Source organism: Vulpes lagopus, chromosome 4 (assembly GCF_018345385.1).
Source record: "Vulpes lagopus strain Blue_001 chromosome 4, ASM1834538v1, whole genome shotgun sequence".
NCBI classification, from domain to species: Eukaryota; Metazoa; Chordata; class Mammalia; order Carnivora; family Canidae; genus Vulpes; species Vulpes lagopus.
The window spans coordinates 69,504,813-69,648,991 of NC_054827.1; the positions used below are offsets into that span (position 1 = coordinate 69,504,813).

At 37.0% G+C, this 144,179-nt stretch overlaps 1 protein-coding gene across 1 annotated transcript; it reads left to right on the forward strand.

Annotated features, from left to right (window-relative positions):
- The first annotated feature begins 18,822 nt into the window (after positions 1-18,822).
- On the forward strand, positions 18,823-114,275 carry ST8SIA4 (ST8 alpha-N-acetyl-neuraminide alpha-2,8-sialyltransferase 4). Its single transcript, XM_041752801.1, is given in 6 exon segments — positions 18,823-19,123; positions 19,125-19,444; positions 25,481-25,612; positions 36,156-36,413; positions 63,316-63,609; positions 109,847-114,275. Coding segments are annotated over 6 exon segments (1,404 nt in total). The 5' UTR covers positions 18,823-19,006; the 3' UTR covers positions 110,130-114,275.
- Positions 114,276-144,179: the final 29,904 nt, after the last annotated feature.

A 144,179-nucleotide genomic window follows, 5' to 3' on the forward strand; every position in this document is an offset into this window, starting at 1 on the left:
AAAAGAAAACAAAGAGGAAAAAGAGAAAAAAAGTAAAAAAAAAGGAAAGAAAGTTCGGGACTGTGAGATGGTGGTGGTGAGGAAGTTATAGTGGAGGGAAAAAGTAGTCTACCTTTGGGGTCCTAGAGGGTGATCCTCTTGGTTCTGAGTGTATTCAGTTCTGTATGTTAGAAGACAGTTCCAAATTTATATACCAGCAATACTTGTAGAGAGCCCCACCACTGACCATCAGAACATACAAGAGATAAAAGAGGGGGGAAGGATTGGAAGGAAGAGAGAATATAACCTCACAGAATGAACCAGCCCGGTGTTCCCCCTGGTTCTGGGTGCTGCTGGTCATGTTTTAGAAGGTATTAACTCCCCCATCATAGAACAAAGTGAGGCAGAGAAAACAAACACAAAACAAAATCCCATATCTCCTAATCTCCCAAAATGAAATTGACTGTGTTGAAGGGAATCTAGAAGTGGAAAATATATCTAGATCTGTAATTGTCGAAATATGAAAGTCAAAAAGGAGGAAACTTAAGAATGAAGAGGCAGTAAAATATTGTAGTTAAGGTGTGAAAAGAAAAATAATATTGGAAATTTTTAGTCTGATATAAAAAGGAGTTGTAATGGAAAAAGGAAAGAAAAAAGGACCCTCTAGTTCTATACACTAGTTTCCCTGGTTTTCCCTGGGTCCTGGAGCTTCTCAGCGCTGCTGGGTCGGGAACTTGCTCTTCCCCAGACCTCCCAGCGGGTCTCTGGGGGAGGGGCTGCCGCAGATTCTCAGGTGTGTGCACCTGGGGAGATGCCCCGCCCCTGGGGTGCCGCTCAGGTGAGCCGTGGACGCGGGAGGCCCTGTGCCCTGGGGCCCCTTCCCCCCCCCACCCCCCTTGAACACAGAGGAAAGACCACACCGGCCGGGTCTCCAGCTCCGGGGTCAGCTCCCCGCCAGCAACGCCCTGCACAGCGTGGGGGCGCCCCGTGGGAGGAGGGTCCTCCCCGGCCTGTGCCCTCCCGGCCTTTCCCCCCAGGGTCCTCCCTATCCCTCACCCTCCCCCCTCCGCCCTCCCAGGGGAGCGCAGGATCCTCGCTGTGTGCCCCCAAGCGACCTGGGATCCGGGCCCTGTGCTGCTGGACCCGCTCGGGGCCGCCTCTGTCGCCTCTCCCTCCGCCTGGAGACCCCCCCCAGGGATCCGGGCTCAGCCCCCTCCACCCCGAGCCCCCCCCCAGGGACCGGGGCTCAGCCCCCTCTGCCCGGAGCCCCCCCAGGGATCGGGGCTCAGCCCCCTCCACCCGGAGCCCCCCCAGGGATCGGGGCTCAGCCCCCTCTGCCGGGAGCCCCCCCAGGGATCAGGGCTCAGCCCCTCCACCCGGAGCGCCCCCAAGGATCGGGGCTCAGCCCCCTCTGCCGGGAGCCCCCCACTTCTCCCCCGAGCCCCCCACTTCTCCCGGAGGCCCTGGGGCCACGCTGCAGCCCTTCACCGAGACCCCGCGGGGTGGGTGCGCTCCCCCCGCGCCCTCCTCCCCTGGTGACCCCGGGGCTGGAGGCGTCGCCCCCTCCTGGGTGCCCCCATTTCCCCGCTGAGCACTTTTCCGTCGGGGAAGAGCCGGGAGGATTGTTAAAGCCCCCGCCCCCGCCCGGCCTCCTGCCCGAGGCCCCCCCGCCGGCTCCTCGGGCCCCTCCCCGCTTGGTTCTCATTTATTCATTTTTCCCGCCCTCCTACCTTTTTAGCGGCGAACCCCTGTCCGTGTGGCGTCGGGGTGTCCTCCCTGCTCCCCAGGTGCGCTGGTGGGCGTCCGGGAGGGCGGCAGGTCCCCGGGGAGTGGGGGGTGGGCCGGGGTGAGGAGCCGCGGGTGAGGCCCCTGCTCTCCTGCCCTCTTGCCCGCCCTGTGAAGTTAACCTTAATAAGCATCAGAAAAACCTGGGCTGTTTTGCCAAAAGTCCTGAGTTTCTTGAAAGAAATATATTCTCATGCTTATAGAAATGTTGAATAACAAAACTCCAATACGTGTAACTTTATATAGCATCACCTGTGTGAATATTAATGACAGTACAGAAAAAAAAACACAAAACAAACAAAAACCTCATGAAACCTGGACCAGTCTACTTAATACTCCTGGAAATTATAGTAAGAACAGGAACGGGGAGGGGGGGAGGCCCTAAAATCATTATAAATGCAAAATCAAAAAGGAATGACTAACCAACACAATGTTATTCTCCATCACTTTCTGTAGCATATAAGATAATGGGCTACTTAGACCTTTAAGGATTGAGACACCATTCTCCCACATTTTGAGAATGCCAGTAGCTGAGTGGCTCTCTCTAGAAATTCCCTTTAGCTGAAGAGAGCATCTACACTCAAGTCATACCCCATCCCAAAGTAGAAACCTACCTATGGTCAACACTGGAGTGTAAAGTCATAGCTCCTTTGTCTCAAGGCAAGGCCAGTCTGAAGGGCCATCCCAACTCCACTGCTTCCCATAAAATTATATGAATTCATCCTTGTAACTGCTTTGAAGTTCCGTTTCTCCCTTTGTCCAATTCTAGGGCCTTTACTCCTACAAAATGTTGATATTGAAGATACACATCAAAATACTTCTCACAGGCCAATCTCCATCTCAGTATGTTTTCCATAAATCTTGACTTAGGACAATCAGTATCAGTAGTCTGAGCCTATAGGTTATACTGTAGGATCCTGAAGCTGAATGCTCTCCCAGCAAGCTGGCAAGGACCTCACGACTGGCAGTAGGTGGAGCTCTTCAATTACAGCAGGGCCTTCATTAAAGCTCACCTATGGTGAACTAATTTCATATGCTGGTGCAAGTGAATGCCTTCACAAGTACACTATCCCAGGGTTTTGTGTAGCTCAGGGAAAGATCAGAAAGAAATTGCATCAGATGTCTCTTACTGAGTGAACTTGATGCATCAGAGAAGACCAACAGGCTTAGGTGATTAATCACCAATTGAAGGCAAAGTGTAAAATTCAGAGGGTCTCCTTGGCAGCTTATAAAGAGGCTCTTATCTCCTGCAGCTGGAGACAGGGGGGAAAAAAAAAACGGAGAATTTGGCCCAGAAATTATTTATAATAGCAGCAGAGAGCCTTCTAGAGAAGGTTAAATTGTCAGTCTTTCCAACAAAGGATGTGTCAGTGATAGATTCTTGGCTGAAAAGAGAGAGACCCTGAGGCTTGAGTTGAAGACATCTGGGTTGATGAACTGATAAACATGAACTCCAGACCCCTTGAATCCTCTGGGCTCCAAGAGACTTATTCCTTCTGAGTAAAGGCTAGCATGCCTCCATTGCTCGAAAGTGATGCAATGATCACTGCCTCATAGGACATCATGAACACCCACCCCTCAGCACTTGGCTATATCTCCCCATTTAGCCTCTAAGCTGGGAAAGTATGAGGAATGGTAAGGAAAATAAGGGACTATTCCCTCAAGAGAACCGAGAGCTCCTCCCAATAAATCACTAGTGGGTTTTGCAGGACCTAGTCAATTTACACTTGAAGAAGCTAGGAGAATATGATTGGGACTGCATCCTGAGGGTCCTATATCAAAAAAAGTAGAACATGAGATTGGATAAGGATTCATTTAATTGATAAGAAGGAATTATCCTATTAAAAAGGACCTTGACAAAGGCCTCAGAAAACAGTGCTAATACACAGTCAAGATGATTCTGGGATGCTTAGAGAAAATGATAGCCAATAATAAGTAGAAAAGCCAAAACTGTCATGGCAGACATGAAAAAGAGGAATTTAAAAAATTCACAAAAGTGGCCAAACTACTAGATTTACTATGTAAATAGTTAATAAAACTACCAGTTCGCTGCACTAATAGCTTGGAATATACCTCAATTACAAAAGCAATAGTAATGCGCTACTAAGAAAACACCATCATCCTTGAGACACTGAATGGCACCTGGCTTCTGTTGGTAAGGCTCATGGTGATAAATGTTACAGAACTGTGTTCTCAGAAGGTAAGGAGGACGATAGAATCTAGAAAACATAGAGGCCAAAGGAAGCATCTAACCATCAGAAGCAAAGTGAGTACAATTGCCATAATGAGTGGCAAAATTGGAGTGGCTGTTATGGGTACTCCCAGAGAGTTACAGAAATGGTCACCTTTTGGATAATGTGAAATAATACAAATGGTACCAGGATTATTCCAAAAAACAGGTGTTAACATCAAGATCTGGAACTGGTTTAACAGGATGCAACCTTGAAAGAAAGGCGGGACCCTAGTGCAAGATGTGGCCCTACTCCTAATAATTTCACCGGTGGAGACCTGGAAAAATGTCCCAGTGTTCGTGAAAACACCTTTGCAGGTATGATGATACACATGTTGGAGACAGGAGGAATAAGTGTGGAATTCATGTGACCTGCTTGGATTTTTCCTGTTTCTCATTTCCTCTAATGTAATTGTGAAGAGATACATGCATCGACCTTGCCCTAGAAAGATAATGATTACCAGGGAGTCAGAACACTCATGAATAAAGGTCTGGGTCAAACCACCACGTAAGGCATCAAGACCTACAAAGGTGATAGCTGAGAGTCAGAGGGGGAGCGAGATCATACATATGGGATATAGCCCTGTGACCATCTGCAGGGATGGGGGTATATTTAACTAACTATTGCCTTCTAAGATTCCTCTTAGAATGAGAAGCCCATGAGAATAATAGAAGAACTGCTTCTTAAACATGGGTAGAAAAGTGAATGTGGGGCAGGGAGTAGGGGGGTATGGGTAGTGGCAAGCAGCCGTGAAAATGTACCACTGACATGCCCTGTGGCAGAAAGCATAAGTGATAGAAGACCCCAGGTGCTAAATATGAACTTGCCACCCCCTTCCTGCCAAGACCACACTTCCTCTGGGCTTCTTCTGACTAATGAATAATTAGGGCAGAAATACTCACGCCCTCTAATGGGTAACTGTTTCCAGGATTCTCCACATGCTCGACCAAAACTCTCACAGAATTGTACCAAAAGCTGAGATTTCATTTCCTACAGCCCTCCTCCTCTTCCTTCCTTGGGACTTGCATAAATTTGACTTTCCCTGCCTCCTCTGGCTGCCCCCCCCACCCCAGTATTCCTCATAAGCCTTTCCTCCAGTGTATCTTTTGCATGTCTAATCCTGCCTTGGCTTCTGCTTCTTAGATGAAATGAACTAACACTTTTGTGATCTCTAAGAGAAGGAAAATGCTTGAGGCAAGTCTCATGTTCACATTAATTTTGAATGTATTCCATGTTCTGGATTGAAATGCAGGAAGTTAGCCAAACAGAATACAGTTTGTTGAACTGTAGAGAAAATACTTGTGTTCTAGACCCATGGATCAGTTGGAATTTTCAAGATAAGTAACAAAAGAGGTGGAAATACGTAGAGCATGAGTCCCAGAGTTCCACATGGGGTCTCCCACATACTACTGCTTGAGGGCAGGCCTGCACATGTACACAGAGGGTCTCTGTGTGTCTGTTTTTTTACAGAGAGACACAGTGGGAGTGGGGAGGGGCAGAGCAAGAGAGAATCCCAAGCAGGCTCCACCTTCAACAACAATCTATGACCACGGGATCATGACCTGAGCCAAAATCAAGAGTCTGACACTTAACTGGCTGAGTCACCCAGGTGCCCCCACAGGGAGTCTTAGTAAGACCTAAAAGAGAGTAACTGCTGCAGGATGAGAGCTAACGAATGGGAAATTTTGGAGTTATAACATATCCAAGACTTCCTATAATGTATTATCTATCCCCAATAGCCACACTATGCTAATAAAAAAATGCGACATGCAAAACATGTGACCCATAATCCAGCAAAAAGAGGGCTCAGAAATGTAACCCAATACAAGCCAGGTGTAGAAATTATCAAAAAGCCTTTGAAACAGCTCTAATACATATGGCAAAGGTGTTACAGGGAAAACTGGACATCATGAATGAGCAGGTGGGGACAAAAGTCATTTCATTAGTGGTTTCTTCTTGAGAGGGAAATTTTAAAATTAAAACAAAAAACAAAACAAAAAAACAGACACAATGTTATATGAAGGAGACCAGATAGCTACGTAGCTGTGAATACCTAAATGTAATCTGACTATGGATTAGGACTGATAAAGAATAAACGTGCCAATCAGAAAGATTTAAGATTAAACCAGAAATAGTAGGAAAAGAAATCTGAGATATCAGTTTGGCAGCTTCTACGCAACCACGGTCTTATGGAAAGAGAGCTTTGGCTATCAGCCTTCAAATACATTTAGTCCACTGGCAAAAGCATCCCTAGGCTGAGATGAATACAACAAGCTACTAGCTATAAATAATGTGAGCCTGCCCTTTGACATGTGGAACAACATCATTTATTTGAGTCAGTAAATTTGGTGGCCAGACACTGGATCATGAAAATTTTACCACAGAATTGCTACTCTGTGAGGGTTTTAGGAGTATGGACTAGCTAACCGTTCTTTCTAACAGTACTATGCCCTTTGCTTCACCTGTTTTTATTTTCTATGATTTTTATAGAAAAATTCTTGACATTTATTCTGTCTTTAAGTCCCCTTAGGCCCTGCAGACTGTCAGCATTTGGAGTTCTACCCATGGCAGGTGCATGTCTATCTGCCTAGTGTGGATTTATCTCCTGAGGATTAGTTTCCTAATGATCTATATAATGTATTATAACTTTTTATCTTGGATAAGGTATCAGTGCTACCTTCCACTGGGAGATCTTATTTTTGCTGCTAAATTTTTGCCTCTTTTCTTCCCAGTAAGGGCTTTACCCTGCCTAATGCATAGACATGTGGCATGTAGAGACCTCCTGAAGGACACGCTACAGTATTGTCTCATTGATACAGGGCTCGTCTACAGTACAAGGTTTAGCCAAAGGAATGTGAGGGAACATAAAACACAGAAACATTAGGAGGCATCAAGAGCTCCTCTCTTTTGGATGTCCCCAGGAAGGCCTACTTTTTGAGGATGGAATCTGGAATGAGAAGACATTTGGCAAAACTACAGAAGTTGACTCATAGCCACTGACATCTATCATGAAAAAGAAATGTGTTATTGTAAACCACTGTGATGTGGGGAGGGTCATTTGTTATTAACAAAGCTAACTAATAAAATTCATATACTGGGTTAGGAAATAAAATGAAATACATCAATAGCAAACTTGAATTGCTAATTGAATCCATTTTTAGATGTTAAGAGTGAAAAATACACTGTTCAAACAAAAGCAGAAATAAGATTAACATTATTTGAAACTCATATTAATAAAATAATAAGAAAAAAATCTTAAATAAGAAGGCATCTGCAATCCAGAGTTACTAAAAAAGTGCTTTCTTTGCCTTTTGGTTATAACCGTTTAAAATGAAATAACTAGTTAGTCTTCTCATCCCTTAATGATCACATCTGAACATTTGAGAAGAGATCACTCCTTCTCTAGCAAACACTTAAAAGAAAAGGCTATTTTTCTTTGACATGCCAGTAAAGGAAAGATGTCCCTTTTTTTCTTTAAATCAAGACTTTATGTTTTATTTATTTATTTTTTTAAGATTTTATTTATTTATTCATGAGAGAGAGAGAGAGAGAGAGAGAGAGAGACAGGGACACAGGCAGAGGGAGAAGCAGGCTCCACGCAGGGAGCCTGACATGGGACTCGATCCTGGAACTCCAGGACCATGCCCCAGGCCAAAGGCAGGCGCTAAACCGCTGAGCCACCCAGGGATCCCCAAGATGTCCCTTTTGGTTCCTCATTATATACACAAACAACTTCTTCATGTATGTCATCAATTTTACCTTCATCTGCTTCCTGGGGTCACTCCCAGGAACTAACGGCCTACTCAACTAATGTAATTCACACTTACTCCCATCATTCTTAGTGACTTCAAATAATCATATGGACAATTAATCCAACACCTAGTCTTCCTCCACTTGTCATTTTTCTCCTCTCTAGTTAAAGTTTGGTTTTACTTCAATTTGGTCTCCCATTAATCCCCCAATCCCATAAATATTTTGCATCATGAACCACCATTAACTTATTTTCCCCTGAATCCAGTGTGTAAGTATCTCTCTCTAAGCATCATCTATCACCTCTCCAGCTTACTTTCTCTGGCGGCCTCTTAAATCTACTTCACTGCGTTGCAATTTCATCCCATTGGGTTGTAGACTTTATCTTAATGCATCTGTCCCCTTATGTTTTTACTTCTTGTTCCTCCATCTTAGGGTATCATCCTAGTTCATCACTACCTTCATTAATTTTTAAATACTTATAACTCTTATTTTCTCTTCCTCTGCCACATTTGTCTGGCAGAACCTCAACACTCATTGAACTCAAGTATATAGATTCTGTTGTCTAAAGCCTGGATAACTCAACTCAGCCAGAAATAGTCATATAACCACACTGACAAATAACTGATTAAATTCATGAGCTCAAGCCTTAAATAGAGAAATAGCTCTACCTAAATGTAATACTACATGTCCTAAATAATTTTGCTTTCCTAGGCTTTGGTTTAAATAATTCAGAAATTAACTTTCAACAAATACCTTCTTATACAGTATTTTCTATTTTGCTTAATTTATTATGCACAATATAATGGCTTCTATTGTATTCTTTATTTTCTAACATTTCTGCCTACCCATTCTCTACTTCTTGGCCTTTTATTTGTTATTCTTTCAGCCTATAATGCTCATAGTCAGTTCATAGCTCCTTCTTATTCTGCAAATCTCACTTCAAATGTCATTTCCTCAGAAAGCCCTTCCCTGACCATCTTATTTGAAGATCAGGTCCTTTATTACCCTGTTACATTGGCTTGTTACTCCTTCACAGCACTAATCACAGTATGTAATTACCTCCATTTTTTCCTTTTCTTTCCTTTTATCATATCTTTCTACATGTTGAAATTAAACTCCCCAAGAAGACATTTGTGTGCTCTGTACTCTGCTGTATCTTCAGTGCCAAGTATAATGTCTGGCAAACAGTATGTACTCAAGGAATGTTTTTTGTCTAATGAATAAATGAATATGAAAGAGAGCAAAATATGTCACCCCAAAATATACTACTGTGGAATATTAATTATATTAAAGTAACTTAAGAAACAGTGGGTACAAGAAGGATACTCTTTTGTTCCCCTGAAAGCAAGAGGTGAATCTCCCATGTGAAAGGCACTCTGCCTGTTTCGGGAGTTCGAAAGCATCCTTATCATCAGAGTTAGTGATACCAAGGCCTACTAGGCTGTATAAACAAATCTTGTTATTTCCTCACTAATTTACTTTCCTAAGCTCAAAATTCTTTGTCTTGTCAATTCGTCATAAATTTATTTTTTTTCTTTGTCTAGAAGGTATAAAAGTTGCCTGCTTTTGGTCATTTCTTTGAATCTCATATTTTTATGAGCTCTTGTATATATAAAATTAAATTTGTTTTTCTCTTGTTAATCTGTCCAATGTCTTTAATTAGACTAGGCAAAGGGTCTAGAAAGAAAGAAGAGAAAGTTTCTCCTCCATTTCAAATCAATACTATATGCAAATTACTTGCTAACATGTTAACTAGTTTTTTTTTAATCTGTAAAGTAAGAGGTTAATAGTAATACATGGTATTTTCCAAAGTCTCCCTCCCTAACCCCTTGACTACAGGTTGTGAATAGCTGTACCAAGATATTAGGTGGAGAGTTGAATCACCTCCATGTTTCAAGTATGTTTTTGTGCTTGTTCTACCATTTGTCAACAGAGGCTATTTTTGATGCTTCCTATGGGTAGCTTCATCTTTAGAGGGATCTCAGCAACCATGGTTAAGAATCATCAACTGCCCAAACACCTCTGCTCACCTCATATGACATATGACAGATATCTACAATACCAAGGACACACATTCAAAATCTTCATGCGTTCTAGGTTAGTGTCCAAAGGAATTTTACACATCAGAAATGAAGAAAAGAAGAAGAAAAAAGAAATGTTATAACAACCTATTCATCCGTGAGAGTTCCCTATGAGTTCACTTCTCTGCCAAAAAACATATAGGTGAATAAACCCAATCTAGTTTCTTCTTCATATCTCCATCTAACACATGTGGTCAAAGGTCATACAAGAGGTGTAAAATTCCCAGACATTTTGGATATTCCCAGTATAATTTTAATGTATTTTTTTGTTTTTTAATGATACGGACACAATCACAACCAACATAAGCCATCACAATTTGCATAAGCTATTTATTTGTGAACATGCATTCAGCTACAATACCTATGTTATTCATAGGTATTTACATAAAATTTTCTAGTGGAATGCTGGAAATAGGATTGTGGTAATGCAGAAGACATATTAATTATTTATATAATGAGGTAAAGGTCAGATGTGAATTAGACTCATTATTATTCTTTTATTCCCACTGGCTCCCTCCAATAAGTATCTATTGATTCATTCTCTTAGAGCAACTTTCTCCTGCTGACAGAGTAGGCAGGCATCACTAGACTCAGCAATCAAGATTTTAGCTCATAAGGCCTTTATTTAGTTATTTGCTCAACTATTTACTTTACAAAAGCTCAGATTATCAAAACTTCAATCCATTAAACAGGTGAAGTGTATATCCTTTAACAGAATTATTTACTTGAAGAATTACAAGCTCAAGTACATGTAGGAACCGAGTCGATAAAATAAGTGAAAGAAAAATTCTGGAATAAATCAAAATTACAGGGAGCAATGAAACAGCTGGTATTTAATCCCACCTAATTGTTACCACCAGAGTAGGTGAGTATGGTATTAACAAGGTTTGTGGTATTTTTGGAAATAATTTTAAAATATTGGCAACCCATTGTGTGTGTGATTGTATTTAATATTAATCCATTTTGCAAGAAAACCAAAGGCTTCTATGGGCTTTACCAGTAAATAATGTTTACTAGTTTATCATTTAATAATGACTTCAGTAGTATTTTTCTTTAGAATCTTAAAATAATAACATTAATGAATCATTTAAAATGTGTGCATCACAAAATTGATTTACATAGGCCTGTTCCATATTATAATAATGCACACTAAAATAATATTTTCCAGAGATACTCTCTGCATACTATTATACATTATAAAAGCAATTACAGAAATATATGTATATATATGTACATATATATCTCTAGAAAAAGTTAGACCTATACAAATAATTTTTTAACCCTGAACAATGTATACTACTCTTCTCTTTTGATTTTATTATGATGAATTGAAAATAATATAAAAGGAAGGTGGGTTACATTAAAGAGGAAACGAAGTGCGTGGTTGCTTTGGGGAATATGAGAAAAGAAAGATAGCAAGAGAGGAGGAAGAAATTGAATCCAATTTAGATACAAGGGAGAAAGCTTAGAAAGCTTACAAAGATTAAAGAAATTACAAGCTAAATAACAAACTCTCTAGATAGCAACACAGAAAGTTATCAAATAAGTGACCACTATCAAACAGGAAAACTGTTTGGGGTGGTTATTTAGCCTGATAGTTCCTCCCTTCCTACCATTCAGCTCTTCCTATCACCACTGAGCATGGAAACACAGCAAAAGGAGAACACAGAAAAAGTATTTCTGGGTAATAATGTAGGTCGGCAAAGATTTCCCAAAACATGTATAGGATAGCATATCTGTTTATTTTAACATTTCAGGAGTCTGTGCAACATGAAATAAAACAGCAAGAGCCAGGGTTAGAGAAATAAAGGAATTATGAATCTATAAACAATTAAAATGTAGACGGCGAGCACAGGAAGTGCCCATTCCAAATTGGGGTATATTTGACTAGCAATAGTTAAAAGATGTCTCACAGAACATTTCCAGTGAATATTACAAATTAAAGAATATTTGACTAACAGTACTTAAGAATTGTCTCTTCTAAGGACACTCATGTTTAAAGAGAGATCAGGGACTAAATGCAAAGGATAATAGAAGTACCATGAGTTAGATAAAGGGGAAGAATTGAGAATGGTAATGATGGATTTATCTAGTTCTAGAAATCATACTAGATTCATGAATTTATCTTGCATTAAAGTCAAGGTCACCCTTCTGTTGTAAGCTTCTTATATTTGGTTATTAAAGATGAAAACAAAACAAAAGTAACAGAAGAACAATGAATATACATTAAGAAAAAAAATGTGACGCTTTTGTAGATATTTATATGGGCAAAATAATTTAGACTATTTTTTTTGTCCAGATACATTGTCCAGAAAAAATAAAAGAGATTGAGTTGTCTAGTGGTGAAAGGCCGAATTTTCTCATTAATATGCTTTTTGCTTTTCTTGATTATTGATTCATAGGTAAAAGGCTTTGCATAGACAATTCTCACTATATTTTAAAATCATTAACAAGAACCTCAATCAGCTCATCTGTGATGATTTTATGTACCACTTGATGAGGCCATGGTACCAAGATATTTGGTCAAATACTAGTCTAGATTTTGCACGTTACCATGAAGGTATTTGTTATTGCTGCTGTTGTAGTTTTAGCAATATTAAATCAGTATGAGTAAAACAGATTATCTTCCATAATATGGGTGCTCTTGATTCAATAAACTGGAGTCCTGAATAAAAAACAGACTGACTTGCCCAAAGCAGGAGGGATTTCTGCCTTCAGATATCCTCAGACTTAAGCTGCAACATCAACTCTTCCCTCTTCTCAGGTCTCAAGCTTACCAGCTTACTCTATGGTTTTGGGAATTGTCAACCTCCATAATCATATGATCAATTCCTTAAAATAATATTTTTCTCTCTAAATAGACACACGTTATTGGTTCTATTTCTCTGGACATTATTGACCAATGCGCCAACATTACCATTATTAAAATGTCATGGGTACTACTAGCAAGGAACAATTGAAGTTTGAAATTAAAAAAAAAAATTATATAAACATTCAGAAAGATGAAATAGAGATAAATCTAATTAGATATGTGCAGAAATGTGCTAAATTCTGAATCAAAGAATGAAAAAAGAAATGAACCAATGAAGAACTAAATAGATGAAGAGATAATCCATGTTCACGAATAGGAAGACTCAATAATGTCAAGATGTCAATTCTTCCAAACTTGCTCTCCAGATTCAATGCAATTCCAATCAAAACCTCAACAAGTTATTTTGGGGATATTGACAAAGTGATTCTAAAGTTTATATTGGAGACAAAGACTCACAATAGCCAACACTATATTGTAGGACAGCAAAAGAGAGGATTGATATTATGAGACTTCAAGACTCAGTACAAAGCTACAATAATCAAGACCATGTGATATTGATGAAAGAATAGATAAGTGGATCAATAAAACAGATAAAGTACTCAGAAATAGACACATATAAGTACATTCAACCGATCTTTGACGAAGGAGCAAAGGAAACACAATGCAGGAAAGTTAATCTTTTAGCAAATAGTGCTAAAACAACTAGACATTCACATGCAAAAAAAGAAAATTAGACATATACCCTACAGTCTTCACAAAAATTAACTCAAAAGATAAGAGATCTAAATACAAAGTGGGAAACTATAAAACTCCCAGAATATAAAGCATGAAAAAATCTAGGTGACATTTAGAAAGTTTGACGATGACTTTTTAGATACAACATTAACAGCATGATCAATGTAGGAAATAATTGATAAACCGGACTTAATCAAAATTTAAAATCTCTGCTCTATGAAAGTCACTATTGAGATAATGAGAAGATAAGCCATGAAGTAGAAGAAAATATTTGCAAAAAGAAATATGTCATAAAGGACAGTTATCCAAAATATTCAAAGACCTCTTAAATTCAGCAGTAAGAGCAACCCAATTTTAAAAAGGACAAAAGATCTTCTTCAAGATGAAAAGCTCTGCACAGCAAAGGAAACAGTCTACAAAACTAAAAGGCAACCTAGGAATGGGAGAAGATATTTGCAAATGACATATCAGATAAAGGGCTAGTATCCAAGATCTATAAATGACTTTTCAAACTCAACACCCAAAAAAACAAATAATCCAGTCAAGAAACAGGCAGAAGACCTGAACAGACATTTCTGCAAGGGAGACCTACACATGGCCAACAGACACATGAAAAAAATGCTCAACCTCACTTGTCATCAGGGAAATACAAATCAAAACCACAATGAGATACGACCTCACACCAGTGAGAGTGGCTAAAATGAACAAGACAGGAAACAACAATGTTGTCAAGGATGTGGAGAAAGGGGAACCCTCATGCAGCCACTCTGGAAAACAGTGTGGAGGTTCCTCAAAAAGTTAAAAATAGACCTGCCCTACCACCCAGCAATTGCACTGCTGGGGATTTGCCTTAAAGATACTGATGCAGTGAAATGCTGCAACACCCGCACCCCAATGTTCATAGCAGCAATGTCCACAGTGGCCAAACTGTGGAAGGAGCCTTGGTGTCCTCCAACAGATAAATGGATAAAGAAGATGTGGTCAATAGATACACTGGAATATTCCTCAGCCATCAGAAAGCATGAATACCTACCATTTGCATCATTTACATCCATGTGGATGGAACTGGAGGGTATTATGCTAAGTTAAATAAGTCAGTCGGAGAAAGACAATTATCATGTGGTTTCACTCATATGTAGAATCTAAGAAATAGTGCAGAGGACCTTAAGGGAAGGGGGGAAACTGAATAGGATAAAATCAGAGAGGGAGACAAACCATGAGAGACTCTTCACTCTGGGAAACAAACTGAGGGTTGCTGAAGGGGAGGTGGGTAAGGAAATGGGGTAACTGGGTGAGGGGCATTAAGGAGGACACGTGATGTGATGAGCATTGGATGCTATACACAACCGATGGATTACTGAAAACTACATTTGAAACTAATAATATGCTATATGTTGGCTAATTGAATTTAAATTTAAAAAAAGAAAGAAAAAAATAAGAAAAGAAGATCCGAACAAACATCACACCAAAGAAGGTAGATGGCAAATAAGCATATGAGTGGCTGTTTCACATCATATGTCATCAGGAAAATGCAAATTCAAACAACAATGAGATACCACTACACACCTATTAGGAAGCCCCAAATCCAAAATACTGAAAACATCAAATGCTGATCAAGATATAGAGCAATACGAATTCTCATTCTTTGCTGATGGGATGGAAAACAGCACAGCCACTTGGAAGACAGTTTAGCAGTAAAAACAAGTTGCTTATAAAGCTAACCACTGTCTTACCATCTCTCTTACAGAGCAACTGTGCTCCTTGGTATTTACTGAAACTGCACATGGATGTTTCTGGCAGCTTTACTCATAATTGCCCAAACTTGGAAGCAACCAAGATGTCCTTCAGCAGGCACTCAGATAAATAAACTGTGATATATCCAGACAATGGAATTGTACTCCATGTTGAAAAAAAAAAAAAAAAACCTCAACTGCTCTAAAAAATAAAGGATTAAAAAAATGTCGAGGGCCATTATACTGTGATACTGCAAGTGTCTACCCATTTCTTTCCAGCTAAAGTAGAGGGCACATCCAGCAAATAAAACATGATTTACCTGAAGTGAAAGGATAAAGTAGCATTTTAAAACCAGCTGCCATTACTTGTATTATTTATTTATCGGGTACTGCGTAATTGCAGAATTGTGCTGAATAAAGACAAATGTGTGCTCTTTATTGAAGAACTTACTGTCCAAAGATAGAATGGAAATTTAGAAACAACTTTAATTTCTTAGGATCATCAAAAGGGGTATTCTAATGGAAGGAGTTGAGTCCAAAAGACTCATATGTGGATAAGGCTTCTTCCTCAATATTTATGTTTATGGCTTTGTCCCCAACTGCATATTGAGAAATATGAGACCATCCTCCATTTGGCCCAAGTGTTGGCCTATATGTTTTTTTTTTCTTATCTTAACCTGGCAAATTGTTATGGATGCATATTTCATGAATCTGCTCATATTAAACAAATGACACTGAATTACACTCTAAACTCAAAATTGTTCAACTTTGGGAAAGGGGAATCTCTTGAGTCTCACTAAACCATTATCAGGCATTCAGAAGTGTTCACCTCAATATAGAAGGTCTTATGCTTAATGAATACAGAAATAGCAATATTTTACAGCTGGAGAGTTTTCTCCTCTTCTCGATATCTACATGTCTTGTGTAGCCCCATAACTTGTTCTTGGTGTGCTTCTGTCTTACTGTTGGTAGGTTTGTTTTGTTTTGGGCCAGATGAACAATTTCCCCTAATTTAACTTGAAGCTTAATACATGAATTAGACCCACTTTCCTCTTGAAGATTTTCATATTGCAACTTCCCCATTAGAGGAGACAGTTGGACATTGTGAAGCTAGAGAGTATTATGATCACTCTAGAAACTTATGCCCCCCTGTTCTCCTTTCCACTTTTGTGTTCTCACCCTACAGAGCTACTTCAAAGTTCCCCCAAAGCACCAGCATTTTATTTCTCCCTCAAGTACACATAATCTTTCCTCTGACTGTAGTGTTGTACTCTTGCTTTGCCTGGCTTGCCCCTTAGGTTTGCAAATCCCGGTTGACGCGTGCCCTTCCCCAGGAAGATCACTTTTCTTGCTCCCAACAACTTAAACACTCCATCCACTTCTACACTGTGGCATTCTCAGGTAGGAGACATCCTTAAAATGCTGGGGTTAGCTCATGGTGCCACACTGTAACTTAATTCTTACACAATCTGTCAGCACCCCCACCCCCACCACCCCTACCTCCACCCCTACCTCCACCCCACCTCTCACCCCCACTGCCCCTCTCCCCTGCAGTGAGTGAATTTCCTCCCTGGTTAGACACTGTATTTTCTTTTCTTTTCTTTTCTTTTCTTTTCGATGCTGTATTTTATTCATCTCTGTGTTCCCATGTCCTTACATATTGCCTGGACCATATTAATTGCTCAAACCATGCTGGATGAATTTAATTAAATGATGCACATTACTCCATCCCCATCAGCCAATGTTTTATTTAGAATCCAAAATATTGTGTTGACTGTTCAAAAATCAAATATTAGCCTAAAGAATTTAATCAATTAACCTAAAGAAGAATCCTAACCAGGCCTTGCCCACCTCCCGCCTCCCCCTCCCCCTCCCCAGTTCCCTTTTAACTTAAATAAGCAGCTGTTTTATTCGTGCAGTTTCTGCTGGTTGAGAAGTCAGTGTGACAGGGATGCTAGCGGGATTTGCCTAGACATCAATAAACTCCAAAGGCTCCCGGCGGGCCACTTGTAGTGTCAATAAAGGCTCATAATTACTTGCTCCTTTGAGCATTGTAGACCCAACCCCCTAGTTCACTCTGCCGCTAAGACGAGGCTTGAGAACCAACCGAGAGGCTCTTAACTTCTTAAACCTTAGGCGAGGAGTGGCAAACATTGGCAGGGACCTCGGGAGTCTTTTTAGGCAGAGGTGCCAGCTGTTACAGTTGTTATCTTAAGCAGTCAGGGGACTAGTCACTCAGAACCCCCCTTCTTGCTCAGCTCTGCCCAAGGACTGGGGTGGGCCTCAGGGTTTCTGGGCTGGAGGAGGGATGAACCCCAGGGTCCAAGAGTGGATGGCAGCTGGAGCCACTGCACAACCTGCACAACCTGAAGGAACAAGTAACTCAATCGAGAGAGAGAGAGAGAGAGAGAGAGAGAGAGAGAGAGAGAGTTGACTAGTTGGACTATGGGAAGGGGAGGGAGGAGGAGAAAAAGTGGAGCAACTGGAAAGTTCGCTTACAGATGGGGGAGATCCTTGGTTCCCAGACAAGATTTCGCAGTGGGGGGCCTCGGCACCCCTTCCCACCAGCCCAGGCATGGGTGCCCCGCGGAGCTGGAGCAGCAAGCTCTGTCCAGGTGACGGCGAGGGCGAGGGCGGCGCAGGTTCACCAGGACTGGAGCGGCCCCTGCCACACGACACAACCGGAGTAGGGGAAACAGTGGCAGGTGAGAGACGGTGAAAATCGGAAGCTAAAGACGCGTCCCGGGGACTTCGGAGCAAGAGCTTGCCCTTCCTTCTCTGCTTTCATCTTACCTTCCTACCCCCCCCCCCCCGCCCTTTCTCCTGTGTCTGGGTGTACTCGCGTTTATAAAGGATGTCCTTGGTGGCTGCTTTTTCTCAGAATTCCGTTTCTCCGCAGTGAAGTTTAAGGAGGACTGGAGTTTCCTTGACTCCTGCGTGAGGAGTTTCCAAATGGCAGTGAAAAAGAGTCACAGAAATACCCATGAAGCGCCTGACACCCCTGTCATGCCTTGTTTTCCTGCAAGATCCTAAATCGGGGTGGTCAACCGCCGCCACCCACCCTGAGTGGGCGCTCGGCTAATTGGCTCATGCGTGTGCATTTGTACTTTCCAGATTGAGCTGGGCACTGAATACAAAACCTCCTCCTCCTCCTCCCCCCTCCCTGCCCCGATTCCCTCCACTTGGGAGGGCGTGTGTGCGCGCGTTCGCGAGTGTGTCCGAGCGCGTCTGTTTAGCAAAAGGCCCCCGGAGGGAGCTACCCCCTCCGGCAACCTGCGCGCCCCCCTCCCGCCTCCCCTTCCCTCCCAGCACCTCCGCTCTGCACGAAAACGAAGCATCTCTCGAGCAAGACCGCGTCTCCAATCTGTCCCCAGAGGCGGCGTCCTCCTCTCTGCTGAGGACAGACCGTCTCCGCGCTCGTGCAGAGGGAGCTGCCGCTTCGGCTTCCCGGGAGGGCGACCCGACTTCCTCCTGGCGCGCCGCGATCGCCCCCGGGGGTGCGAGGGCTGGTGCGTGCGCGCGCGAGCGAGCGAGCGAGGGCGGGTGTGTGTGTGTGTGTGTGTGTGTGCGCGAGTGTGTGTGTGCGCGAGTGTGTGTGTGTGCGCGCGTGTGTGTGTGTGCGCGCGAGTGTGTGTGCGCGCGTGTGTGTGCGCGAGTGTGTGTGTGTGCGCGCGTGTGTGTGCGCGTGTGTGTGTGCGCACACGCCTGCGAGCTCGCGAGCTTCCTCTCCAGGCGCTGTGCAGGCGTCTCCGAGCAGCCGACAGCAACGCGAGGCGACCGCAGCCTCCGCCCCCTCCAGCTGGCGATTGGCTGGTTTTGCTCATCATTTCCCTGCTAGGAAGAGGGAAGGGCCAGTGACGCCCCCGAAGCCAGCTGCAGAAGCGGCCGCCACCTCCGATGCACAAGGTGTCTCCTCGGAGAAGAGCCCGGAGCCCCGGGGAGGCGGCGCGGAGCGAGCCGGGCAGGGCTGGCGCCACCCGGGCGGGCGAGCGCTGCGCTGCGCTCGGGGACCGGCCGGGGCTCGGCGGCGGAGGACCCCTGCGACCCGCTCCTGACACCCCGGCTCCACGCTCCCCTCCGATTGCACGGACCTCCCCCCACCCCACCACCACCACCACCGCCACCACCGCCACCACCGCGACCGTGTCTCCCCCCAACGGAGCCTTTCTATCGAGAGAAGGTGAGGGAGCTGGGGCCACCAGGACTTTCCCGGGCACCCAAGATGCGCTCCATTAGGAAGAGGTGGACCATCTGCACCATAAGTCTGCTCCTGATCTTTTATAAGACAAAAGAAATAGCGAGAACTGAGGAGCACCAGGAGACGCAACTCATCGGGTAAATGCAAAAAGCTTCATTTCAGGATATGGCAAAACCGGAGCCAGAACAAAAAGTGCAGCCTGTAAATGCAATGGGCGCGTAGACGGTGGAGCGAGGGCTGGGAGAGCCGGCGCGGGCGGCCGAGCTTTGGTGCGTTTAGCCGCAGGGATCCAATCACAAAGGCTGCGGCCGAGGTGTGCGTGCCTCCCCACGCGCGGCCCCACTAGTTCAACTTGCCCTGCGTGGCGGTGGTGACAGCGGCGCTGGCGCCCGGCTCCACACGCCCGGGGACAAGTCGCCGCTCAAGTGCCAACCAAGACGTGCGCCCCCGTCCTTTGGAGCCCTGGGCAGGACTCCGGGCGCTGGCTCTGTGTGTCCCCCCCACCCCATCACCCCCAGGACAGAGTAGAGGGGGCTGGCTCCCCGGAAGGAAGGCTGAAGTTAAAGCCCGCGACGCAGGAAAATGGGTCTCTCCGTGGCTTTTTCTCTTCTTTGGGCTTCGGGTAGATCCGCGTGTCGTGTGACTTGGAAACTCCGGGGCCCCCCTGCGATGCTTCCCCATTTGCTCTTCCGTGGGTAAAACGCAGGGGCGTCATGGTTACGCTTTTAGAAACGGTGCTGTAGCTTCACACCGACGGTCTTTCTGCTGTTTCTTCAGTTTCTCTTAAATGAGTTCAGACGCTTCCCCCCCACCCCCTCCCACCTCCCCCCCACCCCCAGCAAGTTCTCTAAATGTCGCACTTCCTTCCTCCCTCCCTCCCTTCCCCGGGCCCCTGCCGCTTTTGAAGTTTACCCGGGAGGCGGCTGCGACTCTGGCGTCGCGTGCACAGCTTGGAAGCCTTTGTGAGGACGTGAACCTGGTTGTCAGCTCCGTCCGCAAAGTCCCGGGTCGGGCACCGTCCCTGACCCCGGGGGCGTCCGCTCCCGGGGCCCGCAGCCTGGCCCGAGCCCTGGGCGCCCCGACACCCCGGGGCACGGAGCTAGAGCCCTGGCCGCCGTGTGTGCGCGTGCAAGGACCGTGCACGCGTGCACACGGACACACAAACTTCACGCACTCCGTGTACCATTGTTGCTCCTCCCCAAGTAACGAGTGTTTTTAAGTGAGCAACGCGGGGGCTCGCACTTAACACAACTGGCTGCGTTCCCCCAAAAGGGCTGGCGCGGGGCGCCCCCGCGGGCCCGGGGGGGGGGACGCCGAGGAACAGCGCCCGGCTCGGACGGCCCGCCCGGCAGCGACGATGCACAAAATGGGTCTATTCTGGAAAAGGAGAAAAAAAAAAAAAAAAAAGGAGCCGAACTAGAGGAGGTCGTTGACACAGAGTGTGGGTGGGTGCAAACGCAGCCGAGCTCCAGCGGCGGGAAGGCAGGGCTGGGGGCGCGGGCGGGGGCGCGGGCGGACAAAGGGGTCTCGGGGACGGTGACACAGCGACGCGGGGGGAGACGCGGAGGCCGCGCGTGGGGGTCCGGGCTCTTTGTTCCCCTGCGGGCGGGGGGGTCCGAACGCCGGCGCGAGCCCAGACAAAGCCGCCCGCGTCGCCCAACTCTGGGGGCGCGGGGAGGGGGCGCGGGGGGCGAGGAGCGGGAGTGGGCGGCGTGGGGGGAGGGGGGCGCCCCGTCGGGGCCTCCGCGCGCCCCGTGGGCCCCCCAAGGGAACGACCGACCTGGGACGCCCCAGGGTTCCCGGGCCACGTTCCTGCTGTGGCCCTGCGCTGGACGCCCCGGGCGGGGGGCGCGGCGGGGTGGGGGCGCGGACGGGGGCGCGGGGGGGGCGTGCACCGAGGCGCAGGTGGGGCGCGGGGTCGGGGCGGGGGCGCAGGGGGAGCGCGGGGTCAGAGCGCGGACCCGGGCGCAGGTGGGGCGCGGGGGCGGGGCGGGGCGCGGCGGTTGAGCTGCCCCGCGGGTTTCGGTCGCCCCCTGTTGGGGCCGAGCTGCGGCCGCCTCCCGCTGCCCTGGGAAAGCCGAGGCGGGCGCGGGAGTTGCTGACACGGGGCGCGAGGGACGCGCGGCTGCAGAACGCGCGCGGACCCGGCGGGCGGGAGCCTTTACTTCAGGGACCAGGCCCCCTCCTGCACCCCCTCCTGCCCGCGCCCCATCACTCCTGCAGCCCCGCGGGTTCGGAGCCCGGGACGCGGCGCGTGCAGGCGCCAAGCCCCTGGTCCGAGGGGGTGACTTCCTTGCAACCGCCACGGTCAGACGCCCCCTTGGGGTCTGGGGTCCGGGCCTGGTGTCGGCCGCGGGCCCCAGAGCCGGATCCGAGATGGGAGATGCGGCGGTGGCCCCGGGGAGCAGCGAGGCGACAGGCCGGCCCCGACCCTAGAGGGGGCAGGACGGCCAGTGCGGGGCCTGCCACAGGCCTCGTACCTTCCAGAAGACCCTCGTCCCCGAACCCTCGCGCCTGGTTTCCCCGCTTCTTTGCGCCCCTCCCCACCCCCCACCCCCGACCCCGGACTGGAGGTGCCACCTAGGGTCAGGGCGGCGTCGCGCCTGCAGCGCCCAGCGCTCGCTGCGCACCCGGGACACCAGCACCCCTCCCTGCCTCCCGTCCCCCCTCCTGTCCCCAGAGGAAACCATACAAAAAGCACGGTTTTTACCAGGAGTTACTCGAGACTAGGTCAGGGTCATTGCAACTGCAACCTTCCATGCAAACCTCTTCATTGCCTGGTGTGATTCCCAGTAGATAGTTTCCCTCAAAAGTTTCCCTCAAAAGGCTACAAAGTTGGTTTATTCTTGACTGATACATATATTTTTTTTTTCGTAATGGGAAAAATGGCCCATGATTTCACTGACTTGCTGTGCTCTCTGGGTATAATTGTGTTAACCGCATAAAAATAAGTGCATGCGCTCATTTCAGAAGATAATGCATTTGAAAGTGTGGCATCAGCTTTAATATCACACGTATTTGTTTTGATTGCGACTTCTTAAAACTTGCCACACACTGCGCTCCAGTGTGACCGCAAGTGAGCCCAATTTTCTTATCATCTAGAGATTTCCTTTTTAATTTGACTGTGTACTTTAGGTTGTCTGTCTCAATAATTGTCCATTATGAATTCTGAAACTTCTGATAACACTGACAGTGGAGATAGACATTCAGAGTTAGAGTATTACCATTGTCAGCAAAGTGATTTCCAGCTGGTTCCAGGCTAATCAGGAAACCCAGGATCTGTGCTTTGTCTGCTTCATTTGGGGTTCTACCAGAACCCCTAAGCCATAGGCTAAAGTAGTACATCTCATCTTTATTTTTAGTTGTTTGGCACTTAGGGAAGGAAAACACACAACTGCCTGCTGTTTGCATTCAGGCTTGGTTCCATGCAAGTTCTTTTTTTTTTTTTTTTTTTTTGAGGGAGTTTTATAATTCCATATTAAGGAGGAAATTTACCCTAGTCCATGGAGAACACATTCATTCCAAAGCCAAGTTGTAAAGAGTTTTCAGTCGGGTTGAAGGCAGGGCTATGGAGACCGAATCTCAAGAAACAAAACTAATTATATTTGTTATGTGCTGCAAAATTAATAGAATAAGTTGTAGCGATGCCTGGCAACTCATATTTCAAAGAGAAAAATGTTTGTAAGAACTAGTAATAATGATTAGTTTCTGTCAGTACTGTCCCTGGAAGTAGATTTTTTTCTGAGCTCAACATAAGCAGGAATACTTTATACAATATATTGCTTTACGCTGCATTATTTCCCTGATGTGTTCTGTAGTTTTCTCTTTAGGAGGATATGTTGGATCCTCCTGTATGTAGCCCTATGCAAGAAATGTTTGCAGTGCAGCTGTTTAGTAGTTGTGTTTGATCTGGAAGGAAAAACTAGGAGGGGGTGGTAACATCCTTCATGCCTTGCATTGAAGGAAAAGCCTTTCTAAGACAGAGTCCCACCGAGGTCACTAACGGAAACATCCCTTGGGACCCATTTAACTTTATACAAAGAAACTTGCTCCAGAGACTGGATTGCCCGAAGCCCAGCCTTCTTACACAGGAATCCCACCTACTTCAAGAGGACCTAGGACTAGCTGTAGCTGTTTTCATTCAAGGTTCTTTCCAGGAATGAAACTGAATTTTGGTTTGTCACCAGTTCAATGGAAACAGTTCAAAGACCAGAGTCATGTGGTAGTATTTCACTAATATAAAACTAATTTAAACTTTGAAAGCACTTTTTTTTTTTTTTTAAGTCTTGGAGGTCCTGAAAAGCCTCCATAGAACTAAGTACAGCAATCGTCTTGCCATGCCAACTGTCCCTTTAGCAACATTGTCAGTGAAAGAGTCTTCCACAGATATTTAAAAATGCCAGCCCATGCATATTTTTACTTCTCCTATGAGAGTTTATTGGTGGTAAAAATAATTGTTTTAATTATGGCAATCTGTGGTTAGGAAAAACTGGTATTAACAAGCCAGTTAACCAGATGAATATAGGGGGAAAAAAGGCTCTATCCTTAGAAATGGGGAGAGTTTGTACCCATATTCTTGAAGGCGTATCTTCAGAAGTGTGAAGGTTAGTTTCCCTGTATATCCAGATCCTCATTCATACATACTTATTGTCGTTAAACGTGTAATAGAAAAGTTGACTTCTGGGCCACTGAGTAGTAAATTGCACCCTCTGTTTCCTAGCATCTTAAATGACCTCTATAAAATGATTATTATTGGCCATGCGTAGGCATGCAAATGTATCATTTTCATCAGTAGGATAGTTGAAAATATTGATTTTTATAGAGTTCTAAATTTCACAGGGAGTAGTTGCATATGATGCTTTGAGTTGCTTCAAATTGGAACTACATGTTTAAAAAAGAATGCAAACCAAAATACCAAACTATAAGCCTCTAATTACAGAATTCATCTAACAGCTGTTACACAGGCAGTGTTTCCATTGATAGTAGGAGAGGATTGCCTACATAATAAACACAGATTTAGACTTTGTGACTGAGCAAATAGTCATATTACTTTTTAACTATACTTTTGAGATTTTAAAACAGTAAGAGGTAACATGTAAAGAAGTAAATGCAGATATTGACAGGGCTCTCCCATAAACCGCATCTATTTCTCTGAGTCTGGGTCCACAACTATAAAGTACCAAGAAAATAGTCTGTTGACCAATAAATTGCTTCTGCTGTTAACTGTCCTACAGATAACAAATGCTGTCATAGGTATCTGTCACTGTCATCACTGTGACCAGCACTGCCATGCCATGTATATACTTGCCTGACAATGTTGATTGAGAGGGATAGCACAGTTGATTTTGTGTGTGTGTGATGTAATAGAAAATATGAGTAAAAATGGCTACTGAATGAGTTTTCTTTCTCCCCGTTGCAATCTCTGTCTCCCTGCCACCACCAAGTCTCAGGAAAGTGTCTCATTGTTGAGATGATTTGAGACTCAACGTAATTTTAGAAATTTGCACTTCGACAGTGCTTTATGGGTTACATTCACATACACACTCCCACTGAGTTCTCCCAACGTCATTGTGTATTAGATAAGGTTTTTGCAAAAAAAAAAAAAAAAAGATAAGGTTTTTGCAATTTTCAAGATAAAGCAAGGTCACTGTGCCCTAGAAAGAGAATATTGTCCAAGGACGTATAGGTTAGCAAGTGAAAGAACCACCAACATGCCCAGATCACCAGATATTCCAAAGTCTGCTTACTCCAAAACAAAATCTCTTTCCGTCATGTCTATGTGCCTTCTGGGAAAATAAAATTATGATCTTGGGAGTCACAATTATACAGATGCAAGAGAAGTGGCCAAACTTCCTGTCTCTATTGTCTAAACACAACAGGGAGGGAGGATAGAGTTTGAAGACTTTTTTTTTTTTTTTGCTTTAAACACTACAAAGGCCTTTTCTTTATATGAAAAATGCTTTTATTTCAAAAAGAATAAGTGTAAAGATTGTCCTGATAAAGTCGTACTCTCATTTCTTATAATACCTTTCATCAATCTCATACCTCTGCTAATGGGTAGAAAAAGTTGTATCGACAATTTGTCACCAGTAATTTAAATCAAATTATGTATTATGCTACTTAGATAAAATGCTTCTTACTTTCACAGAGCTGGCATTTTTGTTTTGTTTCAGAGATGGTGAACTATGTTTGAGTCGATCCCTTGTCAATAGTTCTGATAAAATCATTCGAAAGGCTGGCTCTTCGATCTTCCAGCACTCTGTAGAAGGTTGGAAAATCAATTCCTCTTTGGTCCTGGAAATAAGGTGAGTTTCTTTAATAAGCCATAATAAATTTCACATCATGTTCTCGAATATGTTGGGCTTGGCAAACTTATATTGAATGCTTGATTTATAGTTTAAATGTGAATACTTTAATAAAAGAGTGAACCAGCTCTACTTGATGTTGATCAATGAAGGATATGAAGCCATAAAACTGAAATGATTATGTAGTCAGAAATTTAAGGATGAACATGTGGGTTTTGAATATACTATCTTTATTCTAATGGAATAAAATATACAACAGAGTACTAACATTTGATAGATTTTTTTTTTATTCTGTTACTCAGGATGGACATCTATTTTGAGAATTATCTTTAACTTCTTTATTAAGTCTTTATACCTATCTTGTGTCTTTGTGCGCTGGATAAAAGTAGAGCCTATTCAACTCCTATTTTGCTGACTATTCTAAATAAATTTCATTTACTCTATGAATGGATATTTCTATGTGAAGTTCCTGTAATAAAAGTCTCGATAAGTATATCCTAACTTGGCAAAAGTCAGAAAATAAGTTTTCTAGAGTACTGGCTTGTTCTCTGTAAGATTTGGGATTTTTACCTGGAACAAGCTCTTGAAATCAAGCTCAGTGCCTACATATATCTATTATATCTTATTTTCTTCTAGTATAATCCTACAACTAGTAAGAAGGTTAGGACCAGACTTTCCTGAGCATGGAGGAAACAAACACATCGTGTTTCCCCACAACTACATTGCTATATTGGTATGCTTTAAATCAGCATTTTAGGAAATCATACGCTTTTTAAAAGTTTCTGAGAACTATCCTTTACATAATAAAATCATTGCAATTCCATATTGGGAAAATGATAATAATTCAATGATCAGACATTACGGCGCAAGTTTTGTAAGTGGTTCTGAGGGTAAGCCATTGATCTGTTTGTCTGGGTCTCTACCTTACTGACTCCTTGGGTCATACCTACATGTAATGTAGATCATGAGGAACTTAAAGGAAGAAATCTACTGACACTCATCTTTAGAGGATGTGGAGCAGTTCATAAAATGCATTGTGGCAAAGACACTCCCCACATGTTGAAATACACTTGAAAGATTGAAAGATTTTTTAAAAGATGGGTGCCAGGGAAATGCAGGAATCATTTGTTTGAAGCTTTGGAATTGGCTGGAATGGGAAACAGGAATCAAACCATGGCAATATCAAATGGTATATGCTTGGCTGCTTTTAGTTATGGAAATTTTGTGTCTTTGTAGACAGAGTATAAGATTGAGGAGATGAGGGATCCATGGGTGGCACAGCAGTTTGGCGCCTGCCTTTGGCCCAGGGCGCGATCCTGGAGACCCGGGATCGAATCCCACATCGGGCTCCCGGGGCATGGAGCCTGCTTCTCCCTCTGCCTGTGTCTCTGCCCCTCTCTCTCTCTCTCTCTGTCTCTCTCTATCATAAAAAAAAAAAAAAAAAAAGATTGAGGAGATGAGTCTGATGACAGAGTTTCTAAATTGGGATCTTCCAGGTAGAAGATGGTCAGCAAGTAAGATTTATTTCAACTGGATAAATGAGAACCCTTAAAACCAATATTAAACTTAGGAGATTCTATATAAAAGTACAGGTTTTCATATACTCTTGAGAAAATGAAAATTTTCATAACTCTAGACCCATATGTCCCCTGAGAACTAGTTGGCCGAGGCCAACTGGAGCCTTGATCTCTCCAGCTTAACATGTTTACAGCTGGGGTTCCCTTATTTCTTTTTCTTTCTTTCTTTCTTTCTTTCTTTCTTTCTTTCTTTCTTTCTTTCTTTCTTTTAAAGATTTTATTTATTCATGAGAGTCACAGAAAGAGAGGCAGAGACACAGGCAGAGGCAGAAGCAGGCTCTCTGCAGAAAACCCGATGTGGGACTCCATCCCTGGACCCCAGGATCACTCCCTGAGCCAAAAGCAGATGCTCAACCACCGATCTACCCAGCCGTCCCATCTCCCTTCTTTCTTGATACATAACGAATATCTTCCTTACTATCTCACTACCCTACATACACATTTGAATTTAGAAACCCTAAAAGAGATAATTATTAGGTAAAAGCTACAGAATGTAGAGAGTACACGAGGTCATAAGTACAGGTTTAGCTTAGTTTAGAACAGAATAAGGATTCATATATCTTGGAAAGAGAGAATTATGGGTGATATAAAAAGGAAATATTTGATAAAATCATTTGAAAGGATGATAAGGATGTCTCAAAAGGAACTTTCAAAATGAAAGATTTGGCAAGAAGGGAGCCAATTTAGGTAAGGCTATAAAGATCAGGTAAAGGAAAGTAATGGAAGACAGTAAAGTAAAATAAGAAATTGCAATAAATTAATTGATAGATCTAAATATGCCAAATAACGTATCAGATAAAGTCTAATAAGTAATTAACAATAATCTTTTTTTTTTTTTTTTTTTTTTTTAAAATGTAGGCACTATTTTTTTTTTTTTAATTTTTCTCCATTCATGATAGTCATACAGAGAGAGAGGGAGAGAGGCAGAGACACAGGCAGAGGGAGAAGCAGGCCCCATGCACCGGGAGCCCGACGCGGGACTCGATCCCGGGTCTCCAGGATCGCGCCCTGGGCCAAAGGCAGGCGCCAAACCGCTGCGCCACCCAGGGATCCCAACAATAATCTTATTAATATATATGGCCATGCCTTCCTAGTATCCATACAAAAATGACACTACAGCGTTACATTTTGCTACTTTTAAGATATGCAAGCTAAGGGTATTAAACATAAATTGAGCCAAGCAATTCATTATTGCAATTTGACAAATTGATGAAGATTGCATTCCTATCTGTGAAGGTGATCTGTTTTGAATTATAACAGATGAGAATATGTATGAAATGTTAATAGTCTTTTCATATGATTCTCCTTAACAGATAAAGAAGCAAACAATAAAACATTGAGCAAATATTGAATAATACATACAAAGTTGTCACTTCCTTACGAGGAAATGATAATTTGTAAAACCATTATTGTACAACATGCAAACAATTCATAAAAATTATAATTGCCTATAGCATTAGTGACTAGTAAGTATTAATCAATTTGACACCTGTAATAAAAAATTTAGAATATGAAAATGTCTGATTGTTAGCTTAGCTTTTGTTTTTCTAAAGTCATACCGGAAGCTAACCATAAACTAATTTAGATCATTATCTCTATTTCTTCCCCACATCTATAAAATTTATGAAGAACCACATTACTTGGTCTCTGTGAGGGGGTGTGGGCATATTTTACAAGTGTTTTAAAAATCCTACTTTGAAGTTTTGATTAAGATATTACAACTAATCATTTTTGATCTTCCATGATTAAACCATGGTTACAAATCTTTCTCATTTAAAAAATCTCATTAAACTTATAATGCTCTTGTGACATTCCTAATAAATTATTTATCTATTTGCATTAACATGTGAAGCAGTCACTGATGATAAGTTGTTTTTCCCTACATTTATAGAAATGATTTTTTTTCTTATTGCTAATTTTTTCAGCCTTATGTATACTCTGATGCTTTCGTAAGCACTTCAAGAATTGATTCATATATGCTCATCAAACAACCGTACCTCTGGGGAGTTTTCTGAGAGAGATCGTACCACCTACATTGTGCATTGAAAATTCATCAAGATTTAGAAGAGTTTATACATCCCACAGCTAACTTCACGATTATAATGATTACCTTGGTTAAGGACTAGATTTTATTGGTAGTAGTTTGTTATTGTAAGCTAAGAAATGACACATTTAAGATCCATCAGATGTTTGTGAGTAAATCTATAAACATGGTACTGAGAGAGTATTTGATCATGTCCAGTGCTTATGACTGGACCTATTTTTCCATCTTTAGGTTGTTTCTTTTCTTTTTTCCCCCCTTATTCTTCATATGTTGAATAGAAATCTAAAGAATTACAATACCAAATGTAGATGCATAGAGAAATATGAGCTCAGCTATTCCTCAAGACACATCCTAATTAGAAAGAATATTTTCAAGCTGGTATCCTCACGTTAAGGTTTTTAAACAGATCAAATCTGCAGGTTAACTAAACATAACTGCAAATTTATATATATTTACCTATAAAAAAGAATTTGCTGTTGCATGCATTGATTTACTTTAGAGAAAGTTCCATCTACAATTCTTCTCTTTACTTTGTTCACTAAGTAGCCAGGGGAGCACATCTTGGGTCACATAGCTTGTTAGTGGCAGAGTCACTAGCGCAAAACTAGGTCTATCTAGCTAATAAAAGCTCTTATTTTGAAACACATTTCTTGGGCTCTCTCTTTTTTTTATTTTTTTAAAGATTTATTTATTCATTCATTCATTCATTCATTCATTCATTCATTCATTCATGAGAGATACAGAGAGAGGGGCAGAGATACAGGGAGAGGGAGAAGCGGGCTCCTCACAGGGAGCCCGATGCAGGACTCCATCCCAGGACCCCGGATCACAACCTGAGCCAAAGGCAGACAACCACTGAGCCACCCAGGTGCCCCTCTTGTACTCTATTTTAATACTAAAAATACGGCCTTTCTGGAGTACACACAGTGGAGATTTTTTGTTTTTGTCTTTGTTTTGCTCCAACGTATATTATTCATCCAATATTACTAACTGCTGGACCAAATAATCAAATGGCCATCTGAAGTGTAAATTAAACTAAAAAATGCTTTTCTCCAAGCATTTTGAGACCATTTTGCCTTTTCATTTAGCTGCGTAGGATTTTTCTTTGATACTAGAACATCTTCCTATAACAGCTGGGACCCTAAGCTCAGAAGCCCTAACAAGCTACAGGTTATGTTCTCTCCGTGCTTTGAAGTACGTTGCCTTGCGAAAATAATCTTTGAGACAAAAAAATCTTGTGTTCTCTCTGCTTTTTGGTAGGCATAATGAAACACTCAGCACTTCTTAAACCTTTTTAAATTTCTTTTTAGTGAGCCACGTTCGTAACAATTGAATTGATTCGGTGGTTTTTATCTAAAGTCAAAAGTTTGCAAAAACTGATTCCTAATATATGTAACATAACCTAATTTGCCTCTCAACTTGGGACGCATTCCAGCTGTAAGATTTGTCCTTAACAATACTCGCTGATGGAGTCAACGGTGTCATTTAGATGAAATTTTAGTTGCCACAGCACGTATGCTTGCTGTTGACAAGAAACCTACAGAGAAGAAAGAGTGGCACCTGGTGATAGGTTAGCTATATTTAACATTTCACAAGTGAAAACAATGTTTAGTAAATTAATTCTCTGGAACTCTGCAGCTGCTATTTCAAGTGATGTGTGATGTTGAAAGGGAAGTTCTAGTTGAAAATTCAGTTGAAAAGTTTCTGTATAGAATCTATTCCTGTCAGTGTAACAGTCTCAGCCTTTCAGTTTAAACCAGCATTGCTTAACAAAAAATAATCTTTATGACTAAGATTTTTAGCCTCACTGATAGTGAAACATTTTCAGGTTCTTTCAGTCCTCTTTATCTTTAAAACAGTTGGCTGAATTTAGGTTTTTGCTTATTAATAGGGTTTCAAAAGTTACTTGATGCCCACAGAATGACAGTTAAAGACCTGGAAGGGATCTTTTTTGTTGTTGTTCTGTTCAGTCCCACACAGAAAACACAACCTCTTGCTTTACATATCTGCTAATGACTTAGCCACATTTCTGGAAAAACTAGTATTGAGACAGCCTACATATTAAACTTTAGCTTTTGTTGAATCATGTTCCTTTAGAGGCCAGAAGTTAAACTGAATTTCCCCTCTAACTCTCCCATTCTCAAATAATTTTGCTTAACCTGCTCTTTTCATTTATGTCAGTTATCTGAGCAAAAGCATGTAGTTCTCCTTGGTGATACTGAAAATGTGGGTCAGTTCAGTGTAAGAGTTTTTCATGCTTCCAGTGACATTTCGTTAATCATATTTAAGCACTGGTTTCCTTTTTTTTTTCATATATTTACAGTCTGAATAACAACGAAGCAAATTCACAGAACTCTTATAGTCCATTATATCTATAATCTAAAAAATGCCTGGAGGCGCCTGGGTGGCTCAGTTGGTTAAGCGTCTGCCTTCGGTTCAGGTCATGATCCTGGAGCCCCTTGGATCGAGCCCCCCAATTGGCTCTGTGCCCAGCAAAGAAGTCTGCTTATCCCTCTCCTTCTATGCCCCCTCCACACTTATGTGCATTCTCTCTCTCTCTCTCTCTCTCTCTCTCTCAAATAACTAAGAATCTTAAAAAAAAAAAAAATAGGAAATGCCTATAGCTTGCTAGGGAGAAAAAAACCCCTAACCTTTCCCTACTGTTTCCAAAAAATAAAATATTATGCATTAAAGCCACAATATTGTTCACTAATAGTAATTATTTTCAGTGTTTCTTGAATTCTACACCAGGAATCTTAGATTATTTCTCATGTAAGCCCTAAGATGGAAACTAAAAGTTTAATTCAATGTAAGAAAAAGAACATACCAGAGACACTTAAGGTTTCCTTTCCTCCTTCTTTCAGTTAAAAAAAAAAAAAGTAAATATTGCGGGCACGCCTGGGTGGCTCAGCAGTTGGGTGTCTGCCTTCGGCCCAGGGCGTGATCCTGGTGGGGTGATCGAGTCCCACATGGGGCTCCCTGCATGGAGCCTGCTTCTCCCTCTGCCTGTGTCTCTGCCTCTTTCTGTGTGTGTCTCATGAATAAATGAATAAAATCTTTTTTTAAAAAAGCAACTACTACTCTAACAGATTAAAATTCCTTTTTATCTAACAGGATAAAAAATTGTTGAGCCTATAACACAGTATTGAAAGAACACATATTGTAGAATTACCTGTGTTCAATAATCATGTCTTTTATCTCAAGAGCTAGACAACATGGTGCCTTTTGAAATTTTACTGAACTCTTTTTCTCAATATTTTATTTATTTGAGAGAGAAGAGCACAGTAGAGCAGGGGCAGGGGAAGAGGGAGAGGGAGAAGCAGGGAGCCCAACGCAGGGCTCCATTCCAGGACCCTGTGGTCATGACCTGAGCTGAAGCAGGTGCTTAATGGACTGAACCACAGAGGTGCCCCTGAAATTTCGCTAGCCTCTGTCCACTTTCTTTAATATCAATGTTTCCTAAGAGTCAACAAATTAAGGACGTTCTGTTATACTCAGGAATGTAAAAGATCTATGTCTGAAATATTTTGCTGTTAAGTTTCTATAACACAGCAGAGGTGCCGTTAGTGGAAAGTCCCTTGTGCTGTCACTTGACCAGCACGTTAAGAGTTAACATTTTTCGTGAATAAAGGGATTTTCACTTTTAGATTTCCAAGTTAAAGAGTCTTCTTTCAAATCTGGATCTCTGGTTTATTCATTTCATCCTGGCAAACATTTCACTACTTGTGAGGTACATCTTCAGAGATCTACAACAACGCCTTTAACTGTGTTCAAAGGAAAATGACAATACCAGCTAGTTTGGCATTTTGACCACATCCGTGCAGTTTTTATTTTAAAATCAGTCTTGTCATTTTCACAGGAAATGAGAATTTTTTTTTTTGAAATACAGATGTCAGGCATCACTAAATTTTTCCCCAAACAAATGGTAGTTAATAAGTATATACAAAAGGTTCTATGGATTGCTGTTCTTGGTACTAATTAACTTTTGTGAAGAATTATGTGTGCTCGACATAAGGAAAGACTTCTCAATTTTCTGCAATTCATACCTGATAATTGCTGATGTCACTGGCAATTGTCTTCATATATTATCTGTACTTTGTTAAGATGAACTGTTATGGTGCCTGATAGCATTTCTGTTAATTTTTAGATTTCATTTATAGGGCATTTATATAGGTTTTCCTATGTAAATTTCACTTATGACCCTGATATTCTGATTGAAGGAAAAAATTCAAAAAATATTTTCTTTTCCAGAGAGTTAATGGACAAAATCTTTGTGTATCAAACCTGGCCAAACTTTTCAGTCAACCGATTTTCCTTCTTTTTTTTTTTTTTTAAGATTTTATTTATTTATTCATGAGAGACACATAGAGAGAGAGGCAGAGACATAGGCAGAGGCAGAAGCAGGCTCCCTGCGGGGAGCCCGATGCGGGACTCGATCCCAAGACCCCGGGATCATGCCCTGAGCCAAAGGCAGACGCTCAATTGCTGAACCACCCAGACGTCCCAGGCTCATAGTTTCTTTAACTATATAAATCCCTCAAAAAACTGACAGGCTCCTGGGCCGTTTCCTTGTAGTTAATTCTGATATAAAATAACTGCACCCAAAGATTTCTTCTGAGCAGTTCTTCAGCCTATGACTCTCCTCTATTCTAGCCTAACCCCCCTTTTCCTTAATTTCCCTTCTAAGTAATTTGAATCTATAAACTTACATGGGAAGGCAATGACTCTTCCTTTTGGGAGGGCTCTGACTTAGAATTGTATTTCTTGCTAATTCAGATATTAGAAACATTTTGGAGGTCCCAGCTGCCAGACTTTCATACAGTTTCCATATAGGCCATTGCCAGAGGTATTCCTGTCCTTCTCAGCTTGCAATTCGACTATTTCATGCCTGGCGTTGCCTCTTTTAGTGCTTTGCAACTGACATAAAACAACATACAAACACTTTAAAAAAGATTTTATTTATTTATTCATGAGACACACAGAGAGAGAGGCAGAGACACAGGCAGAGGGAGAAGCAGGTTCAATGCAGGGAGCCTGACATGGGACTCGATCCCTGGTCTCTAGGATCACGCTCTGGGCCGAAGGCGGTGCTAAACCGCTGAGCCACCCGTGCTGCCCCCTACAAATACTTTTTAACTGCTCCAAGAGCAACAGGCTTATTAGATATAGGCTATGAGTCCCAAATTATTGCAGTTTCATCAAGTGCTTGGCTGTATCATGCCAAAGTCGCTAACTTTCCAGCCAGCTGGATCTTTATTTTCACTTTTCATCATCTAACTTAGCATATACATACTTGTTTATATAGCATCCCACATCTGTTATCAGTTTCTTTATTATGTATGAGATAGGCTAAACTTCTATATTAAAAAAATGAAAAAAAATGATTAATACCTTAAAATACAGTGGATCAAAGTAGTTGGAAGTTTATTTCTCTCTTGTATAGCCATGCACATGATCCACTCATATCACATGATCAAGCACAGCTGCACTTAGGTTTGTAAACTTGGAGATTTTCTAGCTGAGGATTCATGTGCCTGAGTAAAACTTAGAAGATTCAAATACTAAAAGGAAGATGGGAAGAAAGAACACTAAGGAATAATTAACTATCTCTGCTATACAGTGTGTCCTATCTATTTTTTCCTCTAACATACCCATTTTTCTTCCTGGATTCTTGAGCTTCAAAGGAAACTTTCCTATAGTGTACTTTTAACTCTTCCTCAAAGAATTATAATATACCCAGAATTTGGATGAATGCATACAAATTCCTTGGGAACTTCTATATTATCTTTTTAATATAATTAAGTAAGGTATGATTCCAATCCATTTTAAGTTATTTCTGTTTACCTTAACTAGATGAAATTAAACCAAACAAAATGACTATAGAGAATTAATTAGAGCTAAAGAATATCTAGTTATGCAAAGTCAAGCCATGGCATTTTCATGTTATTTAATAAACTAATTTTTCTTATTTTTTCCTTCAAGTTTTTATTCAAATTCTAGTTAGTTAACAGATAGTGTAATATTGGTTTCAGGAGTAGAATTTAGGATTCATCACTTATATATAAGACCCAGTGCTCATCCCAACAAGTGCTCTCCTTAATACCCATCACCCACTTAGCTCATTCCCCCCCTGCACACCTCCCCTCCAGGAACTCTCAAATTGTTCTCTTCAGTTGAGTCTCTTTTGGGTTTGCTTCCCTCTTTTTTTCCCCCTTCCCCTACATTCATTTGTTTAGTTTATTAAATTCCACATATGAGTGAAATCCTATGGTATTTGTTCTTCACTGACTTTGCTTAGCATAATATACTCTAGTTCCATCCACATTGTTGCAAAAGACAAGGTTCCATTCTTTTTGATGACTAATATTCCATTATATATATGTGTGTATGTGTGTGTGTGTGTGTGTACATATGTGTGTATCACATTTTTTTTTATCCATTCATCAGTTGATGGACTTTTGGGTTCTTCCCATGCTTTGACTACTGCTGACAGTGCTACTATAAACTTTTGGGGTGTATGTACCCCTTCGAATCAGTATTTTTGTATCCTTTGGGTAAATATCTAGTAGTATAATTGCTGGGTTGTAGAGTAGTTCTATTTTTAACTTTTTAAGGAATCCTAATACTCTTTTCCACAGTGGCTGCATCAGGATAACCTAAATTGTCTGTATCTTCTTTCACTCTATAAATAGATGTGCATACTATACTTATTTACCAAATCATTGAGAAGCTATATGCAAGTGATTTTTTTTAAGAACAAATTCAATGTCAATAGAATCTACTTAGTTGGTTGGTTTGATTACCACCTGACAATTTAAAATTAGTAATGTACCAATTTATATTTTGTCATATATCCCTTTGTATGTGATATCTCCAGTTCTTAGATATATTCATTAATGGAAAACTTTGTATTTCAATACAGGAAGAACATTCTTCGTTTCCTAGATGCGGAAAGAGATGTCTCAGTGGTCAAGAGCAGTTTTAAGCCTGGTGATGTCATACACTATGTGCTAGACAGGCGCCGGACACTAAATATTTCTCAGGATCTTCACAGCCTCCTACCTGAAGTTTCACCAATGAAAAATCGCAGATTTAAGACCTGTGCAGTTGTTGGAAATTCTGGCATTCTACTCGATAGTGAATGTGGAAAGGAGATTGACAGTCACAATTTTGTAATAAGGTGAGCTTTCTTCTGTTCCTAAAGATTATAATTTCTTCAAAGATGTTTTACTGAGGTGTATAAAGCTGTTAGAAATATGTTAAGTCTAATATTAATGTTAGGGATTATTGAAAGCTCAAAAATATTTATGATCTGTTTTTCTGTGTAGTATCCAAATTTATGTTTATCCTGGGATATAAAATTAAAAATATTTTATCATTGAAAGATAAGATAATCTTAAAAACCTGAACTCTTATTGAATTGATTGGACTTGGGGGTGGGGAACAACTCTTTCAACATGTAGTTATACAAACAAAATTGTGTCCAGAGGAGGTAAAAATATTTAATAAGGGAATGACAATGAAAGTGGAGGTAATGAGTTCCAATCATTGAAGTCGGTGTGAAGTATGATTGTGAAGATCAACCAAGGCCTCTAGAATTCCTGAAGAGACTAAAAATCAGAGGTCAAGAAAAATAAAGAAGAAAAGATTTCACAGCGGAAGTGGAAATTGTTGCAATGTAAAAAAGGCAAGTTTCACCTTTGATTAATACAGGATCTACATGTGACTGACTTCTCGTTCTTACGTCGCTCTATAAGGGATGCAATAAGCCTTTTTATTTTTTTTCAAATGACAATTTTATTAGATTTAATATATGGGAAAATGACTTTTATTAATAGTTTTTATTTATATCATTAATTTAATATCAACTCATTCACTAATATAATTAATAGTTAATGTTTATATTAGTGAATGGATTAATTCATTTAATCCACTTAATTGATTATATTTATAATCCTTTTATATACAATAAATTATATTAATTTGTTCATGAAGATTATGAACATTTCTATGTAATGATGTAATAGATATAAGTAATTTTACCATTTTAATGATAATTATTTAGCAGATTCTAAAAATATAACAAGTTTATAAAACAAGTTTTTAAAAAGTATATAAACAAGTTCACATTTGATATCTTGTACCAAATTGCCTTCGTTACTCTTCATATGTGGTATTTGTGTATGTTAGTATCATTTAGTTTTTGAGTTTTCTCACATAATTAAACATACCTGTTTTTCATTGATGGTCAGCAGATGTTTGCTGATTCACGTGTTTGATTGACTTTAGATTAACTAGAAGAAACAGCAATAGAAATAGGATTGTGATGACATCATAGATACTAGTTTTTAATTTCCAATTCATGCATCTGAACATATTTTTGGACTTTTTTTAGTCTTCAGAAAAATTTGCTGAATGAGTGAAGTATGAATGTATGTGTAAAGATAGATTGGAAAGTATACCAGTTTGCCATGTTGATAACCTGAAGTCTTGAGGTTATGCTGGAATTCAGCCTGTGCAAGTGAAGATCTGGAAAGAACTTTTTTGAAATATAGTCTTAAAAATAAATATAATCAAATATATAAATGGTAATCATACATAGGCAACAATTTTTTTCATAAAATAATTATAGCCATGAAAAATTATAGTAGAACACTATCAGGTGAATACATTTCATAATAATGAATATAGCCACTAACATTTTACTTTATTATCTTACCTTTTCTCAGTTGGATGCAAGGTCCGAGATTTATTGTACATCAGCTGAGCCTTTAAAAACCAGAACTCTTAAATTGATTGGACTTGGGGGTGGGGAACAACTCTTTCAACATGTAGTTATACAAACAAAATTGTGTCCAGAGGAGGTAAAAATATTTAATAAGGGATTGACAATGAAAGTGGAGGTAATGAGCTCCAATCATTGAAATCCGTGTGAAGTATGGTTGTGAAGATCAACCAAGGCTTCTAGAATTCCTGAAGAGACTCAAAATCAGAGGTCAGGAAAAATGAAGAAGGAAAGATTTCACAGCGGAAGTGGAAATTGTTGCAATGTAAAGAAGGCAAGTTTCACGTTTGATTGATACAGGATCTCCATGTGACTGTCACTCCTCGTTCTTACGTCCCTCTAAGCTTCAGCCCTGGGATCTAGATAACAGGTTTAGCTCCACTCCTGACTCTGAAATTAAGACTGTAGTCTTTAACATTTCTGTCAGTTCACATAATTATCACTCCTTTCTTTTAGTGAGAACAATTAACATCTAGTATTTTAGCAACTTTGAAGTCTATATTAAGTATTGCTCACCATAATCTAATGTTGTACATTATATCTCCAGAACTTTATTATCTACCTGTTGCAAGTAGCTCTCTGGTGTTTGAGCATTTGCAAATGGCAGGGTGTTTTGAGGAATAGAACTTCAAGAGGTTATTTATACTTTTCTAAGCTATGACTGTTTTAAAAACTTATTTAACAAGAACAAAATAATGACCAGCTCTTTAAGTTTGTAACTGTATTATGGAGTTACCAACGAGTACAAAAACTGAGGCTAATTATCTTAATGAAGGCATAAAAATCATCATCATAATTATTTTTGCTTTCTTTTCCTCCTATTTTTTACTAGCTTCCAAAAATAGAAGTTGGAATATTATAAACTAAATTATATACTAGAGAAATGTTTCTGATCTTAGGTTAGGATAAAGTTTCTAATTTTATGAAGAAAATTTTAGCATGAGTCCAGGATTGGGTTTCTGATTTTACTAAGAACCTTTAGCAAGAGTCCACTTATGATCAGAAGCAAATCATCTCTCCAGGAAAATAATCTTCGTTGTATTATGGCGATGTGGGGAGTTCGTTCCTTTGAGTCTCATGGATACAGTCATTTTCAATGACATGTCATTATACCAAACTTCAGTCCTTCCTAAAACTCTTGTCTTTCTCATAGAGTTTTGCCTTATCATCTGTGTGCCAAATACCTTTCCCTTCCTCAAGAATGTTTGGCCTTTCATTATTGTACACGGATCTCTTAACACTAGAACGCAGTAAAGGCCTTTTTCTTTAAAATTTATGCAGAACGTCTTTCCTTGAAATAGTTTCCCATCCATATCAAACTGTTTGAAGTTGTTACAAATTTTAGTGACAGTCCTTAGAATCTTTCGGATTTCTCACCTTCCTAGAGATGTACTGCATGTGTATCTACATATCTAAAGATAGTTTAGGTTATTTGTTTGCTTGTATGGCCTGTGTTCCCAGCTTGTTTGTTTGTTTCCCACTTCTCCTGTTAGTAAGTTTGTTAAGAGAGAAATAAATTATGCCTCGTCTGTTTGCAGAAGGTACTGATTAGTTCATGACCCCTCAAGGGTCAGGTTCCTCCAGATATTATATTCAACTTGACCTCTAACTTAATAAACCAAGCATTATTTTTAGATAAAATCTTCATTTGACATTAATTACATTTTAAGCTTCATCTTTAGTTTTTTCAAAAGGACTTTATTGAAATAAAATACTATCAGTTTTGTTTAATGACGTACATTATTATCGTACTGTTTAATGACAGTACATTATTATATGCCAAGAAATATCTCTTGTTCCAAGCAGTTGTCCTATTGGATAAAGAGGGCATGGAGTGTATATGTGGCATTATTGTCCTGTGAAGTATAATTTTGGAGAATGCTAATACTCTACAGAAATATTTAAAAATTAGCCTATGAAAAGTGCCCATCTCTTTGTTTGCACATATAATGGTAGCTATTCATAAATACACACACACACACACACACACATTGTCATGCATTTCCTCTCCTAAAAGAGATACTCTTTTAGTGACAATTTGTATCATCAATTAATCAATTAAATTAAATGCTAGTTTCAGTGGGAATTACACAAAATAAAATCCCCGGTCAATATGATGTTTAAAGTAAAAAAAAAGAAAAATAAGTTAAAGCCTAGTTTAATTCTCTAATGACTGACTAAATAGTGAATTGATCTGTACAATCTTTGTGTGTGCTTGTGTGTGTATTCTTAAATAACAAGGAAATGTACTTAAATAACAGATTCCGCATATAAGTGGTATCATATGGTATTTGCGTTTCTCTGTCTGACTTATTTCATTTAGCATAATACCCTCAAGCTCAATCCACACTGTCACAAATGGCAGGAATATTATATTAATATTATTCATTAGAGCTACTTCTTCAGATATAGGCATTTGAATTCTCTGAATCTGCTACCTTGAAACCAGAGGAAACTATGACTTCCTTTTATGTGCTTCTGTATCCATAGAGTTGGCACAGGCCAGGATCTATATACAAAAGAATGTTCTATGGGATGCATAATTTTATTTCCAATATTCTCTTTTCCTGCCTGAAATAAGCTTTTCTCTTCAAATAAAATCCATATCTGTGGCATTTTTAAGTAAAGAGAAATACAGTTTTAGGCCTAATTAATCAAAAGACATCCCAAATACTCAGTTGGCCACTGTTATACTTCTAACATCATTTTTAATGATGTATGTAGACCAAAAAGGAAAAATATATGTGATTTTAAAATTGTGAAACATTCTTCTCTACCAGTATTTATAGAAGCAGGAAATTCAGAGGCCTCCACAAATAACTCTCTAAAATTCTTCTCCCATCCAGGTGCTGCATTAACTACAATTCTACCCATTGAACACATTTGTTTGGTAATATTCTTATTGTCATTTAAAATGAAAATTCGTTAAAAGGGAAACTTTAAATTATTTTCTCAAAAGTACTAGTAACTTACTACATTAGTTTATTCATACAACAAACCTTTATGAGTGCCAACCATGGGCCAGTCATAGTGCAGCATAATTACAGAATGATTATCTTTACATTCCTTCTTGCAGGAGGCCTGTCTGTGTGGGGTCGGGAATAATCACTGAAACGAGAAGTCTCTAAAGACACATGGTAAATTTAAAATACTCGTCCGCGGCCAACTTTAATACTTCAAATTATGCAGAATGATACAAAATATATCAGAGAGTATAAGGTATGCTTCCTGTACTGAAAGAGACTGTTCAAACTCAGAATTGTACATGAAATCTTTGAAATATTCCAGAAGTTCTCTAGATAAGTAACTAATTTTTAGATATCATAAAAAATACATTATAAGAAGATATCAAAGAGCATTACAAGGTATTAGTATAGAGCCATGAACTGACAGCCTGACATACTCTAACCAGAAAATACCAAACAGCTACATACCTTATAGAATTAGCTAAGCCATCAATAGACTCAGTTCCTTGACAAAGTGAGGAACACAAGTTACTCTAAAGAGTATGGTGACTTCTACGCAGTTGTATTGTAGGAAAGTTGGACCCGCTTTTAGACTTTGCTTACTTACAATCTGTGGGATAGTCTGAATAGAACTTTCTGAGCCAAACTTAATTTCAATAGCTCTTTTTAATATCACAAGAGGGAGAATAATGATATCACTAGAATCTTCATCATTAAGTTAAAAAATGATAAGCATTAGATAAATCATCCTATTGATATTAATTCCTATATTTCATATTTGGGAAGCCTGACATATGCTAACTAAATATTGGAGAGAGAGAACCAATGCTATGTAGGAAAAGCATCACCCAGTAGAGCGTTCAAGTATCCAAGCAGAGTGCATTGTAGATGATATTGGATGAAGTGGTATGCCTTTCTGTGCTTTAGTTTTCTGATTTTTAGATAGATCATTCTATAGACTATTTCCTTTACCTAAACCATTAAAATTTACCTTACTCAACAGAGCCCACAGAGTGATGGAATTGCCTCTACAAAATCTCTGACCTGTTTGTTTAGTCATGTCCTCCTCACATACATATCTAAAAGTATGCTGTAAAATTTCAAGAATTTAGAGTTTAGAAGACAGTATGTATCATTTATATATCATCATCATAGACAAAGGAAAATAGGTTTAGAAAGCTACTTTTAGGCAATCTGTTTAAAAGTATCTTTTAAATCTTTTTTTCAAACTTTGTGTAGTTGTAAAATTCTTATAACAGTGTATATCTTACATTATAGTATACAACTATTTAGCAGTGAAAATTGTTTTGGATTTTGGAAAACAATGTTTAAAGTGCTTTTAAATTTTCTTGAAGTTATTTTTCAAGTTTTTTAGGTAATTTACTCCCATATAAATTTACAACACAGTATGTTCTAACATTTGTGCTGTCTATGCTGAAAAATTTTATGAGCTTAGCAAGAGTGGTTTTCTAATGCCAGAAAAATTCAGGTATTTCTTAATATTGATACTGAGAGTTGGTGGAGAACCAACCCTCATTCCATCCTCCCTAGTCTCCTCATCACGCCTTGGTGTCCAGAAGTGATTATGCGTTCTTTCCTTGTTCTGGGTTATCTGGGGATTGAGGAAAATGTTAGGCAACCCATCCCTGCTGGTTTTTCATAAAAGAGAGACTATGTCCAGTCTGATGAAAATAAATATGGTCCTGCTCTGCACTACCTTTGACATTAGGTGTAAACCTCTGAGGGAGGAGTTAAGTTTCCACAGTTATTTTTTTGACCATCACATACTGCTCCTCACTGTGCTTAAACAAAGATCATCACGGGTATGACTTATGTGATTCCAGACTAGTTGGAACCTCAAATTTAATTTTGTTCTTTTATTCTTTTCTTTGTATCTTGTTTTATACTGTCCCCATCTTCCCTCCAGCCTAGATCAGTTTCTTCTATTTGCTTGGTTTCTCCTTTCTTAATCATCATTTTTAGTTCCTGCCATGCTTGACCAACTCTCCTAATTTCCTCTTGGTTCATTTTTTTTTTTTTATAAAACTAGCATTGAGGGATCAATTAAAATTATCTGTCTATCTACATACCTATATTTATATATGTATTTGTGTAAGTACATCCTTGCTACTCAAATTGTAGTTCTGAACTGCCAATACTGCATCACTTGGAAGCTTGTTAGAAATGCAGAATCTCGGGGCACCGGGTGGCTCAGTTGGTTAAGTATCTGCCTTGGCTCAGGTCCTACGATGGAGCCCTACATTAGTGTGTGGGGGGGTTCCTGCTCAGCGGGGAGCCTGCTTTTCCCTCTCCCTGCCCCCCCCACTTGTGCTCTCTCTCACTCTCTCTCTCAAATAAATAAAATCTAAGAAAGAAAGAAAGAAAGAATCCCAGAACTGGTACCAGATCTGCTGAGTCAGAATGTGCATTTGATCACAGTGCTCAGGTGATTTTTATGTGCATTAAGGTTGGAGATATTTTGGACATCTCAGTATACGTGGACACTAAGCTCTAGGCAAGCTGAAACTCCCAATATATTTAATTTATTTAGTCTGTATCTTCAGGATCTAGCACCAGATTTACATGTTAAGATATATATTGTTTATTTATGGAATAAAATAATTAATGTAGGGTTTAAGAAAAATATGGTTTGTGTTCATGTATTATTGTCTTAGAGTTTATACAACACTGAATTGCAAAGTTAAAATGTAAGAGGAATCATATGTAAGTAAAGGTTGTTTAAACCCTTACAATTAAAAATAAAATACAGAAATATTAAAGAGTAGGATAGTGAAATGCCCTAAATACTGGGAGTCAAAAAGCTGGATTCCTGAGAAGCTTAATATTGGACAAATATCTAAACATCATTATTTCCACTGTCCAGTGATGATAATAATATAGACCTATTATTTTAAAATGTTTTTCTAAGTATCAGATGGGAAATATAGTAATGAAATGCATAAACTGTAAAGCTTAATGATGAATGATACTGAAGCACATTTTATTTAATTTAAACATTGTAGGTGAGAATTAAGTTTGTCACTGCATTTCCGAATTGCCATTGACTTGAAGTATAAATTCTCATTGTCTGATATAAACAAGATATACTTTCTCCAAAGTTATCAAATATGTATACAGTTGACACCAAATAAGGAATATATGGAATGCAAAGACAGGAACACTTCTCAGATAGGAGTATGTGTAAAACCTGAGTATATAATATTAGAAGTAATTATAGTGAAGATATGTATTTCTTCAGGAAACTGAAGCAATGAGATAAAAATGTTTTACTTTATAATGATCTAGCTTCTTAAAATAAGGGATAGTATGTTTCAAAAAAGAAAAAGATGGAGGAATTGACTTCCCTTGACTGATAGAAAACATTTTTATAACTCAATTCTTGATTCTCCCCTAGTTGATAATTTATGGCAGACTTTAAATCATCCTCTTGACCTTCAATGAATGCTAACTCTTATAGCAAAATAGACTCTGGGAAAGAAAAAAAAAATATTTCTGCTTCTCTGAGTGTTGATGAAAATAGCCTTAATTCTTTCCATTTCACTCTCACAGAGAATATGTTTGTCATTAACACAATTGTGTTAACGACAGTTAAGTTTCTGGTAGTGAGCCAGGTCCAAAGCATTAGAAAGATATTTAAAAATTAATTTTTATTAAAATAGCCACTTTATATTTTAGGGACAGTTCCATTGTGTATGCAATATTTGCTCCACTTAATCTCTACTATATTTTCACTTGATATTTTATTCATATTTTGGATTTAGGAATTTTATAGCTAATATAAAACTTATTATCTTTGTGATGTCTATGGATTTTAATCATAAAATTTATGTTCTAGGCAGAAATAAAAATCCCAATTTTATCATAATTATTTATGATTTTTTTTTTTAATTTAGCTTAAAACCAAATATGGACTTCATCATGGATTGTGATCTGAAGTGAAGCTATAACCTTTTTCTCAACCATATAATTCCTTGGATAAAAAGATTTTATCTAAAAGAGATGATTTTTTTAATGGAAATGACAGTGATTAACAATTTCAAATTTTAGAACATTATCTTAAAATGCTTTTCCCATTTTCTAAAAATGCGTTATTTTAAACAGATATAATTTCGCATTAATCAATCTAGCAAAGGTTTTTAAAACTCTTAATATTAAGTGCAAAGTTGTGTTGACATTGGCACTCCTGTGAAATGCTTTCAAAAATGTAGATTGATACTATTCCAAAAATCTGGTAGATAATGTTTACCAAACCTTACAAATAGCATATTCCTTTACTCACTATTTTGGTTCTAGAAATCTAGTCAAACATGAACAATTGCTTGTGTATCAAGGCATTTTATAATGCATGACAAAAAAAAAAAAAAACAACATAAGTAAATCATGGCACATCTGCATGGTTTGTCATTCAACCAGCGGAAAAGAGGAATCTAAAGCAAAGAAACCAGTAAGCATAAAGACAAATACTTTCCACATAGAGTTTAGGACCACTCTACTATTAGGTTCATAATAAAAAACAATGTGGAAGGATAAATGTCAAGGTATATTGGAATTACATGATGAAGGATCATTACACCCTGCTAAGGACTTACATAGTATCCTGTAGTCCAAGTAAGTCCCTTAGAGTTTGTTGGTTTCTTTGTTCTCGTTGAGGTTTTATTTATTGTTCTTGCAACCAGAAGGGGAATATACTTAGAGATAGAGAAGCATAAGCACATTAAGAGATAAAAGGACTGTGATAATAAATTATTTTAAAAAGAGGAAGAACACTCAATGAGGGAGATACTAGAGGAGACAAAATGTGATGAAATCCGATTCATTGGACAGAGTCAGATGATAAACCATGCTTAGATGATATGGTTCATATTAACATAAAATGTTGTGGAGATTTTCATTTCCTGAGGTCACTTGAGCATTAGCAAATGGATAGTTGATCAGTTCTTCTGCAGATTTTCAAAATATGGCTTTAATTTGGGGTTTAAAGTATTTGTTCCTTTTCAAAAACCTCATCTGTAAATAGGCCCAAAATGTCTATTCCAAAATTAAATACAAACTTTTCAGTACCTATCGCTTCAAGGGATAAATAGCATAGCTTTGATATTTCTTATCATTTATTCATTAACACCTTCATTCTTTTATTCATATGCTTATCAGGAATTGGAGATACAGAAATGAAGAGCAAGTCTCTAAATTTGAGATGATCATGGTCTAGTGAAGGAGATAAAGTAATGAATAATAATGTGCAAATTGCTTTATTAGAGTTATACAGAGAAGCAAGCACTGGTAATGAGGCAGAGGGAAGACATAAGCTGAATGGTCAAGGATGATTTCCTGAGAGAAGCAGCACTTGAGCTGACTGAGAAGGTAAATATAGAAAGGAGGGAAAAGAGAATGAGACCAAGTCCAAACTAGATCCACAATGCACAAAGGACTTGAGCATGGAAGAAAGGCTTTTCTCAGCCTGCAGGTGGTTTCAGCATGCTGGAACAGAAAATTGTATGGGTCAACGGGAGCAGGTGTGGCTGGAGGAGGAAGCTGAGGGACAGGTAACACAGGGTCCGTGTTAAGGAGATTGGATTTTATTTTGCAGGACTCTAAAGCCACTCAGTAAAGGAAGGAGATGATCAAATTTAAATTTCAGGAAGATTTCTAGGTGATGGATAAATTAGAGAGAGATAACAGTGGTACGACTGAAAGCCTTCTAAAGGTGGAGATAGTGAGGGGCAAAGCGAGATAGTGACACTGGGGATAGAGTGGAAGGCAAACAAGAAAAATAATGATTTGCATTGTATAATAGATGGAAAAGGCAAGTGATGATAAATACGAATGTGCTACATTTTAAAATGTGACTGTTTTTGATGACAGAAAAGGAATCTTGAATAAACCAAACTGGTTCCCCTTGGTTCATCTGAGTTAGTTAGACAAACTGTAATGTTTTTTTCATAGAACAAAGAGTATGCGTGACTTTCCTGAGTACACAGTAAGTTAGGGAAGGAAGCAACTGTAGACCTTTGTCCTTTCCTTTTCAAAGTTTAATATTTTATTTATTTTTAAAGGTTTTATTTATTTATTCATGAGAGACACAGAGAAAGGCAAGAGACACAGGCAGAGGGAGAGGCAGGCTCCCTGCAGGGAGCCCCATGTGGGACTCCATCCTGGAGCTCCAGGATCACACCCTGAGCTGAACGCAGACGCTCAACCTCTGAGCCACCCAGGCGCCCCTAATGTTTTATTTTTAAATAATGATTGAACACACTTAATTTTTCAATTAGAAATAACAGTTTTTGCTGAACTAGATTGAGAAGTTTCTAATTCTATGTTTCTCTGAAACGTAAGAGTAATAAAAGATTGTCTTTATGAGAGTACATTGCAAATTTTGATGACCTAGCATGTAAAACAATAAGAATGCCATTATAATGTCTTCTATTTCCATAAGGCGCCAGCCTTCAAAGCAGGCTAAAAACAACAACAACAACAACCATGACAACAACCAACAACAAATAAAACCACACACACACAATAGTAACTATCTGAGATGACCAGTATATTAATTATGGGAATTATTTCACTATATATATATATATGTATATATATATATACCAAATCATCACCTACACAATATTATATGTGAACTATATCCTAATAAAATGGGAAAAATAGTTAAAAATCAAGTAATACAAAATAAAATAAACACTGACTATAGTGTTGAACAGTTTCTCCAGTTGTGATCTATGGACCGTCTTGTGGGAAATTCCTTTCTTTTATTATCTACTTATTGAGGCACCCAAGTGGCTTAGTCATTTAAGCATCCCACTCGATTTCGGCTCAGGGCATGATCTCAGGGTCCTGGGACCCAGCCCTGCACTGCTCAGGAGGAGTCTGTTTGATAGTCTCTCTCCCTTCTGCCCCTCTCCCCACTCTTTCCTACTCTCTCTGTCTCTCAAATAAATAACATTTTTTTAAAAGAAATCTACTTATTGTGTGCCAAAAGTATGCCAAAGCATTTTAGAGCCAGATAAGTGAGAGACTGAAGACCTTTTCTCTCAAGGGAATTAATACCTTAATCAAGTAAGATAAATCTTTAAATCAGGTAGGTCTGATTTCAAGTTCCAGCTTTTCTATTTAATGTATATATTCAATCTTAAGTGGTTTATTTACTTCTCTAAGGCATGGTTTCTTCACATTTAATATGAAGAAAATAATCCATATCTTCTATTTTTTGTGGGAATAGAAATAAAATGAGATATGTGAAATTGACTACTATGAGCCCAAGTAAAAATTATTTATTCAATAAATGTAAATCTTTCTTCCTTCCGGTGGTTTAGGATTAATGTATTTGTAGTATATTCATGGTGTGAAAATTATATTGGTGACCTAGATACACAGAAAATGTAAATATTTGCAGTTAAATGGTCATTGTTGCTAAGCAGTACATTTTCTCCCATGAAGTATAATTGAAATAATACTCATCTGAGAGTTCAGAAACCTGGATCCTCCTGCTGACATTGGCACTAAATATAGCTGTGTGACTTTGAACAAGTAGCGTAAATCACTTTGGGTTTCAGGTTCCAATATGCCAAATGAGGCAGTTGAACTAGATGGTCTCATAAATTTCTTCCTGGCTTTAAAACTCTATGACTCTATTTTCTTATGATTCAATAGACACCTTTGGAATAAGTCCTGTCAACTTGCACTGTTGTTTCAATTTTTTCCCTTCTGGTTGCCATGTTTTGTGAATAAATTTTCTTCTCATCAGTCAAATGGTAGAAATAACATTTTCCACTTAATATTACACCCTGTAATCTGGCTTTTGTTTCCTTTGGTCCAGGAGAGTTGCCTTTTCTCCTGATGTATGCAAGCAAATGTTAAACCTCAAAATCAGGAGAAGAGTATCACTCCTGACCAAAGGAAAAACAAGACTAATTTTTAATGATTCATATGGATTTTTGTAAATGTGATGAGGCCAGGGCCTTGGGAAGTCATGGTACATAGAATATAAAGAAGAACCAGTAAATACAAGTGTTATCAAAAGGGAGAGAAGTTGTTTTACATCAACATCATTTAGTATAGTTTTGGGGAAAGGACCCTGACATTTTTCTAAGAGATGAGACCTTCCACTTCCCATATCTACTTTACTGGCATCCACCAAAATTCTTAGAACCGCAGAATGCAATCTTTTCGGTATATTGACTTATGCCATTACTGGAAATATATTTTTTTAATATTAGCAGTCATTATGGTACCGAATGTTGACAGTGATGATTTTTTAGAAGGAGACTTAAAAATATTTTACATTTGAATTAACTTAACTTCTGTTTTTGGTAGTATAGTGTGTGTGTGTGTGTATGCAACTCCCCAAGCAATAAACACAAATAATTTTTTAAATTGGGAACAAATGCAATTTTACTTTAAGAAAATAAAAAAAAAATATGTTAAACATCTGGAGTATAGATGGGAAAGGTGATATATTGGGAGTTTGAAGAGTTGGGTTCATGTTCCAGCTATAATGCTATCTGAATTATTTTGAGCATGAAACATCTATATATATGTATTTGTTTTTTAAAAATAACACATAAAACCTCAACTTGTAGAGTGTTGTAGTCTGTAGTTTTGAGTATTTTCTCACTAGTGACAAGCATAGTATGTGTGTGTGTGTGTGTGTGTGTGTGTGTGTGTGTGTTTGAAAGAGAGAGAATATATGTTTTGTTATAATCACAACCATTTGAAACTTCGGTATTGTGAAATAAATTTTGGACTCATGTTTTGTATTATTTACTTCAGCTTCATTTTGGACCTATTATTTATTTATTTATTTATTTATTTATTTATTTTATTTATTTATTTATTATTTATTTACTTGAAGTATACTTGACACATAATGTTACATTAAAATTTCAGGTGTGCAACATAGTAATTCAACAAGTTTATATGTTAGGCTATGCTCACCATAAGTGTAGCTACCTTCTGCTGAATTTGTAGTGTTTTAGATTCAAAGTTGGGTTCAAATCCCACCTTGAAGATGTATAAACTGAAGTTTCTCCCCCCTCATTTGTAAAACCTGATTACAGATAACTCAATTTATATGAATGTTCTTTACAATTTGAATAACTTAGATATGTATAGGATGTGACAAAAGGTAGTAACTGATACAGCGCTTATTATATTTAAGACTGAACAATATGGTCTTGAGTCAAGAGCATGGTGATCTTATAAAGAGTTGAGTGATTTTTTTTTACCATAACTCATAGCTTGTTCAGGAAAAGAAATTCAAAGTTAGAGTCCCATAATTATTTTTTTTAGTACTGGCATTATCTTTGGCATAAATGTATGGCTCTTAAATATTGTTACTTAAAAAAATAAAGACAGCAATTTGAAGTTAAAGACTAAAAACAGTAGTTCCATTAATTTGTTGTTATATTATTTACACAAGTACTGCTTCATTCAACAATTATCAAGCAGCCCCTGGATGTCAAATCCAAAGGGATTACAGTAGATATTAGGGAAATAAAGACACCTTATACGGTCTATTCTGTTTGGAGTTTGTAGTCTGATGGAGGAGATAGACATAAAAAGGAATAAGAAAATAGTACAGTAACAGTCATCATAGAGCTAGGGACAAAGCATTCCTGCCAGTGAGACAGAAGGAATTAATTATAAAAATGAATGAAATGAAGTTTTAAGGGATGTCTGGGTGGCTCCGAGGTTGAGGGTCTGCCTTTGGGTAAGGGGGTGATCTCCAGGTCAGGGAGGAATCCCATTTCGGGCTCCTTGTGTGGAGCCTGCTTCTCCCTCTGCCTGTGTCTCTGCCTCTCTGTGTGTGTCTCTCTTGAATAATATATGAAAGAAACTAAGTTTTAAGACAGTGTTATTTGAAATAGGAACAATAATTCCCTTTCCAAGAATGTTGTATGTCCATGGATATTCTTGTCCTCATTCTTTATGCACATCATCTTATCCAAGTATTGCGTGGATGTGTTTTTGTGCCTTTTAGTTTCAACAATCAAGATCATTGATAACAATCCTTACTTTTAAACTTGTATATGTGTGTGCCTTGCCCTTCATCTCCATTTTTTCAAATTCCCCCAGCACGATCTTCTATATGTGACTTAAGAAAACTATTAATATTTGGAATATTTGTTTTAGTGCCTTTTATGTTTACTGCATTTCTGATCTATTCTTGAGTCGCCTGGTGAGAATATTTCTAAGTCTTGGGCAATTTTGATGCACAATAGACTTTTAAGCTTGTCTCAATATTTTATGTGTTGCTCGATAAAAAGCAGAACACTGTTTGGTTGAGGGAGAACTGGGAGTTTCCTTTTTACAAACCACAAACTGAAACTTGTTATACGTTAATAAAATACAGGGGAAGGAATCCTAAGAGTTAGAAGAATTCTGAACACTGTAGTTTCTTGTTTTGATTTATCAACCCTCTGTACTAACCCTGCTTAGGGGTAAATTCTGACTTACAGGTGTTTTAAAAAATCAGAGTGAAAAAATGTGTATTGGAACCTCCCCAGTCTTCCTGACTTGTGAATGACAATGGCTCTGATTACAGGAAACACCAGTCACCTAAAATAGGTACATCAGTGGAACAGATCACATTTCTTGTTTTAGGTTAAATAATTCCAACTTAAAAGGATGATTTTTTTTTTTTCAGTATTGGTCTATTTTAGTTAGCACAGCTTCTGACAGTTCAGGATTTTAAATGTTTTTTTTTTTAAGATTTTATTTTTTTATTCATGAGAGATGGAGAGACAGACAGAGACAGAGAGAGAGGGGCGGGGGGCAGAGGGAGAAGCAGGCTCCATGCAGGGAGCCCCAGGAGGGACTCAATCCAGGGTCTCCAGGGTCAAACCCTGAGCCCAAGGCAGGCGCTAAACCACAGAGCCACCCAGGGATCCCCAGTTCAGCATTTTAACAGTTACAGTTAAAACACAGTTTTCAGCTTAACACATATTTATTAGTACTGCACCTTTTGTTTCCTTAGCTCAACTTTCAAAACACACGCTATACCAACTTTCTACCAAGACATCTTTAACATGTTTAACACAACTAACACTCAAAAATGAAAATTGAAGTAATTGTACAGGTATCAGAAGATTTGGTGCAGAGCTCACAAACTGACAGCCCGAGGGCCCTGTCTAATGGTAGCTTTGTCTCCTTTGGCGTGGGTCATTACAAGCCCACAAGAGCCTGTCCCACTTAAATGGGGAAATATTCCAGGAAAATTGCCCATTTTTCCAGAGTTGCATTAACCTCTGATCCAACAGTGTGTGTGTTCAGGAGCTGGTTTAGGACATCAGCATTGTTCCTAAAAGAGTGAGAGACCAAATACCTGCACACAGGTTCTCAGTTCGCATACACAAAATACACAGGGTAACTCCCCTTCTTACTGTGGCTAGCTCTACTAATTTCATTAAAGATATCAACCCTATTCAAGCAACTCAATATGATAGCTTTTCACATGTGGTAGACTAAAGGTATTAGTAAATATTTTTAGAACAATGCAGTGGAAGCAATTAATTCTGCCAAATAAATCATGTGAAACACTGCAAAACCTTTGAGTTTTAAGAACAAATATGACTTCTGGGTCATAGGCTAGAGTGTCTTGGAGAGGGAGGTTATTTCAGGTAGAAACATCGTCATAAATAAAGGGACATGGATAGTGAAAGGGAATAAAGGGGAAAGGAGAAAAATGAGTGGGAAATATCAGAAAAGGAGACAGAACATGAAAGACTCCTAACTCTGGGAAACGAACTGGGGGGGGGGGGGTGGAAGGGGAGGGGGGCAGGGGGTGGGAGTGACTGGGGGATGGGCACTGAGGGGGGCACTTGATGGGGTGAGCACTGGGTGTTATTCTATATGTTGGCAAATTGAACACCAATAAAAATAAATTTATAAAAAGAAAAAAAAACAAAACTGAGTAAATAAATAAATAAATAAATGGGACATAGACAGAAAAGACATAGACGACATGGAGTGGTCTGAAGCCACTCAGATCTGAGATAGCCAGTCAGTGGGTTTGTAGAAAGAAAATTCTGAAAAGCAAGGGTAGACAGAAGTTATGAAAACCCTGGACTGACATCATTAAAGACTTTTTGGTTAGGATAGTAATGTGATCAAATATGTGTTCTAACAATATAACATCCTTGAAACAATAATAAAGTCGGTCTTTGTGTTAAAGAACTAGTTAGAGCAATGTTTTTCAATTCTGTTTTAATAAAGGTGCAGCGTAAGAAAGACAACTTACATCAGGATATATTCCTACTACTGCTTCCATTGCTACTGTTACATAAACCACACACACACACACACACACACACACACACACAACTTCAATGAATTTTCATAAAATTATATGCCAGAAACACTGTTGTTTTTCCATTATAATCCATTCTGTTCTTTCATATTCTTTAAAAATTGCTAATCAGTGATTCCAAATTTAATTCACTATCCATCCACCAATGGGTCTAGCTAATAGTTTGAAAAATAATCAATTAACAAATTATTCCAGCAGTAGTTCCAAGAAACATGGTCGTACCTAAGCCAGCTGAGAAAATACCAGTAGGAATAGAAAAGAGAGAATATATTCGGGAGAGATTTTCTAAGAGGAACTTTCCAAATTAGATATGGAGAATAAGAGAATTACAGAAATCAAGGCCTTTCAGCCAAGTCGAAATGTGACTTTCTACTAAAATAGAGTATAAGAAAGTTCCACTTCGAATAAATATGATCTGATGAATAGGAAGTTGCCTTGGCTTACTCTGTTATATCAGAAAATAAAATAATTCATTTTTATTCACTCATAATAGGACAATATTTCTGAATACTCTATTGGTACTAGAATGCCTAAATCCTTGGACATTATACCAACTGTCTTTCCAGGACCACGTGTCAAATAAATCAAATATACTAAGTTAGAAATTATTTTTCAACCTTCAGTTACACTTTGAAAGAAATGGAAAGAAAAAATATAATTTATAATGACAAATCAAAATATTTTTATTTTCTTAAACAAGAAAATTAAATGTCAAACCTATGTTGCTGTGACAAGTTTGACAGTGTAATCACTAAAAGTTTGAAAACTCAGGTGTGTTTCCCAAGCCACTGTGATGACCGCAATGTATATTTTTTAACACAGTGAATTGCAAAGAGAAAAGTTTGTTATTATTCTGCCTTGGTTTTCTGGCATGGGTAATTAAAATATCACCCATAATATTTCATGAATCCTGTTTCCTTCTTTTTAATGGACAACATAATTTTTAAGGACATAAATTTCATGCTGAATCAGTTCTTTCCTCTATAAAACAGTAGTGACTGCTCAGCAACCACTGATCAATGGAGTGGTCTAGTTCCCTGATTATGACCAGGGTATCTGAGAATATTCTCTAGGAATTCTTGCTTGGTTTCTCACCCCCTTGTCTTAAATATCCCAATCATGATTTTTGTTTGTTTGTTTTTTTATTTTTCCCCAAGACAATGAATGGGGAATTTCTCAACAACTGCCATCATTTTCTCTTTACATCCTCTTCAGAAAAATAAAAAAATGGATTTTTTTTTAATTACGAAGGAAACATTTACAGGGGATGCTTAGTATTCATTCTATATGCAATTTCAAGAAACCACATTTAGGGTGCCTCGGTGGCTCAGTCGGTTAAGTGTCTGCCTTCAGCTCAAGTCATGATCCTGGGGTCCTGGGGCCAAGTCTCAGAGGCTGCTTATGCCTCTCCCTCTGCCTGCCACTCCCCCTGTTTGTGTTCTCTTTCTCTCTCTCTGTCAAATAAATAAATAAATAAATAAATAAATAAATAAATAAATAAATAAATAAAACATTTAAAAAATTTACAATAGTTCAAATAAATATTAGTATTGCTACTCTATACATATTCTGTATTTACTTTTGTGAAAAAGAAAACAATCACATGCAAATTCTTAATCGTGATAAAGTCTGACATTAATAAATCATATTTAAATTCCTTTAAAATCCATGTAAAATCCACAAGTTTGTAACAGTGCTCAAGGAGTTTATGAACTTTTATAAATATAGTTGTCAAGCCCCAGATGGAGAATAGCCATCAAAACTCTCTTCTTCTGTATTTAGTGCACACAACCATGCATTGACTGGGACTGTGAGAATATTCATTTTTTTAAGATTTATTTATTTATTTATGAGAGAGAGAGAGAGAGAGAGAGAGGCAGAGACACAGGAGGAGGGAGAAGCAAGCTCCATGCCAGGAACCTGACGTGGGGCTCGATCCCGGGATTCCAGGATCAGCCCTGGGCTGAAGGCAGGAGCTAAACTGCTGAGCCACCCAGGGATCCCCCTAGAATCTTCTTTTTTTTTTAATTGAGAAAAATATTTTTTAAATCATTGCCCTTTCAATGTCTTACTTTTCCCTTTACTTCTATTGTTTCTTTTATCCCTCCTATTTTTTATCCTTTCTTGAAAAACGGGTGACAAATTGTAAGTATTCATACCACTTGAAGTTAAGTAGGCTCCACAAAGAATGATAAAATTATGTTTGAGATGGATTAAAAATGTCAGAGTGAAAATCTGTGACTGTCACCACCTTTCTTAATTTCCCAGACACTTGTCTACTCATATGCTAGCATTAATTGTGAGAGTCTAGGTAGAGGTCTTATTGAATCAAAATGTTGTCCAGAACTAAAGTCTTAGAAGAAGTCTGCACTTTTAAGTCTTGTTTTTTAGTCCAGTGCTTTATATAAGAGGAGATATTTGTATTTTTAAATATTTTTTATTTTATTGTTTTTAAAAGATTTTATTTATTTATTCATAAGAAACTCAGAGAGGCAGAGACATAGGCAGAGGGATAAGCAGACTCCTCAAGGCAGCATGATGTGGGACTCGATCCCGGAACCCCAGGATCATGCCCTGAGCCAAAGGCAGACACAACCACTGAGCCACCCACGTGCCTCATAGTTGTATTCCTTTTTAAATAGTTTATTTATTTGAGAGAGAGAGAGAGAGAGAGAACATGAGTGGAGGGTGGAGGGGCAGAGGGAGAAGCAGGGAGCCCTGCTCAGCAGGGAGCACAACTAGAGACTCTATCCCAGGACCCTGAGATTATGACCTGAGCCAAAGGCAGCCTTTTAACCAACTGAGCCACCCAGGTGCCCCGAGATATTTGTATTTTATATTTCATTTAGATTTGTTGAAGTTATTTCAGTACTCTATTACTTTGAGATCGTTTCAGTATCCTTTCATTATTTTAAGAAAGATCCAGATTTGTCCTTTCAGCAGTATCGCTTGTTCATGTGTAGTTTTTCAGAATGAGAACACTTTTTATGAGAAATAAAGCTCCAGAAGAGAAAGAAAACAAACACCTAAAGAGTTCAGTGTATTTATTTCAAAATTAAACTCAACGTGTAGACTTTACTTCTCATTCTCACCTGGGACAATTTCCTTAATTTAGAGAAAGCAATGTAGTCCACCAATTTTACTATAGGTTCTCAATTGGAACATTAGTCCTGTGCTTTTTTGTGCTTTTTTTTCTGTGATTTCCCTACCCTCTGCCTCCTGCCTTCTTTCCTTCCTTCCTTCATTTCTTTCCTCCTCCCTCCTTTCCTTCCTTGGTCTCTGTACATTTACTTCGAATTGCCTAATCTTTCTTCCATACTCTGCTGGTAAGAAATCTCAGAATTAACCTTTTTTCTCCCCTTCATATTCTTTTCCACTTTTACTCACTTTGGTGGTTTTTCAGAGAAGCACAGCTATTTATATATCCTGGCTGCCAAGGAGTAACCTCTGCTCTCTGGGGCTGCCACTTTCTCCCATCCAAGCCCCCGCCTTTGGTGAAGAGTGATTACAGGGGGGTAATGAAGGATGTAACTTCCTCACTTCCTTTACCCAACCAGACATGTGAATCACTGAAGTCACTGAGATGATGGACACAGCTGTATCACATTTAAATGCAACTGAACTTGTGACCAAGGTATCTACCTAAATTTGTCTAGTTCTTCCTTTTCCTTCACAGGAACTAATTGATGCATAATGTTTGAGAGCTTAAAACCTGCCTTTACTCCTTACCAGCTTTGTAAATGTATACAGCTTACCATAACTCACTCGCTTCACCAATGGAGAAACATAATGATAGTGCCTGTCTCGTGGGATTGTCATGACAATTGCCTATGATATTACATGCAAAACAAATAGAACAATCTCTGGCACATAATGAGTACTCAATAAAACCTAGCTATTATTGTTCCTATTGTCATAATAAAAGATCTTCACTACCTTATATTCAAATTGTGTCAAAGTCCTAATTTTAGAATTTTATTCCAGTTTTTCCTGTATTCATGTGTCATGTTCTCTTTCTTAAGTACACTTGGCTATGTCTATGAACTTCTATATTTTTCATATTGCCTATGAAGTTAGACTTGTTTTGTCTAATATTCAAGATCAAATAATGAATCAACCATTAAATACCAATTAGTTTTTGTTTTTTGGCGGGAGGATGGCTAAGATTCCAGACAAAATGGTTTGTTAAATATACTGTAAATAAATCCTTTCTGCCCCCACACTGTTGCTCAATAAGTTTTTTCTACTCGACATGCTCTTTAATTTGTCTGCACGCATCCCTTTTGTCTCTCACAAGAGTTTGCAAAAGGTAAGGGCATATAAAAAAATGATTACCATTTATTATTTATTTATTTATTTATTTATTTATTTATTTATTTGTTATTATTTATTACAAACTCTAAATAAGCAATTCTGAGAGGAAATTCAGATATTGTGTTTCGTTTAATTTTCTCAATAGCATTTCAATCAGTGTTAATAGCCTCATTTATAGAAAAAGTTGGATCTCAGAGAATTTAAGTAACTTGCCTGAAGTCTACAGGTTAGGATGTGAACACCAATGCCCATGTAGCTACCCATTTAAAAGATGGCAGAAGGCAGAAACCTAGCTGAATACCTTTTATTCTTAAACTTTAAACTAAAACTGGGTGTATATTGATGCATATGATTATAATATAATCATATTTATTTGATTTAGGCACAACATATCCACTCCTTAGTATACTTTCCCCATTCCTCTCCTCAAAACACTGTTATTGAATAATATCTGTGCAGTTGTAGCAACTTCGCCCAATGACTCCATTTTGGTTTTGGCAGAAGTGTGGGAATGACATAGCCTAATATAATTCTCAGTATTCATCTTTGTCTTTTAGAATGAGTTTGAATTTTTTTTTTCTGTGATTTCCCTAGAAATAATATGGCACTGTTCTTCCCACCCTTGCCAGGAATGTAAACAAATCTGGGTTTGTGAAAACATTTCCTCTTCTGTTTTGTCACTTAGTTATTTTCATGACCTAAGTGTCATTTCTTTTTATTTCTGTTAAGTTGAGGATTTTATTAATTGTCATCTGATCTGCAGCAAAAACTGTGATATGTGTATGCATGTTTGGGTATTTCTGTGTCCATCTACCACACCGCAGTGCAGATCTTTAACTTAATAAATATTTCATCTGTATTTCCTACACTTTGTTTGCTACATAATGGATGCCACATATAAATTAACTGTTAATCCTATGCTGCATATTTCAAAAAGTCATATGAATTTGATATTTAATCCTTGTATCAGCATTTTGAACATCCTCTCATTCAAGAGATATGAGGTGTAAGTAGTATTTTTATGCCTTAGACACTTAAAACTGTTTGTTTAATAACTACTCAGGATTTGGCGAACATGATGGCAGAGTGGACTTGTATGGTATGCTTAAGTCCTGGGAATCTACACTCCCAGGAAGGGAAGTGTAGGGGTGAAGGAACTAAGGAAATATTGATATTTCCTCTGGTTCTGAAAGAAGTCCCATGTGTAAATAGTGTCAATTAAAAGTTCTGTCCTAAAGTCATTCTAGAACAGCTGTGCTTTTCTTCTATATGAACTATGGCCTTGGAAATGTTTCTTAATCACTTTGACCTTGGTTTCTCATCTTCAAAGTGGAGATAACGACTCCTTACCTCAAAGTATTGCAAAAATTATCGGTTTCAGGTCTATTTAGGGCCTACTACCCTCACTTGAGAAAGTCAGAAAGACTTATAGGGCAAATGTTTTAGCTTCCTCTAGCCATTTGGAGAGGTTAACCACAAAACCTGAAAAAAAAAAAAAAAAAAAAAGAAAGAAAGAAAAAGAAAAAAACAGGTACCAGAGATTCTTTCTTCTCTTGGCTCTTCAAGCTCAAAAACAGGAAGGGAGCAAATAGGAACCATAAGCTTCCCTGGAGGAAGAAAAGAAAAGAAAAGAGGCTAGCTCCCATTTCTTGGTCCATTGACAAATGTGGTTCTCTTGGTAATGATGGTTTGAGTTGAGAGATTTCAGTGTTGATACAGATACGGTGTTGATACAAACAATGGGGTTGGCCAAAAGAGAAAAGGATGTTAATCGTGTGTTTGGAACTTGTTTGAACATTAAATGGTGAAAAGGAATAAAGTTTAGACTGTAATACACTCATTATTGTTTTCTTCTCATTTAATCTATGTTATATGTGTAAGAAAGTAATTGACAACCTCCTACATCACAGTGCACACCATCTTACCTTAGTATCTAGGATGACTAGTTCTATAGCTAGCATGTCTATAACACACATCATGGGATGAATAAATGCATGGCTAAATGAATGAGCATGATCTTATTGATACTAGTAATAATGATGGTTAAGATTATTTTTTGGCCAGATTATATCATTGTAAAATGGCACAAATAGTAAAATAGCTGGAAAAATATCTGAGCATGTTTATAGTATTTGCACAATGATTTCTCAAGACATATCTGCTGAGCTATTATTGAAAGGGGGACATCCTAGTTGCTTAGACTATTGAGCTAATACTTAAGGGAAATGCAGAGAATATTAGCACACCAAAGAGCAACATGTTCCTAGGGAATTTCTGTGATCCTCAGGTGTTAACACATGAAATAAACAGTTCTTTCTTTAAAAATTAAATGAATTAAAATTAATTTAAAACATTTTCTATAGCCTTAAAAGAAATGAAAGTACCTTTGATTCTATGTAAAGGGAATGTTGAGAGGTGAGCCCATCTGGTTTGAGATCACAGAAGAAACTTCAGAGGTCTAGAGAGTACATTTCTGAAGGTTTTTAATGATGGAAAATAAACGCAAATAAATCTAAAATTGGTAAGCTTAGAGTAACAAGGAGTTTGGACTCATTCTGAATATATTTTTTCATGTTTTTGATATGTCAAAAACAGTTGGACAGTACAAAAATTTAATTTGGCTAAAGAAATAAAGGTTGAGTATATTAGATATTCTATATACTCAGTAGTTTTGACTCACAAAAATCCATCATTTAAAAATTGGCCACTCATCAATTTTATGAGATTAAGAATAACATGTGAAATAATATGTTAATTCATAAATGCTTGCTACACATTCTGTATACTTTTGAGTATAATAATCCCTAAGAAGATTTTTAAAAAGAAAGATGAAGAATGTTTGATTGCAAATCTATTCATAATCTTGCTCAGTCAGCAGTATTGCTACTGGTAATGCTATGAAGTTCACAACAAGTCTACTGAATTGCTGGAGTGTGACACAGCTGGTTGGTTATTTTGGGTTTCTTAATGCTTGCCCTGATTATGTGGCATTCAGATAATTATATGACTAAATATCTGACTCAACTACAGAGTAGTTAATTTACTGACCACATGTGGACACGATGTTAATCTTTCCTTCCAGTGAAAATTTAGACATAATCATTCCAAGGAAAAATGAATATACTGGACTCCTAGGGCTAGCATGCATTATATTTTACGATGTGTCCTTCTGTCATGCTATTTTCAATACCTGTATTTCCATACCTCACAGAGCTTGGTTGGGCTCTGTGGAAGTCATAAAAACTCTACAATAAAGCTCATATGAATCAATTACTCTTTGATCTGTGGTACTCTTTTAGTTAGCACTACAATCATTTAGCGTTCTTTGCATCATATACATTGGTTTGTCTCCTAGATCAATATTATTCTCCAGAAATATTCTTCTCTTAATTTTGCCTCCTAGTGGAAAGTACCTGTCTTTCAACACCCAGTTTCACCAATGAATTTCTTATAAGCTCTTAAAAGACCCGTGGCTAGACAATTATGTTTAAGAAATATGCTGAGTCAATTCTAAAAGTCAATCCTAAAATCCTAAAAAGTGTTAGTCAATGTGGGAGTAGAGGTGTTTTTAAATAAATGATAAGAAAAAATAATGAAAAGCATAATGTAACTAAGTGACTTTTTTTTTCCCTGAAAAGATAATGCACTAGAATGTTATTTTTGTTCTCTTTAACTGGGGTGGCTCTGATTATTTTTATAATTATAGAGAAAATGAAGTATAGCTGTTATTTTTCTACCATAGATATCCTCTGGAAAGAATTGCTGGGGAATTATTTTACTGGAAAGATATATCATGTTAACTGTAATTTTAACAAGTGTTGTCTATTTTTACCTAAGGAAGGAGAAGTGTCGGTAATGGTGATGTTTGGAATGTATTTTCCCCACAGTTTCCAAATTCATTTTATAATTAACTTGGTTAGACTTTTAGATTATTTTTAAGGTTGGCATGGAGCACAGTTTTGGACTTGAAAAATCATCATGTCCTCAATCTTCCATGAGTTCCACAGTAAGATGTTCATTTTGGCTTCTGTTCACATGTAGCTATCTTCCAAGGCAGTCTCATTCATAATATTCTTACTGTGATGGAAATGAATAATATCTAATCTTGTATAGGGCATAGATCATGGCTGGAGACAAATAAATATCATATAATATAGTGGGCTTAAGTAAATATGCATAACTTGAAAACATTATTTATTCCCAAATAATATGATGTGCTATTTTTTATTTGTTTTCTCTGAGGAGCTCAGCCTAAATAACACAGACTTCGCTTAATTGTGTTAGATGTTTGTTGTGGTGGCTAAATGTTGTCAGGGATCTAGAAAGTAATAGATATATTAATTAAGAGAGATAAGGAAAGATATACAGGCCAATATTTTTAATATCAGAGCACACACTTTACTCTTTAATTAAATTTAACTTCTTTGAGAATTTAATTAGAGTGGCAAAGAGGACAAGGAAGAATATTGTGAGGAACTTTCCTCATGCTGTCAAACCTGCAAAAGTACAGAAAGAGGAAATCAGTTTATTTCCCCCTTTCTTTAAAGGCTGACATAAGGAAAGAAAAATAAAAAGAAATCGTGTGTACGTATGTGTATATGTTTTCATGAAGGGTTGGATTAAGTAGATTCAAATGATTTTTTTTCTAAATTAGCAAACTCCTGTTTGTTACAAATCCAACTTCTCACTTATTAACTAATTAAAACTTACCCCCCTTTATTTTTTAGCAAATTAAAAATCTTTTTAAACTGTCCTTTAAGTCGAGCATCCAAAGATCTGTGTGATAGAATCAAAGGAGCATCACCAACTGGTGAAGACAAAATTCAAGGTGCTTTTCCAAGCTCTCTTTCAGTATAAGAATGAAATCAGCTTACAAGAGTAAAATCAGGTGCCAGCACTTTGTGAGGCCCTGGAGCTTCAGTTGGAAAGAAAAGGACATCAGATTCTCTCCCTCTTTGGCAAAGCGCATGTGGCGTGTTAGCAGGGAAGATAGGCAAATCCAGGATGTGCTAAAAAATATCAAAAAGCTATTTGGTAGTAAGGGCTTTTCTGAATTATTTAGTATCTCAAAAAGGCACATTAAATGTGATCATTCCACTTTTCTAACCTTTTTTCCCATTTAGGGCTGTAGAGGGCCATCACAAATATGTTCATGGAGAATACGATAGGGAATTATACTTTCGCTTAACCTCAGGATACCGAAAAGCCACCTTCACTTAATTATGTTTATAAAGTTGTTAAGATGACTTAAGCTTGACAAGTAGTGCAGATTGGAACATCAAGTCTAATATGTTTTACTCACTTGTGGAACAGCATGTGGTTTAGATTGCCTACTGCATGGCAACTGAGCTCTTGTGAATTTACCATCATAAATTCACCTAATAGGAATTCATGTCATGGGGGTTTATGAAGATAACAGCAAAGAATATTTTTAGACAACAGGTTGAACTAATATAAATGACACTTTGAGCCCTATACTAGGACAGCACATGCTTATTGAAGACAATATTCCTGAATATGTGGTAATTTACTGAAAATAATTTTACCAGGAATTTTATCTTTTTTTCCTCAACCTGATGAAAAAAAAAATGCTTGTTCCCTGTTCTTTTTATGTGCACTACTGTAGGAGTGGATGTTTCATATTTATTTTTCATTTGTCCGTTAATTTTTTCCTCTTCAGGTGTAATCTAGCCCCTGTGGTGGAGTTTGCTGCTGATGTGGGAACTAAATCAGATTTTATTACCATGAATCCATCAGTTGTACAAAGAGCATTTGGAGGCTTTCGGAATGAAAGTGACAGAGAAAAATTTGTGCATAGACTTTCTATGCTGAATGACAGTGTCCTTTGGATCCCTGCTTTCATGGTCAAAGGAGGAGAGAAGCACGTGGAGTGGGTTAATGCATTAATCCTTAAGAATAAACTCAAAGTGCGAACTGCCTATCCATCATTGAGACTTATTCATGCTGTCAGAGGGTAAGTGTCTGGAAAGGACCAGTCTGTCCTTGGCACAATGGAACACATAACTAAATATTTTCCGGAGACAGGAGGGAGCCTCAGTAGAATCTCCCAATGGATATATGTTTCCATATATATATATATATATATAATATATATATATATATTACTCTCTCCACTCCCTTGAATTTTGTTTATGTACCGTATTATTTTAGCTCATTCTCTTTCTTGAAAAAGCAAATATTTGCTTTTCACTCATTTATGTCTGCTCATGAACAAACTACTGATTTTATGTTTTGCTGTGTTAAAGAATAGTAAGGATTCATAGTAAAATTGATGAATCTTGGGTAAGAAAACTACCAACAGAAGTGCTAAATGGGTACTGGGCAATATTGTGGAAGCATAAATGTTAGATATATTTAAGGAGCAATTAAGCCCCATCTGTAGTTAAGAGGCCTACCCGAGATAGAGAAGGCTCGCTGACGTGACATGCCTTAATGCTCCCTGCCTCCACCCCCGCAAGTCACAGATGCCATGTTTATGAATTAAGTCAACTTTTCCCTTTTATTAATACAAGCCCAGATGCAAAACCTAAGAAATGGATTTTTATTTAAAAGCAGCAAGTGACCAAAGGCCAAATTCTCTCATGCATATGTATAAATGTGTAAAATACATAATACAAAGAGAAGCAATGATATATACTTACTGAATATCTACTGAGTGTCAAATATTGGAGACAGAAAAATAAAGAAGGCTGATCACTGCTTTAAAGGAATAAAATAAAAATAAAGGAAAGCATAGAAAAAATAAAGGAATGCATAGGTTTTGCAGTAGAAACAGACACATATACAACTAGCTAGGACACAAACACATGGTAATAGTGTAGAATTTTTTCCTCATATTAGCAAAGAAAAAAGTCTAACATTTGAACTAGACTTGAAAAACAAAATAGCCATTCATCAGGGATAAGAGAAGGAGTCAGAGACAGGGACAGAGAGACAGAGATGGTGACAGAGAAAGCCAAACACAAGGAAATACTGTTGCATTATTAGAGTGAACCGAGACAAGGAAATGATTAAGTATATGCTTAACTTGCGGAATAATGGAGTCCACTGTGCAGCACTGGAATACAAAGCTCGAAAAATAACTTGTGATATGGTTAGGAAGAGAATGAATTTTGTTTTTTTTTTATTTGCATAAAGTACAGTTATATGTATGAATTTAGGAGAGTAAATCCTGGAAAAGATGACTCTGCCCTGGCAAGAAGGGGCACTAGAGGTATGAAGACCAACTAGACCTCTTGATTAAGTTACTCATAAGATGATGAAGACGTAGGGCATAATCAGGGGCCGTGTAAGGAAGGGCAAGTTCAAGGGACCAATTAAGTAGAACGGTTGTAAGTTCTAAGAGTAAAGAGGTCTTGAAACCCAGAGTTAAAATTAGTCTGCTTCGTGTACTATAATTGGGACTGAGCTAAGGTGGTTTTGTTTAGTTTTGTTATTATGATACTTTCCTTCCGGGATTTACCATTTCCTTGTTTAAGACTCAAGACAGTGTCTTGGACTGGGTTATTCTGTACACAATTAAATTGCATTCTTATAATTAGATCATGGTTATTCAGCATTCATTCTTTTCATGTTTGACATGAAGCTTCAACAAAGTAAGATAAAATATATTCATTTGGAGGATAAGTAGTTTTTTTTTCTTTTAGTTACAAAGATTCCTAGTAATCACAATTTGACTCTGAAGGAAAGAAAATGTATTTTTAACAGGGTAACTTTATAAATCACTGTCCTAAGAACACAACTTATTTTCTGGATGTGTTAATGCTGAATATCATATGAGTGTGAGAAGATTCTAGAGATGACGCTCTATCTTATTGTCTGGTCCTATACCCACACACTCTGACACACACCTATGCACATATACATACACACTCCAGTGAGAGCTTATTAAGATTCCAAAGCAAATATTTTGACGTAAGTACTCATTGATTATAGGAAAAACTGATAAAATTTAAGATTGCTCTGATTTAGTACGATTTTTAATAGACGGTTTTTTAGAGCAGTTTTAGGATCACAGCAAAATTGAGAGGGAGGCACAGAGGCTTCCCACACATTCCCTGCCCCCAGGTGTGCAGATTCCCATCATCAAGATCTTGCACCAGAGCTGGACGTTGGCTAAAGCTGATGAGCTGACACTGACCGGCTTTATCACCCAAAATCCATAGTTTACAGTTCATGCTGGGTTTGCACATTCTGTGGGTTTTGGTAGATGCATGATAACAGGGAGTCACCATTACAGTAACATGCAGCGTAGTTTTGCTTTCCTAAACGTCCTCTGTGCTCGGCCTGTCATCAGTACTTCCCCACTAACTCATGGCAAGAACTGTTTGTTTACCGCCTCTATTGTTTGCCTTTTCTCGAATGTCACATGGTAGGAATCGTACAGCACTTAGTCTTTTCAGATTGGCCTCTTGCACTCAGCACTAAGCACTTAGACTTCCTCCGTGTCTTTCCGTTGCTTGACAGCTCATTCTTTTTAGTGCTGAAGAATATTCCATTGTCGGCCTGTGCCAGTTTATTTGTTCATTCACCTGTTGCTTCCAATTTTTGGCAATGATGAGTAAAGCTGTGATGTACAGCTTTGTGCGGGTTTTTGGGGTGGCCTTAGTTTTCAACTCATCTGGGTAAATACCAAGGAGCACGATTGCTGGATCTTATGTTAGGAGTATGTTGAGTTTTACAAGAAGTTGCCAAACTGTCTTCCAAAGTGGTTGTACCATTTTATGTTCTTGGCAGTGATGAAGAAGAGTTTTTGTTGCTCCACATTCTCTCCATTTGGTGCTTTCAGTCCTGGATTTCAGCCATTCTGATAGTTAAGTAGTGATAATTTCATTGCTTTTTTAGTTTGCACTTCTCTGATGACATATGATGGAAGGTATCTTTTAATATGAGTATCTGCCATCTTTATCTCTTCTCCAATGACAAGCGCATTGAGGTATTTGACCCACTTTTTAGTCAGGCTGTTGGTTTTCTTACTGATGAGCTTTAAGAGGTTTTTGTATTTTTTGGATAGAACTCCTTTATCAGGTATGTCTTTTGCAAATATTTGCTTCCAGTCTGTGGCTTGTCCTCTCATTTTCTTGACAGACTCTTTTGTAGAGCATGAGTTATTTTTTTTTTTAATGAAGTCCAGCTTATCAATGATTTCTTTCATGGGTCATGCTTTTGGTGGTACATCTAGAAAGTCATTGCTAAACCCAAAGTTATCTAGATTTTCCTCTATGTTATCTTCTTAAGATTTTTATAGATTTACATTTCACATTTAGATCTATCATCCATCTTAATTTTTGTGACAGGTTTAAGATCTACGTCTAGTTTCTTTTCTTAATATGTGGTTGTCTAATTGTTCTAGCACCATCTGTTGAAAACAATATCTCTGGGACACCTGTGGGGCACACAGCAGAGGTTTCAGCACATGCAGCCTGGGTTCTCCCAGCAACCTCCAGTGCAAGATAGCACGAGGAGAATCTTCAAAAAAAAAAAAAAAGACTACCTTTACTCCATTATATTACCTCTGCTTCTTTCTCAAACATTAGTTGGACTATATTTGTGTGGATATATTTCTGGGCTCTTGACCTGTTCTCTTGATCTATTTGTCTATTCATCACCAACATCATGCTGTCCTGATGATGCTAGCTTTACAGTAAGTCTTGAATCAGGAAATATCAGTCTTCTAAATTTTGTCTTCCTCATCAATATTTTGTTGACTATTCTGGTCTTTTGCCTCTCCATATAGGTGTTGGAGCTAGTACTTTTGTACCCTAAATTCTGTTTTCTATATTTCTCCATTCATTATCAATGTCAAAACACAAAATAAGAGGAATTGTTGAAATGGAGCATGTTCAATAAATTAGAATACAGATAGAGTTGTACATGATTAACAACTGTGAATTCAGGTCTTTTACAGATTTTTCTAAATAAGGAAAAAGCAGAGTTTTTTAATAATTAGTTCATCAATACTCTCCTTTTATGTTTTGTCTTAGCCACTTTCCTTCCATAACCATTATAAATTACTTCACTTAATTCCTAAGCATTTTATTCCAAAGAGTAACAAGGCAAAACAAGCTTCTGACCACTGGTGAAGTTAATGGTATATATGTTTTGATGAACTGTGCTATAGGTGTTTTTACCAAGACTTATTTTGAATTCTCCAGGAGGAACTTACCTTGCTACTTTACTCCTCATATATCTACATTCTCCCCCTCAAGGGACAAGTACATTGAATTCTAAAAACTGTGACCCAAGTTATAAAAGTAGTTTCAGAGTTGCCTTTCACCTTTCAAATACGTTGGAAATTTGTACACGTGGTATATGTGAAAAGTAATTTCACTCAAGGAATTAATGAAACGAACATACTAATGCATGCAACGTAGCATTTCAACATAATGTTTGTGCTCTACAAAGCTACTGAAACTCTGAAGGAAAATAAGGAAGTGTGAATGCTGATGATACAGAGATTCACATGATATGAAAGCAAGAGCAAACTCCCCGAAGATCTGTTTTTTAAGTAACTGTTTTACATCTTTCTGAAACACTGTGGTTAATACAAATTCAGGAAAATAGTGTAGAGAATTTTATAGCCTCTGTTGATTACTGGAGTTTTTTGTCTCTAATAGTTTAGAGCACCTAGTCCACGGAGTTTACTGCACATAATCACTGTGTTAAAACGTGAAGGGCCTTACAAGTACTACAATTACAAGTAGAAAGTTTAAGTGATTTGTAAAGCAAAAGGTTCTTGAACACAAAGAGAGTCATTTAGATAGTTTTCATATTGTCAGGCTTCATTATTTAAACTTTTTCCCCCTCTGAAAATGATGATGGCTTACTAACTTTAAACATCTATTTAATTGTAGGGCTTTTTTTTTTTTAAGCTCTAAAAACATAACCATCAGTCACAAAACTCAAAGAGACTCTTAGATTATGTTTTAATGAATGGTCATTCTTCCCAAGCCTTATTAAATAAAATGTGAGGAAAAAAATATAGCCTGACTCTAATTTTAATACAATCTTACAAAATAACGAAAGGGTAGTCTAATGGGGACAAATAAAAGATATATTTACAAATTTAGGAGACTACGTGAATGTATTCAGCTGGTATGGGGTTGCAGGTTTTTCTTTGGCATTTCTTCAAAAGCTACACATTATTATATATTTTAATTATTACTTTGTAATTTTCCTTGTGAATAATTGAACAATTTTCATAAGACTTTAAGAATGAAAGGGGGCAGTTTGAAACTTTAAAAATGTGACTACAAGATATAAAAAAAGTCAAGAATCTTTTACATTTATAATAAAATTATCAAGGACAGCCTACACTATCCTGAAACAAACATTTAACCCAATGGTATAGTTTAAGATACTATTTACACTATTTTAAATGACTATATAAGACATATAAAATGTTTTTTAGAAGATTTTATTTATTTATTTATTTAAGAGAGAGAGTACATTCATAAACATGGGTGGAGGAAGGGAGGGAGGAGCAGAGGAAGAAGGATTCTACTATAACAAAAATAATGTGTCCTATTTTGTCATTGCACCCTGATTATTTGTCTCAATATCAATATTCATACAACAGGAACTCTACTATCATTAAACTGATAAACAGATACTTTGTATTAATCAATATTGTATTAATCAATCAATCAATAATCAATGTTGATCAATATATTAATCAATGATAGGAACTCTCCTATCATTAAACTGATAAACAGATACTTTGTATTAATCAATATGAATCAATAGATTAAGGATTTGCTGCTCATTATTGAGATTAACAAAAGTATGTAATGTTCTATGTGTTGATAATTCTAAAGTTATACAACAATTTTGTAAACATCCTACCCAAAATGATTGTTAAGAGAAGGATATGTTCAATTCATGTAGATTTTCAAAATTTTTTATGAGTTCTACTTATGACTTTTGTTCTTTATCTTTTAGTGGAGAATATATATGCTACCCTTATATTTGACAAATCTTCCAAATATTTCTTATTTAAAGGATAATTTAACAACCACAAAAGAAATGTACAAGTTTGAGGAACACTGACTACATGACTGCTTTAAATTTGCTTGGAAATTTTAATTTGAAATGGTTGGTATACCCCATGACCTGCAGCAGTGTTTCTCAAATTAGGGTTCACAGATATATTTTGCAGGTTCTGAGAAAATGTTCTTGTTCTCTTTAAAACTTATTTCTACATTGATCTGAACTGAGAACACTGGCTTAAGAATTTTCAAGAATTATTTAGGGAGTTGAATATACAAGGAAGGTCAAAGAAAAACTTTAATCCCGTCCATGGATAAGACTGTTAACATCCTTCTGGCTTCAATTTGTATCTTTTAAAATGTGGGTATTGACATAAATAATCATTTAGATTCTTTTAGGTGCTGCGAGTCACTAGTTTTGTGTTTCAATTGTTCTTACTCCAGTAAATATTCAAAGCACCGTGATACACGTTAGTGCTTAATTTTTACAAACATCTTCAGAAATGTCTTCTCTTAACCTAAATAAAAAGCTTCATTTATTTTTGATCATAACTTACAAAATATATAATATAAAATATAATACACTATTAAAAATTAGTATATAGCATATGATATACAAATTGTGTTCCATGGAAGTTGCTTTGCTAGACATTTTTCATGTCAAACACAGTGCCGATAATACACTGGCTTTGCTTATAATGATAATACATGTTGATTCATGTTCAACTTGTCATTACTTGAGATTTTCAAAAATTGGTTTGGTTTTGCCATGCTTGATATATAGCAAAAGATTCCCACTTTATATTTATTTCGTTGGTATTTATTGTGCTATCTTGAATTTATTCTTATTAATTTCGTCTAGTTTGGGAAGATAGCTTTCTTTTGCACTATTCCTGTCAGTGACTAAAAAACTTTTGAATTATTTCCTCTTATTCAGAATATAAGATGGTATTTTTAATTAATCTGCATATTTCATGAGCAGTATACTTCTTCCTTTTTGTCATTAAGTAAAAATGATGTATAACAATCGGGTATCACTTAATATACCCTCTTAAGTTTCTCAGGGTTTTGATGAATCATTGATGTTTTTCTTGGGCAGGTAACCCTAAATTAGCAGACTGTGGGTACTTCATTCACAATTTAATGATCAAGGTCATAATTCCTAGCTCAAGGTTTAAATGTAGAAATAATACAGAAATTGATTTGCAGAAATCAAATCAAATGACATCTCTAGCTCACCTCTTATCTGTGTGATTGTCATTCTGTTCTAAATTTTTCATTAGTCAACTATATCTTATTTATTTTTATTGATTTTAGAGAAAGAGAGAAGTATGGGGAGGTAGAGGGGGAGAGACAGAAGGGGATGGAGAGGACAAGCAGGCCCTGCACTCACAGTGTGGAGCCAGAGTGAAGGCTGGATATCATGACCCTGAGATCTTGTCCTAAGCCAAAATCAAGAGTCAGATGCTTAACCAACTGGGCCACCTAGGCACCCCAAAGTATACATTTTTATTGAAAGAAAAGAGGTACACAGTAGTTGCCTTGTTATAATGTATGATTTTTTTTGCCTTAATGTTTTTATTTGAATATAGTCAATAGTGTTATGTTAGTTTCCATGTACAGCATAGTGATTCTATTTCTCTCTACATTATGTGATGCTCCCCACAAGTTTAGCTCCCACCTGTCACCATCCAGTACTATTACCAGTATCATTGACTATATTCCCTATGCTGTGCCATTTGTTCCCATGACTTAGTAATTCCATAACGGGATCTGTATTTTCCACTCCCAGTAGAGTCTCCAACAAAAGTAGAGACTGAAATAGACCATTCTCAGGAAATATGAGTTCATCACTGTTATTTAAATGGACGAATTTGGAATATTGGACAAATTTAAAGTTCCACAAGGAAAAGTAATTAAAAAGAAACAACTGTGAAGATCATGACATTCACTCCAAATTTTTTCTGAAAATGGCTTACTTGTTTTAAATTTGGGTGCATGCCAAAAACATTTCCAAATGGTTTCTATTTTGATCAATGAGCAACACAGCCGTAATATTGCTTTTAAAAAAACATACATCTTTGTTTAATGTTTTTGGGTAGCTAAACTACTTCAGAATAGTTGTTTTAAACCTCATGATATTTCCATGATGGAATATTTCTTCCCTTGCTGGAGATGCTGATACTTACCCTCTGGTGCTGCAGTGTTTTCTGAAATCATAATCCAGTTACCCTTGTGTCACAGTATTATTTCCTAGCAGCTCCTATCATTTATATTTCATTGTGGAATGTGAACATTTAAAATGTTTTATATCTGAGAAATCACTCACAGGTGTGTGGCTCAAAAAAGTAAGCTATTGGAAGCACAGCTGCCTAGCTGCACTTGGCCAACATATTTCCTAATTCTTGGTTGTTTCTCATTGAGACTGAAAGGTTCTGCAGGATAACTAGAATGGCTTTTGAGTAGGGAGGAAGCCTTCATGGCACCCAGTGACAATGACATATCCTAATTTTTCTCCCCTTGTTATGGATTTTGCTCTTTTCTCCCTCTGAATCATTTCTGTTCTTTCTTCAAGTCTCAAAGTTAAGTTCCATCTGGGCAAAATTCCTCACTCTCATCCCTTTTTCAGAGATTGATGGATGTTTTTTCTCTATTCTCTTTATAAAAGATTTATGTCTCCAATAGGACAGTAATCAGAATGCATTATTATTGTTCTCTTTGTTCTCTATGTTGTACATCTCATAATCAGCAAAGACTGATTTATCTGTCTCTTCATATAACTAAAAAAAAGGATGAAAGCCCTGTATTAATTATGGTAGGGGCTGGGGCACAGGTGCAAAGGAGTAGATAATGGAGTTATGAAAAAGAAAAAGTTGTACCAAAGCAAAACTTTGATGTCTGATTCAGGGTTAGTTCTTTAGAGCAATCAAAAAAGCAGGGCTTCAAGCTGGATGGAGGAAACATTTTTTTTAATCAGTCTGGGTACCACAGGAAATTATATTTACCATTTAGCTTATGTGGAAACAGGAGAACCATGCCAGTGAGGAAGGCTTCAATCTCAATAGAGATCGCTTATCTTCCCGGCAATTTATTAATTAATCAGCTGGTATATATCAAGAACCAACTTGCGCCCGGTACCTGAATAATTGTAAATCAATGCTTACCAAATTGTACCTGCCTAAGGTATTGTTAGAATGAAAATGTAAGAGTAAGTTCTGATTAAAAAGTAAATGAACCATAATAATGAAGTGAGACACTTGGGGGCATCCAGAATGAACATCTATAAATTCATCCTGGCCTCCTGAGAAAGTTGTCTTAGTTCCGCAATTTAGTAACTTACCAACTTAGAGTTATTTCTAAATCATTGTCTGAGCATTATCTTTTAAAATCTGTATTGCATGTACATATATATATGTGATTTTTTAAAATATTAATTTATTATAGTGTTTCCTAGAAGAAAAAGTGACTATTTTAAACACTTTAGCCAGGAAAATAAATTGATTTTCATCAATTTTTAAATTCCAAGACTGAAATTTAGTATTTAGAACAAATGTTTATACTGCTATATTTAAGAGCTACAGGAAAAATTCATAAATTTCATAGGTTATATTCATTACATGCTTTTGGCTGTTTATTGCCTTTCTACTTTCCAGAAAGTAATGAGTGGTAGAAAGTGTATAAATAATCTTAGAAATTCCCTTGTTTCTGTGACCTTTCAGGAAAAAAAAAAAAAAAGAGGAACATTGATCAATATGCAAACTATGTATTAAATTAATCTGCATAAAGCTATTCTCATTTAAGTTCAGGTGACTGGGAATTTATTATATTCAGGGATTTCTTATATACACTAAAATAATTGTGAATTTAAAATAAAAAGCAAATTTATAATAATGAAATTTTAAACAGTGAGCATGACTAGATACTGAGTTTTCCAAGGAAGGTTATTGAATCAACTACTCCATAAATCTTTAAAAATTTATAGTTTCTTATTTCCATAGAATAACTTAGATGTGGTTTAGCTTGAAGGGAATACTTTAGATTGTTTCTGTATGATTGATCATAGTCAATCAACTAACTATAGCTCCTAATATGGTTGATTAGATGATAAATCTCAGGCTACAATTTCCAAATTATGGCTTAGATATTTGAAATGCCAGCTGGTACCAAGATACCAGGAATATATGAGAAGAGAATAAGGCAAAAGACTTGGGACTTGGGTACTAGAATTTTCATGTAGGAAGCACGTTATTGACAGAATCTGTTGCATATTTAGAAGGCTCATGTGAGAGCATACCATCATCCCTTTTGGCAAGAGATCAAGGAAAGGGTCGCCTCTCCCTCTTCTCTCTTCTCAAAGGCCTTCCCCCCAAATCATTTAAAAATCTGGGTGAGTGAAAAGTATACTGTATCAGAATAAGGGCTTTGACTATAATTTTTAAAATCCTTTTAACAATTCATTTTAGTTATGGGTTTAAATAAAAACCAAGAATTGGAAAGCATGTTGTCCAGGAGCAGGCTAGAAACTAGTTTCTAGATTCCACTCAGAGCCATATACCTTAGATTGACTTCTCATAAATAAGCCATTTACATTTTACAATCCATAGGTGAAGTAAGCCAAGAAAAATATTCAGAGAGACAAGAGAAGGAGCAAAATTATGGAACCCTAATAAAAACCAATATTCAGTGGTAGGAAGGGAAACCACACTGCAGAGGTCAGTCCCATAATTCTGCAAGCTCGCCCTCCCCGATGTGCATCCCAGACAACCAAGGGCTATTCTCTGTCTGCCACTAATATGCTGAATGGTGTTTCTTTTATGCATTAATAAATGAATGTGCTCTCCCTTCAAGGGCTTGTGGTTCAATATGGTTTTCTTAAGACTATATTTTTTTTTAATTTTTTTTTTAAATTTTATTTATTTATGATAGGCACACAGTGAGAGAGAGAGAGAGAAGCAGAGACATAGGCAGAGGGAGAAGCGGGCTCCATGCACCGGGAGCCCGACGTGGGATTCGATCCCGGGTCTCCAGGATCGCGCCCCGGGCCAAAGGCAGGCGCCAAACCGCTGCGCCACCCAGGGATCCCTTAAGACTATATTTAAACACAATATATTTGTTGACATATGTGGGAAGTAGCATTTAACAGCTTATTTTGAGAACTAATCAAATTACATTATATGAGTTATAAATTCTTAAACTTCTTTTCAGTGTTCATTTCACAATAATTTTCTTCAAATAGTGTTATGCTGGTGCTGTCACACCAGGGGCCTAAATGAAGGTAAAATCCTGAACTATTTTCTCAGTTCTTAATTTTCCTAATCTTAAGAAAAGAGAAGTTCTATTATATCTTAAGAACTCTAGCCTTCTACATGTAGTACACCTGAAACTAATATATTATTGTATATTAACTATACTAAAATTAAAATTAAAAAAACATAAAAACAAAGGCAACCCCTCCCCCCCAAAAAACCCCAAAACAACACAACACAAACTTTAGCCTTCTGATACACCATTGTTAATAATTTAGGGTCCGGGATCCCTGGGTGGCGCAGCGGTTTGGCGCCTGCCTTTGGCCCAGGGCGCGATCCTGGAGACCCGGGATCGAATCCCACATCAGGCTCCTGGTGCATGGAGCCTGCTTCTCCCTCCGCCTGTGTCTCTGCCTCTCTCTCTCTCTCTCTCTGTGACTATCATAAATAAATAAAAAAAATTTAAAAAAAAATCAATAATTTAGGGTCCTATCTAGATGGTTGAATTTTTATATGTGCCTTGAAGGCTTTCTCATTCCTCAAAAGATCTTACTTCTATATAGTTTGAACAGACTCTAGTTTCAGCAATAACCATCTAAACTTCAACATAGTCAGGAGAGAGAAGATAAAGTAACTTAGATAAACAGTAAGGCATATATAACTGATAGCTAATTCTTACCTAGTGGCAAATAAGTTGTTGGGAATAAAGGAAGTAGTCATGAATAGACTTGGGAAATTTGAGCAGTAAGAAGTGGGAAAGATGTGGGTGTAGTAAGACTGCTGATTTCTAGCCTCCTGTTGCTCCTTACTCTGCATCTTTATTCAGCTGGATCATAAAATTAGGCATTGCAGTTAAAGGTCAGCAGCAAAAAATTGTAGGTGACGAATCACTGCGCTGTTATTGGATAAATGCCTGCTGCTTGCTTGTTTTCACATGAGTTTGCAGAGACCTCGTTACCTCAGCAGTGGGATTATTTAGCTAGGTTTCCTGATTAAGTTTTTCTGGACAGAATATCAGCCAAATGCTAGTATATAAAGAGCTAAGTTGTAGTCACTCAATCCTATCCTGCTTCCACTTTCGTCCTCTAAACCGTCACCCAATGACCATGTGGGTAGTCAAATGGAATGTGTTACAGAGAGAGAATGGGCTGGCAGTTGCTATCTTATCATTAATCTCTTATTTTTACTAAGAATAAAGTGGTCTTGTTTCGGTAAGTATACATTTTCATTGTCAACACCAAATTGTTGGCCCAATGAAAGTATGGTTCATGTTGCTTGCCCCATTCTCTCATTACTCATTTGGAGCACGCTCTTGAAGAAAATATTGCCCTTTGATGCCACTCCAGGGACAGTAAAAGCAGTAGAAGAATCCATTTGTCTTCTGTAAAAAGTAAAGTCACAAAGTGATAGTGTAATAAAGGAATTAGGAATTCCTAGGTACTTGGACTGCATAGATTCCATTGAATGAATGACATAGATTGAGTTTCCTTGGCCCTTATAACATTTCAGAGAAAGTTGCCAAAATTAATTAGGCTTTAGTACCAAATAACTGAATTCAGAATAGAGCTTCCTTGTTTCAAATATCCAGTGGTATTTGTGCCAGTTAAAAACATGGACAAAATTAAATAGCTAAAACACTCATGTGACATCGAGATATTCTTTATATAATATAAATGCAAGGGAAAAAAATATAAATGCAAGGGATTTATATTATACTGTTAATATTTTTGATAATTTGATTTAATAGGAACTTTCTTTTCTTCTCCTTTCCTCCACTGGAGCTGACTTAAAGTAAAATTATTACCTGAAGCTAAAGTTATGGTTTTGCATTTTATCCTCTTGATCTTATTCCTCTCAACAGAACTCTGCGAACTTTCTACAGAAATTCTTTTATAGCCACATATAAAATTTTCCCAATGTGACAAGCTGATCTTACACTAAAATCTTTTTCAGTAGTTCTTGAGGAAATTGTACAGTGTTACGTGAATGTTAGTACCATTTTAAAATAACTAAAGAAACCATGTTGGTGTAGGTTGTGGGCACCTTCCTAAACCTCTTTTCTTTGTTTTTGCTTCTTAATAGTCATCATTTAAAAAGTATATTGAAAGGCCCTGATACTTTGTAAAGTCCGTATGTGTTGCAGTCAATCCGCCAGCAGATCCACATTAATAGAAGTCACTACTAGGAAGAATCAGTGCTGCTATACACATTTCGTAGTTTATTCAGCTGGCAAATATTTTCTCTGTTTCTTTTTTCTCCAGACCAGATGCCTACAACAAAATTGCTGTCAGTTTCAAAATTAGTAAGCGGATTATTTTACAGAAAATAATTAACACAGAATATGTTTCATACAAATATTGTAGTAATACACATTGGCACGCCTAGTAGACAGAATAAAAAAATCAACTACAGAATCTTTCACTTAAAAAGTTTTTGTGGAAGGAGCAAAATACATTAAATCACATAATTCCACACATGGCAAAAATGAATAAATGTGTTTCTGCACATTCACTCCTTCAGCAACATTTGTACAGGGGCTGAGCTAGGCTGGGGCTCCGGAGAAGACAACAAAGCATGGGCTTCCTTAAGTAATGGAATCCCCACTTACATGGTCTAGAGGTTATGTAAGGACAGGACAAGGTAACTTGGGAATGTTAACCCAAGGAATTTGGCAAATGCTTGGAATACGTGAGTGGGGTATGTGAGTGAGGTCATTGAGTAGAAAGGCACAATAGAGTTTCCAAGCAGAATTAAAGGTCACCTGAGAGTATAAACCAAGAATTCACAGCTCTGCCTATTTGCAAATTGTATCAGTTATCTACTGCCAAACAGTTCTTTTTTGAAAGACCTAAATATAATGACTCCAGTATCTACGGCTTGATTAAAAAAAAAATTTTTAACCAGAGTCCCAGTTTATGAAAAGCTTCAGGATCTAAACAATGCTTCTGCATGCTAAAGGTGATAAAAGGAAACAGTTCTACAACTACTGAAATGAGTAACCTGTTTAGAAATAATTCAAAGTGACAGAATGAAATTATGTTCAAATAGATTTATGAATCTCTCTTCTTTCTCCACCATGATATATGGTGGATTTGACATTTCCTTTATTCCGGTTTTCTCATTTAACTTGGCGTGCACAGGAACTAAGTCCTTGGATTTCTCACTGTGCGTGAGACCCTGAATATGACAATGAAGAGGCATACTGTGATTGCAAATAGATTAGGTGGAGGGCAGGGACTCACTGGAGAATAAAACAGGAAGAAGCAATTACAAGAGAAAAGGGTGACACACTGGACAAACTATTCTTGTTTTATTTTTTGCATCTATGTAATAGGAAAACTTTGGAGGTTGGTTTTCATGTGACAAAGGCAAATGAGGCTGATCCACCACAGAGACCCAGACAGATCAAACTATTGAATAGGATAGTGCCCTGACTGGTCAAGAGCTGAGGGAAGCATGAGGTTTCCTTTGTAGCAGTTGGTGTTAGGAAAGAACTTTGCATTGCCCAAGCATTGTGACTCATGATGAACTGTGTGGGGAATTTGACATCCCTCCTCAATGTTCTGGACCTTTTAACACTTAGGCTTGATTGGGGACTTTCTAACCAAGCTGATTTGATGGTGATATTATGGAACATATTCATAACTTGTGCTTGATCCCATTACAGTAACACATTGAGACATGTTTCATAGTTTCTTCGAAAATCCCCCATCTTCGACCCTGCTGGAAGCTCACCATGTAATTTATATACGTCCATCAAGAAATTGTACCTTCTGCTTTGGATTTCTTTAAAAATAGCACTGTGATCCTCCCTAAAATGAGTAGGGAATGTTTGAAAATGTTGGGGGAAAAAAAGGTGTGGAGAAAATTCATAACTGCTTAGAAAAACCTACATCCACTTGAAAATCATTGAAAATTCTTATTTCACGCCTCATTTTTTTTTCTGAGTCTCACTAATAAAACCATACTAACATAATAAATACACAAGTAAAAGATCAGGAATATTTTAAAATTTTAGGTGTAGCGAAAATATTTAAATGATATGAATAATCATTATATCACGTCTTCCTTATCCATTCATCAGTTGGTGGAGAGGCAGCTGAGGGATAGGCTAAATAGGTGAAAGACACTAAGGGATGGTGCTTGTGATGTACACCAGGTGTTGTATGGAAGTGTTGGATCACTAAATTGTACACCTGAAAGTAATATTACACTGTATATTAACTAGCTGGAATTTAAATAAAATCTTGGAGAAGAGAGTATATAAATATATTATCCATAGCTAATTAATATATATTGATTTTAGTGAACCTTCGATATAAACTAGTTAAACCTCTCCTTTTACAAAGCATGGTATTAAGTCCCAGAGTCCCATCTAATGAGATATTCAGTTAGTGGCAGAGCCAGAATCACTGGTTCCAAGGAGCAGCTCACTTTCCAGAAATATCTCTGTAGAAGAGTATAGCTTTATATTATTATGACAGTTTTTATAATTCCTTTTTGATGTATTATTTTCAATATAATAATACCTATTAATTTATATAGCCTTGTATTCTTTGCCAAAATTGTATTCAAAAAGTGAATGCATTCCTATTTATATAACTTATCACAGATCTTGAGCTGTTTCTGGCTTGTGTTTCCTGGCCAGAGATAAAAAGATTATTTTTCTTAAACAAGAAGAGGAAACACCTAAATAAACTGCCTATCTAGCTAAGGATTTAAACCCCAACTTCAGACACAAGTTTTTAAGTAATTCTAAAATAGAATTCCTTTTTTTTTTTCCAGCTCAAAAAACAGATAACATGAATCCTATAGCTGAGCTCTGAGCATTTCATTATATTTAAGTTCATTTATCTATTCAGGCTTTCAGCTGACATCTGCAGAGCAAAATCAAGATCTCTTCTAGAAAATTGATTGATGGTGTGCCATATTATTTATGAAGCTCATGCCATCTAAATTTGAATTATTTTATTTTAAATAAAATTTGAAATACATTAAACAACATATATTTGGCTAGAGAACAAGTGAAATTTGTACCAAAACAAACTATGAATTCTTGCATATTCTAAGGTGGTGAAAAGTGTAGAGGAATAAGTGATAATGTTTTTAGAGAAAGCCTTGTCAAGGTGGCTTAAACAATTTTTTCTGGGAAGTTTAGTTGTGGACAACACAATGTCAGAATATTGCTCTTCCACAATTTGCTGAAATTACCTAGTGACAATTTTTTCTATTGTGCATATTGACTATCCTCTACAAAGCAAATATGCAGAAGGATATACCTAAGAAAAGTGCCAGAGAATATATCCTAAGTAACTACAATGTTGATGAGTTATACTTGAGTTCCTGGACTCAAATCTTCATATTAAGTCTTTATTTTAAGTTTGGGTTAAACAAATTGCCTTCTTATATAGATATGTAACCAAATGACATGTAGTACTTTAACTTTTAATTCAATATTTAATTTAACAGATTCTTTTTCTCCAGTACTTCCTGTTACTGACTCCCTCAGACACTGATGTTTGGACTGGAATGAGAAGAGTATAATTTAGATATTACTTCCGTCCAAAGTAGATTTTTAAAATATGTTGTTGACAGCATTTACTTGGCACTTATTAACAAATAAATAACATTAAATGTTAACGTTATAACGTTGGTCTTCATTAAAATCCCTAATTTCTTTCACTTCTTTTGTAGAAACACCCTATTGCTATTTCTGTTTCCCTTCCTGATTATAGAATGCGGGTAGCAAACTGATGAGTAACAATTTGATTCCAGTCTACTGACTTGTTTAACAACACAGGTATTTAAAAATGAAATTTGTTGCCAACATTTGATAACCATCAGCTTTCACATGGAAATTTCATTTTTTTTGTTGATCCTTTAAAAAATAGGAGGCTCTGGCAGCCTTTATATCTTCATGATAACTATTAACCGCAGTCCGGTTGTTCTGTATTCATTAGTCTAAGGCATCGTTATCTAGTTCTTCAGAATCCATATAACCCTTGAGTCTCGTCCATTCTGACAATCAGCCTGATTCACTCATCCTGGTTTTCTGCTCCATTCAGCTCTTAACCATTAGTTTCTTATTCTGCCTTTTGGGAGGAGAATGAGGTATAAATGTATGTGGCAACTGATTTAGACAGTCTTAGACCTGCAGAAGACTTTTCATGTCTTCTAATCAAGAATCTCACTAAAACTAATGACATTAAAGCATATTTGGGCAGGTTAAATGAGATCCTAAGATCCTAAGCAACTTGGCCTCAAGCATATATCTTTTGACACCAAATGTTCTGTTTTTTTCACTAGTTTTGGGAATTGATCATGAAATAGTTGTAGAAAATTACACAGTATTTCATCGATAGAGATTCCTTTCAAGCAGTGTGGCTAATAACTGTTTAAGAATCAGCTCCCTGGGAAAACAAACAAACCTGGATTATAGCATTTGCTGATTTCCATAGTGTAAATACTCCTACCATGTCCAATTTCAAGCTGCTGATGAGATGTCAATCAGCTTATAAAATTCAAGATTTAACAAGGGCCTTTGTGAATCAGTAAGAGCCAGCTCCAGCTCACCAGACTAAATGTGTGATTCAAGGAGATTCTTGTGTATATTACAGAGAAATTCAAGCATTAGCATACAGGCTTATTAAACAAAATCTTTTCTATCACATTGGCAACTCTATCCGAAATGTCCATCTCATTTATTTTCTTTTTATTGTAAATATTATCGCAGTTTAGATTGGCTGATGCAAATGCACTGACATCAGTGATATATAAAAGCAAAATCAATAACTTTTATAGAATTCATATTTTTCACTTACTATACTAATCAAAATAAGCGTGCATAATGGATATTTTATATAATCATCCCTAAAGTGAAGTCTCTGAATGTTATTGACTACAGAAAAATTACTCAAATTCTTTACCCTGCTTTTGAGTTTGGCCTGGCTTAAAATGCCTTTGAATAGCTTTTGGATTGTGTGATGTCTGTCACAAACGAATATTTACTTTAAATCTATTTTTATTGACCTATACATTCATCATTTTTTCTAAAATGTAAGAACTCCTAATCTCATTAATAATAGTTACGATACAGCAAAATTCTTATATGCCAATTTCTTTATTATAAATGCTTAAAACCTCTTTTTCAGGAAAAATAAATTTTTCCATTTTATTCTAGAAACTTAGTAGTTTGCTGTTGATTCTCACAGGTAAGAAACCTGTTTATTTACATAATTGGAAAATTCTGATTTCCTAACTATTTAACCAAAAATACCAAATGATATTAGGAAAAAATGATAGTAACTTATCTGAGAAAGCAAAATTATAATAGTGTTCCCCTTAATAATAACTAAATATATAGGAAGAAAAATAATTTTTGGTCAAGGTTTTATACAGAAAACAAGTTTCAATACTTGATAATACATGACTAAAATATTATATAACAAATATGTATAAACATGGTTGTATATCTGTGCATATGTGCATGTCTATTCCAGTTAATGCACATCTAATTCTATATCTAATTCCAGAACTCTAATACAGTATTTTATTGAACTAACTGAATTATTAATACAGAGTAAAATTCATTTCTAAATAGAAAAAAGATATATGTGTGCAAAGTAGCAGTTCAGACTTTTAGGAAAAATATTCATTTCACTTGTGATATGTTATTGTAACTGTCAGGGATCTATTTCAGGCATGTTTTAAGTTAAAAAACTGAAATATCATTTCTTCCTCATTCCATAATAAAAAGTACCTCAGCAGCAAAGAGAATTAGAGACCTTTTATAACGCTTGAGATCATACATTGTTCATCATTACTCTATTTTCTAGCATCTTTAATCTTACAATTGAAGAGAATGATTTCGTGAGAAAACTGATTTTATAGAGGCTGTTTTGGCAAAATAAAGTAGTGGTTGTTTCCTCTTAAATCTCTTAAATTCCTTCCCAAAGTCAAACGTGGTTCTACTACAACCATTACATCTGAAATATTTCACCCCTCTTGCGAGAAGATGACTTGCCCAGAGCCACAGAATTATTAAATGTTACAGATGGTGAATCTGTGTCATTTGTTTCCATTAATTTTCTTATCTGGTTGAAAGAAGCAATAAGAAAGCAGGCAAATGTAACGTTTGATTTCGGGAAAGCAAGAAAAGACAGGATTTGGGGATAAACATTCAAATACAAGTGAAAGGTTGCTGCTACTTATAGGACCTGGGACCCCTACTTGTTTTATTTATTGTCTGAGAAAAGACTAGCAAAACAGAAGAACCTGTGTGTGTGTGTGTGTGTGTGTGTGTGTGTGTGTGTGTGTGTGTGTTCAGCTGGGAGAATCACTTGGAACAGTTGTTGAATTTTGTCCTCTATTATTTATAGTTTTTCTGCCCGTAACGTAATTATCTCTTTTACTCAACGGTTAAGAAGAGGTTAGGCCTTTGAGCTTGGGGTAAACTATCTACAAGACAGAGTTTAAGAGTAAAAATAGATGCATAAGACTAAGATACTTATTGGTTGATTGTTTAATGTATTCTCCCCAAACTTAAAGAGAAAGTGCAGTAGGGAAAGTAAAGCTGCAGGAATCCACCTAGCCAGATTGCTAGCAACCTGTTTACATAGCGAGCTAGCTATCCTCTGTCATTTGTCTTTTTTTTTTTCCTTTGTTTTTTGTAAACCAATTCAACACTGACTCTCCAAGACACCTAGGGCACTTAGGATGACTCAGATTTTGCAAGTGAAAAGCAGAGCTAATAATCAGAATAGTTTCATATTTCCCTCAGCTTTATGGTGTGTGTGTGTGTGTGTGTGTGTGTGTGCGCCTCTGTGTGTGTTTTGGCACTAATGAGAAAATTCCCTAGACTTCTTTAGAGCGCCTATGAGTAAAGTCAATAGTGATAATCACTGGCATGGGAGTATTTTCACCTGGAATTGGAAAGTAAGTCTCCAAAGTATTTCATTTAAATGTTAGCACAGAGTAGCTTTCTCTGATGGTTTTATTCTTTTCAAGGATCAGCACTATTTCTGCCAAATCTAGGTAAAAATAGAATCTGTAGATGATAAAATGCTTTTCTAGAGGTTTTTGTTTTTCTAATTATGAGTAATTCAAGTTGACTAAATTAGTTTTTATTTCCAAAAACTATTTGTCCCTTCAAATATATGGAACTATTAACTTTGATTTGACAGGTGGAAGTCAACATGGGATTTAACATTTGCCATGGAAAACTAGAAGTTCTTTAATCCCAGGTGACGTTCAGTAAAGGGTACCATATATTTAATTGAGAAAAGCATGTCAACCTTCTTTATTAGATTTTAGAATGTTTCTATTTATTTTTTTAATTAATGTAACATAATTAATAGCTCATCTCAGAATAATAAGAAAATTATAAAATGGAGTATTGGAGTTTCATACTTGTTCACATTTTACTTTTTAGTAATTTTGGGGTTTGAAATTAATGTAATGCCAACCAAAAATGGCATGACCAAATCAACAGCATTACTGAGATTCAGTGCAACTTAATTTTTAGGGCACATTCTCTGGAGGAAGAATGTTTCCCAGTTCCAAGGCTCCCAAACACTGACTTTGGGCCAATTCTTTATTTTCACAATGGTTCAGGTTTCTAACCCATAAAATGGAGTTATTAAAAGGCACTTACTACCTCTCAGAGCTGCTGAAAAGATCATTGGATTATTATAAAGCATATAGAACAGGGCCTGGCACAGTGTAGGTACTCAGCAAGCCTTAGCACTAATTAGTGCATCACTGAAAAATTTGGGTAATTAAGAAAAGCTCATTTCTCTCTCCAGGCATTCCGCCTTTAGGCAATGCCACCCCCCACCTTTCTGCTGGTTTATTTAAATTAATAGTGATTGCTCCTAATAAAATGTATTGAAATAAATACAAACTTTGGCTAGAAAAACCAATAGCAGACCCAGTGATTCCATCTTAGGCCTTACCCCAATATCAGAAATTACTCTACTCCAGCTGTTGAACTTTATTTTCCTCTTTACTGCTTTCTCTCAATTTGGTTTGAAGTCAATTAATGTTTATTTTTCCATTGGTGAATATTAATAATGGATGAACATATCTGATGCATCCTCCATTCCAAACCTGGAAGATATATCAGCTCTATAGCAGTTGTTGGTAAATCTCTATTGCCTTTAGTTTACTATGTTATTTCTGAAATACTAGTTGGCAAATACAATATCCATAACAACTTCCTCCATTTTAAACTTCATTTTAAACTCTTCATGAGTGACGAGTATAATTCTGATGAGAAATTTGGTATAGAATGAATATGAAACTTCTTTCAACTGCCAGTAATCTCAATACTTCATAAAAGCAAATTATCTAATGTTTACTTTCAATGACTCTGTATGTATTCCAATTTCAGGTGGCCACATATGTTGGACTGAGAAAAAAAGTGATTTAAGAAAATTAATGCTTTTCCCCAGGTATTTTCCTGTGCATTTTCCCACATAACTTGGTTACATTTAAAAAATATATATCTTTTAAAGTAGCATATCATGCTTGGCTGTCGGAATATCTAACATTTCCATAAACGATTGACTGACTCCCCACATGGTCATCTCTGGAGTGTATTCTGATACCAACAACCATCCTTCAATTTTCTGGACTCCAGCTGGTTGTTCAGCACTTCAATTTTGACACAATCTACCTGAGCTAGCATGAGATTCTACAAGTTAAAGGGCTCAGTCCCATATGCCCACCTCCACTTCAGACATAATCCCAGGTCCCCAGCCACCTGCATGTCTCACAGACTGACTATAAATCGAGGGTTCCCAGAACCTCTTCCTCAAGTTTGATATTTTATTAGAACTCATGCAACTCAGGGAAGCGCTTTACTTACTATTACCAGTTTATCCTAAGGGATCTAACTCAGGATATGCCAAGGGGAAGGGATACATATGACAAGGTATGATTGAGGTGGGGGCGTGAGAAAAAGGACGTGGCTAGGAGCTTCCAGCATCTTGGTGTGTACACCAACCTTTCCTTACTCAAGAGTTTTTATAACCCAATCTCCAGTCATCTCACCTTTCTGGAGGTCAGAGGTGGGGATCAAAGATCTCCCCTCTAATAATTGGCATTTTTAACCACCAGCCTCCTTTGCTCACATAAAGTCACCACATTAGTAGAAACTCAGGTGTAAGTGAAAGGGACTCTTGACGAATAACAGAAGACACTCCTATCACTCAGGAAACTCCAAGGGTTTTAGGAGCTCAGTGCCAGGCCCTGGAGACAAAGACTAAATATATTTATTGTTAAACCACATAACTAAGAGAGAAATGTCACTTTGTTGAGTTAATGAAATAGCCAGTTGTGAAAAGAGCTGAACCTACGGGTCTCTTCAGAATTTGGATTAAGAACTTTGTGTACGAATTGAAAAGACCAAATTTGTGTCATGTCTGGGATGTAAAAGTGCTATAGCTATAAATGCAAGAAAATGAATAGGAAGGCTTCTTCCCTTTTCTCTCTTGTCTTATGGCTTTGAAAACAAATTGAAAACAAATTGATGAGTCAATTTCATTAAGAGTGACAACTTGAGATGAGAACAAAATACAAAATTAAATTAAATTTAAAAAGGCAGGAAAAATCCCTTTTAAGCATTCAGAAATTCAAAGCCATCTAATTAAAATAAGTCACACAATAATCTTTTCCAGCAACCATGTCCCCTATTAGATACCATTACAGGCATTGTCACCAATAAGGACACCCTTTTTTAAAAAAGATTTTATTTATTTATTCATGAGAGACTAGAGAGAGAAGCAGAGACATAGGCTGAGGGAGAGGCAGGAACCCTCCAGGGAGCCTGATGAAGGACTGGATCCCTGGATCCCAGGAGCCCAAGATCATGACCTGAGCAGCAAGCAGGTGCTCAACCACTTAGCCACCCAGGCATCCCAGAACATCTTTGTTAATGTGAGATAGAGAACCATTAAGTTACTGAATTTAATATCCAAGTAAAGTTTTAAGAAGTGCTAAGTCCTAAGCTTAGAAGAAGCTTAGAAGAAGAAAGCTTCTACTTTCTTTCCATGGACTTTCTTTCTACTTTCTTTCTTAGGACTTTGCTAAGTCCTAAGCTTAGAAGAAACTTAGAAGAAGAAAGCTTCTACTTTCTTTCCATGCCCCACAAACTAGAAACTGTTCCTTTTGTCACTAAAATTTCATATTTTATTATTCTCTTTTTTATTTAATTCTATGAAAAAATAAATAAAATAAAAGACCTCAATTGTACATACACAGATACATTATATATGCATGTATATTTAGGTTGTGTTTTGTAGGTATCTCCTTTATTATATGAGTACTCAGATGGTTAATATGATTTCCTAAACTTTACATCATCATTAATCTGCACACAGTTGAACATATTAGATGATGTAATATGATTTCCTAAAATTTCAGTTTGCTATAATTCTTTCATTTTTACTCAATTTGTATTGAACATATGCTATGCGCCAGGTACTTTGGTAGGTCCAGGTGCAAATTTGGATTAAAGAAACACAATTCTCACCTCAACCTGGATGTTTATATCAGCACCAGAGAATTAGAGTATGATATTACAAGTCCACTGATGGAAGGGAAGGCAATACTGTGTGTATATGTTTTTTTGGGGGGTGGAGTGTTTCCTCTAGAAGTGACAATTGGAAATTGATTAAAGGAAAAGACTTTCTGAAAAAATTGATGTTTTAGTTCATGCCAGGAATAGGGAGGAAGTGTCTCCGGCACAGAAAATGGCATATATAAAGAAAGATGCCTTTTTGCAATCTTTTCGTTATATATTATTAGCTGACACTCACATAACTCTACATAGCAATCATTATTACCAGTGATTTTCACTAGGTAAGCAGTGCTAAAAGTTAGTTCCATTATTACTTCCATTTTCCATATGAGAAAACTGAGGAAGTAACTGGTTAAGTAACGTGCTCAAGTCTACACAACTGGTAAAAACCGAAGCCAGAATCAAAGCCAGGGAACTTGATTCCATAATCTGTACTCTTCCTCTTAATTCCATACCACATTTTATAGTGGACATGAATTAAAGTAAAATTTTTAATTTATTATATTAGGCATTCCTTTTGGAGCCCAATAAAACCAGACTTACAGGGATGCCTGGGTGGCTCAGTAGTTGAGCGCCTGCCTTCGGCCCAAGGCGTGATCTTGAAGTCCTGGGATCAAGTCCTGCATCGGGCTCCCTGCAGGGAGCCTACTTCTCCCTCTGCCTGTGTCTCTGCCTCTCTCTCTCTCTCTGTGTCTCTCATGAATAAATAAATAAAATATTTAAAAACAAAAAGCAAACAAAAAAACCCAGACTTATAATAGTTGAAAAACTATAAATCACCAAAAAGACTTGTCATTTATCATGTATCAGAATTCCATGACACTTGACTTTGACAAAGATTTGTTGTCTTCCTCTACATGCAAAGCTCTCTGCTAGGATCCAGGGACATAAAGCTCAATTAGTTTAATCTCTACCCCCCATAGGTTCTCAATTTTTGCCTACCAGGTGATATGTTAGCCAATAAGAGTATATAAGACCTAAGACATATACAATGGAGCAGACATCTGAATGATATGAGGGGCAAGAGTTTACCTTATTCACTTATTCACCTTTGGATTCATAGCTTAGTGGCTACATCTAAATAAATACAGTATGAATGAATACAATGATGTGCTATAAAGGGAAAATTTACTTTCATCAGGGTAATTCATCAGATTTTTCATTAAAAGGAGTCGTCCTGAATAGTGGATTAGATTTCCCTAATGGAAGGTGGTGTAGAGTACAGGGTACGTGGAACTTGTTTGACCCTTGGAGTAGAGGATGAACAAAATCATTATAGTAGAAAAATAGAGAAACGAGTAAACACAGTGAGAGAGTTATCTGAAGACTTGACTGTAAGATTCTAGAAAGCCTTGAATGACGTAGCAAGGAACTTTATTCTTTTGGAAGTGGACAATCAGAGGCTTGTGAGCAAGAAGTGACAAGTTAGGAGCCATACTTATTTAAAATTAGTATTCTGTTGGGTAACTGGAAACAATAACATTTTTGACGCTAATATGTTCAACTGTGTGCAGATTAATGATGATGTAAAGCAGGCTGATAAAAGCAAAAAGAGAAGGAAATAGAAAGATGTGGGAGCTAGCTAAGGGTATACTGAATTTTTAGGATGCTGCAATGCCTGTTAGTGAACTAACCTTTACTAACTGAAGGAGAGTCATACTTGGAAAATAAGAACGATTTCCTTCACTTCACTGATGAGAATAGCAAATCTTTCTTCTTATTATTACAGTTGCTGTGGTCCAAAGCATGTTTGAAAATCAAACATCTGTGATACTGAAATATCTTCAATAAGGAAACATCTGTGATACTGAAATATCCTCAATATTTTTTAAGGATTGGGAAGGCTTCCCTCAGGCATATGTCCCAGATATGCAGTACTGCATTTTAGGTGTAATTGCAAAACCTGTGGTGCCCCAACAGAGCCCAAAAGGAAAAATTAGTCCCTGTAGAGTTAAGCAAAAAAAAAAAAAAAAAAAAAAGAAAGAAAGAAAGAAAAAAATATAAAGTCTGAAAGACTAATTCATATCAAAGCTCTTGCTTTAAGTATAAATGAACACAATGCATTTAACTTATCCAAATATGAAGTCTTTGTTATTGATATTCAGCATCTACTTAGACAAAGATAAATAGTGTTTAAATGAAAACAGATTGTTTAGAACTCATAGATAAATTCTAAATCTTTGCCAGAATCAATATTTTAAACAAAGTTATGGTTCCAGATTCCAAGAGGCTCAAATATATTTCACTTGCATATATAGATTCCTATCATGTCTCGATTTCTATGTTGCCCATCCATCCCCTACTCCAAGACAAAAACAAATTATAGAAAAGTCCAATCAAGAGTCAGATGAGAAGAACTTTAAAAATAAAATGATTTGTTTGGGGCTCCCTCAGAGATGACCGAGAACCTATTCATCTAGGAGCACTTGATCTAGCTAAGAACTGGATTTCCCACTCCAGGGGAAGGTTAGGTAGTAGAGCAGAAACACTGGAGAATGAAGGACAAGTAAGTGTGCTGTAGCTGGTTGGAGATGAGCAGATACGCCAGGAATCTGTGTGTCTCTGTGTGGGGGAAATGAAGTAACAATGCCGATGACTCCATTGATTGAACATTTATCTTCTCGTGTAATCCTCATAAAAAATAGATTTTATAAATCTCTTTAGAGATGAGAACAATTGAGGCTCAGAAAATAAGAACTTGTTCAAAAATCTATGTAGGAAGTTGTAGAATTGGGAAGTACTTTATTTCATAAAAATAATACTAGTATTTTTACAGTCACATTTTGGAACTTTTCTGATCTGGAACTGCCAGGGCATAATACACATCCCCTTCCTTGGCTTATTAACAGCCCACGGGGCGTTCAGTTACAGGGTGGAGAGGGTCACCTTTTCCAGAATGATAAGCTGTGTCTATCCTGTTCTGTACTTGCTCCCCAGTGACACACTTGGTTGCTGGAGGACTGGACCATTAAATGAAAAAAAAAAAAAAAAAGAGAGAGAGAGAAATCTTTCCAAAATTAATTTATATAGACAAATATAATTGTATAATGTAAATAATGATCCCGTGGTAAATCCCAGAGACTTCAGTTTCTTTTTTTTTTTTTTAGAAGAGACTTCAGTTTCAACTCATATTACGGTCAATGGAAAATAAAGCAAGTCCTATGTGTATTCATGGTAGGACTGATTTTGAGAAACTATGGGTCTAAATTTTAAGAACTAATGTGTTGGTCATACTGTATATCAGCAATTTGTTATTAAGACACTGTATTAAGAGTTAACCTAATTAACATAATAAAATAACAACCTAAGTAAATATAATAAAAATATTTAGATTTGAAGTCATATGCAAATATGGCTATATAAATACAGATTACTTAATCCGATCTGTAGAAATCATTTGTCTCAAAAAAATCATTTATCTACCTTTTTTGGAATTAATTTTCATTGCACTTACACACATACTTTTTGCGTGTCTGCACTAAAATATGTGACACACACGGACAAATATAATGGAACCATTCAAAAGGATATCTTTGTTTACATAACACAATGGTGATTTGCCATGTTATTCTGGACGAAGAGCCCTTGACTGCTTGCCTAAACTCAGAAGCATCATTACAATATATGATCATCCAGAAATATTTCAAGACATGAATTAGGTCTATTGAGTATGAAAAGGTATCCTGAATTCAGAAAAATAAAATCTTTGTTTTGTATAGATATTTGCTGAATATGCAGTTTTCAATTTAGGAATGGATTGAACTATAAAACTTTAGTTTCTTATTTGTTTTTGTAGATTTTATTAATTAATTGGGGATTTTTGCAATAAATATGTGATCAATTTCTATGTGTCAGATCCAGTGTTGGTTGGTAGAGATAGATTGATAAACACCACCCTGATTGACACAGAGCTTGCACTGCAGCAGGAGAAACAACTGAATAACTAAAGAAATTATTTGTATTAGAATTAGGTATTACAGAGGAAAAATGGGTGAAGAATAGGGAAGACTTCCCTATTATTGACTGTTTTATTCAATAATAAATAGTGTAGTGATATGTGCCAGGTGTTATTTGCAGCACTCTACAAGTCTTATGTTATGATAAGATTTATCATAACAGTTTATGTAATCGCCTTAACAAACCTAGAAGGTGGGATCCCTGGGTGGCGCAGTGGTTTGGCGCTTGCCTTTGGCTCAGGGCGCGATCCTGGAGACCCGGGATCGAATCCCACGTCGGGCTCCCGGTGCATGGAGCCTGCTTCTCCCTCTGCCTGTGTCTCTGCCTCTCTCTCTGTCTCTCTGACTATCATAAATGAATAAAAATTTAAAAAAAAAATTAAAAAAAAAAAAAAAACCTAGAAGGTAAATACTATTCCCGTTTTACTGATGATGAAGTGAGACATGACCCAGTTAAATATCTTGTACAAGCTCACTAATTGGTGGCCCTGGTCCTTGAACACCCCCCACACACACACCGGCTCCAGTGTGCTCCTAACTACTGTCAGTGATACATCTTGTTAAACTCTGCTGCTTTTCACTTGTTTGTCTCTTGGAAAAATCTTCTTATATAACATTTTAATAATTTTTATGAAAAGCTAAACTCTTGAATGGGATACACAAGATAAGGAGCTTTATCTTCAAAAAAGATAAAGATAAGGCCTTATCTTTCTTGTTGCACATTCATGGTCAAAGATGGCAAAAATGTCACTAATTGCACTCTTATTAGTAGAGCATACATAATAAATAGGTGACTGTACGTCTCCTTATTTTGTTTAATTGTACTTCAGAAATACCAGTTTTACTTAGAGGAGAACATGTTGCAAGATAGAAATATTGTGGCAATTCTGAAGGGATATGTTTAAGCACCTTAAAGGTTAAGGATGCAAGTAATTTATTATGTCCACTTTCTGTTTTACTTATGACTTTCCTTTCCCTGTTACAGATCTATCACTGTCAATATCCTTTGTTTTCCAACCTTTTCTTTATTACTCTAAAATAGAATTAAGGCAAAGAAAAAAACTTCAAGTAAATGAGAAGACTGACCAAAGCATTTGGGCAATAGTTGGAAGGAGTCAGGGAAAATGGATATAAGTGATATACACGTGCTCATGTTTGGAAAAGGATTAAGGTTAAATTCCTAATCCATAAGAAGAAAAAAGACAAAGGAGAAGGCTTCGGGCCTAAAGATAATTGCTTTGAAGAGAGACAGACAGTGCTGGGAAAGAGTCCTTGGTCATAAAGATCTCAGGGGCTCACCTGGTTCTTTAGCTCACTGGGATCCTTTTGGTAATTGTTTCACCAAGTGGGAGCCTGGCGGGCTGTGGCGTGCATCACTGATATTTCTGTGTCAGCATAGTCACATTTCATGGAGAAAGATCTGTGACGTGACATAGCCCTGTACCTACAAATCCCTATTCTCAAGTCATCCATTGGAGGATCGCTGCACTGTATTTGGACTCAAATGTCTGCATCAGAATTCACTGGCATTTCATAATAGCCCACTTGTCAGGGCTTTGTCCTTTTCCTGAATGGGATAATTAAGCAAATGAAAATTGTTCTCAGTCTCACACTGGGCTAAGACATTTCACAGGAATCTGCGTCTTTGAAAAAGCTGAACTCCTCCTTTGTTCATTTAGGGAGTAGTATTAAGTGAAGATCTTTCCCTTTTTTGACTTGAATCAACCTCTGTGGACTAAGGATCTCCCACACCCCGTGCAAACTGCTGATCCTCCTGTATTAGATTTCTTGAGCTTTCTATTGAGATTTGTGAAAGGTGAACTGCAGATTTAATCCTGAAACACGGCCTTAGATGTCTCTGGAGTCTTGCAAGTGAGAGAATCTACAGCATAGTCTAGGCTTTTGGCTTGAGAGAAGTCTTTTTGCAAAGATGTGCTTAGAAATCTTAAACTCAACACAATTCCTATCTAACACAATTTTTGTTTTATTCTATTATAAGCTGCTTTCAGAGAGGTTTTCAAAGAGGTCCTACTTTTTGAGATCTGAGGGAGTAAAAAGTAGAGTTTCAAGCTTACACGAGTAGCAGAGGATCGCTTTCTCAGGTGTTCTGGGTGAGTGCCCTGAAATCTGCTTGCCCAGCACAAACTAGAAACTCTGAAAAGATGAGGGAAATGCTCCTCATGTCAGGATGTATTAATTTATCACCCATCAGTCCATTAGGGTTTTGCACAGTGGTAGGTTTATGCCGGCCCCAGTTGGTAATGAAGTCACAAAGTGAAAACTCACCTCCGGAAGGAAGCAAGGGCTCCTGCAGGACCAGGTGATTTGCTTTCCAGTGAATGGGAGTGGACTCATGCTTCCTTTTTACAATCACAGCTTCGCTCTGATTGGTGAGCTGTCCCAGAACTGTAAGTTAAGGCATTTGATTTTTCACTTCAGTTTACGTATCTGCAGATACACGGGAAAATGGATGTGGATAGAGGTTCAGTTTGAGCCTTGAGCCACTTAACTGGCATTTAGAACAGTGTGCATGGGGCTGATGAAGCACATGGCATCAGGGAAAAGCGCTACAATGGAACACAGGAAATCTGTGATCCTAAAAGGCACTTCACACTGTTCTCATAGAGCCACAGAGATCTCCACCGTGAATGCCACTACTATTTTGGGAGCAAGCAGAGTAACAAAGGTACATCCTGGACTTCCTAGAGTGGCCTGTAGCCACACGTGCAGCTTGTGTCTGAAGCCAGGATGGCCTGATTAAGTACAGGGCCCACCCACTGTGAGAAAACTCTCTGGCATCCCAGCTGCCATTCAGAATGTGAAAGCCAGGATATGACCTGTCAAGATGAGCCACTTCAGCATATTGTGGCAATGCAGCTGTCACTGAAATACATAAGTCTCCAGAGAAAAACATTCACACTGTTTCCAAGGTGGGATGAATACAAATGCACAGCTCCAGTCACACTGAATGTGACTTTTTCAACAGGATCATCTATGCTTAATAAGCAGATGAGTGGGAATGACCCTAGGACCTCTTCTCTCCTCTTTGATTGCTAAACATCCTCTGGAAGCAAAGTGGCTCAATATTTCTCTTGGTCTGTATTTGAGAGAGGCAGGGAATACACATTTAAATTATGCATGGTTGTCCTTCTCTTTCCTCAAGAAACATAAACATTTCTATAGATCCCCCAAGATATTACAATGAAATGTCTGAAAGAAAGTTCTAGAACCCAGATATAAAAGATTTCATATTTATTCCTTGATACTGAACTTACCCTATTCAACATTTTTATAAATTTACAGCATTAATACCAACATTTATAATAAAACTTGAAAACTTTGAACTTGTTCCATTAATGTCGAGAGAAATTCAGTAAGTAAGATTAGTGATGATATAAGCATTTTCCTAATAAAGAATTAATATACATGGTCCCTCAGGTATGTTCAAATAAGCAAATTCATGATTGATTGAGTTTGGTACATTCTTGATAAAACTAGCTGAAATGAGTCTCATTACAAAATTGCCTCATCTTAGGCAGAGTTTTATTAGGGATTGTACAGATCTTCATTGCCAACCAACAGATTTCTAAAAGCAAAAGGAAATATGAAAAATATTTGATTCAACTAACACTACAGTCATAAAAGTCATGCTGTCTCAAACTATTTTTTATTTTAAGGCAATATTGTCACCTACCTATTCTGATAGATAATTGGAACCTACCTATGGAATGTTTAGGTATATATACATTTGCATAGCAATATATTTACATATGTATATGTTTATTTACATGTGCATTTCTACATATTAGTGTATTAAATATAATTATACATGTAAATAGAATATTCAACATACAACTATATGTATTATATTGACATACTCAATAGATAATACATATTCACTTTTTAAAAACTTATTTAAGTAATCTCTACCTCCAACATGGGGCTCAAACTCATGATCCTGAAATGAAGAGTCACATGTTCTTGCAACTGAGCCAGCCAGGTATCCCTAGATTCACTTTTTAAATTGGAATCAAATATCCTATTTCCTAATCATAACCTGTAATAATTTGTTTCACTTGTTTATCTTAGGAACTCTTGATTCCAATAATTTATCAATTTACTTAACCAGTATGTTCATGTTTCCTATGTAAAATTATGGAGTATGTTCATGTTTACTATGTAAATTTGTTGAGTAGATTAATGTTTCTAGTCGGCATATATAGAAATTCAAAACTCCTCTACTGCAAAGTACCGGAAAGTCATCACTGAACCATGAAGTAACCTTGAGACTTTCTCACATGTCATTTCTCCATTGCGCTGTGACAGATATTTTTTTTTTTCCCCAAACACCTATCATATTCCCCAGATGGCTTAGACATCATCCCTGGCAGATTATGAATAGTGTTTTAGGTTGAACAGATGTAAGCAATTTGTAATTTTTCCCCTTTCTGAACCAGCTTTGTTTTGATGAATCAACTGGAAATTGAAACTTATGTAAAACTCCTGTTTGAAAAGGAGCAATGTTTTCCCACAGTGGAGTATGTAGTCAGCTCTTAAGTATGGACAAGAGACAGGCAACAGGGAAACTGGCCAAAATGTATGACAGTGAAAACTGGAAGATTGTCACGTAGCGTTGCAGTGCAGTTCCCATTTCTTTAGTTCACAGGACCACATATAAAAAATAGTTTTAGGTCATTCCAAACCAACCCAATTTCCACCACGTTTTGAAAAGAGAGTATATGTATCAGGTTGCCTGTGTTTCTCTCTGTTCGGAAAACTTCAGAGAGCTAGTTTGGGAAATGTAGAAGCGCTGATTAAATGTTAAGAGAGAAGGAAATCAACTATTCTTCTGGTAAGGGTTTGTTTACTCTGCCAAACTATATTTTTACATAAATCTCACAGATTACAATGATATTTTTTACCTTAATATAGTCAACTGAAACTGAACCTTACTGGCAATTCACTTTTAGGGAAAACACTCTGCGAGATATAAATTAGTTAAATTACTCCTTTGTTTAAAAAAAAAAGATGATAAAAATCTACCTAAGTAAGACAAGTACATCTTTACTCTATAGCTATAGGATGCACATTTATAGTTATGTACTGATACTCCATTTGTAACAATATGAATTATTTTCCTTACCCTAAAACCGGTTGCCAGACATAAAGACCACTTAATGTCTAGAGTTCAGTCACCGTCCTATACATTCACAGCCTATCTGACCTGATAATTCTTGCCATGGGAAAAACAGTCATGGTATTTTTGGCTTTCTTTAAATTAAAGTCTATGAGACCAAACTAATTGCCACTGGTCTGGATTAGATAACTCTGAATTCTTAAACATGTGAGAATTTGGAAACAAAACAAAATTTTGGAAATTCCATATGCTTCAGACAGAATGTGATACCCAAAATGTGAACTATTGAAGACAGCCATCAGTACACTTCGTATTTCTGTGCTTATTACTACATTTCACCATTACTGACTTGGAAAGTTTAATGTTAATATTACAAAATATTTTTAGGTAGAATTCATAGACCATTCTCAAAGCCTTTTTAAACCTTGCACCTTTTTGAAAATCAGAAATCTTATGCCCTTCTTTAAGTACAGTTGTTATTTCAAAATAAATAGTCTGACTTAAATGCAATCAAAACAATTAGAATATTTATTATGCTTCTACTTTCACACCACTCCAGAAATCCACCTGTTTCCCCTTCTTCAGTGAATAATCTCTGGCTTTAATAAGCTAGTTAAGGATCTTATCTGGTCTCTCATGTAGGCAGCCATTTCAAGGAACTCATTAGATATATTTTCTTATTTAATTAAGGAACTCTACAGGATAGCCTACGTTGTCTCCTTTTTTCCTCTTAGATTCTATAATTTAATGTTTTTCAGATTTATAGCTTAGTCCCTGAGTTCCTGAGTTTGCTTTTTATACACAATTGATAAGCCAAAGACTAAAAGGCTTATTTTCATTCCAGTACAAAATGAAGGACCCTCCAGACAGCTCTTACAGAGTGCCCGCGAATTTTAATGAAATTTGCAGCTTTTTGGTGTTGCATTTCATTTATCCTCTTTTATTTGAAAGTATGAATATTAAGATAGCAGCTGGGACATTTGAGAGGTGTTTTATTAGTTAAGCAAGACCATTAGACATTCAGTGTGAACTTTCTCAATATTTTAATCACTTTTATTCCAAAATTTAAATGTAATTTGCTCTCCAGTAGCGTATACTCCTTTTCTGAACCTGTATATTCCCCCGATTTCAACTCTTGCTTTCTGTATTCTATCATGTTTTGTGTATCAAGGAAGTTTATAAATGAAATTTGAGTCAGCATTCAAAACAATATTACACGAAGTACTAACACAAAGAGAAACAGATGGTCAAGAATACTGTACACATGCTTTGTAAACCAACTCCCACAGATTGCCTGTCTTCAATTTTTTTTTCCCCAAGTTAAATCAATCATCAGATAAGTGATTTTGGATTCTTTATTATGGAAATGTTCCTCTTGAACAACAACAAAAACAAAAAGCCATTTCAATTACATTTCCATTTTAAAAAAAGTTAGGTTTCACCCTCCTGATAAGTTTATTGTTATGAAGTCTAAGCTAATTATCTTTATCAACTTATATTCTCATTCAAAGAGTAAGGAAAAAAGTTTTGTGACTCATTCCTGAATTTCTATTATATCAGTATAACTAAAAGAAAACAAATCATGTAAAATAAATGGTTGTCTTAGGCAGTGCCTCTAAACTTACGTGATTTTCATGATTGCTGTATTCAGTTGAATTGCATAGTTCACATTCTAAATGGAAACCTCATGATCATTTCTCCCTGCTTTTTAAGATTTATCAAGTTCAAAAGAATTAACTATTGGGTTTTTTGTTTGTTCGTTTGCTTTGTTTTGTTTTACTAGATGATTGGCCCTAGTTGTACAATGCAGGCAATAATCCAAGTTCTTTAAACAAAAACAAGAACTAAACTAAACTCAATTCATTAGTTGAGTTAATGTTCTGTAGGCATGTACACAGGTAATATGGCTGACCTTCCTAATATGATTCCATCAGCATGATATATTAAATTGAATTTGTATATAAAATTCATAATTTATAATGAGCTGTTATTTGTATCAGAGCATTCAATTTCTCCAATATTCCAGAAGGTAAGATGGTTTACTTTAAATTTACAGAGCAGGAAACAGACACAGATAAGCAGGTATCAAGTGTGTGTGTGGAGGGGGGGCGTGGAGTCTCACTAAACTTAAACTTGTCAGGATTCTTCCTAAAAACTAGACTCAACAAGGAGGGACACAGAAGGCCCAAGTAGATGCCTAGTTGAAAAGAGAGCCCACAGGAGCCCAACTAAATTTGGTGGAGGAGAGAATCTTCTACCTAGGAGAGTGATCGCTACATCGATAGTAACCTCATGTTTAATCTTTTGAGGAACTTGCAGACTGTTTTCCAAAGGGTCTACACCACTTTACTCTCATGCACAGCTACCAGCAATGGATGAGTGTACAATTCCATAATATCCTCAACACCACGTATTATTTGTCTTTTTTATTATAACCATTCGAATTGGTATGAAAAAAGTATCTCATTTTGGATTTGACTCACATTTCCCTGATAGCCAATTATGTTGACCATCTTTTCATGTGCATGTTGGGTGTGTATCTTCTTTGGAAAATATCTATGCCTTTGCTCGGTTTTAAAATCAAGAGTTTCTTTTAAAAATATTTTTATTATTGAGTTGTAGGAGTATTTTATGTGTTTTGATGCAGGTTCCTTATCAGGTATTTTGATGCAGATATCTTTTCCATTCTGTGAGTTTTGTCACTCTTTGCTGGCATCTTTTGGAGTGCAAAAATTTTTAATTTTGATTAAGTCCAATTTAATTTTTGTTTTGTTGCTATCTAGTAAAAGCTTTGCCTAAGGTCACAATAGTTTTTTCCTGTATTTCCTTCTAAGAGATTTAGAGTTTTAACTCTTAAGTTGAGGTCTAAGATCCATTTTGAGTTCTTTTTCTCATATGGTATGATGAATGGGTGCAACTTCATTCTTTCAACATTGTATTTTAACTGAATATCATGACAAACATCATAATAGGGGCACATCTCAGTCAAGGTACAGTTTGTTACACAACAGCCTGATTTTGTAATACCATTTTCACTTTAATACTTTACTATTGCAAAGAATAGCATATTACTTGTAAGTTGTCTTTATGGCTGTATTCCATTATTTTATTTCCTCAGAAGAATAAGAACTTTATTTTTTAATAATTTTTTTAAACTTTTATTTATTTATGATAGTCACAGAGAGAGAGAGAGAGAGAGAGAGGCAGAGACACAGGCAGAGGGAGAAGCAGGCTCCATGCACCGGGAGCCTGATGTGGGATTCGATCCCGGGTCTCCAGGATCGCGCCCTGGGCCAAAGGCAGGCGCCAAACCGCTGCGCCACCCAGGGATCCCAAGAATAAGAACTTTAAAAAAAAATCCACTAATGAGCTTAAATTTAGCAACTACTTTATAAATGTGATTTATAAATTAAATGCTCATTCCTAAAAATACATTGAAGGAATTGGCAGTAAGTGAGGCTGAAAGAGAGGAAAAGGAAGAAAATGGCCATTGATTGCATCAGATTGGAGTTTCATCAAATATAGACTGACATCTGGAGGGGAAAAATACCCAAGTATTTATTAATATTTGACTTAATGAAAATATTATGTACCACCTAATAGCCCTTCAAAGTTTCAGGGATAAAAATATAAAATTTACCCTATACTTAGGGTAAATTAGGGTCTTAGGGGTAGTATTACAGCAGTAATATTTCTAGTGACATGTAGCTTTGGGATATAATTCAAATCCCAAAGCCGGCATCAGTGGCATTGCCTTCAGCTGGATGCCCCTTTATCAACTATATGCTCCTGGAAAGCTGTTTATTGAGTGATAAATTTATGGCAAGGACAAGGCAGTTGTCTAAGTGGACAGTCCCTTCAATACTGCACACTGTATGGCAGGAATAAATATAGAGACTAATGACCTAAATTTGATTAACCTCCCCAAATGCTATTATTTTGATACTTGCTGGGAAGGCTTTAAAGAACTGCTCTGAACTTGCTTATAGCTATCTTGAATCTGTTCCTTCACTGGGCTTTGAGAAGAAGTCTGAGCTTTGGCTGATGGTTAGTTTATATACTTTGCTAGCAAGCATTTTACTTTATTGAATGGATTATAGATCACATTTGTTGGTCTTTACTCCTTTTGAAATAGATTTTAGCACAATTCCTATTTGGAAGGTTCATGTCACCTGACTTATTGATGGAAACTGGGCATACCCATTTGTAAGTTGTTCAAATCAAGCTAAAATAAAGTCATCAGATCATTAGAAGAGTTGTTTACATTTTATTATAGTAAAAGGGACTTTTATTGGGCAGTTGTCTTTATGTTCTCTGGGAATGTGGAAATACAATATTTAACTGCCTTCTTGGAATAATGTTTATGTAAAGAAAAAAAAATTCATGGATAAAATACCACTATCATTTTCATCTTTCAATATCTAATCCAGTTTTGCTAAGCTTTAGGATTACCTACTCCCACTTGCTTTTAATTATTTTTTCTTTTCTTGTAGGACTCCATATCTTATGAAACCATTTATTTCATTGTTTCCTTTTCATCTTAATAGGAAAAATGCAAGGTTTCCATAATTTTTGACTTTCAAAAAGCAATCTGATCTCATAAGGGGGATCATACACAAGGCCCATTAGCATTGACCTCATTTAACTCCTTTATCATGTGTCTAAAGATCATCCCCATTCTGTTTCTAGTATTTCACCTTTTGGACGTCACTACTTCCTCATTCTGGCAGTTCAGGTCATAAATTTCAGTTGTCTTTCAGAGTTCAATTGGGTTACAACAACAACAACAAAAAGGTCATTAAAACCTGTGGCTTTACATCTACTTCATTTTTTTTTTTTTTTTTTTTTGCCATAGCCCCATGCACCAGTTTACGTTTTTAAGAATAATCTTTGAGAATTCCCCAAAGAGTATTATCTTTAATATCATTTTTTTAAGATTTTATTTTTAAGTAATCTCTACACCCAATGTGGGGCTCAAACTCAAAACCCCAAGATCAAGAGTTGCATGCTCCACCAACTGAACTGGCCAGGCACCTCCATTTTTAATAGCATAATATAGAATCCATCTATAATTTTTTTTTTAAATTCTCTTTCACCTAAATCTAGCCAACATGTAATATACTTTGGGAATGATCCTTTTAAATTTCATTTGAATTTCTTTCATGATAAGTAAAGCCTAAAGGATCCCCTCTGTTTTTAAATTCTCTCACATCTCAGCAACTTTCCACTTTCTTTGACATTATTCTCTTCCTTTGGTTGTATCTTTGAAATTATGATGGATAATTTTATAATTTTTAAATAATCAAAAAATTCATTTATTATGAATTTGTAAGTAGAGAAAATGTTCTGACCTCTGGATACAAGAATTATAGGAAACTGGATATGACATTAAATTTTTTAGCAGGGGTGATTTTATCCAAGAGTAATTGTTGGATATGCTGCATCTGATGTCAGATCGCACATTATTGAAGTAGGAGTAGTTAACCACTACAAGCAAAACATAGATTCCAGCTGCAAATGGAGGAACTCTCAGGTTCTTCAATCTGGATTCAGATTACCTGTGATCTTTTAAAAACAAGAATTTTAGATGTAGTAGGAACCATATTAAAAATCTCATTTATTGTTGAGCAAACTAAAGCTGAGTAAGTTTTGGTGGTTTGCCCAAGATCATATATTTAGCTTAAAGTAAAGCCCAAACTCTAGCTTTTCTGGTGCGTATCCTTTAAATACTGTCACTCAGAAATTTCCAAACCATGAGTATGTTCCTTTATATTAAAACTCTGGCAAGAAGAAGTTAAATATGCATTCATTAAGTATCTGCTGTGTTTCCAACACTGTGCTTGAATATCACATTTGAGAGAGAAAAATAGAAGACTCATTCATCTCTTTCTGTTTTCATTTTATAATAATGTTAAATCTCTCTTTTATCTTACAAGAAGCAAATTATGCCCCCATCTTCTCTTCTTACAAATAAGGTATAAACAATTACCTGGAAATTCTTCTCTGGCAAGTTTCTTTATATTAAATTTTCTTGTGCAAATATTATGAGGCTCCAGGTCAGGAAGATTATATCCTTTCTCTCTCTCTCTCTTTTTTTCTTTTTTAAAGATTTCATTTATTTATTCATGAGAGACACAGAGAGAGAGAGAGAGGCAGAGACATAGAGGGAGAAGCAGGCTCCATGCAGGGAGCCTGACCTGGGACTCAATCCTGGGACTCCAAGATCATGCCCTGGGCCAAAGGCAGGTGCTCAACCACTGAGCCACATCCCGGAAGACTATTTTCTATTACAACCGGTGGTGTACTGGAGCTAGCTTGTACTGGCTGACAAGGGTGGTTTGTACCTCTCTTCCCCACTCAGTGTTCCTTGATGTCAGATCCATAGCTTGAAATCCGCCCTGATGGGAGCATTTACATCACAGAAATTTGCAAAGGATGAAAATTAGCAATTCTTTCTCCCCCAGTTAGTGTCTGCTGTTAAACATTTACCAACACACCAGTGTGGCACAGCACAATTTGCTAGGCACATTGGCTGAGCAAATTCAGACAAATTATTTACTTCTTGAACTTTTCACTGGATCTTCTAGGAGGTAGAAATGGTAATATATACTACAATATATATAATGGGATTTTGTGAGAGCATGTTTTCACATACTTTAAAACTGTGAGTATGAAATAGAATTACTAATACCATGGTAACAAGAGTTAGATGTTCGCTAATACAATACGAGACACTCGGCAAAAACCAACATATCATAGATAGATCCTGAGTTTTGTAATACCATCTACTTTCAACCAGGCTGTGTATCTGGCCATATAAAAAGAAGGCTGAAATTCAGAGTTAAAGTCAGAGCCTGATTCCTGTAGTAGACCTAACAAATAAGTACCAAATAGAATATAGAGATTTTGGGGCCTACATTAGTATTCCTACTCCCTTCCCCATGCCACGAGAGCTCTATGCCTCTGATGAATCAGGCTTTTGAAGGTCAATAGAAACATATAGAGCTCTGCGTGCAAAGGACACCTAGAAAAAATATTGGCAAATTGACCCCTTGTGGTTATAAATTCCTGCTTTCATTTTAATAACACTTCCAAATACTTTAAGAAGCTTATTCATATCTGCATGGAAATCCCTACCCTTTGATACAATGTCACTGCCTTTGACATTTGCAATGTGGTTAAGTAAGTTATATATTGAAACTACAAAATCATCTGACTTGGAATACTTTTGAGAGTGTTCATGGGAAAAGTGGGTCCTATGTACTGGTTATCTCTCATTTACCCTTGAAAGAAACAAAACAAAAAAAGCCAAAAAGCTGCATGTGTAAAACACACCACAAATGACACCAGACTGTTAATTGCCACAACACCACATAGAACTATGTTGTTGTTTTTTTTTTTTTTTCCTATATGAACCCTATGTCGAAAATTTCCCTAGGAAATTACTATTTCAAGCTGAATTCTCTTGAGAAGCTAAACAAGCCCATTCCTTTTTAGTTAAATTTGAAATCAAAATAGCCAGGGCTTAAAACCTGGCTGTCACCTACAATCTCCACGACCTTAAACTGGTTATTTAACCTGCCCAAGCCTCGATGTCCCCATCTATGCAATAGCAGCCATTCATGGGTTTGTGATGAGGATTAAATTAGCAAAACAACATAAGTAGAGCTCTTAGCACAGTCTCTGGTCCTTTATACACACACAGTAAATCAGTATTACCATTGCCACCTTATATGACAGTGCCTATGTTTTTACTCCTGAGTTTACTCCTAACTTGCCAAAGACCATCAAGTATGCCTCTCTATCCCTTCGTTTCCTCACATGAGAGGTAAATATAAGACCCATCACTTTTTGATTTAATGGGATGCTATAAGGATTAATTCATAATGGATTGAATTATTCTGAGGAAAGGGCGGGAAGTTCTTGTTTTTGTTTTGTTTTCTTTTGTTTTAAGAAATTATCACCAACCCTACTTTTATAGAAAGACAAGCTATCTTAATAAGAGGTAGTACAAACTTTACCAAAACAGTTTTAAAACAAAATTAAATTTTTCCACACTTTAGAAAGCAAATTCATGTGATGGAGCATACTGCAGACTGGGAATAAAGTGCAAGGTTTGAACAGCTGAAAACAAAACAGCAGAGATACTCCATTTCAATATGCCCAGGGATGGCTGCTTTATGTTTTATATTATGTAGCCTATGCACATGTACTTTTTCTAAGAATGAACCAACGTATTAACAGATATGGAGAACAGAATATCTGAACACTGCTGTATAATATTCAAGTATTATTAAAAATTAGTTTTGAGGCATGGGATGTAGAATTGGGGAGAGCAAACCATCTTCTGCAAAGATGAATTGTGGAAAACTAATTCGTTTATAATATCTCAAATGTCTGTAGACATGTCTGAGCCAGAAGCTGTATTACTTAACCTTAACAGGATTTTCCTGCAGAACAAGCACAAAGCTTGGTTGTGGGAAGATAAATAGGAGAAGAGAAGCAGGAACCTTATGCTATGTACTTCATATCACACTCCAGATAAAAGAATTGCTGGGTTCATAAGTGGAAACGTGGCATAAAATACTAAAACTGACACAGTGGAATTCCATATTTTATGTTCTAGAATATTTTATATTCTATTTTATATTCTTCTAAAATTTTTCATGTTTGATTTCTGGAAGAATAATGTCTTAAAAGGAAAAAAATACTTATTACTTCTAAACTTTTAGGATTCTTTATTTAAATATAAATGCAAATTAATGCTCCTTGTTTGCCAAAATGTTGAGTGTGAACTGTCATAAGTATATCAAAGGCTGAATGTTGTTGAAGATAAGTCTTTTTTCTTTTATTTTGAACATGTTGGTTGTTTGAAATAATATATTTTGCCTCATCAGGTGATCATTACCTAATTTTATTATGAGATGAAAGCTAACCCATTATGGGCTTCCATATCAAAACTACTTTACTGAGTACTTTCTTTGCTTTTCAGTATATTAAAACCTGAAAAGAGTTAAACAGAACAGAATGGGAGGCAGGGTAGCAGAGAAGGACCGAGAGTGTTTTCATACAGTTGAAGGCAGTGGGCAGTTTCATGGAGAGAGAAGATTTGAAACAGCCATGGAATCTTATAGATAGAAGAAGTCCCAAAGCCATACAATCAGATGTTTTTGTTTCTCCACCAAGGAAACCTGGGCATTGAGGTTAAATGCCAAGACCACAATTCTCCAGGCAGTATCTTTATACAAGGCACCGAGAGAGAAGTGGGATGCGTGAGTGGCCCTGAGGAATGGGTTGTTGTGGGATGTGCTAAAATTCAATTAGTGTTACTATGTGCCAAGCTAATGTTATGACCTTCACACTTACTATCTCTTTTACATGATCATAACAACCTTATAGGGTAAATTTTATTGGCTGAGGTCCAAGGAAGTGAAGTAGCTTTCCCAAGGACTGGGGCATTCTATCACAGATTCAAACTCACCTTTTGTGATGCTGATTTGGTGGGCAAACATTGCAGGTGTTGAGTTGGTTTGAAATAACAAACGGGAGGGATATGTTGGAGGAAGTGAAGGTAAGACACCTTGCTTAGCAAGAGCAGAGTTTCCAGGCTGGGAAGTAGTGAGACCCATGGAGGCTATTGCATCTATAAAAAGTTGGAAATGTTCGATTTACACATAAAATCCAGGGTGAGTTTGTTTCATACAACAAGATAGAGTATTACAACACCGAAGCAGAAAGAAAGGGAGGAAGGGAATTAATGACATCTGAAATAAAACTTACCCTAGCTGGTGAAAAACATTCTATGTATGAATGATTAGAATATATATTAATAATCAAAACGGCCAGGGAAACAAGAGGATGCAGCACATTGTAACAGTGGTTATCTCTATGTAGTTGGATTATAAGTAATAGTTTTCTTCCTCATTCATTTCTTTTTCTTCAAATTTTCTGCAGGGAGCCTGCATTGATTTTATGATTAAAAAAATCAATTTCTATAAAAAGAAATACATACATGGAAACTAGATTATTTGCTGAATTGAAAACATTGCCAATTCTAAACTACCACCAGAAATGAATTTGAGATAAAAATTAGAACAGCTTCTACTGAACTAGAATATAACTCGTTCATTATTTTATACATGTATTATTTTTAATTCACTTTTTTCCTAATTAGGATTAAAAACTTAAGCTAACATTCTGTTTTTGATTAACTCTTCACAAGAAATTGGTGGTTTTTAAATGTCAGCTTGTACATTCTAGATATGGATTTTAAAACCGTTCCTTGGATTTTGGCTTGTAAAGTTGGCAGATATTATCTAACTGATTGTGCTAATAGAATTTAAGAATAATATCCATTTTTGTCCTTCCTTATCACATATGGAACATGTTCCTGGGCAGATACTGAATTTCAATAATTTATGTTGACCTATATAATTTCAAGCCAGACATTAGATTTATAATAAGCACATAGGTAATTCTTACTAACTATATTTGTTTCAGTTCCTGTGTCTTTTTAAAATTTCTTTTATTTATTTACTTAGTTCCTGTGTCTTTTTAATTTCATGGAATATTATTAGCTGTAGCCTTAGTTCTCAACCTGCCTTAAGGTTCTGTTTCAATTTATCTGTTGCATGTTGATACCATTCATTCAGATCTGTTTGATAAATGGCATTTATTTTGTGCCTTTTCTCCAAAAATTCCCAAAAATGGATAGCTAATTTTTCTTTGGAATTATTTAAATTGTTACAAGCCAAACATTGGAACACTTTAGGATTTAAAGCAACATTTATTGACAACAGTGTTTGAACTGCACAGATTAAAATAAGTTTCTAAAGCCTCTCTATCCGTTATTTTCAAATAGGATGCTCTGTGATCTGAGTTTAGTTTTCAAAACATGATTTTTATTAATATCGATTAATTTACATCCTAGGTATATCTTCCCTATTCCAAAATTCACAAATTTCTTTCCTCCATAAAATCCTCACTGAAGTCACATCACATACTTGAACACTGTCCCAAGACTTACATTTTTCTGTTGTTTTCTTCTGGATGTGCTAATGTCTCCAGTTACACTCCTTTGCCTGTTCTGCTTTTTAGATGTTAGGTACTTAAGGGTAAGAAGACAACCTCGCTGATTTTCTGCATGTGACATCGCATATGGTGCCCTGGGTCAAAAAACATTGAGTGACTGTATATCTCTGACACTATTTTAAGACATTTAGGTCAATAATTTTGCCTTTGGCATTTTTCTACTATTATAACTGCTATTATAAAAGTTACTTTGGTATTTTTGTCTATGATTGATCACAGTTGAATTGCTACCCAGGAAATCTCTCCAGAAAATGGAAAGTGTTTATTTATAAGGTGTTCTTGAACTCACACATAATGTGACTTTGGAGTCCCCTACAAATAATAAGGTGCTATATTATTTCCTGATAGGTATTTTTTTTCTCACTTTAGATATAAAGTAATTCACTAAGACCTTCGTATTGCCAGACTATTCCCATTGACATTCCCCGATAGAAATAATTATTTTTTTGACCGAGTTTGAACTTGCCTCGGCCACTTTAAAAATTTATAAATATATGCATTTTTAAAAACTAACCAAATTCATCAACTGACATTTGTAATCACACACAGATCACATTCACAAAATTTTCCAATAATAATCATTTTGTGTTAGAACATCTGCTTTCTCAAAGCAGAGAGAGCTTTCAGCTGTATCATGGTCTCTTCAAACCCTTCAAATTGTAGTGTAAACTCCTTGCACAGAATCAGTATCTATGGTTTCTTCATGATGTTAACAATGCATGTACTATGGGTTTTGTACATTAGCTACCTTTGTGTTGTGAGAAATTCTTAAATAATAATTTCTTAAAACACCTTAAGAATCCTCTTTACTGAAAATAGGCATTCTTAAAACATTTTTGATAACAAAAGATGTATAGTGCATTTCATATTGCTCAAAACAGCACGTGGCCTTCATCCAGCTAGAAGAATAAATAAAATTAAAGATCAATCCCAGTTCAAAGGAGGGAAAAAAAAGAAGGAAAAAAAAAAAGAGGAATGATAAGTTTTGGATATTTGTAGGAAGGCTTCAAGGTCTAGTATTTCTTGATCAACAGTAGCCTAGGTGTATTTGATGTCCCCTGGAAAACTCATAAATTATTTTTAAAAAGACAAAGGGAAGAATATTGTGTAAAAATCACAGGCAAATATGTAAATACAGCAATGATCAGAATCTAATAGAATCTTCTACCTTACATTTAGATGGTGGGCAGGGTAAATATTTTCCCAAATATGAAACCAAGAGTAAAAACAAAAATTAAAAAAAATATTAACTTTATTCTGTTAGTAATTGGACAACTTTGAACGTTAAAGAAAATCTACACTCTTCCTCTTTTAGCAGTTTCCACATAAGATAATGAGTATGCCAAGAAGTACTGGAAACCCCCTTCCTTGCCAGGGGTGATGATTAACTTGTGAGTTTGCATGCTTTTCAGGTGAACAGTTTGGCAACAATGATTGATCTGAATATTCTGGAGTATTTTATTGCCTTTGAAAATGAATAGTATAAAATACTTACCAGCATTAAATTTATTTTACCTATTTAACAAAATATTAAACTGAATAAGTAGTGAATTTTTTATGTTTATATGTTGTTTTATGTTGTTTTCCTGTGGGTTGAGGCAATATTTTTAATTAGCTTTTGTAAAATGGGATTTGGACAATTGAAATTAAATAAGTCAGAATAAGGCAAGCAGGGTATTTGGATTTTTAATTGAAAAAGCAGAGATTTTGAAAAACCTACGGGCAAGGTTTAAAATTCTCTCTTTCTAGGAGAATTACTTAATCTCTGCCCCATTACTGTGTCTTTTGCAGTCATATTTAACACTTTCTGAGAAAATTCTATTCTGTATATTCTTATAAATGTTTGCTAATTCATTTTGAATATGAGATTCCATGGTAATATCTGCACACTTTCTAGGTCCCCTCGCTATTTACATATGGCCTCAAAAATAAGGAAGACAATAAAGGATAAGGAAAAATAAAAAAAATATGTTAAATTATCTAAGTGCTTGAGAAATATATTAGTTTCTTCAGCAATCTTCTGAATGTTATTCATAAGGATATTTTTCCAATTTAATTTACTTTGATTCCACATCAAGTATACACAAATTACAAATTTAATTTACTTTGATTCCACATTAGTATATACCTTTCGGTAGGGTGTGTTGTATGTTTCTCTAAATTCTTCTCTTCTCTATGTTTTTTCTTTTCCAGTTACTGGCTGACAAACAAAGTTCCCATCAAGAGACCCAGCACAGGTCTCCTCATGTATACACTTGCCACAAGATTCTGTGATGAAATTCACCTGTATGGATTCTGGCCATTCCCTAAGGATCTGAATGGAAAAGCTGTCAAATATCATTACTACGATGACTTAAAATATAGGTACTTTTCCAATGCCAGTCCTCACAGAATGCCATTAGAATTCAAAACATTGAATGTGCTACACAATAGAGGAGCTCTGAAACTAACAACAGGAAAGTGTGTAAAGCAATAAAGCACATTTGAAAACATACAAACTGAATACGCACTTCTTTTCTGAAGATGCTTCCTAAGATTTGAAAATAGGATCCAAAACAAGACTGAGTTTCAGCATCCACCAAGTATCTGCAAGGTGATAAAGGATATTTATGAGAAATCCGCTACCAGCTGATGAAATACCTGCAAAGTGCTCTAAAAAACACATATTTTGACTTCAAGGGTCCTAGTAAGTGCCACTTCCACTAAGAACACAGTTTGAATGTATAATCAGTAGTGTTTACAAGATCCAACCATGCACTTGTCATTAGTTAATGAGGCAAATATGTTCATCACTGTTGGGCTGCCACGGCAACACCAAGCACATTAGGAGAGTAACCCAGGAACACAACTCAGCCCTGGGGATTAAACCATCCTTGTCAGCAGAAATCGAGATGGAAATAGTTTGAGCAGTGAAATCCATAAGATGAAACAACTCAAGTAAATGCCTTCAGTCAGGACTCTGAGTCTGATCATGAATTTTGTGTTTTGTTTTTTGTTTTTGTTTTTGTCTTCTGGAGTCTCTTTCGGTTTGGGTATTGGGTGCTTAGAAATCCTTTCTGAGATAAATATGAATGAGATAAATAACCTTCAAGGAATCATTTTTTAAAGTTCTTGTATTTTTAAAAAGCAGTCACATGATGACTTTGTGAAAGAGTTATTTTGCACAACTCCAAACCTCCAGATTTTTTTCCAGTGGTGTAGAAGGTACCAGCTAAACTGTACCACTCAGTAATTTTGAGCCATTCTAAAGCAAAGAGTTCTATGTCATCTGAGATGGTAACATTAGCAGGAAAAAAGAAAGTCCTTTTGGTACCAAAGATTGTACTGATGTTTCTACACAACGAACCATTCTCCTTTCATGAAAATAATATATTATGCTACTAGTATGGAAGTTGTCTTTAGAGATATTAAATTTTTCAAACTCAAACCTTATTTTTATTTGGAGGAAGACTTCCATAGCTTTTACATTTCATAATAATTTTGTGGAAGCATTTTGCCCTTTAGATAAATGTTAGACTGATAGGGCTGAAATGAGACTTTCAGTTCTTTGATACTCCCCCTACTATTCAAATGGAAAGATTGGCATTCTCTTTATGTCATTGTTAAATTTTCTTAGTGCAGAAATAACATGATCCATCGAACGTTGCTTCCATAATAGATGATTAATTTTAAGAGGTTTAATAATGAAACTGTGTGTCAGTATTTTGCACTTCCAGTGAATTAAATTAACCACTGTTTTTTTCTGTGGTTAAATTTATTCACATTATCACATTAATGTGTTTTCAAAGAAGCACATGAAATTATTAAGAAAATGATTCAAAAAGTTTTAACATGTGATAGACTTGACCAATAGGCCAGTTTTCTGTTAACTTAAGCTACACTGGTAGATAATCCTAATGGTAAATTGTTTAGAAAGCAGAAGTACTGTGTTCCCACTTCTATTCTTGGTCTGAAACACTTAGATGACTTCTTGTTTCTTAGGGGAGGCAGTCTGAGGAAAGGAAAAAAAATAGCGTGGGGAATATGTATGTTTTGTTTCTTAGGGAAGACAGTCTGAAAAAAAATAATAAATAGCATGGAGATTATATATATCTATGTTAACATAGAAAAGGATGTTCACAGTAGGACAGTTCTTAATATATTAATAATATGTAGTATTATTTTTTAAAATATAAGAGAACCTTAGGTTTCTGAATACTATTTTTTAGAATTCATGTGTCTCTAAGAAAATGAAAAGAATGCATAATGGAGATGCATAGCTAAAAATGGACAGAACATGATGCACTTTTATCATTAACCTCTGATCTATTGGAAATCTTAAAATAATTAGGCACATATTCTGAATGTAAATTTGAAAAGTCTGATTTACTTAATAAATCCAAAGTAGGTGATTTATAGAATCTTAATTTTTACTATATTTACTATTTGTGGGTAAGTTGTTTGAGCAGCCTTTAATCTGAATTCAATAAGAAATCTGAAGTCACATGTAAATTCTGATAGGTAAAATCCATCTCAGAACTCATTCAAAGTATGTCTTTAAAAGCAGCAGCAAGGAACCTTGCCATTTTTACTACATCATCAACAAATGTGTTTAAACAATTTCAAGGCCACAGCAAAAGCATCCCAGCCACTCACTGTTTTGTGCATTAATGTTTATCTCATAGATGCATTGAGTAGTGCCTTTTTAGCTTCGCATTGCTTTGTTAACCCTATACTTTGTGTTCTCTAAATAAATTGCCCAGTTCTGAAAATGTTCAGCGTATAAAAAGGGCTTCAGTATCGACTGAGACTACTTTTGTTCATCTCAGGGAACTTTCAATACTCAAGAATGAATTCAATTAAAGGCATTTCGCATTCAAAGATAACAAATTGTACAAGACCATTTCACTCCCTATTGTATACCTTTCCATCCACACCCACACCCCCACCCCACCTTCACAAGCTACTGTGGCCTTCTTACAGGGATGAGGCAAGGAGATCCCTGAAGGCTAAATAGCAAGGATAAGAAGAATAATTCCATTTAACCCAGAAGGGGCCAAGAGGGATCATGATAAAATCAAATTATAAATACATACTTGAAACATCTTTTTTTTTTTTCTTTTGAGACTATCATATGTTCACAACTTTAATTTTTTTGTTTCTTTTTCACGATTTATCCCTGTACCTGGCAATGCTCAGGCAGCCGATTGTGAAATATTCTTGTCCTTTAGAGAACGTGGTTGTTACTGTGCTGTTGACATGAATAGGCCATGGAAACATTTTCATCATTATTACCCAGCCTGTTCTATATTTAATATTAAGTTGCTGGAATTAAAAAAAAAAATGAATCAGTAACAGATTTTCTGGGCAAATCAAGTGATTCAGCCCACAGGACTGATGAAATTACTGTGGAAGTTTTTCTGTCTGAAAGAAGGTGCTGGGCATTCAAATGTCTTTATGTATTGTATATCATATGAAATGTATATCAATTGCTAATGGGAATTTCTACATATATGCTTACTAAGCAATTTATTTAAATAATGCTATGGGTAGTGTACATACCAACTAGTTATTAAGCTTCTCCGCAGGAAAAGGGTGAACAAAGTAATTTATTTCTAATTGAGCCAGTTAGTCATAATGCTCACGATGTGGTATTTGGTTCATAAGAGTTGTTTTCATGTGCTTATTGTTGGGAGTATCTATAATTGTGGAAGAAGTATAGGGAGAGTTATGTATAGTTAGTTGTTACCTCTACAAGTCTGAAAGTTTCCCCATTAGACCTTATCAATATACCAATGTTTTAAAAACTGAGAGAGGATTATTGTTCATATTTGATTAAAGAAAATCCAAATAAAGCCCACCTAGAAATAGAAATTTTATTATATATGTGCTATAGATATATCTATATAGTACAAATAGACACGTGTGATGCATATATACAATGTTATATATGTGTGTCTGTGTTACACACACAGAGTCTGTAATATACACACACTAGATTTGTGTCATGCTAACATCTTCAGAGGCTGTACTGTTAAGCGTTCTGGAGATAAGAACACTTTAGAATAAAGAAGTTCTTTTGAGACTTCAGTTACTAACCTGCTTTAAGAGGGATCTACTTTATAACTGAATTCTATTGTTCATACCTAAAAGAGTTTCAATAAGGGTCTAGTATGGCCAAATCTTAAAAAAAAAATTTAAAAAAAGGAAAAAAAAAAAGGAAAAAAGAAAAAAAATAAAAAAAAAGAAGGAAAAATTAAAAATTAAAAATTAAAAAAAGTTTTCAAGCTGGAAATGTATTTGAATGACAGTTTTCAGATTGTGGCTCCCAGGCCCTGTGTCTCCCACTTAAGTAGCACCTTTTAATAAATACTGTTTCTTTGTGTAGGCAAAAGCACAAGTGTTTCCAATGTATATAGCAGGAAAAAGAAAAAAAAAGAGTTTACAGAGATAGCACTGCTGCACAGGATAATTGCTACTGAGTATTTCTTATATCATTTGTGGAACTGAAAGAGGAGATTTATCCCGTCAAGTTCATTCTGTTCAACACTGTTTCCTATTGTTCATGTACAGCAACTGGGTGTTATTGTTTTATCATTTGTAAAATTGTAAAATAAATTAAATCTCCCTTTTTTTTTTCCAAGTTTTCTCTGATCTCTTATATCCAAGCCCTCGGTTCCACTTTGTCTATCACTATAAGATGACAGTTTTTAAGAGGCTCTAGTGAGTGCTTTGGTCTTCCCTGCCCCCTCAGCCCCATCAATGGCAATTTGACAAACCACTTATTGTCAAAACATATGTACAGGAACATGAATAATATCCAAAGTGCCGTGAACATCGGGAAATCCTTAGCAATTTTTGGTGTGGTACATTCTGTTTGTGGTTGAGGGAGTGGAGTGCCACACCATTTACATTTGTATCCAATTTATATTCCCACGTTCAGCTGTCCGTGGGTCAATCAAGTGTGGAGGCTGGAGAGGCCAAGGGCTCCTTATACACGGTGCATTCTTGTGGCCACCCTTGACTTAGGATTTCAACTGCTGTTATAGCCCTTACTACTGTTGGTGGTTCACGTTCTAGGAGATGATTCTGAAAACCCGCACATTTAAATCTTTTTCTATGGCTTTCTCTGCCAAATCTACGTTTTCAGACTCTGCACTATTTTCTCTAGAAACTAGTAAGTCTGTTTTCATGAGGTCGCGTTTAGCATTCTGCAATTTTAAAGTATTTGCTAGAGACCCAAGAGTGAACCATTAATAATGTTTAATGAATATAGATCTTATTTGTATTTACATAATTACGTTTTTTTTTTAAAAGATTTTATTTATTTATTAATGAGAGACACAGAGAGAGAGGCAGAGACACAGGCAGAGGGAGAAGCAGGCTCCCTAGGGGATCCCGATGTGGGACTCCATCCCAGGACAGCAGGATCACGATCTGAGCCAAAGGCAGAGGCTCAACTGCTGAGCCACCCAGGCATCCCTACTAATTACCTTTCATTTCCAAGGATCCATATACAATGAGTAATCCCTGTTGATTCTTGGAATAAAACCAGAGCTCAGCATAAACCTATGAAATGGAAATGGTACTATCTCAGTTTTACAGATGAACTTGAGAGGTTATGTGACTTGCTGAGGGTCACATAGCTCAGAAGTGAAAGAACCAGGATTTGAATCGAACTGGTCTGACTTCTGCGTCTACCTTCTCACCCATCACATTTTTGCCGCCTCTTTTTAAATGGCAAGAAGTTCTCTAGGAAACTAAGTTTGCAAACAAATTATTATTTAATGAGCACAATGCTTAAGTGAAACAAGTCACTCAGAGGAAAACAAATACCATATGATTTCACTCCTATGTGGAGTTTAAGAAACAAAACAGATGAACATATGGGAAGGGGGGGAAAGGAGAGAGGGAAACAAACCATAAGAGACTCAGCGATAGAGAACAAACTGAGGGTTGCTGGAGGGAGGTTGGTGGGGGATGAGCTACATAGGTGATGGGTATGAAGGAGGGCACTTGTCATGAGCACTGGAGAGTATATGTAAGTGATGGATCACTAAAATCTATTCCTGAAACCAATATTACACTATATTTTAACTCGCTATAATTTAAATAAAAACTCAAAACAAAAAAATTGCACATATTAAAAATATAGGTTAGTATATAGGAGGGGTATATAATTCAGACTTTGAGACTGTCCAATAAGCTATCCTTGTCTTCAAATAGAGCAATCTTCTCCAATGACAAGAAGATCTGTGCCCTCCAGGTCAGTGGCTCTTTCATAGTCGTGCTACATGAACGCTGCCAATTCTTGCTCCAAACTCTTTCTACATTATTTTTTAATGCAAACTCTATGACTCTTATATTAGAGTCTAACTTTATGTATCACAAAATCTATTACATTACAGTTCTTTAAAACTCTAACTGAGAGGTGCTTGGGTGGTTCACTTGGTTAACCATCTGCCTTCAGGTCAGGTCATGATCCCGCGGTCCTGGGATGGAGCTCCACATTGGGCTCCCTGCTCATCAGGGTCTGCTTCTCCCTCTCCTTCTCCCTCTGCTGCTCCCTGCTTGTGCTCTCTCTTTCTCTGTCAAATTAATTAATTAATTAATTAATTAATTTTAAAAATCAATCTAAAAAAAGAAAATTAAAACTCTAATTATAATATTCCTATACAACCATTTGATTGAATTTGGGTGTTTCATTTAGCAACTGCTTAAATACCTTGAGGTTGAAGGGATACAGATGACACAGTTCATGCATTTTATGTATTTTAAAAATATTTTTTACTAATTTCCTTCTCTTTATGAGGGTCGTAATAACCTAATCTCCAAATTATGGGGGCAGCTTAATGATTTCCCCTATAAATGAGTTTTCAACATGCACAAGCCCACAAAAGAAAAAAAAATATTGGATATAAGAATAAAATTAATGTTTGATACATTCTTAAGAGACATATCTCAGTCACTGAGTTGCTTAATTTCCAGAATCTCAAAAATAAATTATGTGAAATAATTAAATGCCAATATAAACCTCCCTCTCTCTCTCTCTCTCTTTTTTAAATTTTTTTCTTTCCAGATTGCTGATTTCTGACTCAATCACCAAAGTAGAATTTCTCACATAAACACAAGAGAATACTAATCCAGGACATGTTCCACAAAAAATATGCTCATTGAGTAAGCTTTCTATATATCTCTCCTTTGGAGATTCAGAACATACACAACATATTAAAAGATCTGAGATACAATAAAGAAAAATATTCTATTTAAGAAGACATAGGTAATTTTGTATGTAATTTCCATTAAATGTGAAATTATGTTCTACACAGCATACTTTGAATAATACTTCAGAATACAACAAACAATGCAGAGAAGAGAACATGCAAGGCTTCAGGTAGAAAGGCTGATAATTTATTCAGTGGATTGTTTTCCCCATAAACCAAAATATTATCTTAGTAATACTTTCAAATATGAGAAAATAATTTTAAGCTGATATATTTATTTCTTCTCTAAACACCCTATATTAATTTTTACATTAACAATCATCCTTTCTTTTTCTAAAATACTAATCAGACCATGGCTGCATGTTTAAGACCAGTCCCAAACATAACTTTATTGCTCATTCTGGGCAATGCAAACAAATTAGCTTCAAGGCATTAATAGCTCTCTCCGGGCGGTCTGTCCAGACCAGCTTCCTTACCTCTAGCCTCCCAACACCTCACAGATGGACTGTCTATGAGCACATCTGCCAATGCTGCCAAAATGTAAACACACTCAGCTAGCAGCAGATGTTTTCCAGGAAAGATCACTACACTGGAGTTGTTCTGCTGCGGATTCTATGTTAGTTGATCTCCATGATTGGGCGGAAGGTCATTGTGTTCAAATAGATCATTTGTCTTTCAGATATTGAACAATAACAGGGGAGATGCAACCTCAACTGTTTGGTATTTACCATGTGCATATATGCAGAAATCTTTCTGAAGGCTCTGCTAATAATAAGTCAAATTTTAAAAACATTCAGATAGTATACTGGTGTCATATAACCAGTAGAGGGGAAATAGCAATTTTAAGGACAATAGAACTGAAGGATTATTGTTAAGCACCATGACTGACTCTCTGGAAAAATATAATAAATAGCTACTGCTAATTAATAGGCAATTGAAAAAAATAGAGAAAGGGACTCCCTGGGAGTTCACATAGATACATTCTTCCTCTGTGGAGGGAAAGAGAAAAAGTGGAGGACCAGATCCAAAACTTCATCATTTGAATAGCCCAGCTCCCAAGAAGGTAAAACCCTCAACCAAGGAAACTTGTTTTATCAAAATTGGGGCCATGTTTAGGAAAAAAAAGAAAATCAGGAAGCTTGTTTTATCACAATCAGGCCATGTTTGGGAAAAAAATCCTGGATGTATCATAGATTGACACCTCCCCAAATATTGAATTTGTAGCTTTTAAAATGTTCAATAGTAACAGAAGGCTAATGACTATTGACTCGGACAACGTGGTTCAAGACCGTCCGTCTTTAATAGTTTGTGGGGGAATTTCCGCAGTCAATAATCAGGTTGTGTCTATGGAAGAAGGAGCTCAGGGCTACAAAAAGGCCTGGTTTAGCCCTGACTCTCTCACTTATTTGTCTCTAATTTTCAAATGATCTGTTAACAGGAGAGAGAAAAAATACCCTCAGAGTCTGACTCTAAGGTGTGATAATTGGTAGGAAATACATGGTGAGGATTTGTAATATACTATACACTGATGGTACTATTAGAATATTACAATATTGTAAAAATAAACCTGTTTTCTTAAAACAAATAAATTATACAATCCTTAACATACATTCATAACCAAGTAGAATATAGAACCCTCGATTTTTCATGATAATTTTACCACAAGTTTAAATCATATGTAGTATATTATGTGTGTTTTAGACTTAATAAAAGTAAAATCATACTTTATGTATCATTTTACCACTGGAGTTTTCCCTTGGTATATGTATAGCCTGTACTGATGTTGACGCATATACTACTCTGATTCATTTTCACGACTACTTAGTTTTCTGCTGTGTGATTGCAAACTTTTAAATCCTGTCTGTTGGAATATTCTGATGAAAGAATAATTTTCAGACAACATCCTGCCTCCAGCTTTCTAGATGCAAAGTGGAAGCTTCTCCATAGGTGTCAAGATGTACTCTATGTGCACACCTGTATGTCTCAAGTCAAAAAGTTCTGTTAATTATAGGTTGATCCTCCAGGTAAACATTTTCTTTACAATAAACATTTAATTCCACTTCACTCCAAAGGAAACAGGGAGAAGATGTGCTCAGCATGACCAGGACCCTGACTGTACTGAATGATAGCTATTATAGATTTCAGGGCAGTTTTCTATCACTCTTGGCTTATCAACCCTTCAGGAACTTGTTACTTTCTTTAATCGTATTTTTTGACACTTAAATTTTATGAACCAAACCTTATGTTCCAGTCATACTCAATTTTTTTTCAGCCCCATCCTTTTTCATCCTTTTCTTCTGGCCTACTCCTTTTAGCTAGAACACCCTTCCTGATACCTGATACATACTAGCTGGCTAGTGTCTATTGATCATTTGGGTCCCAGTTCAAACATCAATTCAGATTTCCCATATCAAAGCACTGTTTAAACTTTATTATTATCACCTACTTAATTTTCTCTCTACTTTGCAAAACTGTTGACAGCCTGGGGACAGAGATTGTACTGTATCAGCTCTGTTAGGACTAGGGTGACTCTCATAGTACCCAACACATAGTAGGTCTATGATACCTTCGGTTGTATGAGTTATTTAACTATTTTAATTAGATGATTCTAAGGCACACATATTTTAATATTCTAACAAGTCTAAAGTCAGAGTGCTGGTTAGCATTCAGTGTGTTTATAGATTAATTGGAAGATTTGTTTTGTTTTGCTTTAATTTGACCTAAAAAATCTTACAGTTGAGGAGGTATTTGATTCCACGAAAAGATACTTAATGACGAAAATTCTTGGGAGTTTGAAATTATCTTCTCAATGCAGTGTTTGACATTTAATAAATGATAAGTGTACTAATGATGTGCAAATGACTTCATTATTAGCCATCAACTAGTGTTGACCAGATCCTTTCTGACTCATTTGTATTCTCAGGAGAAGCTGTTTAACTATTTCCTTCATGCTGCATTAGCTTGGTCTTATTCCACAAATTGCTATAACCCCACATTTTCATCAGTAGGATCACAAAACATCTTGTTGCTAAGCATAACATATTAATATTACCAGGTTGTCCACAAAGAAAATCTTTACAGCTTGAGAAAGAAACACAAGTCAGCTCTAGCCAGGCAGGAAATACATTCTTTAGAGAACTCAACCTTAAAAATGTAAAGTGTGCTTCCATATATAATCCAAAATAGAAGATCTACTATGTAGTAAAATAAACGTAAGAAAGTAGAGTAAGACTCTAGGACGGGTTTATACATTTTAAAAAGCAATTATCAAATTCTTTAAAAAAAATTGTGTCCCCCTCAGGCTATCCTATTGAGTAATGTAGCACTGGCCAAAATCCTCAAGCCACAAACACCTGTCCTTCTGTCGTCTGAAAGGACAGGAGACGTTCCATTATGTATTTAAATCCAAACCCCTTTATTTGCAATTATGAGTAAAAAAAATACTAGAAACCACCTGCAAGTGCCACAGAATGCCTATCTTTTCAACTGAAGGGGAGGTGTTGACTCCTTTTGAGGCACAACACCACTCCTCCATATTGACCTTGTAGCTGTGTCAGGACACAGGTAACCCCTGGCAATGCCTTGTTCTAAAATTCAGACTTGGGGGGCCCGATGGGCAGGAAGTGCTGATTTTCCTGTTGTGAGCTACTGCAGACAAGAAAGTGCTCCCTCCCCCTGGTCTCCAGACTTTCCTGAACACTCAGACACCATATGTTGAGCTCTAACTCTGACTCCGAGAAGAGAGTCTGGACTCATGGACACTGGATTCCACTTTCTGCTTTACTCTGCTCTTGTGATCAGGACACCTCGCTGAGGAGCCTGTCTTGGGATTTTCAGGATGATCATCAGTATGAAAAATAAATCTTGGCCTTCTGGGTCCAGTTGAGACCTTATCTATGCTGTTTTAATTCCAGTGCCCTATATCAAATATTCATACTCCTAGCAGTGTGACAATATGGAGAGTATTGTGACCAAAAAAAATGATAAAATCCTTATTTCTGACTCAGGAAGAAAGTGGAAGTTCATTTTTTTTTTTGAACTCCTGTTCCAAAAGATTAACATTCAGATGAATTTTGATGCTAAAATAAAATTTAGATACCCAAAGAGTGGAAATTCCCATCCCTTCCCATTTCATTCCGACAACGTAAAGCTGGTCCTCAGAGTGGCCATACATGGTCTGCAATACTAAACCACTCGCATACTACTATTTCCCTCCTTTAAGCCACTCCAGCCACAGTGACTTCCTTGCTATTCTTCTCACATAACATTTACGTTTCTGCCTCCAGCCTTTGTCCTACTGAACTCTCTCCTTAGTGTTTCCTCTGTCCCCAGGTACTTCCATGGCTTACTTCCTCTTCATCTTCTGTCTCAAATGTCACATTCTCAGTGGGCCTTTCTAAATTACGTTATATTAAATTTATATCTATCTCCCTTTCCTGCTTTATTTTATCCCCCCCCCCAACACTCATCACTATCTGATATCTATATGTTACTTACTTTTTACTATCTACTTCCCTTTACTAGAATATCAGCTTTGGGAAGGCAGAAAGTCTTGCTTCTATTATTCACTTCTCTATTCTCAGCATTTAAAACTGTCTGGCACATAGCAGATGCTCAAAAAATAGTTTTTGAGGGGAAGAGATATTTTTAAATATTTGAAGATTTAGGGTTACCATGATATTCAGGTCCATAATTTTGATTGTTGAAACAGAGATCAAAGAGGGAATATATCCTATGACTAGTTCAACAAACCCATATTTGTGACTAAAATTCATAACTTTATACATAGGAATTCAGTGTAACATTAGATATTAATCTTTAGAAAGCATCTAAAGCTTCACATTTTAAAATGTTGAGCTCATCCTTCATATTTTCCTAAATTCTTCATACCATAATAATAAATTAATCCAAGTTATCATTCAGTCACTTGCTCACTCTTAATACAGGGTTGTAAAGGGCCTCCTCTCTGTCAAACATTTTCAACAACCTCATGATATCACTAGTAAATCTGGTCACCTTATCAAACAAAACAACAAATAGTAGATAGAGACTTTCTCAGTTACAAAACTTCACTCTGCAAATAAGACAAAATAAAGTTTGCTTACCTTAGCACTACCCATTTTTTTCTTCATTCATAATGTCAGATATACACTTCTAAGTGTACCTAAGACATAGGGGTCTTCTGACTTTTTAAAATAGGCCTTTTACTAAAGGGAAGAACATAGGTATGCTTCTCAGATTGGGGAATAGTGTGCATTTCACATCAGCTTATAGATGTATGAAAACCTGTGCCCACACTATAGTTTTGGTTATGTTTCTTTTCTAATTTTATTTTTTTATTCTGGATTTTAAGTTTCACTAGAGAGGATCTTCATACATTTTCAAATAATATCAGATCCAGTTAAGAACATAATTTCTAAGGCCTAGTTGAATTGAAGTTAGTGAGTGTCTTAGGGAAAGCTAAAGAGGAAGAAATGAAAGCTTTTTTGTTTCATTTTGTTCCCCCAGGAAATCTCCTTTCTTGACACAATGGTTTTAGTTTCAGGGAGGTTCCAGTAGGTTTTGAGGGAGGCTCTACCAATTCCAGGTGAGTGAAGAGTTTAAATTTAAACAGGGCACCTGATGGGCTCACTCAGTTGAGCATCTGACTCTTGGTTTTAGCTCAGGTCACCATCTCAGGGTTCTAGGATCTAGCCCTGTGTCAGGCTCCACACTCAGTAGGGAGATAAAATCTCCCTCTGCCCCTCAGCCTGTGTGTGAGCTCTCTCAAATAAATAAATAAATAAATAAATAAATAAATAAATAAATAAATATTTAAAAAGTAAAAAAAAAAAAAAAAAAAAAAAAACAAGGAAAATAAACTTAATCAAGTGTTTAGCCATCCCTGACTGGCTGCCAGGCAGTTCCGTGACTCATTAAAAAAGAAGGCAGAGGTAGGGTAGGAGTACTACAAGAGATGAGTTTCACACAAGCACATCTACATAGAAGATGTATTTGTTTCAGCAACTTACAAAACTCCTTGAAATGTTAAGTAGCATACAATTTCATTGAGACTTTTATTCAGGAGTAATAGGTTAAAGGTACTTAACCAAGTCAGTTCTTCAAACTTGCTTTGCCATTTCCACATGGAATTCATTCATAGTAAGGTGATTGTACAGTAATTACATAAAATGTAAAACCTTCCATTTAGATAGATATATGGAATTTTAATTACTAGCAGCTAGATTGAGATGCTGCTCCAGTTCAGGGAGTTAAGAAATCAGTGGGATGCTATTTATGTTCTCCAGAACATATGATACAATCGTGTTTTTCTATTATCTATTGCTCTTAGAAGGCAATTAGTTCCAGGAGCTATGCAGTTTATGGAAAAAAATTGAAAGGCCCCCACCTATTGCTAATTAAGATTAAGAGAATTCTTTGTCATGTTGAGTGTATTTAGGCATAAAATTACAATCATTTTGACATTAAATTCTCATTACTGTATTTCCCCAGAGTGATTATTTTTACAGATATTTGTTGAAATGCTGACTGATAACAATCTTCCTCTAAATGCTATTCTTTTGCCTACTTTTTTCTTATTATCTCTGCTTTCGTTTCTCCCACTACCAACATGCACCCTCTTCTCTGTTATGAACCTTGAATTTCATGCAAGAAGGAAGTGAAAACAAAAAGAAGTGCAAAATTATCTCCCCACTGATTTATTTAAGACAAAAAACTAACACTAAAAAAAAAAAAAGAAAAAAGAAAAAAGTTGGTAAAATCATTCTCATGCTCAACAGGTTTCTGAGACCCTCATCCGGGGAAGGGGGAAGTCAGGAGCCTGCGGGGGCAGCAGGCCCAGGCCCTGCATTGCCAGGTGGGGCAGCGGCTCTGCAGCTGCTCTGTGAGGCAGCCCCCCAGCCTGTGTGGGGATGTGTGGCAAGGACCCAGTGGGTTGGTCCCGCCGAGCCTCCCACGAGTAGTTCAGGTGCACAGTGGAGGCTCTAAGTGCTGCCCAAGGCCTCCAGAGCAGCCAGGCCAGCATCCTCACAATGTCCTCAGAACTCGCTCCTTTCTGCTGGCTACAATCACTCCTGAACTTTTCTGCCCTTTGCTCTCCAAAACAGCTGACATGCACAACCCTGGACAAGGGAGCCTGAAAGGAGGCATGCCAGCTCCATTGTCTCTTTTAAAAGTCCCTTGTGAAGGAAGTCAGTCCACAGTATCATTGTAGCTCCCTCTAGGACTGTACTGCAAGGTCAGCCCTGCAAACGAGTCCTGCTCTGGAGACAGGAGAAAAAGATAAGAATATTTGACTTCCAACCTCCCGGCGATTTTCATTAAAAGATAAATCTACCTCAATCTATTTTGAGCCTGGGTTTTTATAACACAATAATAAAAGGGGCAGTGTGAAAAAGACTTTATTTCATCCGCCACATTTTTCCTACCGCTCGTTCTCAGTCTATAAATGCATTTAGCAAATCTAAAGGCAATTGGAAGTGTGTAGCATGTGGTAGCTTTGCAGCCAAGTGAAATATTGCTCAATCGAGTTAGAAAATTCGAGATCAGACTCTCCCAGAGAGCTTCTTTCTTCATTTTTGAGAAGACAGCAAAAGTCAACTTATTCTCCATCTGAGTCTCTTCATGTGAAGTGACAACGTGATCAAGAGCAGCATTGTGTAGAAACACAATAAGCAGCAGAATGTCACCTACCATTTCACAGCTATACTTCGGTGTCCCTGAGAAGCTGAGAGATCCTGAGTAGGTGATTCAGAAGGAGAACCCACCCCCAGGAGGCAGTGTCTCTGAGCACGCTGTTCAATGATGCTTTAGGGATAGATGGGATCTTGAAGGAGGTCTTTCTACTACACTGAGTCAGGTCAAAAAAGATATAATCACATGGGAAGGGTGTGATTCTGATGAGATAATCGATGGCCACGTAGATAAAAGAATAAAATAATATTATGGAAAACTATACACCCCCAGATTGGATAATCTGGAAGAAATAGATATATTCTTATAAACATAAACTACCAAAACTGAAACAATGAAAAAATAGAAAATTTGAACAGACTGATAACCAACAAAGAAACCAAATCAGGCTGGATAGCTTCACGGGCAAATTCTACCAAACATTTAAAGAAGAATTAAATCTATTATTCTCAAATTATCTCAAAAAATGAAAAGGAAGGAAAACTTCCAAATACATTCTATGAGGCTGGCATCACCCTGGTACCAAAATCAGATGACACCACTAAAAAAGAGAATGGTAGGCCAATATCCCTGATGAACATGGTTGTAAAAAAAACTCAATAAAATACTAGCAAACTGAATCCAACAATACATTAAAAGAATCATTCACCATGATCAAGAATGATTTATTCCTGGGTTACCATGTTTGTTCAACATTTCCAAATCAATTAATAAACATTAATAAAAGAACCCGTCTGATCATTTTAACAGAAGCAGAAAAATCGTTTCACAAAGTACAACATCCATTTATGATAAAAAAAAAAACCATCAACAAAGTAACTCAACAAAGTGAGTTATGGAGTGAACATAACTCAATATATTAAAGGCCATATGGGGAAAAATCACAACTAATATCACCCTCAAAGGAGAAAAAAACTGAAATTTTTTGCTCTGTGGTCAGGAAAAAGATGGCAATGTCTTCTCTTAGCACTGCCACAAACACAGTACTGAAGTCCCAGTTCTATCAATCAGAAAACACAAAGAAATACAAAGCATTCAAATTAGCAAAGAAGAACTCAAACTTTCACCGTTTGTAAATGGCATGCTGTTCTATATAGAAAACTCTAAAGACTCCACCAAAAAACTGCTAGAACCAATAAATGAATTCAGTAAAGTCACAGGATTCTAAATCAATGACAGAAATTTGTTGCATTTCTGTATGCCATTAGTGAAGCAGCAGCAGGAGAAATTAAGGAGCCAAGTCCATTTATAATTGCACGAAAGCCAATAAGGTACCTAGGAATAAACCTAACCAAAGAGGGGAAAGAGCTGTCCTCTGAACTATAAAACACTGAAGAGGGATCCCTGGGTGGCGCAGCGGTTTGGCGCCTGCCTTTGGCCCAGGGCGCGATCCTGGAGACCCGGGATCGAATCCCACGTCGGGCTCCCGGTGCATGGAGCCTGCTTCTCCCTCTGCCTGTGTCTCTGCCTCTCTCTCTCTCTCTCTCTGTATGACTATCAAAAATAAATAATTAAAAAAAAAAAAAAAACACTGAAGAAATAAACTGAAGATGACACAAGGAAATGGAAAGACATTCTATGCCCATGGATTGGAAGAACAAATTTTGTTAATATGCTTATACTACCCAAAGCAATCTACACGTTTAATGCAATCCCTATCAAAATACCAACAGCATTTTTCACAGAATTAGAACAAACCATCTTTATTTATTTTTTATTTTTTTACAAACCATCTTTAAATTCATATGGAAACAACAAAAGACCTCAAATAGCCAAAGAGACCTTGAAAAAGAAAAAGCAAGCGAAGTTGAAGGCATCACAATTCCAGACTTCAAGTTATATTACGGAGCTTTACTGATCAAACAGTAGGGTATTGGCACAAAAATGGACACATAGATCAACAGAACAGAACAGAGAACCCAGAAATGGACCCACAACTATGCGGTCAGCTACTCTTTGACAAAGTAGGAAAGAATATCCAATGGGAAAAAGACAGTCTCTTCAACAAATGGTGTTGGGAAAACTGGAGGGCACCATGGAAAAGATGAAACTGGACCATTTTCTTACAACACACACAAAAATAAATTCAAAATGGATTAAAGACCTAAATGTGAGACCTGAAACCATAATAATCCTAGACATGAACACAGCAGTAACCTCTTTGACATTGGCTGTAACAACTTCTTTCTAGATATGTCTCCTGAGGCAAAAATAAACTATTAGAGAACACCCCTGAGATGAGAGGATGTTATTAATTTTTTTCCCTCAAATCTTAATCAACTTCAGACTTGCTGAATATCAGCCACATGCAGGATGCATTGGGCAAGGCACCGGATGCGGGCAAACTACAGTCCTCAGTCCCTCCTCCCTCCATTGCTTTCCCCTCTGAATACCTCTCAAATACAGAGATTTCCATCCAATTCCTTTGGCATGTAATAGTCTGTGATGCTACAATACTACTAAAAGGTCCTTTGTGCTGGTTTCCCTGCTGCTACTACTCCATTCGCACACAGAAGGTGATTCAAAGACAAAGCCAATTGTATCCTCCATTGTTTGTAATGCCATCAACTTTCTGACAAATTCCAAACTCCTTAGGCTCCTTTGCAAAGCCCCCCATTATCTAATCCCAATAACTCTCCTAGCTCCCTCAGAAATCCATGAGTCCATCTCTCAGAGTTATTCCTAAACAGAGTCAAATGCTCTTTCTCATACTATTTATTCACTTTCTACATGTCAACCCCCAGCTCTTTAATTTGACATACTCTTGTTCATCACCTAAAATTCAGTTTAAAAACAAAAACAAAAACTTAGTTTAAATGTCACTCTCACTTTCCATCTCCTATAATACATTATCAACTTGTAGGGTTTTCGTTGTTTTTTTTTTTCCCTAATGATAGACAATTAACACACAAAACCCCCCTTTTTTTCCTGTGAAAACCATACCCAAATAAAACTTTTAAATCAGCCCTAAATTATTTTTAAGACAATAGAAAGAACATAATTTCTTCCATTTACTCAAAGCTTACTTTGTGCAATGCACACTGCCAGGTAATTCACAGGAACAACTTTATTTAGCCATTAGTTGTCTTTAGTGTATCATCTTGTTTTACTGATGAAGAGTCGTAGGCTACATTAGGGGCGAGTGAAGCTGGAACTCACAGACAGGAAATCTGACTTCTGAGGTTACACTAGCTCACAAGTTAGCTGGGTTTACTCAGATAGGCCTTATTACGAAATAGCCCAAAGGAAAGGACGTAACTGGGGCCGCAAGGGCCAGACGTCACTTAGACAAAGTGTTGGAGGAAGTTGAGAGTCAGCAAAAAATTGTAGATAATGATGAAGCGAGGTACCCTGCTAACTTGGTCACAAGGAGCTCAGATACTGTCCTGATCCTTGAGGTGGCCCTGGCTTCCCATTCCAAACTTTAGAAGTCCTGGGGCTGAGACGGGCTGAACTGGTACAGATTCCTTTTGCCATGAGAGTTAAGCAATTTCTTAGGAGGACTGTCCACATCTGAGGGACACTGCTTACGTGGCTAGAGCCAGATTCCTCACAGACACCAGTGAGACCACTCACCCTAACCTCCATCTTCACACTCCCTTTCAATCAGGAAACGACCTTCTTTGAGCCGCCTCTGCCCTACAACAACAAAATAAAGTGTGAAAGAAACATAGTCATTAATAACACCTGGCCAGGCCAGAATTACTGATGACGCCAGGCAAACATATTTTGTTTTTTGTTTTTTGGAAGTTTTTTGGCAAACATATTTTTGAAATGCACTGCCCAATTTAGATATATTAATGATGTATATATATGGCCCAGACATGTAGCTCACTGGGCAGGTTGTCCACTAATGGCAGACTCACAGCATAAGCCTACCACTGCTTTGGACATACTTTTTTTTTTTTTTTTCATAGTATCTGCTCTTGAGGCATGGATTGTTTGGTCATCACGGATGTGCTGAACTTCCTAGACAGACTCACAGTTCCTCAACTACTTGGGTCTAATATAGACCACCTACATGAGCCTGGAACCTAGACTGACACCATCTGCTCTGTCCCAGCTGTCCATGGCCAATAAGTTTAGAAGGAGGAGCTTAGGTGATTTAGAATATCTAGGAGGCAATAGCATACCTTCATATTTTCCACAAGTGAAACAGTTGTGGCTTTTGATTTATTTATTTTTCAGTTGTGGCTTTTATTGAACATTTGACCATTGACTCTACTACCTTCTAGGACTCTCAGGAAAGCTATGCCTGTTATCACACAAATATAAACATTTATTTACGTAATCACTTCTGAACTCAGTCTGTGAATTTCTACACTGTTAAACACATCATCTATTTTGAATTTTATCTAATGTTTAAAGGGTGTATAAAAAGTTGGCTGCACTTTTGGGTCTTTTACAAGGATATTCTTTTGAAAGAAGGCAGTGATGGAGGCTATCATCAATTTATTAGGAATTTGTAAAATCTGCAGATATTTCTCAAAATACACACTGATTGTTTTCTGAAGGATCCAAAATATTTCTAAAAATCAGTATTTATTTGTTTCTGGATTCAACATGAGAATATAAGAAAAACAATTTTTTTTGTTTGCTATTACAGTGTATACATGAAAATATAAATCCATATGATGTTAATAAAAGTGTTCACAATTCTTTGAATTACATCAAGATTAGTATTTCCATTTCTAGCTGAATATTCTAAGGCTAAAGGGACATCAAGTGACTTGTCATATTTGTTCCAGTAGATCAGAGACCAACGGGTCTATCATTTTACATGAATAGCAGTAAGAATGTTTTCCAGTTTGCCTAAAAGAAGATTTTCATTTTCAGAGAGCATTTTTTCCAGAATTTATTTTTAAATAAATTATAGCAAAGAAAACCTGTGATTTGTTAAGTATAACCAAATTTTAAAAATTGATTCCAAATTTATTAAAAGCTTTCTTCTCTCCCTTAAATCAACGCTGACATAGGATTCAGAGACAAAGTTCCCTTTTGTATTCTGGTACTGTGTAACTCAGAATAAACACTTTCTCATTCAGCTCTCCTACATGAGTATTATATTTTAGAACCATGTAAATATATGTCTATGTATAAAAACGTATATATGGAGATGTGTATATATGCATGCTTGTTTATAAATGCATAAATATGTATACATCTTTATATGTGTGTAATATATACATATAATATATGTGTAAATATATATAATTATATGCAAGCAGAATTTTTTTAAAAAATAATTTAAGTCACAGGGTAGAGTTGTGGTAGGGAAAAGCCTACACTACCCAGGCCACTACATCTAAAAAAACAAAGGTATGAATGTGAAGAGAAAATATGTCTCATGAGTTGACCTAACTTCCTCATTCCATGCTTGTTTCTGAATGAATGGTTCCCTAAAAAAGGGGAAAAAAAGTGGATTTCCTTCCACTCTGGGAATTTTTATAGTGTTTTAGGAGAACAAAGTTCAGCTTCAAGAGAATCACCTTTGAATTTAGAGAATGTTTCAAGCAGTAAGCATGCCCATCCTCATATGCATTTGTAAGTAACTACAGCAATCTCCCTTATCTGTGGTTTCTCTTTCTTCAATTTCTCTGACCCTGGGTCCACCACAGTGTGAAAGCAGATCATGAGAAGTTCCATAGCAGCCTCATGCTATGTCCTGGTACTCCTTCATTCACGTCACTTCACCTCATGACTTATAGTCTCACATCATCACAAGAAGGGGGAGTACCATACATTTTGTGTGGGAGAACACATTCACATAACTTTTATTACAGTATATTGTTATAATTATTTTATTATTAGTTTCTGCTGCTAATCTCTTATGGTGCCTAATTTATAAATTAAATTGTATCATATATAAATATATATTTTTAAATATATATACTATTATATATATATTTTATATATATATATGGTTCAGTACTCTCAGACATCCACTTGGGGGTCTTGGAACATGAGCCACACAAATAAAAGGGTCTACTCTATCAAATCTTCAGGCTTTATCACCCTTTGGCTCTCTACCTTAGCCCCCATTGTAACTCTGCATGCCTCAGGGAACATACAGAAGTGTTCCTACTGGAGAAGTTACTTGAACTGAGAGCATGTCCCATTTTTATGAGAAACCAAGCATTTGACTCTTGGCTCTTGCAATAACACTTCCTTTGTTAAAAAGCATTTTGAAAATTTTAAGATTAATGAAAAAATATATTTGTTGTAAAGCTCTATTTTTTCTTTAAAAAAAAATTCCATAAATTCTAGTTGGTTAACATGTAGTGTAATATTGATTTCAGGTGTAGAATTCAGTGATTCGTCACTTACATGTAACACCCAGTGTTCAACACAAGTGCTTTCATATCCATCACCCATTTAACCCGTCCCCCTCCCAGCCACCCTTAGTTTGTTCTCCATAGTTAAGAGTCACTTATGGTTTGCTTCCCTCTTTTTATCCCTTTCCCCTGTGTTCATCACTAAATTCCACATATGAGTGAAATCATAGTATTTGTCTTTCTCTGACTGACTTATTTTGCTTAGCATAATACACTAGCTCCATGCACATTGTTGCAGATGGCAAGATTTATTCTTTTTGATGGCTGAGTAATATATATATATATATTATATTTATGTAAAAATATTTATATAATAAATATAATATATATAATGTCTTCTTTATCCATTCATCAGTTGATGAACATTTGGGCTCTTTCTATAATTTAACTATTGTTAATAATGCTGCTATAAAAACCAGGGTGTATGTTTCCCTCCAAATCAGTATTTCTATATCCTTTGGGTAAATACCTAGCAGTGCATTTGCAGGGTCATAAGGGAGCTCTATTTCTAACTTTTTGAGGAATCTCCATACTGTTTTCCATAGTGGTTGCACCAGTTTGCATTCCCACCCACAGAGCAGGAGGGTTCCCCTTTCTCCACATCCTTGCCAACACCTGTTGTTTCCTGTGTTGTTGACATTAGCCATTCTGATTGATATCCTTTTTAAAATATTTACTTATTTATTTGAGAGAGAGCGAGAGCGTGAATTAGTCGGAGGGGGGAGGGCAAAGGGAAAGAATCTTCACAAGCAGACTCCTCACTGAGTGTGGAGCCTGAGGCAGGGCTTGATCTCACAACCCATGAGATCATGACTCTAACAGAAAGCAAGAGTCAGAGACTTAAGAGAGGCTTAACTGACTTTGAACAACTCAGGTTACCATGACTGGTAATTTTTATGTTGAATCTTCTTGGACCACCTTCATGTTAGAGCCCTGTTACATCTTCCATTCACCTGATTTCTCTGAAACTCAATAATTTTTTGTTATATTATCCCTCTTGGATACTCCTTTATTTCCACCTTCCTTTCCTTTGCAAACAACTGCCATCTTGATCCTTCACCTCACCACCATACACATTCCTTAAAATTTGATTAGCTGTGCTATGTATATAATTCTTAGAAACTTCCCTCATTATGCTTTTTGTCTAAGTGACAGGCCATGACATTAGGAAAAAAAAAAACAACTTTTCATATGTGCCACCTTTTCATGGTAAAATGTTCTACTATTGATTTCTAGCATATTCTTGCAAACACAAAAGAAACACACCATGGTACATATTGCTTCTTTTCTATAGTAGAATTCACAGCCACTAGACTAGAACTTGAGTCTCTGTTCCCTCTCTGGCTCCATCCCCTTACCACAGCCTGATCTCATAAGGCCAAGCTGATATTATTGTCTGTCTAGTAGAACAGAAGTGCATATTTTGTCAAGGGCACTTAAAAAAACTTTCTGTCTTGGGGTCAGTGCAGTTCAAGGTTGAGGCTGATGTTTCTATACGAGCTTCTGATTTTCTCTCCATGTACTTTGTACTCTTTAAACTGTATGAGATGTAAAGTGTAAGAGAAATAGGAAGAAAATTTATTTCCCACAAATGGTAATAAATGTAAAAGTATCATCACCCTAATGAAATGGTCTTAGCATAAATGGATCCTAAAAGGTCTGGATACTTGTACGTGATGGAGCCACACATGGCAATAGAGAGAAGGTGTGAGTGCTATACCTTATTTTTAAGTTTGACAAAACAAGCATGCATATTCTCCATGATTTGACCCTCCGAATCCCTCTTGGCAGCAAGACACAGAGTGAGACGGTAGATGAAAATGGCCCTTCACTGGCTACCCACTTTTCACTGCGGTGCCTTGGTGAAAATAGATTTGCCAAATCACTTCAGGAGAGTCATTTAATTCCACCCTGATCAAATTTTACAGGTCTGTGATTCAAATTATTCCATGTTGTCAGCTGCAAGACTTCATCAGGAATGAATTTGTTCTGCTTGGAATCCTTAGTTAGTATTCAGGAAAGACCTCTGTGATTAGCCAAATCAAAACCTTTCAGCAGCAGCCACAGCCACGTTCAGACCAAATCTCTGCAGCTGACTTTTCTAACAAAACATTATCTTCTCTCTAATCAAGGACTAAAACACATGATTTCATTTTTCACTTTCAGTAAATAATTGAACCATGAGCTAAACGCCGAATCTGGGGAAGCTAAGAGCCACACCCTCCCTTCCCCAGGTGAGCCAGGCGCCTCTCTTCCAAAGCCACTCCTCTAAATCCTCTAGGTTCTCTCAACCTAGCTCTGCACCCAGAGCAACATCCGTGAGGCCTTTAGAATCCTTTTTGCCAAAAGGGGCCATTGAACCACGCAACTCAGATTCATGTGAAATATCCCAGTAGGAGCACACCAGGGAAGTCTCTGCTTGACCAAAGGCATTTCTATCCCGCTTAACAGCTGGAATCTGCTTTAGCTTAATTGTCCTTATTGCAGGAAGCTCTTTTCCCAGAGTCTCTGAGAGCTATAACTTCTCTCCACTATGTAAAGCGCTAGGCATATTTCCCTAGGTCTTGATGGAGATACTAAGGGCCATCTTGCAGTTGCTCCAGCCCCCTCCCCCTTTTTTAAGCTCATTGACTGGCATCTCTCTGAGCTTAAGCATGCATACAAGTAGAAAATACCGATTTCTTGTTTCATGCATGGGTAGCTGTTTATTGTTATCATTTGCTGGTCCACTAAGCTCTTCAATGACTTTAGGAGGCGAGTTAAGTACCGCCAGTTTACAGCTGAGTACCTTGGCTGGCATGGGGCTGGGCCGGATGTGAGCTTATTTGGAAGTCTGGTGTTTGTTCACGGTTTTGTTAGGATCTTCTGCTTCCAAAATGGCAGTTAATCAAGACATCCGACAAGTCCTCCAGGATTGCTATATGACATCTAGTTGCCCAGAATCACCTGTGCCCCCAACACCCCAAAGGGAGTACCGTTCACTAATATTGCAGGAGATGCGTTATAATGATGATGCTTTTGGTGACTCCACTCATGATTGTTGTTTCTTCCTAAACATTCATATTCTGTGCCTGATTCTTTTCTGTGACAGACAGCCAGCAGTTAACTAGATATTAGAGGTGAAGTCTTTGACCCTTAGCATAACAATGATAATAAACACTGTTTATTCATTTTTCTTCTTTAATTGGTATACTAACTACAATGGATAGATACAACCACCTTTGTTTTATTGATGAGAAAGTAAAGCACAATAAGTTAAAATGCAGCTGGGAAGAGTGCAATGTTATTGGCAGATTTTTTTCCTTGCTATTATTTCCACTTTAGTCTTCCAAACAAGATGATGATGTTCATCATCACAGGATGTGATTCGAGAAAAAAAAAATTGCCAGTCTCTTGTTCTTGTGTACCTCTAAACTGAAGTTTAGCATTGTTAGTGCTTGAGGAAAAAAATCATGGTAGAAACTGTACCTTTGAGGGACAGATACTAAATTAAGGAAGAGAAGGATACCTTACCCTCTAGATGAGAGAAGGACTCCTGCTGGGTTAGGTGTCTGTATGTGTGATGCACTGAGAAATAAAGGGAAAAAAATGATGAAAATGGTCCTGAATTGAGCATCTTACTTCCAGTGGGAAACCTCAGGAAATGTTACAATCTGTGTTCTTCATGGAACCATGGATGGCCTATGTGAGATTCCCACCTCACAGGTGCCAGGGAAAGATGACTTTGGAAGTTAAATTTGAATGGATAGATGAATGTGTTTGCATGATCCAGATGAGTATTTGATGCTTATTATGCATTTGGAGAACTAGTAAGGATGATTTGGAGGGAAAGTAAATGTTAACCCAGAAACACTGTATTTGTGGTGACAGCAGGGCATCCAGCATGAGACACCTAGAAAGCAAATTGGAAACACAGTGCAGAGAATAAGGAGAGGGGATCCCCGGGTGACTCAGCCGTTTAGCACCTGCCTTTGGCCTAGGGTGTGATCCTGGAGTCCCAGAATCGCGTCCCACATCAAGCTCCCTACATGGAGCCTGCTTTTCCCTCTGCCTGTGTCTCTGCCTCTGTGTGTGTGTGTGTGTGTGTGTGTGTGTGTGTGTGTGTGTCTCATGAATAAATAAATACAATCTTTAAAAAATGTAAAAAAAAAAAAGAGAGAGAATAAGGAGAGATCTTAACCAGGGGCCTAACTTAAGAGTTAAGCATAAATATATGACAGTGGAAGCTGTGAAATATGAGCATCACAAAGGCACTTGATATAAGCAGTTGTCATGTTCTGGTCATTTTCATATTCCTGATTTCTTAAACAATTCCTAGTACATTACTGATTGGACTCACTGGACAAATATATAGAAAGAATAGATACAGAGGGAAAGAAATCAGATAAGAGGGGAGAAAGACCAGGAGCATAACCTGCCAAAAAGTTGAAACGATGGAAATCTCCCTGAGTTATCAGGATAATCTTTAAATCGAAGGATACAGATGGTTTTAGAGGTTTTAAACATGGCTATATATTCATATCACTTGTGGGGATTTAAAAATTAATAAAAGAATGTCCGGTCAGTCTACTTAGACCCAAATCTCTTGCAGTGGGGTGTAGATAGCAGGATTCTAAACAAGCTGCCTCCCATCTGATTCTAAGGTCAACCATAATCAAGAACCACTGGATTAGATGATCTTCATGACCTCTTCAGTCATGAACATCCCAACTTTCAGAAAAATTTTAAGAGCTTGCTATATTTAAAAAATACCTATTTTTACTTTGGTTATCCCAAACCTTCTCGGTCTTCCTCCTGCTTCAATGCATCATTATCCTTCTTGTACCCAAAGTCATTTCTGGCCCTTGTTTCTCCCTCACCTCCCTGCATCCCACCAGACCACATCTCACTGATTCTTTCCCACAATCTATTCTTCCCTTTACATTTTCTTTGCCATAGCTGTGGTTCGCCTCTACACTTTGTCTTGCTATGCTGTTACTTTGCGATATGATCTCTAACTTGAATTTCTTGCCTCTGCCATCTATTAGTTTCTTTGCCACCAAACTTACTTTCGCAAACACATGTCAGATTGTGGCATCAGCTGGCCAAGAAACCTTTATGGATTTCTCTTACTTAGAAGATAGAGTTCAAACTCCTTAGGCTTGCATCCAAAGTCCTGCATGAACTAACCTCAACCTCCTATTCCAGCCTCCACTCCAGTGTGTCCTCTCTCCCTCCCATTAACTAACTCTGTTATGTCTTCATGTTTCCTTCATCTACCAAAATCTCAATTTTTCAAAAAGCCTTAGCATAAAACCCCTTTCAGGAATCTTTTTCCCTCCCTAGCCAGAATTAATTCTTCCTTTTGCTCTGCTCTCCTGTCACGTAGTATCTATATTACAGCACTTAATACATTATGTCTTACTTTATGGTTAATTGCTTTAAACTTCTTTCTCCCACACTACATTGTGATCCCTCTGAGGCCAGCTGTCAAGCCTTAGTATCTTCATATCCCACATTTTATCTTGCACTGTGCTTTATAAAGAATAAGTACTTAATATAGGCTTACTGCCTATATGTTCAAGTTCTGGCTTGAACTGAGTTGTCCGGAGCTATGCTAAGAGTACTTTTACACAAAAGTTTAAAAAATTAAATAAATATGTCCTCGGAACCTAGTAAGCACTTTCCCATGAGAGGCATGCAATGAACTTTAACATAACTAAGATGAGTCAGTTTCCATTTTAAATATTTATTATTGTTTTAATGGTTTTGAGAAGGTCTAATAAACAAATCTCTTTTTTTTTTTATTTGACCCTATTTATCTGTCAAACCAGAAGCAATTAAAAAAATAATCCTGAGAGAAAGGGTAGTTCATCTAACAAAATTGCCTTTGTTCTTTCGGGATTTAAGGTAAATTGTGTTTGTGAAGTAATCAGTTTGGATTTATCCCATCTCTTTGTTAGCTAATGGATTTCTCTTTGTATTTAATATTTAATAATTAAGGTAGGGACTATTTCTGAATAACTCTGGGCTTAATTTTTTTTTTAAATGACAGCTCTTAAAGTCTTCTCTTTTTTTTCCCCCTTTTTATAAAATGAAAGTCAAAATTGCTCTCATTGTGTCACCTAGGTCGTTCCACGCATTAAGAAAACATTCTACCAGGAAAAATAGTAAATGACTTTCCTAGACACATGCCTTCTGCTTAACTAATGACCCGTTTAGAGGAGCCCTAATCAGTTCTTGCTTCCCTAGGCATATAGGTGATATAATGCATGGATGGAAGCTATAGTTATAGAATTCATTTTTTTATTTTTCCAGTGACTTACAGGAAGCCACCTTTCCAACTTGTCTGCAAAATACCATATTAATGAGGCTCTCTAAAGTCAAATTATGATCTATATTAAGGACAAAATCAAACAGTGTCTATTATTTTTCTCTGTGTATTAGAGTTTCTTACTTGGTTTGCTGGTTTCTCTGTTATTTCATACAAGGACACTCATACTGTTTGAATACAATAACTAAAAAACAGCTTCAAGTTACTACCTGTGAATTAATATGTGCCTTTTTTGGGTTAATCAAACATTCAAACATATCCTGCCATTTTAGAATGAAGAGGTATGTTTTTTAATGAGAATTATAACTGATCATAGCAAACCATACAGGGTTATTGTTAGTGGTGGTAGGAAAGAGGATTCTTGAAATGTAATAATGCTCTGCTAGAGAGAGCACTACTTTTTCTGTAACTAAATGATGCAAAGTAGAGACTATTAATAGGCTGCATAAATAACTATACTTGCTCATAGACCTAAATCTTGCAAAAGTCTATATTTTTATGTTAAAGAAAATAATGTAACATCCATTACATGTGTCTGTGTTGTTTTTGTTTTTGTTTTGGTGGTAAGGGGTTATTTGTTATATGCTTGTCGACTAATGTGCTAAGAAACTAAAAAAATAAAAATCGTATTGAGAGAATTTCTCCCAATATGTTCAAAGTCAGCTTACATATCTGTTTTTCTTGTGTATTCATCTATTTCTGAACTTCATTAATATACTCTCTACTCCATCACAGAACCTTTTTATTATCATCCTAATGTAAAACAGCACTCCTTCTCTATTAAATTGTCTGGCTTTATTTTTCTTCCTACCTTATCTTTCACTAATAATATGTTTTTAAATTCATTTGTTTATTATTTATTATCCACCAAGAGGTAAGTTACATGGGAGGGGGACTTTTATCACCACTGATCCCCTGTAACCAGTGCAGTGTTTGCTACAGCATTGGTGCTCTTCGAGTACACGTGGGGATTTGGATGGATGAACACTATGGATTATTTTTAACACTAGAAAAAAATAGCCATGAGTTCACCTAATTTGGTAAATTTATAAAGTTTTAACTTTCAAAAGGAAACTGGCCAGTAGTCCAAGAAAACAAATAAGTGATATTTTAATATTAGGGATGGTGAAACTTCTGCAAAATTATTTAATTCAAAAGCATTATTTGTTGTCTCTTCTGGTCATCTTCTCTGCTAGATTCTGGATATACAAATATGAAGAAAATATCTCCTCAAGAAAATCACATTCTAATGAAGAAATAATTTCAGCACTGTGATTAATGAAAAATAAAACAAACACAAGAGAACTATAAAGGGTATGGTGGTATAGCAGGATGTGTGATTGCCTGTCTGAGGAGGTCATCAGGGAACCATAATAGAGTAGGAGGTGGAGCTAGAACTTAAAGTACAGTTTCCTTTTATACTTCTGGATCTCTTTCTGATGATAGAATAAAAAATAAACTGAAAAAAAGATAAACGATTTTGCAAGTTAATGAATGAAACCAACTATGCTGGAAGTGAGTTTTGCCTACACTAAGAATTCATCCAGAGATTTAAAATCTTCACTTAAAATTAATGAGTTCATCCACAGAGAAACATTGAATCCTGACAAATACCATAATATTAATTATATTTCTATATGACCACCATCTAGTCATTGAAAGTTTTAAAAATTGTGGTTAGCTAAAACTGAGTATGTTAATCAACAGAATTATTGCTAATATATAATGAACAAGGGTTCAAGTTGCCATCTACTTAATAAATAACTGGCTATGTTTGTTTGTTTGTTTTAATTTATTCATGAGAGACACAAAGAGAGAGAGGCAGAGACACAACAGAGGGAGAAGCAGGCTCCACGGAGAGAGTCTGATGTGGGACTTGGTCCTGGGACCACAGGATCATTCCCTGGGCCAAAGGCAGATGTTTAACCACTGAGCCACCCAGGCATCCCCTGGCTATGTTTTTAACCAATTAAATCCCATATATCCTTTTTTTCCCCCAAATTCCAGCAGTTTAATAACAAATGCTTCCCCACCCCATATGTCTTTCTATATTTGGTCCACACTGTGACCATGGCTGTCATGACAGGCAGGTGGGTATCCAGACACTTCAGAGATTCTATTTTTTCCATTTGTCTAATATGAATCCTTAGGAAAACAGTAATACCATGAATTCTATTCACCTGTGCAAGGGAAAGAGGATATCAGCCCTCTCCTTTATAAAACGATTCTTCACAACAACCAGAACTCATTTGTCTCTCATTATTTTACAGGAGAATATCATTATAGTACCGTCTTTGCTCTAGTACTGTATCTTGGCTAAACAACACGTTTTTAATTTTAAAACATTTAAAAGAACAAAAGCAGGTCTTAGATTTCTTTGTTCTTTGTGATGAAAATAACTAATCTCTCTGAAATTTTCTCTATTCAGACAATTGTTGGTGTCTAACAGACCATATACATTTTAATAATAAAGAATAGAAGATTAATTCCTAGGATCTTGTGGCCACTAATTTGCAATAACAATGGGAAGACATATATGAATTTTAATCAGGATAATGAAGTTAAAAATAAATCAGAGAGCCAAACCCAGGGAGGATGAGCCAAGTTTAGAGCATTTAGAAATCTACTTGATGGTGATAATGGTTTGAACGAGGGGATTGGTAAGAGGAATTGAGAGGCATAATTGATGTGAGAAATAAATTAGAGGTAGATTCAACAGGAATTTGAAATTGATTAAGTGGGGTAAAGAGAGAAGGGAGGTGGAGAAATCAATTCCCTCAGTGGCTGACTTGAGACCTAGTAAATTTTTCATAGGAAAACTAGAAAAAAACCAATTTGGAGCAAGAAACAATGATTTACATTTTGAAGTTATTGAACACGAGGTGTCTAAGAGCCATTCAAGTGGAAGTGTTTAGTAGGTAGCTATATATGGATCTAGAGCTCAGGAGAAGGATCTATGTTAAAGATACAAATTAGGAAATCAATACATTCAGTGTTGCATGAAGCCTTGGGAAATAATGAGTGATCCAAATAAATAGAAAGCATCTAACTAGAGGAGAGAAGATCACTTGCAGCAAAACCTCAAGGGACATTCTCATAAAAGTGTGAAAACAGAAAGAAGAATTGCCAAAGGTTATTGCCTTCCACTGAAGGCAGGCTAAAAATTTATAGAGGAAGGAATATTTTAAAAAGTTGGGAGAGAAGCATTAGAAGCTCCTAACCCTGGTATGGCAGTGTCTGTGGGGACCTCAACAGTGGAGGTAAAGGCAAAATAAGGAAGGTTTGGTAGCAGTGAGAATCCCACCTCTTTTGTGGAATTTGGCTGTAAGTGGAAAGAGAGAAAGTTGCTGAGAGAGAAGAAAAGTTGGCACATCATTTGTTCTTTTGGATTAGAATAGTAGGACATATCAAATGGCAATAGAAATGGAGAAGACAAAGAGCAAGGGTGGGGTGGTAATATTCTTGTGATAATGCTCCTTAATTCACATTCTAAGTCTGGATAATGCTACATTATATGCCCTTTGGGACATTCATTATATATGATGGCATTTTAATACTGTCTCTATGAATTTTATGGCATATCTATTTGATTTTATGATTTCTGGTATTTCCCCAAATCAATTTGATCAAGGAGCATGTTTTCTTACACAATTTCTGTTAATTGCCTAAAGAAATAGAATTCCTTAAGAACTCTGTGGTAAGATAGAGTTCTTGAGGGAAAGAAAGTAATAAGATTCTGTGCTCAAATGGAGGGATTCATCTTAGCAATAGGATAAACTCTCCTAGTGTGACAAAATGAAAGAAGAACTATGGCTACTGTCAGGTTTATAAGCTTGATGACAATAAGTTGATAGCTTCTATTTCTCTTTAAAGTTTAAGATAATATCATAGCAACAGACACACAGAAATAAGCTAACATACAAACTGAGCTACACACCTAGAAATCCACACACAAACATGTGCATAAACATATACAAACATATATGAACTTATGAACACTAGCACTTAAACACATATAAATTCAAATAAATGGAAATACTATTAATGTCCAGATATTGTAGGACTATAGTTTATGAAAAGGAGAAGAGGCTTGAAACCTTTGCTGAAGGCAATGTCAGAGAAAGTAGAGTAGGTTTTCTCAGCATTACTGGGTCTGAGGCAATGTTGAGATGATAATTTATACTGACACTCATCTACTACTAATCTAGCTCAATTCCTTTAGCAGCTTTAAATAGCTTAGTTGGGACTGATCCAGGATTAAGGTTTCCCAGGTGGTATGATGGAGGAAATAGGCTAAAATAATTGAAAATGTTGGGAAAATACAGGTTGAATATAACCATAGAAACATATTACTACTAACAATTATGATGATAGAAGACCATCTGAAGATCTGAGACCCTAACTTAGATAATCTGGCCCCAGATTTTGTGTGGGAGACAGGGCTGGCCAGACGGCGGAGAAACATAAAAGATTGGGATGTTTTAGCGGTATTAAATATCAGGTCTAATAATGTATAATGAATGATAAAGATAGAAGATTGTACAAAGTTATGCAATAGGTGAATTTACAACTTCAGAGATGGAGTTGAGGTAATCAGATCTTTGGCTCTAGAAAATGTGCAGATGGAGTAGAAGGGAGATGAATATCACTGAGGATGAGACTAAGGAATTGTAGAGCTAGAATATTGATTGGATCTGCCATATGGCTACTAAAGTTACTTACCATGATGTTAGAAATAGAAGTAGCAAGGAAGATGGAGATCCAGGGTCTAGAGTATTTTTTTTTAAGATTTTATTTATTTATTCATGATAGACACACACAGAGAGAGAGAGAGGCAGAGACACAGGCAGAAGGAGGAGCAGGCTCCATGTAGGGAGCCCGATGTGGGACTCGATCCCAGGACTCCAGCATCATGCCCTGGGCCAAAGGCAGCGCTACACCACTGAGCCACCCAGGGATCCCCCAGGTTCTAGAGTCTTTAAGAATTGTGGTTGCTGGTGGCAAGGCAAGGTAGTGAATATGTAGAAGATAGTATAATGTAATAGCATAAGCTCGACATGACAACTGGAGAAGGACAAACATTGTATGTTCTCATTCATTTGGGGAATATAAATAATAGTGAAAGGGAATATAAGGGAAGGGAGAAGAAATGTGTGGGAAATATCAGAAAGGGAGACAGAACATAAAGACTCCTAACTCTGGGAAACAAACTAGGGGTGGTGGAAGGGGAGGAGGGCGGGGGGGGGGGGTGAATGGGTGACGGGCACTGAGGGGGGCACTTGACGGGATGAGCACTGGGTGTTATTCTGTATGTTGGTAAATTGAACACCAATAAAAAATAAATTTATTATTTAAAAAAATAAAAAAATAAAAAAAATAAGCTCGACATGAACCAGAAACTCTTTTACTTAAAAATAGCTTTTTTCAGAGTGACACTACCAAGATAACAGATGTAGGAAACCCTAGCCTCCATCTCCCAACACAGATCAACAATTAGACAGCTATCTATGGATAATATCAGCTTTGGGAGAGCTCTGGAGTCCACTTAAGAAATTTTAAAATGCAGTAGAACAAAAATCTGAGAATAACTGTATAAGAAAAGAAGGAAGACAGCTGAGACAGCTTCATCTTGCAGCATCATCTCATTCCCCGTGCTGGCATTGCTCAATGACAAGAGAGCACTTCCTAGATAGAACGAGTTCCCCTTGCGAGGAAAGAAATAATGGGTGAGCTATCATCTTCTCTAGCCTTTTGGGGCACCATACATAGGTCCTACTTTGGTTTGACTCCACCCAGGCCAACTGTAAGCTGAGACTATAACAATAGCTAGAAATAAGAAAGAAAAGCAGGGGCAACCAATAGCAGATTTGCAGTAAGAGTCAGGTTCACAGTGACCTGTTCTTTAAATAAACCCAGAAACTTTTGCCCTTGAAAAAGGAACCAATGATCAGCATAGCTGCTGAGGACACCGTAACGATTTCATCAGCTTTTGTTCCACAGATATTCACATTTGTTGACCCCAGTCCCCTACTTCCTCTTATTTGTTCCCACTGGAGCCCAGGCACCACACCATAAGCTAGCTCAGACCTCTGTGACTGCAAGAATGCAAAAAGCCAAACTAGAATCCTGCGGCTTTTTTCCCCACTTGCCAAAGTGCACTCCAGCTCTGCACTTCCATCCAGCCACAGGAAAACGGGTGGTTCTCAGCTGCTTATAAGCTCAGATCAGGCCCTATCTTCTGCCATTGGCCTACACCACCACACTACCCTGTAGCTACCCACCCCCAACAGTGCACCTGCACATCCCCAGCCCTACCCTGTCACTGGCCTCCACTGAAGTGTTCACAACTGGAGGGTAGGGGGATTTTTCAGACATGGGAAACCACAGCAAAGTAATCCCAAGAAAAAACAACTAAGCTGAAGGCATGCTTCTCGAAAAAAATGACTACAAGATCTCAAAGAGGTATATGCGTTCTCATGTTCACTGCAGAATTATTCACAACTGCCAAGATATGGAAACAACTTAAGTGTCCACCAAGAAACAAATGGATATAAAAGATGTGGTATGTATACATAAGCGGAATGTTATTCAGCCTTGAGAAAGAAGGAAATCCTGCCACTTGTGACAACATGTATGAAATGTGAGGGCATTACGCTAAGTGACGTATGTCAGACAGTGATAGGTCAACACTGTATGATTTCACTTCTATGTAGAATCTAAAAAAGTCGAATGCATGGACAGACAGAGTAGAGTGGTGGTTAGTAGCAGCTGGTGGCTAGGGAAATGAGATATTGGTTAAAGAGTTCAGAATTCCAGTTATAAGATGAAAAGGTGTGAAGATCTAATGTACAATACAGTGATTATAGTTAATAATACCATATTATATACTAGAAATTTGGTAAAAGAATACATCTTCACTGTTCTCACCACAAAAAAGAAAAGATAACCTTATGACTTGATGAAGGTGTTAGCTAATAGCATGG